This window comes from Eublepharis macularius, chromosome 5, assembly GCF_028583425.1.
Source record: "Eublepharis macularius isolate TG4126 chromosome 5, MPM_Emac_v1.0, whole genome shotgun sequence".
NCBI classification, from domain to species: domain Eukaryota; kingdom Metazoa; phylum Chordata; class Lepidosauria; order Squamata; family Eublepharidae; genus Eublepharis; species Eublepharis macularius.
The window spans coordinates 104223643-104336282 of record NC_072794.1 but is presented as its reverse complement, the minus strand read 5'-3'; the positions used below and the strand labels follow the sequence as shown (position 1 = coordinate 104336282).

The 112640-nt window shown below is 43.6% G+C and overlaps 2 protein-coding genes across 4 annotated transcripts in view; one reads left to right on the top strand and one right to left on the bottom strand.

Moving 5' to 3' along the window:
- The window catches only part of RPL10A (ribosomal protein L10a), a 6799-nt gene extending 3924 nt beyond the window's left edge, over positions 1-2875 (bottom strand). The window contains exon 1 of the mRNA XM_054980712.1: positions 2829-2875. Within this exon, the coding sequence (XP_054836687.1) occupies positions 2829-2833 (5 nt within the window). The 5' untranslated portion in view covers positions 2834-2875. The remainder of the gene's footprint in view (positions 1-2828) is intronic.
- Positions 2876-25234: 22359 nt separating this feature from the next.
- Positions 25235-105226, top strand: CACNA1S (calcium voltage-gated channel subunit alpha1 S). 3 transcript variants are annotated; one of them, XM_054979107.1, is made up of 44 exons: positions 25235-25515; positions 37392-37497; positions 44203-44342; positions 46308-46441; positions 48587-48739; positions 48994-49199; positions 50137-50240; positions 52495-52643; positions 53940-54021; positions 57058-57218; positions 58809-59034; positions 59607-59814; positions 60043-60163; positions 61301-61415; positions 61588-61681; positions 62747-62816; positions 64009-64141; positions 64687-64816; positions 66582-66641; positions 69048-69154; positions 70564-70651; positions 70911-71018; positions 73564-73616; positions 74732-74878; positions 75384-75585; positions 78034-78192; positions 79726-79836; positions 80098-80181; positions 83689-83745; positions 85193-85333; positions 85487-85552; positions 87266-87357; positions 88822-88981; positions 90234-90361; positions 92775-92871; positions 93639-93741; positions 94820-94921; positions 95103-95227; positions 95741-95869; positions 97404-97612; positions 99111-99190; positions 101195-101298; positions 102045-102182; positions 104242-105226. In XM_054979107.1, exons 1-44 carry the CDS (start codon positions 25352-25354, stop codon positions 104455-104457), a joined length of 5562 nt encoding a protein of 1853 aa, XP_054835082.1. In that variant the 5' UTR covers positions 25235-25351; the 3' UTR covers positions 104458-105226. The 3 variants fall into 3 exon arrangements, with proteins under 3 accessions (XP_054835082.1, XP_054835081.1, XP_054835080.1); XM_054979106.1 differs by lacking the exon at positions 83689-83745 and having other exon boundaries at positions 99123-99190; XM_054979105.1 differs by lacking the exon at positions 83689-83745.
- The last annotated feature ends 7414 nt before the right edge of the window (positions 105227-112640 follow it).

The window sequence follows — 112640 nt, the reverse complement described above, 5'->3', positions numbered from 1 at the left end:
ATTTTTGTTCCTTTTACTACAGAGGACAGCCAACACTACTTCTGAAATTACTGGAATACTGAAACAGCAGTATTTTCCCACACACTTTCACCATATTTATGTGAAGTCTGAAGGGCTTCCCCTGGCTGACCATAAGGACTGACCTCAGACGCAAAGTATTATCAAGTATATTTTCACAATCACCATGCCCAGTCTTTGTACCAGTCTTGAGATTGCTTTATACTAGTTCTCAAGGGGAAAGAAATACTTTAAGGAATCTGAACAATGCCAATACGTTTCTAACCTTTTCCTTTGCTGCTGGGCCAATAAATAAGCAAGATAATCCAATATTTAAAAACCTCAATGCTTGTATGGAATTGCATTTATATGAAATGCACTATGAATTTTAACCAATGTTTAGCTGGTTGGAGAAGAAATATAAGCCCACCCGTACTGTTAACAGGAACTTTGTTTCACCCTAGTAGAAGACATTTATCATGGTTTAATAATTCATACTTAAATGTTGTAATACTTGGGTATGTTTCACTCTCCAGACAGGGATGATTTGTTTTTAATGCTAGTATCTGTTCTTGTTTTTATGGTATTTGTTTCCTTATGAGCCCCCTCAAACAGGTCTCTGGAGAGATAGCATATGAACTCTCTAAATAAATAATCCAATATGCATAATGTGGGTCAGAAATGAGAGCACGCACCTCCTACTGCATGTAGAAGGCCTGATTTAAACGACGCTAGCAGGCAAAATTAAAAACATCCCATATCCAATGCTGTACATGGTGGCTTGTTTATTCTGGACCCTCAGCTACTATGCATGCAATATTAGCACACTGGAGAAGTATGGACCACGGATGTGGCATTGTTATGTTAAATGTTGCATGTACAGCAACCCAGGTTAAACAAGATGCTAGGCATGTTTACCTTCACATGGGTAAATACTTCTGCCCACCTACGAGCATCACATTTAAACTGGGCTCGAGGTAAGATGTTACACAAGCAGTATGCATTTGCATCTTAAAATATGGTTTTGATTTACATTATTTTTCTCCTTTCCATTTCTGTGGAGAAAGATGTGCATGTACACATCTACTTATGTCCACACATACCATACATTATCATATATGCATAGTGGGCTATGCACATACACTCCTGCACAGCAGATACAGGCCCCCGCTAGTGAATGTGTCAGCCAGTTCTTATGATTCCAGTGAGTCATTTAGATACAACTATCTAGTTAGAATTCCTCTACATTTTTCTGCAACAACACAATGTCACCATGTTACAGCATACACTGCTTTCAAGTTCCTAATGCTTTTCATTCAAGTGGAATCCAAAATACACAGAAAGACACATTTATTCCGTTCTGGCAAACACATCAACTGGCCAATGGTTGTTGTGGGTTTTCCGGGCTGTATTGCCGTGGTCTTGGCATTGTAGTTCCTGACGTTTCACCAGCAGCTGTGGCTGGCATCTTCAGAAGTGTAGCACCAAAAGACAGAGATCTCTCAGTGTCACAGTCAACTGGCCTTTTGGTAGGGGACCCACAGCAGATCCCAGGAGTATAGCCCACCTAACCCTCATTAATGCATCACCAAGACTTTGTCAGAGAAACAAGCCCAGATGTTTTGGCATGGAGGGCAGTATGAGGTAGCCCCTTCTGTGGGAGAACAGCTACAGAGAATGGTCAGGTTTCAGAGACAAGTCAAACTGCTCCTGCACAGGTCCTCATCTTGAAGACCAAAGACTGTGCCCTCTCTGCCCACCCCCACCTTTTGTTTTCTGATTTAGTCCAAAAATATCCTTATCCATAAACACTCAAGATTCTGAGCATATTTCATCTAGAAGCTAATTCCACTGAATTTAATATGAAACCACCGCATACTGTCAAGATCACTGGTCAATCAAGCCCATATTATCTACTCTCACTGAAAGCAGATCTCCAGAATCTCAGGAAAGGTCTTTTACTACTGATGGTGGAGAGAGCTATCAAATCATAGCTGACTTATAGCGACTCCTGGTGGGGTTCTCAAGGCAAGAGGCTGTCAGAGATGATTTGCCATTGCTTGCCTCTGCTACCCTGGTCTTCCTTGGAGGTCTCCCATCCAATTATAACCAAGGTCGACTCTGCTTAGCTTCTGAAATCCGGCTTACCTGGGCTAACCAGGTCAGGGTATATTACTTATTACCTGATCTTTTTAATTAAAAACGTCAGGGATTGAATTTGGGGCCTTCTTCATGCAAAGCAGATGCTCTTCCACTGAGCCATAGCCCTTCCCCTTAACTTTCTTCTATGTATTTAGGATTGTAGTCCAAGGCCTGATTCAGACATACAAGAGAACAAGATTCAAAAGGTACGGCACCATTTCAATCGTCAGGTTTCCAGATTAAAGTTTTCTTTCAAATTAAGTATCTTATACTGGGGAGAATTCAAATACGTGACCATCCCCTTGGAATCAGAAGCGGTACTATCCATCGTCATGCTCCTGCATGTGCGAACCAGCCTTTAGATCTATGGGTGAATCCTCTGTCTTTGATAGAAGGAATTCATCTTTTAATCTTCTGACAGGACCTCATCAAATAACGTAAACAAACAAAATTCAGCAGTGCGTTAGTTAACCCATATAAAAATATCCGCACAAAGAATTGCACAAAAGGCCTCGTGGACAGGCCAGCGACCCCGGCTGTTCCGACTTGGGCGTCTGCCGCTCCCCCTCCTCTCTTCCCGGGACCCCCCTCCCCGATCTATCCGGCACACTGGGGTACTGTCGCGGCGCAGCGAGGCGCTGATGGCAACGGATTACGATCGAAGGCCCCAAAGCACAACACACACCCACCTCATCTTGGCGTCTCGGTAGCTCGAAAAAGACCCGCCCCTTCCGGATCCTGCGAGACCTAGAAGCGCTAGTCTCGCGAGACGTAAGCATAGCTTCAATGACTAGATGGGCGTGGGTGAGTAGGAGGGAGCTGGCGGCCTGGAAGTTGCTGTTGTGGCTGTATCGTGTCGCGAGCCATTCGGCAAGAGGGGGCTGTACATAGACTGTATTCTACAACTAGTGATAGTAAAGAACGAAGAGGAGTCTAATTCTGGGTCAAAAGGCTGGGAAGTTACGAATTCGGGTTTGCGCTGGAATCCGCCAGTGGGCTCGTGGTTTCAGACTCTGAGATAGAAGAACCTCGATTAGGGATTTCGCGGCTAAGCGCTAGGTAGTTTGCTGCGCCAAGCGCCGTCCGCCTCCACAACACATCATTGATAAAGTGTCAGGTTAGATTCGGGTCCAGTAGCACCTTAGAGGCCAACTAGAGTTCCAGGGTATGAGCTTCGAGAGTCAGCTCCCTTCCGTGCAATTCTAGCCGGGTAGTGCAGGCGGCAGCACCCCTCTTCCTGTCCGCAGTTCTGAAGTCCCCATGCATTAGCTACCTGGGAACCGGTGCCTATAATTACAGCCTGAGAATCCCGTTCAACCGGAAAACCTTTTCTCCCTGGCTTTGACATCTCTTCTGTAGAATTTCTGGATGTCGTTCTGCTGTTAAAGACATGGGCTTTTACCAGATTAACAGCATATTCACGTTTTTACCAGTTGTTTCCAAAGTAGCTGGGGCCAATAGCAGTGTCTAATTAAAATGGTTTGCTGCATTTTTAAAAAATGCAGTTTATATGCCGAGCCTTGTAAAAGATTAGCTCAGTCTCAAAAGAACCAACGTTTTGGCAAAAACAAGTGAGGAGGAACAGCTCTGGGTTTTTTTCTTCTTCAAAGCTAGTACTTTCCACATGTAGTTTATTTGAAGCCTTGATACACAGCAGAGGTTTCTGGGGCATTATAGAGTGCACGCTTAATTCATACATGGCCTCACTGTTGCTGTGTAAAACCAGAGAATGTGGCCTAGTTCACACAAGTAGGAAAGTGAGGTGGCAATAGAAAGGAATTCTACCACTTTAGAAGGCAGATGACTGATTTCAGCTTCTTCCTTGTATTTAAAAAAGTATGCAAGCACAAAATTATCCCAGAAAGGACAAAGATACTAGTCCTTCCCACATTGTTTGGTGTTCTTATGTATTTGCAGGGCATTAACATGAAGAGGCATTCAGCCTCCACTTGTAGTTTGAAATAGTGTAGCCCATTCTGCCACCTCAGATGTTACTTTTAGACATTTTTATTCTGCTTTTCCTCCTAGGAGCATTGGGCTCTTTCCTCCTCCATTTTATCTTCACAACAACCCTGTGAAGTAGAATGACTGGTTGAAAACCATCCAGTAATTTCATGTCCCAAAGGGTTTTGACTCTAGGTCTCCCAGTCCCAGACCTGCTTTTAACTGCTATACCACACTGTCTCTAGTTACAACATTTCCCCCATGTGTGAATCAGGCTTTAGTTGTAGAGAAAAGGACAAGGACCTGCTGTGGTAACAATCCACAGACCTTAAATTCTTAAAAGTGCACCATGCAACAAATTTATAATTTTAGAAAGTTTTATTTCATGTATATAAAGTGCAAGGTGCACTTCCGCTCCAGGCAGGGAAGCTGCCCCTCCTACTCAGCCTGACAGAAAGCTAGCCAATTTTGTTTCGCAGACCTTGCTTTCCCAGGGGCTGTTTCATTATTTCCACTTCAAAACTTATTCATCTGACGCACTTGGAAAGGATGCAACGGAGACAGTGCTTGGAGCGGAAGAGATTTCTACATCTTGGCTATCTTGCTTACTGCACGTCAGGGAAAGAACACCTCCCATGAGAAGATAATCTATATTGTGTTGAAATAGAAACTGGACGCTGTGTTATTGACGGACAGTACTTTGGAGTGACTTGGATGATATGAAATTGTATTGATACAGAAATATTACAATTAGAGTGTGCTGTAAATATGAAATTTGAGTATTGATAACATTGTCATTAATGATATTGATGGTTATATTAATATTTGTATGCTGCACTTTTCATTGAATGAAAGACAATTGATTTTGGTATATAGTGTTTTGTATTCATTGTAGCAATTACCATTCAGGAAGAACCTTTTTTCTGTATACCAATCTAGCATTTAACAGCAGAATTTTATAGCACAGTGTGTTGTTGATATGGTCACCAGCAACATCTGGTTTGAAGAAGGACTGCAAGGGGCAAAAGCCCGTAGATGTCTCATTACGCTGGCATGTTTTCCCATCACCAAATCTTTCCCTGCCCCACAGTCTAGTACAGTTTTGTTAGTCAATAGTTAATTATTGAATGTTTGTATTATAATAGAATGTTTTTATTGCCGCCTTCCTAAATAAATAGGAAATATTCAGAGGCTTATAGAAAGGCTGCCAGAAAGCATGAGATTCCTCTTTGCCACCTCAATCGATTGATTTATGTTTGGCATGTTTCACTGTAAAACGGCCGGATCTAGGGTTGCCGGTGCCCAGGGCGCACGCGCTCCTGGTGCTGCGTGATGATGTCATTTCGGTGACATCACGCAGGGTGGCGCGGCGGAGACAGCATGCGGGGCTGCGAAGCCGCCTGCGCCATTCGCCTGCCCTGCAGGACAGGGGTGCCTGGCCACCGCCTGTCCTGCGGGGCAGGTGAATGGCACGGGCAGCCTTTTGCCTGCCCTGCAGGACGGGGTACGCGGCAAGCCAGCTGCCCCCTGTCCTGTGGGGCAGGTGAAAGGCAGCGCGGGAGGCTACGAGGCTGCCAGCGCTGCTGCCCGCATGCTCCCGGCAGCTGGCAGCTGCTCCCGGTGCCCCCTCCCTGGCGACACCGGGGGCAGACTACCCCCCCTGCCCCCCCTTGATTCGGCCCTGCTGCGAAAGGCATGCCAGCATAGTTTACTGCCAATTTAAAGGCCTCTATGGCAGTTTAATACTGTTTCCTGTGTGAAATTCAAAGTTATGAACACATTGTAAGGAATATAGAATAACAAGTTCATTTAACTGAATAACAAGTGTGTTAATTAATGACGTTTTCAAATTAACATCAGCCTGTTGGACAACACCCTGTTACTCCTGAGTTCCTAGTGCAAATCTTGTTTGCTGATCATCTGTTCCTGAGACTGAGATAATCCAGTTTAGAAAAACACTCTTAAAGAAGAACTTGGAAGTCAGGAGGGAATTTGACATGTGAAAGAGGGAACTACAGAGGAAATGCAAACTCAATCCAAGGTCCTGCTAATTGCTACAACACTAATTATCTGAGAGTAGATTGGAACTTGTACAAGATCTATGATTTACTGTCTTAAAAAGAGAGCCTGATTCCAAGCAAAACGAGAAGATCGCTGTAGTCTAATATCTCTAGAGCTACTTTGCTGCTATTAATTTTACTTTTAGCCTCAAAGAAATAAAAATTGATAACCAGTATAGAACACCATGAACCATGTATTTGTGAGGTTTGTGGATTATTCCATTCTAACTGGAGAAGAGATCCAGAACTCTGCATTTGTTTGTCTGAGGATGACTGTAGTGGATTTAAGGATGCCTGCTAGCCAAATTTCACTTCCTATTTTCAAGTGGTGGTTTTCTTGTAGTTTATGTGATAGGTGTAGTCCAGAGCTATTGGAATGAGCACATGAAATAAGAACTGTTTCAGAGGTCTATGGAGCATCAGCTAGAACACTCATTGCAGCAGTTATAGTGTGTGAATGTTGCCTTGCTATGCAATGTATAGGTTGGATTATTCTAAATGTACTTGTATGTGCCAGCTGTGAAGTAATATACAAAGGTTACATGTAGCCATATTTGGCCACAGAAAAAATTAAAAAGAACTGCAATATTTTCTTATTGGGATCAGCCAAAGTATCACAAAACGGAGCTTTTGATCTCAGAACTCTTCAGAAGGCTGTATAATGTGCCTGCTCCAGCTCCCTCTCTTCTACGGTTGAATCCCAGACCACATTTCCTTTTTGAGATAGATGCCACTGGGTTGCCATAAGAAAAAGAGATGTTTAAAAGGGGAACTATAGCCGGGGTGGCAATTCCTTCTTCATTAGCAATTTAGCTTTTCCTTGACTGTATTCCTAAACATCCTTACTAGGATGAAAGCCCCATTGAAATCATGGCACATAAACCAGCTTGGAATCATGCTCTACATTTCAGTCTGGGTGGATTTATAACTGGAATTAAAATTATCTCACTGCTCTGTTAGGGCAATTCCCAGTCCCCATCCAAGCTTTTCTAGCTTTGATTCAAGACTTCAAGGGCCTTTTGTTAATTTGGATTCTGGCTCAAGAGAATTTCAATGTCTCTGTGCTGTTATAGAAAGCTGGTGTTAATAGCTTTAGAAAATTCTAGATAATGAGCCTGCGCCTTTAAGAATACTCATGGGAATTCAGATGCTCCCTTCCTCCTGGGATATGGGCATATGAGATTTTTATTGCCCCTTTTCCTGTCTTTGTCTCTTTGTATTCATTCACTCTCTGGTAGGGATGGAAGATGCTCATCTTTTTATTGTTAGCTCATTAATCTTATGATTGTAAAGAGCAAGGAACTGGAATTCACATTTTGAGTCATATTTCAATACTTCAGGCTTAGTCAAATTATAACCTTGCTTGAACTTGTGATGTATTAGTGTGATGTACTAAAAGGAATGACAGGATTGCCCATTGAAAATAATGGGAGAGGCTTGAATGCTCATTGGAAATAATGGGAACCAAGAATGCCCATTTACTTGCATGGGCTCCATTGAAACACATTACAGCAAAAAAAAGTTGCAAAGAAAATGTGGAATGGATTTTGAAAAAAGGTCCCTGGGTCCAGATAGACTATTCAGGGACTGGAATGACAGGTCCTTGAGTGGAATGATGGCCCCTAGGTGTGACATAAGGGGTCTGGGACAAGAATGACAGCCCCCTGAGTGAAATGACAGACCCTGGGTGTAGCAGAAATGCTCTGGAATGACAAGCCTCTGAGAGGAATGACGGCCCCTGGGTGTATCAGAAGGGCTCTGGTACTGGAATGACAGGCCCCTGAGTGGAATGAGAGGCCCTGGGTGTGATAGAAGGCCTCTGGGACTGGAATAACAGGCCACTGATTGGAATGATGGCCCCTGGGTGTGACAGAAGGGCTCTGGGACTGGAATGAAAGGATCCTAACAGAAATGATGGCCCCTAGGTGTGACAGAAGGGCACTGGGACTGGAATGACAGGCTGCTAACTGGAATGACAAACCCTGGCTGTATCAGAAGGACTCTGGGACTAGAATGAAAGCCCCCTAACTGGAATGACGGTCCCTGGGTGTGACAGAAGGGGTCTGGGACTGGAATGACAGGCTCCTCAGTAGAATGAAGGCACATTGGTGTGACAGAAGGGCTTTGGGACAGGAATGAAAGGCCCCTGGGTGTGACAGAAGGGCTCTGGGACTGGAATGAAAGGCCCCTGAGTGGAATGACGGCCCCTAGATGTGACAGAAGGGCTCTGGGACTGGAATGACAGGCCCCTTAATAGAATGACAGCCACTGGGTGTATCAGAAGGGTTCTGGGACTGGGATGACAGACCCCTGAGTGGAATGATGTACGCTGGGTGTATCAGACGGGCTCTCGGACGGGAATGACAGGCCTCTAACTGGAATGACAGCTTCTACGTGTATCAGAAGTGCTCTGGGAATGGAATGATAGGCTTCAGAGTGGAATGACACCCCTGGATCTATCAGAAGCATTCTGTGACTGAAATGGCATGCCCCCGAGTGGAATGACAGCCTCTGGGTGTAGCAGAAGCCTTCTGGGATGGGAAGGAAACCCCCTGGGTGTAGAAGAAGGGCTCTGTTACCTGAATGACAGCCCCCTGAGTGGAACAACAACCCCTAGGAGTAGAAATATTCGTTTGCAACAATAAAGAAAAATACATTTTAGTTGATATTTCTGGACGATGTTCCAGTTCCATCTGAGTATTTATCTTTCCTCTCAGCTCCTCAGTTTACTTTTACTTTCATGCAGTTAATATCAGCCATCTCCTCTATTTTCAAGCATAAATCCTCCCTTTGTCCCCTTTCCTGTCTCCTTCTCCCATTCAGCAGCCTTCCAGGCTTCCATGTTCCCATAATGTGTCACACCCTGCCTGAGTTCCTTGCTCACTTTTGTACACTTTGATGACCACTGACCCAAAGCACCCCTCCATAGTCTCTCTTTGAAAAATCCCATCTCATACTCTACTTGACAAACAGTTAACACAGTTTTGAGGGTTTTATCTTGTTTTGCGCTATTACTGTTTTATCCCTTTATGTACTTGGTTTGTTATTACCCGTTCTGAGCTTGCTTGCAGGGAGAGTGGAGTATAAATCCAACAAAATAAACAAATATTGCAGAGGTCCTCAATCTTTTGAGCCTTCAGGTCCCTTTATAATTCTGACACACCATGGTTGGTTCAGACCCCAAATGACTGCTGCAGCAGGTGAGCCACCCAGGAAAGAATGGCCCCAGCGTACCTTCATTTCACACAGTGAAGATTCTTGTAATGTGGTGGCTGGCTGCTTCTGCCAAAGTAATGATTTTAAAAATCTGAACAGCCAATCATATCTCAAATGTAGAATCAGAAGACCTGCTGAAATGCAAAAGCACTAGGCTAAAGTCCATACATTTACTTGGCCCCTTCTGGCCTGAACCAATTAGGGAAAGCAAAACTGAAAGTAAACTGACAGAAGGCTCCCGCTGCAAACCAACGTTTACTTCTATCCAGTTTCTGGCATTCTCACTTTGTAAGGTACCATACTCTTCTCCTGAAATAACTCTATAGGCATTCAATGTTGTGTATACTCCACAGTCATAAGTATTGTTCTGTTGAACTGTGTCTGCACATAATGTTATTTTCCACTCTGCATGCCTAAAAGGAACACCTGCTATTTGATGACATGCTGCAGCAGTTGACAACAAAATGTTTCTGTGTTGCTGTGATCGATCCCAATCTTTTGCTGAATTGACAATGATAATTTCTCTTGTCTTAAAGCACCACTGCTGGCCCGATTGCTGCGGCAGGCAGCCTCCGAGCTCTCCTGCTCGGTTGCCTGCGCCGCCGCAGATGCCTGCCCGTGGCAGCTGTGCCCGGCCAGGGGCTTGTGCTGGCAGCAGCAGCAGTGTGGGGCGGGAGGGATAGGAGGCTGCTGCTTTGTGGTGCATGCTCCCGCCCCCCGCGCCTCCTCTGGTGCTCCCTTCGGCACCCTGCACCTGAGGCCACCACCTACCTGGCCTCAATGGGCACGCTGGCCCTGTGCACAGTAAATGCATTCCCGGCCCACCAGCGCCACCACTGCCCTCATGTTTGCACCACCCTCGGTCACCATACATCCCATGGTAACACCGCTCTGGCCTATCCAGTCCTCAAGGTGGCTGCAATGTTCTCCGCCGTGTGTGCCACATCAAGAACCTCGGCGTGGAGCAGAGCCTTGCAGTAGCTGGCCCGGCGGTCTCCCATCTGTCCCTGCCTAACACTGGACACCCCACCCCCACCCTGAAGGTCCTCAGGTTGCCACCAGTGAGCAGTGAGCAAGAGGTACACATGCTGCATACTAGAGCAGGTCCAGATGTCAGACGTGAAATGCACAGTCCTCCCGGCAGTGCAGGACAACTGTGCCTTCATGTGGTCCCTGGCAGCCCTGTAAAATGAGGGCAACACGGTCCTGCTCAACGTCATGGAAGCAGGGATTGTGTACCAGACAGCAAGATCGTGGAGCAGCTCCTGGAAGCTGAGTTGATTGACTAGGGAGAATGGCTGGCCATCATGGGCAATCATCTTGATGATGAGGTGCGTGATGCGCCTTCTGGATCCCCCCTTTGGGCACACTAGTACCCTGCTCACCAAGCATCTCTGTCAGAGAGGCTTGGCGTCCCTGCCCTACAGGAAAACATGGTGGGGGAGCACCAGAGGAGCCTGCCTCCTTCTGGCTAGCTAGCAACCGTGTGGTGCCACTTGAACTCTCCCCCCGAAGAAGCACTGCCTGGTGTTGCCTCTTCACATGGTTCCTCATGCCAGATGTGGAGAGATTATTCACATCCCTCCCTCGACTGATCTGTGCCCTACAATGCTTGCACTGAGCAAACCTGGAGTCCTCTAACCTCTGGAAATGTTCCCAGATGTTGGAGGAACCAGAGGGCCCATGCTGCACTGGGGCTGCGTGTTTGGGCCCCCCAGGACGCACCTTCTATGAGGTGCTTGGGGAGGACACACTGTTCCCTGGCTTTGCAGACGAAGATGGCTGAGGCTGAAGGGGAAGAGATGTGGCATCCTCTCCTCCTGCATAGCCGTGAGAGGCCTGCTGCTGGCCTCAGAGAACACCGGGGAAGTCTCACCGATGGTGGGCCTCTCCCCCAGGCCCTCCAACATCCTCTGAGTCCCTGAGGTGAACGTGAAGGACGGAAAAGTCATGTTCCCCACCTCCACCTCAAGGGACTCTCCATGCTGCCCCTCCTCCCACTGCTGGGTCTTAGCAGCTGGAGGAGTGGGAGCCTCAGCAGCAGGCCCCTGCCCAGTGCCAGCTTCTGCTGCAAGCACCTGGCTTTGGGGTGGGCCTCCAGCATCCGCCTCAGCAAAGAGAGCCTTCCGAACCCTCTTGCTGTCACCACCAGAAGTCATGCTGGTGAACGGCAGTGTGGAGGTCTTCCTCCTCTGCTCAGGTGGGGAGAGAGCCGCAGCATCTCCCCTCTCCCCCTCCCCTCCACCCATGTTCTCTTCTCCCTCACCTTTCCCCCACGACCCATCTCTGATCTCCTGCCACTCATGTTTCTTCCCACTATCTACCTTATTAAGCCGGCCCACTGACTGAAGCACCTATCAACAAATGGAGTTTAGTCTGAAGAACTAACTGCCTGCCTAGTGCCTACTCTGAAAACTTGCTTTTTTGTGGCTCTGTTCCTCTAGATGGACTCAGAAAATGTCTTTTCAAGGCCCTATTTAGTTTTGTGGGACTACTCTAGCAAACAGCTGAATTCTTTTTCAGGAATCAAGCTGGCCCCTGAACCCCAAATACCTATAGGGAAGCCTATAATGGGAAGCCTTCTTCTAAATGTGCCACCTCTAGTTCCAAGGGAGCCAGAGATGGACAGGAATACCCTAGTTAAATGCACAAACGGATGGCCTATTTAACAACACAACTTGAGAACCTGAACTCTTGCTAATCCCTACACAAGTCTACTAATCAGGAAGAAAAGGCCTTGGTCCCTAACAATTTAATTCAGAGGGCATAAGTATAAAGAGACCTACAACTAAAAAAAAACCCTTTTAAATGCCTCTTTTTTTGAACACTCTAAGAATCTTTCCCAAATATCCAATATCCTACTAGTGCATAGCAGTAGTAAAAGGCACATAAAGGTACATAAAATCTGATAACAGAGGCCTACATACTTTCTAACCTTGACAATCATCCCATTACTTCACCAAACAAATCTTATTCCTAAACATTGCCTTTTTAAAATACAGTTGTTCTTATATACATTTACGTAGATTTAGGAAATTTTACTCAAGATTTTGGCTGTTTCTCCACAACCGAATTCAACATTAAGTCTGAACCAGATGTTACTGGTAATAGAGCAGGAAGAATATCCATTTTAGCAGATATTTATGTTATAATTGCAATACATATAATGCTAATGAGTATGCATATTCAATTAATAGGTACAGAACACAAGACAGATGACCTGTCCTATATAAAAAAAGGCAAATTGCACAGGGTTGTCAACATCCAGGTAGGACTTGGAGGTTCTTGGAATTACAACTGTTCTCCAGATGAGAGAGATCAGTTCCCCAGAAAAAATGGCTGCCTTGGGGGGGTGGATTCTATGGCATTATATCCTGCTGAGCTCCCCCTTTTCCTAATGCCCACCCTTTCCAGGCTCTACCCTCCAAATCTCCAAGAGTTTCCCAACCTGGAGTTGGCAACTCCAAAATGGCCACGGGTATATGTCCAGTTAACACCCAGCCGCAAATGCACTTTGAAATGGCTAATAAAAATCATTAACATATCACTAATGAACATAAGAAGAGCCTTGCTGGATCATAATAGCGGTCCATCTAATCCACATCTTGCTTCTAGCCAGCCAGTTTCCCTAGAGGGCCAAGAAAGGAGACGTAAAAGCCACAGCTTTCCTGTGATGCCGCCTCTTAGTGCTGGTATTCATAGGTTCCCTTGACTCACATGGCTAGTAGCCATTGATGGACCTCTCCTCCATGAATCTGTCCAATCTCTTTTAAAGTAGGGTTGCCAACTAGAGCTTGGGAAGTTCCTGGAAATTTGTGGGTGGTAGCTGGGGAGGACAGAGTTTAGGGAGGGGAGGGAGCTCAGTGCAGATGCAATATCATACAGTCCAGCCTCTGAGGCTGCCATTTCCTTCAGGGCAATGGATATCTGTAGTTTGGAGATAAACTGTAATTCTGGGAGAACTCCAGGCCACCACATGAAGGCTGGTAATTCTATTTAAAGCCATCTGTGTTCATGGCCATCACTACATCTGCTGGCAGTTAATTCTACAATTTACAGCACAATTCTGAGGTCTGTAATGCATAGTGAGCCGAATAATTGCTGCTCCAGCTTATCTCACTACATGAGCATAACTTGGAGTTATGCCAGTGTATCTGGCAGTCTTTGTGTGGGTGGCTTCTGGAGATACACTGTCTTACCTGCCACATAAGCACAGAAAGGAGCATACCCAGGGTTATGACAGAAGTTAGTTAACCCTCTAAGCCAATCTAGTAGCGGATCCTCCCCCAACACTGCTGAAACACTATGCTGTCAACCCCACCCCCACAAAAGATAGATGCCTATCCCAAAAATCCAAGATCAATTATACTCTCTCTGTCTCTCTCCCCAAAGGCTAGCAAGTAGCAAGCAACAGCTCTGTCACACTCCACCTTTCACTGAAAGTGAAACCCAGCCTGGGAGCCCAGTGCTTTTTATAAGCTGAGGTCCCATAGAGCAACACAGGAGGTCTGTGGTTGGCCATAAGAGCTGCCTATCAGGGTTTGCAGGGATGAGATTGGAGTGCCCATGGCTACAGAACACCCCCTCCCCCTCCCTCCCCCGGGCGTCTTCTGCCAAGTTGTAACCACTTTGCAGCTCCATGGTTGGAAAGAAGACCTGCAGATCAAGGTAAGCTCTGCTTCCATTCGGGTTTCCAGGGCGACAGAAGGAGTGCAGACAGAGTTCAGGCATTCCCCCAGCTCTGTTTCCAAGAGAATTGATTGATGGTGCCTGACTGTCTGGCTTCACAAACCACAGACATACGCAACGAACCGGGCTTCTTACGAACGCTGGTTCGTTGGACTTGGATGCTCACGAACTGCTGGATCGCGAACGGATGATCGGGCGGTCCGTGGGTTTTTTGCGTTCGTAATGCGGTTCGTGCCCATGTCTATTTATAATACATATCCTCTCTCTCCTTGTATTAAAGAGCTAGTATCACATTGAAAAGAGAGATGTGCTTAATAAGATTAATATACTATGGAATTTGGTCACTTGGACAAGGTATAGCTTGTAACAATGGGGTGAAAAGTGCACCAGTTGAGTTTTCCTCCTCCTCATGACTACATACCCTAAAGCAGGGTTAATTTCCTTTCCTTTGGTCATTCTCTTTGCCCCCTCTCCCACTTTTGTTTCTTTCTCATACACAATTATTTTTAATAGACTACCATTCTAGTGTTGCCAACGATCTGGAGAGGAAAATAAACAACACCTTTCATAGAGGTTTAATGTGTAGGGATAGCCATCACCTGATAAATAACATCCCATTATGCCTTTATTAATGGAACAGGAAACTTTTTCTCCAGGCAGTTGGCAACTCTACTCACTTGACCTAGATTACATCAGGGTGTGTCCCACTGGTACATCCCAGTCCATCAGCTGGAATCCAGTATGTTACAAAATAAGGTGCTAATAGACAGAGCCAATGTGAACTGAAAAAGCACAGCCGATTGTGATGAAGAAATGACAGCAAAATCCAGGAATCATGATTCAGAATGTTCATAAGCCCATAATTATAATTCATCCTCTTTATCTTAACAGCTACATCGCTGTAATACCCTAACAAGCATTTCTAGAGCAGATTAATGGCTCCTCCCTAGTCATTATTAATTTTTGTTGCCCATTTGACCAATTTAGTAACTAGGGTTGCCAGGTCTCCTGGCAGGAGGAGGGGTTCCGGGCTCACCTGCAGAAGGGGGGGGTGCCTTCACTCCCCTTTTTTTCCTCTCTTGTGTTCATGCAAATCATGTGCAAGCTCCTAGCCTTCATGTGATGATGTCACTTCCAGAAGTGATGTCATCATGCTGGACATGGAAACGCTCCATTTGGAGCCAAAATCATCCCCAAGCAAAGTGCAGGAGCATTCCCATGGCTAATGCAACGATGTCACTTCTGGAAGCGAAGTTATCATCACAGCCACTGGAAGTGCTCACACTGCACTTGTGCCCAGGATGCATGCCACTGACAGGTGATCGTCGGGCAGCTTGTAACCTCCCACTGGTGGGCACCTGGGATCCTTATTAGTAACAAATATGACAAATACACCTTCTGGTCTTCTGTTTTAAAGAAATTTTGAGAAAGACATGGGAGTGTGGATATTACAGTCTTATTCAGGATCTTCCTTTCATTCTTTGCCCACGGGCATCACAGCAAGTTGTTGGAGATATATGGAAATAGCAGATGTGTAGGAAACCCCATGTTCTCCTTGAAGTCTCTAGTTTGGTTCTAAGGTATAAACCAATAAAGTCGAGGCCTTTTTAATTCCAACAAATTATCTCTGTGTCTTTATGTTACCTGTCCTCATTCCCTCACACTTCGACTGACCACCTTAAAGAGCCTGGCTATGTCATTTGATTCCTCCTAAAACTATATCCTGCGGTGACTATTCCACTATCTGCTGCATTAGTGATACAGCCCTACTGCATTGTTTTCTATAGCCCTACTGCCTAATCCATGTCAGCAGAAAAGGCTTTGTCTTTATATTACTAGTGATCACAAAGCCATTTAATTGATTATTTTTAAAAGCTTTTATTTAAAGCAGAGAAAGCAAATGGTGAGTGGGAACTTTTACTAAGATGTTGCTAATAATAAAACAAGAATATTTGGCATCCAAGTTCCACAAGTCAAAATGGACTGAGAAATAGGTTTCTTTAGGCCCTGTGCACAATTTCAGAAAGAATTCATCTGAAGAAGTGACCTGTGGCTCATGAAAGCTTATACCCTACCACAAATTTTGTTAGTCTTATAGGTGCTACTAGACTCTTGCTCTTTTCTACTGTGACAGAAAGAATTCAGACACTCTCTCCTTATAGGGTTAAGTGAAAAATTACCCAGCAGTATGTTAATAGAAGTAAGCAGGTAGGTTTGTCTTCTTTAGGAGTTATGGGTACCATTTCCCCCTCCAAGCCCTGGCAGTGTCGAGTAAGGGGAGGGCGGGATGAGATAGCTTACACCAAAATGCAGTCAATTGGTTTGAATCTCACCTTTTCCAAAAGACAACTTATTTCTGTTCCTATTGTAAAAGACACAGCACTATCTTTCTGTCTGACTGTCTCTCTTTCTCTCTCCAATCCTCACTGCTTCCTTCGAAGTCTTTTTCTCTCCATCTTTTCCAGCCAAATCTCCAGCTTCCCTGTTGCTAGGCTACACCTCAGCAAGGCTGCACAGAAATATCTCTTTCTTTCTTTCCCCCTAGATGGCAGTGTTTCTAAAGGCATAGCTTAGAAATGATATGAGAGGTCTCCTTTGTTAGCCTATCTGGGACCACTTATTACTTAAGTCCCCTCCTCATATCTGTTTCTGTCTGCGGCCATTCCACAAGACTAATTAAAAGGAGAGCTGGGGCAGTGAAGCTCCCTCCATTAGCCCAGTTGAGTCCAACTGCTACTTGTTTCAGTCCCTGCTCAGAAATTCAGACTTCATCAAAATACTGCTTTTATATTAATTTTACATTTTTGTAATTTACAGTGAAATCCTAAGATTTACCCAAGTCTATGTACATTAGGGTTAAAGAACAATCCTAAATAAGTCTCCTTTGATACCTACTCAGGTCTGTTTAATAGGGCTTACTCCCAGGAAGCGTTCTTAGGATTACACTCTTAACAATAGTGTTAACAAGTTAGGAGTGAGAAATAACAATAACACCAACAATAATAACTGTGCTTATATACAGCTCTTCTAGACAGATTAGTGCCCCACCCAGAATAGTGAACAAGTTAGTGTTACTATTATCCCCACAATGCAGCTGGGGAGCTGGGGCTGAGAGGAGTGGCTTAACCAAGGCCACCTACTGAGGTCATGGCAGTAGTGGGATTTGAACCAGTACAGCGCTGATTTGCGGCTGAACCACTTAACATTCAATTTATATACCGCCCTTCAGAACAACTTAAAGTCCACTCAGAGCAATTTACAAAGTGTGTTGTTGTTATCCTCACAACAATAATCCTGTGAGGTGGGTGGGGCTGAGAGAGCTCTGTCTGTCTGTCTACTGCCATTTTTCTGAGAAGCTCAGGGTGTTGGTGTCTCCCATATAATTTTATTCCTGTAGCTGCTGTGTTCCAGTACTCCACTAGATGTTCCCCGAGACCAGGTTTATGATAATCTCTTGCTCCCAGACTAAGCTTGTTGTAGCAATGGTTTGCAGAATCATTAAAATGCTCAGTGAACTGTAAAGCAAAAACAAGCCATAAACCTCACCTTTTGAAGTGGAAAGATATAAGAGATTTCTTTTCTCACATAATTTTGAGTCATCTAGAGGTATTTACTCTGTTGGTATACTTGCTAATAGGGTAGCATAATAGAATAGCCTTACCCTGACCCGGATAGTGCAGGTGAGACTGATCTTGTCAGATCTCAAAAGCTAAACAGGGTTGACCTTGGTTAGTAATTGGATGGGAGGTCTCCAACAAAGACTAGGGTTGCAGAGACAGGCAATGGCAAACCACCTCTGTTATTCTCTTGCCATGAAAACTTCATCAGAGGTTGTCATAAGTCAGCTATGACTTGAGGGCACTCTCCACCAATATTCTGTTGTAGCAAAAACTAAAAGAAGTCTTGTGTGACCTTCAAGATGCACAGATTTATTGAAGCATTAACTTTCATTGGTTAGAATCCACAACAATTATTTGTGCAACACTTTTGGCCTAGATTGGATGATGTGATCTGTTATGATATCATAAACCATGGTATCCTTCTGTAGAGGCTGGCTGGACTGGGAGTGGGAGGCACTGTGCTTTGGTGGTTCTGCTCTTACTTGACTGATTCCAGAAGGTGCTGCTGGAAGGCTGCTGCTCAGCCTCAAGGCATTTGTTATGGGGTGCTGGAGGGTTCCATCTTGTCCCCCATGCTATTTACCATCGACATGAAAGCACTAGGAGAAGTCATCTGTGGAATAGGAATGATCAATCAATATGTGGATGACATTCAGCTCTATTTCTCCTTAACAGCTAAGCCTGGTGGGTCTATGGAAGTTCTGAATAGGTGTCTGGAGAAGGTAATGGAATGTATGAAGCTCAGTACAGACAAGACTGAAGTGCTATTGATCAATTGAGAATCTGTGGGAACTTAGGAGCTAGGCAGTCCTGGAGGGGTGGAAGCATCCTTCTCTTGGCTCAACTGTAAATTGTCTTGGGTCATTTGGAATGGAATCCCTTGAGTCAGCAGGTAGCTAAAGAGGAGTGGTATCCATTCCAAATGACCCAAGACAACTTACAGTTGAGCCAAGAGAAGGATGCTTCCTGTGTATTATTGCAGTAGTTTTATTTAAAGGTGCGGTAAAAGCGGTCATCTTTCCCCTTCCTCATGGGAGATGCTCAGTACAGACAAAGGGAGGAAGACAGGTTGTAAAAATCACACTAAAGCATGAACACACATAAAGGATTCAAATATCCCTCGCCTCATTGGTGGCAGTGTAGACTACAATTCCCATCATTCAAAGCCTTAAAGAGGCAACACACATTTCTGATAGAGCTAGTACAAGCTTCTAAGCTGTAGCTAACAGCACATCCATATTAGATTACTGTAATGCACCCTATATGGGACTGCCTTTGAGAATGGTCTGGAAACTTTGTCCAAATGCTACAGCCAACGTACAAACAGAGGTTGGTTACAGGAATCATATCAGCCCTGTGCTAAAAGATCTGCACTGGCTACCCATCTGTTTCTGGGTACAATTCAAAGTGCTGGTTCTTACCTTTAAGGCCTTGAAGGCCTTGAGTCCAGGGTACTTGCAGGACCGTCTCCTATATTATTCAGCCTACCATTTAAGATCTGCCTCTCAAGCCCTGCTCTCTGTGACCCTGCCTTCAGTGGTGAGGAGGGTGGTGACTAGAGACAGGGCAAGTTCTGTTGTGACGCCTTGCCTTTAGAACACCCTCCCACTTGAAGTTTGCCTGGTACCTACTTTACTTTCTTTCAGATGCCAGGCTTTTTTTAAATCTTATCAGCTTTTAAAACAGCATGCTTCTATTTTATGCATTGTTGTTGTGCTGCTTATGTCTAATGGTTTGTTTTGTTAATGGCTTGCTTTTTATTATACTGTGTTTTTGTAAGCCACCTCAAGCAGGACTCTAAAGAGGTGGCATAGAAATATTCTAATAGGAAGGTAGGAAATCCAGTCTTGCACCATGAGGTTTTAACTGAAGAACCATTTGATCCCATCTGATGCAATCATTCTATGAAGTACAGAAAGTTAAAATAATGAAGATCACTGATTTTATAATGCAGACCATGCAGGTGAGCATAAATTGTGCTTCGAATTGGTACCACCCCGCATTCAAAAATCGAAGTGCACACATTGTTCAAATAAGATCTAAGGGTAACAAAGATGTATGGTCAGGGAGATAGGCATGTCTTAGACACGTCACTATGAATATGATCCACTTTTCCATTTGGCCCAAATATGAACTACAGTAGCCTGTGAATAAGGAAGAAGTCCTTCCTGTTGCTGCCTCTCACTCCTAAGCTAAGAGAGTTGCCGGCTTCAGTTCTACATCAGTTTAAGGGAACACCCCCAGTCTGTGCACTGACACACCAGGGGCATAAATGAATCAGTTGATAAAGAGGTAAAAACTCCTTGCACAAGCTTGGGAAGAATACTGAGAGTCTGAACAGAATGAACAAAATAAAGTTTATCCTGGGAGATAACTACTGGTAAACCCAAGCAGTCACTAATGTCAAGCATAAAGCAATAATAATATCCAATACAAGAATGCCCATGTTAAGTACAAATACTCTAAATGCCCCCACACATTGTGTATGGTGGTCCGCTCAAGAGAGGGAAGCAACAGGCCAAGAGGTAGAGAGTAAGGCGGAGGTTCTATCTATCCATATAAGTCAAACAACTATGTACTAAAATGCCCTCTTTAATTATCAATAGTTCCTATTAATGGTCTGTTAGCCAAGTAAATGAAGAATCTTCATTCTTTTCTGGAGCTGCTGTTGTCCTCCTGAGAGCTTGATAGAGATTGAAATGTTGTTCTAATTCTTCTGAAAACTCTTGGTCTTTGGATATGTTAATGCCCCCTTTTGACTAATATACAGAAGCTGTCCCCTACTTTCAGGATGGAAGGGAAAAGAAAACTATATGGCTACATGGAAGCTTGATAGCAGCAGAGAGTGTTATAAGGATAGTTATGACTTCAGTACTTCTTCAGGACATTCTAGAATTCTGGGGGATTCTAGACTTGCAGTATGAATTCTCTTTGCATACTGTGTAGAAAGATGGAGTTTTACATATTAATGCTATGCCTTTAGAATAGAGCTTTGGCTTCCCATTACATTAAACAGAGACAGACTGGAACAGCTGTGGGGTTTTGCTATCCCATACCTCATGCAGTTGGCTGCTTATCAAAATGCCTGCAGCCCTTCCCTTATTTTTCAGTTCTGTGTTGCAGAGGGCCAATTGCCTTTTCATTGCTAGTCTGACTGCATGCTTGGTTTAGCAATGTTGAAATGATCTCACTGTGGTATGTTCAGTTACACACGTACAAGCATGTTGGTGCAGTGGTTAAGGCACACAGATGGGAGAGAACAGTTCTTGGTTCTCTTCCCAGATCTCCTGCTAGCAGAGGGACCAGGTATGTCACTTCCCTTTACACTTGACAAAAGAGAGGAGGAAGCATAAGTCAAGAAAGGGGGATCTGGAATGGTCAAGGAAGACAGAGAAAAGAACATCAACATACAGGCTGCTGGCAAGAACCAATCCAACCCAACAGCAGAGTAGCCTGCTATAATTCCCTGCTTAAGATAATCATCTAGATCACAGAACAAGTTCATGAGGTCTGGTGCATTGGCTATGAATGTGAGCAGGAATTTCCCTCCAAATCTCAATTCAGTCACAATCACAGACTTGCTAGGGGCTGGTACAGGCAAGCCAATGCTGTTTCTCCCCACCCCTTCAAAGATGGATATAATACTGCTGAATTCCCTTGTAAGATTGTGGTAAAGCTTACTGAGAAGTAGTCTGTTCATTCTGTCATTACAATACTCGCTTCTTGCATTAACTAGAAATAAGTCACCAGTTTATATACCAAATATTAGGTATCACTGTAAAGGATGCAAGAGTGTTAAGGAAGAATGACATGCAGCGTTGTCTGTTTGACCGACTAATGCTGATCTCTCTCTCTCTCTCCCCGCCCCTCCCCATGCTGATTTCTTTTTTATCCTTGCAACAAATTATGGAGAAAGTAGGGTCGAATCCACATTACTCATTCTAAGTCGCATGTTCCCCGCATTCCCCACGCAATCCCGAGTGCCGGTCACATTACCTCATTAAACAGACGCATTTCATTTGCATTTCTCCCGAATACGTGGTCACAGGTTTTCAACGGGAGTTTCACGGTGGCCGTGAACGGGCCAATGCGCAATTTACGCGTTTTTTTTTAAAAACCACCCCCCTTCCTGTCTCTCCGGCCGTTCTGAGAGTTCCTATTGGCTGATTCAACTTGCAAGTGCTCCGTAGTCTGCAAAAGACTGTTTTTGACTTCATAGCATTGGATTTATTGATTATGCTGTTTCTGAATCAAATCTGGTAGTTTGAAAAATCATTTTGGGGTGAATCCATTCTCAGAACGGACTCGCGAAACTTCCTTTTTAACTGTTTTTTATTTTTTTATTTTATATTACTGTAATATCGAAATTATGAAATATCGAAATAATGACACTCCAAGGAAGTGAAACTTCAGTAAAATTCAGGCACTGAACTGTCCTGCATAGGAAATGCCCACGAAAGCTTCCCACATGCTTCCAAATTTCCAAAAAAGAAACGGGAGAGAGCCATCAGTGCTGTCGGTGGGGGAAAGAGAGGCATCATTATCTTCAATGATGTTTCTTTATAAGGCAAGATCGAAATAACGGAAAAGTGCGCTCAAAATTTTTTTAAAAAAATGGGCGGGGAAAAAAAGGTCCCGCCCAAAAAAGCGTTTTTTGAGCGGCCATGTGACTGGAGGGACGCGCAAGAAAGACGGATTGGAAGCAGGGATGTGAACGAAGAGGAAAAAATCACGGATTGGAGGCAAACGGAAGATATCCGATAAACATGCGGGTAATGGGTAAATGTGGATTAGACCTAGGTTAGGCTAAGAGACAGTGATTGCTGCAGGGATGCCAGGCGAGCTCAAGGGCAGAGTGAGATCTCTCAGTATCTCATAGCTTAGGGCCAAATTATAGATAACATTGCAATTTGATCTGTGATCAGATTTCCTACATGTAATTTAGGTTCAAAAAAGTTGTGCAGGCCCCAACCACCGCAAGGGTAAGGAATGTGTGTGTAAATTTTTCTCTGTATCATTTCCCCCAATTTAAACAGTCACCCCAAGTTGTTTGTGGCCCTAGGAGAAAAAAAACCCCAGATATGCATGTTGTGTATGGTTGCCAGCTCTGGGTTGAAAAATTCCTGCATATTGAGGGGCAGACCTGGAGAGGGTAAGGTTTGGGGATGGGGGACCTTAGTGGAGTATAATACCATGCAACCCGACCTCTAAAACATCTTTTTTCCCTCCAGGGTAACTGATCTCTGTAGTCTTGAGATCAAATGTGATTCTGGGGGATCTCCAGCCTGGTAACCTGTGGGCACTTCTGGGCGCATGGGGAGTGACATCAGCATATTGGGGTGCTGCTGACATTGCCCATTTCCCTCCTAGGCCAGCCAGCTGAGTGGCAGCAGGGCATTCCAAGCAGCAGGGCATTCCCAGCTCCAACAGGGGAATGATGAGCTTATCTCCAAGCCCCACCTGGAGGTTGGCAACCCTACAGTTGCATCTATCTTTTTTCCTACTGTGGCTAAAAGCAAGCAAGGAGAATAGTTTCAACTGGGAAAGGAGCAGAAAGTGGTTAAAACCCCTTCCCTAGCATCGTGCCACAATTCATCATATCTCCCCATATCTGCTTTTTGAAGCTAAATGAAATGTGAGTGGAATGGTCCACAAATCCTTCCAATCGAGAGTAATTTTGGCTCTTCAAGTGTTTCAGAAATTCCGAGAGTTTGTAAGCTAGCTGTTGCACCAGTCAAGTGTTGAACATGCATGTGTGGATTTTTATTTATTTATTATATTTATTTTTGTTTATACTCCATTTTTTCTCCCCAGTGGGGACCCCACACCTACAGTGTTGTTCTCCTCTCCATTTTATCCTCACATTTCATCCTGTGAGACGGGTTAGGCTGAGAGAGTGACTAGGCCAAGAGCACCTAGAAAACTTCCATGGTAGAACGGGGATCCAAACCTGGGTTTCTCGGCGCGTAGTCCAGCACTGTAACACTGCGCAGCGTTCATAACTCTTAAGCATGAACACACATCTTGGGGTACCTTCCTTCCTGTCTGCAGTTTGTGCCCAACTGAGGCTGCTGACTGCAGGGTCCAAAGACCCACTGCTCTTACAGTCTCCTTCTCCTGTGATCTGAGAGTGGGACCAGAGTGTAAAAATAAAAGTTCCCTGCCTTTTAAGTCTGCACTCTTGTGATCGTGTCTTTCTTGACGACAAACAGTACACAGGCATGAAATGATCCCATGCACTAGTGTTATTTGTTCCCATATATCACCCCTCAAGGATCTCACCTTATTGGTTCCCAAATAAATATTACTCTGCATCTATTTTTAACTCAACTGTTATTCACAGTCCATTACAAGTATAAGAAGTTTTGCCAAGTACTTTTCAGCTCTTCTTTAAGACTTTAACGAGAACAATACAATTTTTGATGAGAAACCAAAAGGCAGCAGGCTGGAACTCCTTAAAAGCCAAATTGGGGGCTTTATGACTAGTGGCAATTTTTTATTTACTTGTTCATTTGATTATTTATATTGTTCTTACCATGCCTTGCTTCAAAGGACATTTTTAGTCAATAGTCATTGGTCCCATTGCAAAAGAGCCTCAGGTACATCAGAGTTTCGGATCAAATTGAAATTGTCACCTATGTGTTATGTCATTCTGCATTCCAGCTCAAATGACTCACATAACACTTTTCTTGGGTTAGAAAATGGCCACAACTTTATTGATTACAGCTTGCTGGAGCATTGGCCAGGCATCTGGGCTCGGATCCCCGTTGGCATTGGAGGGCCATCCTGCCAACTGATGCATCTTCTGCCAGCCCCGTGCTGGCCCACCGTAGCAAGTGTCATCCACCGCCAGCACATGCCAGGCGGTCTTCTCTTCCCAATCCATTGGGGTGAGCAGACCCGTGGCCCACTCACCCTATTGGGATCCAGCCCAATGCCACAAAACTGCCAAACCCATAAAGTTGTGACCGTCCTCCTTCCAGTCTATGGCAGCGGTGGATGGGAGGGAAACGTGCTGCTCCTGCTGACGCTCTGGGAGGAATGGCATCAACCACGAGGCTGGACTGGAGGTGGGCTGGGTGCAGCATTTTACCACATGGGCTGGCGGCTGACACGTTTGCTCCATATTTTGCAATACAATGGAGAAAACCATGTTGCAATGAAGCTGCCTTAGAATCCACAGCAATATAAAGAGCTTATTGTGAAAAGCAAACAGTACACAGATGCAATTTTTGTGTTCAGTCCAAACATAGTGGTGGAAAGGGAAATGAACTGGAGTGAATTAACATTTTTAAACTCAGTGGCTGGTGTCTGAAGCCCATTATGCCTCCCACACGCACATCCCTTTCTGCGACCCTGTTTGGTAGCTCAAAGTGGCCATGAGTTGAGTATAAAGAAGCAACAGCTGTCAGGGCTCTTTTGCTGTCTCAGGAAATCTGAAAACCCTGGGAGCCAGAACGGTGGCTAATTATAAACCTGTGCCTGGTGTATTTGTGTCTGTGGGAGTGCAATTCCCAGCCCCGCAGCCCCACACTATACTGAGAAGATCTGATCAGCTGAAAGGAGATCCAGAGGGGGCTTCAGCCACCCGAGCGCTGGGGAAGGAGGCACGACAGAAGAAGGAGAAGGAGAGGGGTTAAGGAAAGCCTAGCTGGAGTGGCAATAAGGGGAGGGGGAGCTGTCATGGATCCCACTTCTGTCCAGGATGATATCCAGAAGAAAAAGCAACAGAAAGAAAAAGCAAAGAAAGCAGCACTGGAAGCTCCCCCCAGGCCACTCCGGTCCCTGTTCTGCCTCACACTCCAGAACCCAGTGCGCAAGGCCTGCATCGCTATCGTGGAATGGAAGTATCCTTTTGGGAAACTGTCACATTGTGTTGGGACTGGCTTGTGTGCGCGCTGGAGCCCAACTGCAGCCATCCATAAAGGAAGCAAAGACAAGGAGAAAGGGCTGGGAAATATTTGTTAAGAAACTTTTCTGAACATGTGAATCTTCTGTTCCTCAGAAGTGCTGAAAAATCAAGTGGTCTAGACATTCAACTTTGTCACTGTGTGAGAGAAAGAAGTTTAGGGAGCAGAGAAGATTTCAAAAGAAAATCAATGTATTGACCCTGCTTTGGCTTGGATTTCTGTGAGTGTAAATGAAGAGTTATGCTATGAAGTGTTCATTTGTAGAGTAAGCATGGAGGTTTCTGATTATTAGAAGTATATAATTCCAGAATAGTTTTTCTAGAATAGATCCAGAGGAGTTAGCCGTGTTAGTCTGTAGTAGCAAAATCAAAAAGAGTCCAGTAGCACCTTTAAGACTAACCAACTTTATTTATAACCAACTTATGCTACAATAAAGTTGGTTAGTCTTAAAGGTGCTACTGGACTCTTTTTGATTTTTCTAGAATAGTTATGGATGGAAAAAACTGTATGGATTTCAAACAGAGTGGGGAACACTGATCACAGTTATCTGGTTATATTGTTTTGATGGAAGTATGTTGAGTTCAGGAAAAGTCCCTCCCCCCAAGTCTTGGAATGCAATAACTGGGGTGAAGGACAGTTTAACAAGGTCATCTGATAAACGGTCAAGGAAAATGTCTCTCAGGATCATGAACCACTTAGCTTTGTTTTGTACTCAGGAGGACCCATTCATTTGGTATCATGAAAGGATTTCTCCCAGTAGGTTGGCTGTTAACCTTGTAAGGATTTGTTTTTTAAAAATCTACACAAAAGGTGTGCAAATTGGTTGACTTGTCTGAGCCACCCAGATTGTTCTACCAAGCTGTTTACTGATTGGAGTGAGGTTTCCTGTCCACTCCTGCTATCTGCTTGTGACACACCATAACTTGGGACAATGGGGAACTAAGGGGAGTGATACATGTCTGGGTTGATGCTGGGAGGATATTTCCTCCAGTGCAAAGTTATGGAAAAGATGGTTTAGAAGTCTTTTTGAGACTTGTGGTTTCATGATCAAGACAGGAATGTCAAAATCAGAGAGAAGTAGCACAGTGTTAGGGATTCCAGAAAATGGGGCATATTCAGTATTCCACTTAGATGAAACAAGTGGACAAAAATATTACCTTTGATTAAATAATAATACTGCCTGGCACTGAATCAGACCATTGGTCTACCAAGGTCACTACTTTCTGCTCAGACTGGCATTGGCTCTCCAGGGTCTCGGGTGGAGGTCTTTCGTCTTACCTAATTCCTGTGTCTTTTAACTGGAAATTCTGGGGATTGAACCTGGGACTTTCTGCAGACAAAGCAGAGGCTCTGCCACTAGTGGACAAGGGAAGAGAGAGCAAGGCTTTGTTTGCTGTTGTTGTTCCTTCCTTAACTACTTTTACATTAAAAGGGTAGTGTGGGGTCCCTGGACAGTAATTTAGAGGTTTGTGTATTTAAGCATTCTGGTTATTTAAACACCGCTAAGGAAATGCTAGGTGACTGATTCTTGGGCATGGTGTATAATGGGTAATTGGTGGATTGTTTCAGTTTTCTTCTTTGAAGGAACATGTTGTGGTCACTCTGGCCAGTCAGCAGCATTGTATCTGGCTAGATGGAGAGAACGAGTCTCTCTACACAAGACATCTTACACAGGGACGCTGAAGTGTAGGGAGAGGCAATGTTAGTTGGGAAGTGTAGTTTAAAAAGAAAGAGCCAAAGGCTCTGTCAATTTCACCTCTCTACATGAGGGTAGTTTTAAAAGACAGAGCTGGCAAGATTGCTCCTCAGAGGGTTTGTTAATTTCATTTTCCCCTCCCAGAAGGTGAGGTGAAATTGACAGAGCCTTCTGGGAGGTGAAGATGAAATTAACAAACCCTCTGAGGAGCAAACTTGCCGGCTCTGTCTTTTTAAACTACCCTCATGTAGGGAGGTGAAATTGACAGAGCCTTTCTTTTTAAACTACACTTCCCAACTAAGGTTGCTTCTCCCTACACTTGAGTGTCCCTGTGTAAGATGTCTTGGGTAGAGAGATGTAGATGAGTCCATTTGGTGGCAGGAACCCAGACTGTAGGCCTTTGGGGCACCAGTGGCTATAGTAGTATAATTGAGGTTGAGAAACTGAAATGTGAACTAGAAAGTCTATTGATCAATTCTAAGGCAAGCCACCATCGCTAAGCCTCAGCTACCTGCCATTTATGGATAATAATACACTACACAGGTTTGTTGCAAGGACTATACAGATAATATATGTGATGGTCTTCGAAAACTAAACAGTAATATATAAAGTAGATGTAATACCAAAAGTATGGAAGAACTAGAGGCCCTTATGATAGAGATTTTGGATGGTAGAGTTTTTGGATGTTAAATACAGCAGAAATGCTCATGCCAGAAGATGCTATGAACATCCTGGACTGGCTCAATCTGTCTATCTTCTATGCATGTATGCACATGCACACACACATCCTGATTATTATGCATAAGCATCTCCATCTGCCCCACTTCTACGGCTGCTCTTTGTTTCAGCACTCATTCATAATGGCTGCTTTATCTCTTTCCCCATTTAGTTGTCCTGTATCTTTTAAATGCATGTATCTGAAAGGTACAGTTCCTGTTTTTCATTACAGATGCTGGCTATTGGCGCGTATTGAATTTGATACTTAATATTGGAGCTTGCTTGCCAACTCTTCTCATATTTTGGATTTCTATTTTTATTATTTAGATGCATTACAGATTTGTTTTAAATCTGTTATGAACTGCTTTGGGTCCATTTGGAAGAAAATAAGGCTAGAAATTAAATAAATCATTACCTCTTTGGTTGGTGCAGCTTTGTTTATATTGAACTAAAATTGACTGATTGATTAAAGATATTTATAACTCACCTTGCACAAGAACATAAGAAAAGCCCTGTTGGATCAGACTAGCAGTCCATCTAGTCCAGCATCCTGGCTCACACAGTGGTCACTCAGTTGCAATGGACAGCCAGCAACAGGACATAAAGGCTGAGGCCTTCCCCTGAACTTACCTCGTTCTCTGAATGTGGAGGTTCCTTCCCTTTAGTCTCCATGGCTATTAGCTGCTGATAGACTGATCCTCCATGGCTCTGTCTAATTTTAAAGCAGTCTATGTCTGTGGCCCTCAATACATCCTCTGTCAGTGAATTCCTCATCTCAATAGCTCATTGTATAAAGAAGTATTTCTTTTTGTCTCTCCTGAATCTACTGCCCATCAACTTTTTTTGATGCCCTTGAGTTCTAGTATTTTGGGAGAGTGAGAAAAAGTTCTGTCTACTCTCTCATCTCTGTGCATAATTTTATAAACCTCTATCATGCCCCCCCCCACAAGTCATCTCTTTCTAAACTGAAAAGTCCCAGGCTCTTCATACTTTCCTCATAGGAAGGTGTTCCAACCCCATAAGCATCTTAGTTGCTCTCTTCTGTACTTTTTCTAGCTCTGCAATGTCCTTTTGGAGATACAGTGACCAGAACTGCACTCAGTATGAGGCTTCACCATACACCTGTACAGGGGTATTATTATATTAGCTGTTTTATTTTCAGTTCCTTTCCTAAGAATCCCCAGCATAGAGTTTGCACATTGAGTTGACACTAATATGTGCAAGAATCTCTCAGTTTTATTACATGTTTACTGAAATCCTTAGCATGTTAATGTTTTGGCAATAAGGTGTGTCAAATCAAATATCCAAATTGAGAACCTTTCAGTTGGAAAAGTTCTTTTCTGGGTTGCAAGGACATACCTATTTTGCTGTTAATATTTAATGTTTCAGAACTGCCTGGGATCTTACCAGCTAGCTAGTCCAACCTACTGTTTGGAGCAGTAATGGAATGCTGGAGACCTCTAGTGAGGGGAAGATCACTACTTTCTCAGTAACTGGTTCTTTTGTCACTGTTCTTACTATTAGGACATTAACTAGGCCTGCTGACAGCCCTGACTGCTTGCTATCACCGTTCAGTATTGCAGAGGGGGGAGAATGGGGGAGGAATAGGCTGTGTTCTAACACTGTGACAGCAGTTCCAGCACAATCGTGGAAGCGATATCATTGCATTGGGGCAATGCTGTAGGACTTCCCCATAGAATTTTGGGGAAATCCTAGTGCATCATACTGACGTAATAATGTTAATTCCAGGCTTTCACCAGAAGAGATGTTGCGGTATCAAAACAATGTCCCTGCCTCCCTAAACCTCTTGCTGGTTGCCAATGCTGGAGTGGCAATGCTAACTTTTCTCCTAAGTTTTGATCGAAAGCTATATACTTAAGGAGATTAGATTTAGTTTTGCACTATAGAGACGGGGAGGAAGAGGACAAATCTTTACCCTTTCATGTGTGATGTGACTTCAGGATCTCACAGAAGTAGTACTTGTGAAAAGTAGTACACATGAAGCCATACATGCATCTGTAATGTGATGTGGCTGCAAAAAAGCCTAATGTGAATTTAAGATGGATTAATGGAAGTTCTACTGCAGTCTAGCCAAGTATCTCCCATCTTTTATGTGTGCATTTAATTCTTTTTCTGTAATACAGAACTTCACATTTGCATTTATCTCTGCATTTGTTACCAAGATGGGTAGCCGTGTTAGTCTGTCTGTATCAATAGAAATTTGCAAGAATCCAGTAGCACCTATAAGACAAACAAAATTGTGGTAGGGTATGAGGTTTCATGAGTTACAGCTCACTTCTTTAGATACAGCTAGAGTGTGAGTCTATCTGTCCTTATATCTTGGAGAGTGGAGTGATTCCAGATGCCAAATGACAAAAGCAGGTGAATGACAATAGCAGGCATGATTGAATAGGGTGGGGTATGCAGAGGGATAGTAGGCATGGGAAAATCGGCATTGGTAATGAGACAGGAAGCCTAGGTCTCAATTCGATCTAAGTGGATGCATTGTCCTGAACTTTATTATCACTTGCAATTCAGTAGTCTCCCTAATCTCCCTTTGAAATTCCTCTGCAGGATAACTGCTACTTTTAGTCAGCAACTGAATGTTCTAGAAGTTTAAAATGTTCCCCCACCAATTTTTGAATATTGTGGTTTCTGATATCAGACTTATGTCCATTAATTCTTTGTCAAAGGGACTGGCCAGTTTGTCCAATGTAGGGAGTGGAGGGGCATTGCTGACACATGATGGCATAAATCACATTAGAAGATGAGCAGGATTTTGTCATTCAGCATCTTAAAATCACTCCACTTTCCAAGATATAAGGACAGATGGACTCTCATTCTAGCTGTATCTGAAGAAGTGAACTGTGACTCATGAAAACTCATACCCTACCACAAATGTTAGTCTTATAGGTGCTACTGGACTCTTGCTCTTTGTTACCAAGGCATACATCACAGTGCCAAGATCTTTCCTGCTCAGGAAGGGCTGCAGCTGGCTCACCATCTGAAGCTGGTGAAAGGTGTTCCTGGCCACTACTGACACCTGTTTATTCAATAGGAGGCCAAGGTCCAACAGGACCCCCAAGCTACAAACCTGCTGCTTTGAGGCAAGCACAACCCTATCCAGAACAGGAGATATGCCTGTTCTCTGGTGAGACCTTCCCCCCACCAGTAGCACTTTCACTTTGTTGGAATTAAGTTTAAGTTTGTTAGCCCTCATCTATCACAAAACTCTCTCCAGGCACCTGTACATGTTTTCTGCAGCCTCCCTGAGACCTGCTGGAAACACAAGATAGAGCTGTGAGTCATCTGTATATTGGTGGCAACTGAGCTCTGATCTCCAGATGACCACGCTCAGTGGCTTCATGTAGATGTTAAAAAACATGTGGACAAGATGGAACCTTGTGAACAGTAGATCAGATGCCAAGGGCCAAGTAGCAATCCCCCTGAGCCACACTCTGAAACATAGCCTTGAAGAAGGAACAAAACCTCCACAAAATGGTGTTTCCAGTCTCAACCCTGAAAGGCAGTCCAGAAGGATAACCATGATCAGCCGCCCTGAGCCCATCTGTGGGGAGGGCAGGGTATAAATTGAATAAAATAAATAAATAAATGGTATCAAAACCTGCCAAGGGATCCAGAAGAATTAACGGGATCATACTCCCCCATCTCCTGGCACAGGTCATCCATGAGGATAACCAAAGAAATTTCAGTTCCATAACTAGGCCTGAAATCAGACTGGAATGGATCCAAACAATCTGTTTCATTCAGGAATTCCTGAAGTTAACCAGCAACCAGTGAATGGTACATTTGAGTCTAGATGGTATTTATTCAGTAATAGGTCTCAAACTTCAAAGAATCATGTCCATGTCCTCAGACTGAACAATCTGAAAGGTATCCCACACAAATCAGCACCTTAGAACCATCTAGTAATGTCACTGTTAATGTAGAATCCAAGTTGGAATGGATGCAAGAGATTTTGTCCGCTAAGTGTTTAGCAAAATGATCACAACAGGAGCAGTCCACCTCCTCCTGTAGGCCAGAACTCAATAGGCCCCCGACCTCCTGGAAGAGTTCCGCATCCAGCCCTAAAGACTTGATCTCATTTAATATAGGTATTCCATGACAAACTCCTTTCCAATTTTGAGCTGCCATCTAGTCCACTTGCTATTTACGTGACTTTTGCTAAGTTCCAAGCAGTTCCCCTTTTGGCAGGAAATGCATCTAGATCATAAAGAATTGGCTTTTGGCTCATTTGTTGCTGTGATTCATTTTTTTCATTCATTTCATTTCATTTTTCTTCAAAAGCAGGTGCTTCTTTTCTGTTCCTTTCCTTTTTCTGTTATCTTCTGCAAATCTACTAACCCCAAGGTACTGACCTATAATAAGCCATATTCAATAATTCTAAAAAAGTAATTACCATCCCATCAGTGGCAATGCACATTGATGTCTTCTTTCTGATGCTTGATTCTCTCCACTTCTTTCTTCACCAATAATTTTCTTTCCTTTCCACCATCATATTTTTATCTAATCACTAAATGTTTTCAGGGATCTCTAGAATATCACTCTTTCACTTCTGCTTTACTGGCTTGTTGCCTTTTATGTCCCCTACTGTTTCCCATGCAATATTGTTCCCAGCAGAAGAGCCACTTAAGTTGGAGAAAGGCTGCTTAGGCTAGAGAAAGGCTTCAAATGTTGCCGAATCATCGTTGCTGAGTCATTTTAGACATTTTTTAGTCATCAAACGCATACTGTACTGCTGATGCAGAAAAGGGCAATCAAAATGACCAAGGGACCACAGCACCATTTATACAAGGAAAGGCAACATGGTTTAGGGTTTTTCAGTTCAGAGGACTAAAGGGTAACATGACAAAGGTTTATAAAATTATACATGAGCTATACACAGAGGACTGAGAAAACTTTTTCTCTTCTATGGGGCCACCAACCTTCAGATGGTGCCTGGAGATCTCGTGGTATTAAAACCTATCTCCGGACAGCAGAGATCAGTTCCCCTGGAGGAAATGGCTGCTTCAGAGGGTGGACTGTATTGTACTATACTTTGCAGAGGTCCTTTCATTCCCAAATCCTGCCCTCCCCAGGTTCTACAAATCTCCATGAATTTCCCAACCTGGAGCTGGCAACTGTACTGGGCATCCAATAAGATTAATATGCAGTAGATTCAGGACAGATAATAAAGAGTTATTATCTTATATAATTAATTGCCACAAGACATAGTGATGGCCACTAGTTTAGGTGGCTTTAAAAGGGGATTAGACAAATTTATGGAGGATATATTCCTCAATGGCTGTTAGCCATGGAGCCTAAATGGAGCCCCCAAGTTCAGAGGCAGTAGCCTTCTGAATACCAGGGCTGGGAGGCTAAGACTAAGGGAGGCTTTTTCTGTTATTCTCTGCTTGTAAGTCTTGCAAAGATACTTTGGTTGAAATGTATGAAACAGGATGAGGTACTAGATTGACTATTGTTTTATTTATTTAGGGAATGTTTAGGCTGCCTTTCCTGGGGAACCAGCTCAAGGTGGCTTACAAATAACATAATAAAAAACAAACATTAAAAGTTATAAATTAAACCTAGCCTTATGAAACTCTAGCTGGAGAATAAAAAAAAAATTGAGCAGCTTGAAATGAGTTTAACTATTTCAGACTAAAAGCATGCTATCAAATGATTTTAAAAGATCAGCATCTGAATTAAAAGCCTGGATAAACAAAATGTTTTAGCTTAGTGCCGAAAAGAAAGTAACATGAGCTCCAGGTGAACCTTGGGGAAGAGCATTCCACAGACAAGATGCTGCTACTGAAAAAGCCCTATCTCATGTCGCCATCCTCTTTACCTCTGAGAGCAGGAGCACAGAAAACAGGGCTTGCGAGGCAGGTTTAGTACGGCTGGTTTTGTATTCTTATGACTGCAGGCCATGTTTATATGAAACTCATCGGACCATCTGCCTGAGCATCATGTTATTTATTGGTCTACATGGCTACATCCCATCAGGTTTCTGTATTAATCGCCACTTTAAGAAATAATCATTTTCAGGGCTTTTTTTCTGGGGGAAGAGCTTGGGGAACTCTCACCCATGGCAACTCCCAGCAGAAGGTGGTGCCCCTGTCATTATACGCGCGCACACTCCCAGGACCACGTGATGATGTCACTTCCAGGAAGTGACATCATCATGCACAGTGCAGCTACCCCCTGGGAGCACTCCCAAGGTGCCCAGTCGTGAGGATCATGGAACTGTCGGGCATGGCCCCTGCCATGCCTGGCCAGCTTCCCACACCTCGCTTCCTAAGGAGGCTTCAGGGAGAGCATGCACAGCCCCCAGCCAAGCTGCAGTGCATCCCACGGTGTGCAAGCCGTGGAGAAAGGGGCTCTTTAAATTTTAACTCTTCTGCTTCAGCTGATGGCCAGGCCGGAGCAATCATGTACGCAGGTCCACCAGCCATGTGAGTGCTTTGGAGAGGTGCTGGAATGCCATTCTACCACGTTCCAACTGAAAAAAAAGCCCTGATCATTTTAATCTTTTAACTTTTTTGTATCTTCTTCCTAATGTGATGATAGTGACCATGAATTCAAAACATGAAATACACCTGTTTGGTTGTTTCTGTAATGATTCTGCATGATACATGTATCAGTGAAGAGACACTTTCAGTATAACACAGCTTAGTAGATCTGATAGACCCACAATAGATTAGGTAATAACTTTAATAGGAATTCTTGGTATGGATAAGCAAGCTTGAGATTTTCCAAATTCTTGTTAAGTACATCTTCACCAGGGATTTGGTAGAGTGGTTTTAGGGGGAAATGTGCCTGTGACATTACAAAACTGGAACCAGCTTTGTACTGGTAAATATGCATGAAGTTGCCAACAAATTTTCACCAGAAATGTTATTCTGGGAAAAATCTACTGGTCTTCTAAGATGGAATTTTGTGTTGAATTTGTTTAGGGATGAGCTGGTGGACAGAGACTTTGTTTGTGTTAGTTCCGCAGGTTTTGCTTGCTCTAATTTGTACTTTCATCTTTTCCTATCATAGCATCCTCACACTGTCTCCTGCAGGCATCAGGCATATGGCACTCCCAGAGGCAAACTATACAATACACATGCATGTGTGTAATGAAGACCTGGCTTTTAAAAATATGAAAGGCGGCCTTGCAAGTGTGTGATTTTGAACTAAGGAGTAATGGATCTTCTCTTGGATAAACAATTGATGGGGGGGGAATAATTTAAGTAGAAAAAGGCCTAGCAGGGAAAGGATTAAAAAGCCCCTCCCCGCAACTGATCTTCCACTCAAAATCCCAGCCTCCTATGACTGTTTTAATTTTAAATGAAATGGGAGCTTCACAGATGTAACATGTAGCTTACATGTAATGTAACCTGCCTCAAAGTTCCTCTTTATCATTATGTTTGCTGTTCACCCCAGACTATGGAGTCTATGATGCTCTGTTATTTTGAACCAAGTACAAATGCACAGAAATTTTAGAGCCTGTATAATGTTACACAGAAAGAAATAGCAGCACAAAATGGAACAGAAAGAAATTGATTGACTCAGCAGATTTTCTGTAGAAATCCATGGCCCTAGGAAAAATTAAATTGATCTCCCAGCAGATCCCCTTGGGGTTTTCACAAATCCCTAGTTACTGTATTTGCAAGATAAAACTTCCAAGAGCTCTTGTCATGCCGCATGAACTGCCAACCTTCGCTCTATTCTTATATCGTTAAATCTGTGGGTGGAAATACATGTTACTGAGTATTAGGGATGCTCAAGTGCAGGATTGTATGTGTAGTCCTCAATTCACGCACAGGCTGTTCTTGCTCGGCGCATGTGAATGTCACTTTCATGGGAGCTCCTTTTGTATGACTGCATCTGCAAGTGATTCTGGAGAGCAAAGTGCCAATTCAGCTCTATTTTCACTGCAAGAATAAGTACTGTAGGCTCCTTTGACTTGCCAATTTGCATTCCTTTAAGGTGTAAGAAAGTGTCAAGACCTGCATTTCAATAAATGGATGTGAGGGAAACTGGGATACTTTTAGCAGATGAGGAGGAGCAAATTGAAATGTGACTGTGCAAGTGAGTCCATGGAAAGTTGGAGGAGCGACATGTGAAATGAGGTTCACTTAAGCATCCCTAGATACTTAGTAATGTGTATTTCCACCCTGAGTTTCTTCCATTAGCTGTATTTTGGGTTGCCATTTTGTATCCATCGGATATACTGCTTAGAGGATACATTAAGATGCTTGAGTGCAGGGCTGGATCTTGGGTTACTGGTGCCCAGGACAACACAATTCCGGCCCCCCTTGCACGTGCGCGCAGTGCACGCGTGCTCCCAGCGCTACATGATGCAGGGCATGCAGGGCAGCATGCCACCAGCGGAGTGGTGGCAGCACCGGCAGCTGAGAGGCCGCCTGCGCCACTCGCCTGCCCTGCTGAGGGGGTGGCCAGCTTGCCGCGCGCTCCCTGTCCTGCAGGGCAGGCGAATGACGCGGGCAGCCTCCCAGCCCTCCATGTCCCTTGCTTGCCCAGCAGGACAGGGAGCGTGTGGCAAGCTGGCTGCCCCCTCAGTGGGACAGGCGAGTGGCGTGGGCAGCCTCCCAGCTCTCCGTGCCATTCACTTGCCCAGCTGAGGGGGCGGCCAGCTTGCTGCGTACTCCCTGTCCTCCTGGGCAGGTGAATGGTGCGGGCAGCTGCTCAGCCACCTGCACTGCTGCTGGTGCACTCCCAGCAGCTGGCAGCTGCGCCCGGTACCCCCCTCTTTGGTGGCGCTGGGGGCAGACTACCCCCCTGCTCCCCCCTCGATCCAGCCCTGCTTGAGTGTGAAAGGATTGATTTGTATCTTAGCAATTTGGGGGAGGGATAGAGAAACAAACATTCCATTGTTGGGAAGGTCAAGGGAACTATCTCTGCAAACATGAAGCAGGACTGTGTAGGTGTGTGAAAGTGAATCCTTTGCATCAAGTTACAACAGTACACATCTCAAAGAACCTTACACGCCCCCAAGATCTCTGGGCTCCTTGTAAAACTGTGTGCAGCTAAAAAATAGTCCATCATGGTTCCCTGCTGCTTTGAGCACATCCTACTGTGCAAAGGATAACTGCATACCCAGATTTCTCAGCAGTAGGAAGAATTTAGTGCAATGTAGTGGAGGTAAATGCTGTGTAATTTTAGGATAAGTTTAACTACCAAAGGATGGCACCAGAAGTTTTTAAGCAGATGATTAAATCGGTGTTGTAAATATAGTTTGAAAAAAATCTTTCTCTTTGATACGAGCTAACTTTTGTCAACCCTCTTGAGTAATATATGATATTAACACCAATGTTTTTATATGGTTTTAAGCTATTCCTGTTAATTATACAACATTCTGTAAGCACTGTTCCCTTAACAAGCATCCCAGGCCCTTCGAGACCATCATCCTGCTAACGATCTTTGCCAATTGTGTGGCACTGGCTATCTACCTGCCTATGCCGGAAGATGACTCCAACAAAGTCAACTCCAGACTGGTAAGAAATTGTTCTCTCTCTTCTGTCAGGATGATCCCTAAAGTGACCCATTAAGAGTTTAATTCATTGAGTGATGGTCCAAACTATTTGCTGGAACATTTAAGCCATTATGAATGTTTAAACATGTGAGATCTCAAATCCCACACTACACACAGATTCAGATCAATTGTGCCCTGAATTTTATGTTCTGTATAACAACAACAACATTTGATTTATATACTGCCCTTCAGGATGACTTAACACCCTCAGAGCGGTTTACAAAGTATACTATTATTATCCCCACAACAAAACACCCTGTGAGGTGGGTGGGGCTGAGAGAGCTCCTAGAAGCTGTGACTGACCCAAAGTCACCCAGCTGGCTTCAAGTGGAGGAGTGAAGAATCAAACCCGGTTCTCCAGATTAGAGTCCTGAGCTCTTAACCACTACACCAAATTGGCTCTCTGCATAAATAAATAATTCTTCATTAACACTGCAATCTTATACAGAGTTGTGTGTGTGTGTTATGTGCTGTCAAGTCGCTTCTGACTTATGGTGATCCTATAAATTAATGATCTCCAAAACATCCTATCATTGACAGCCTTGCTCAGGTCTTGCAAACTGAAGGCCATAGCTTCCATTTTTTAGTCAATCCATCTAGTCTTCCTTTTTTCCCTACTGTCTCCACCTTTTCCTAGCATAGTTGTCTTTTCCTTGAGTCTTGTTCTCTCGTGATGTGACCAAAGTACAAAAACCTTAGAGTAATTTTAGCTTCTATGCTTGATTTGATCTAGAATCCACTTGTGTCTTCTTGGCACTCTATGGTATTTGTAAAACTCTCCTCCAACACCACATTTTGAATGAATAATTTTCTTCTGCTTTAACCTTCATCAGTAGTTGTTTCAAGTCTTTACCACTTTCTGCCAGTAATGTGGCATCATCTATATATCTCAAATTATTAATGTTCCTTCCACCTTTTCACTCCACCTTCATTTAAATCTAATCCAGCTTTCCGTATGATATTTTCTGCATATAGACAGAAGATAAGGAGATAAAATACATCCTTGTCTGACATCTTTGCCAGTTGGAAATAGACATGGGCACGAACCACAAAAAAACTGAACCATGCGGTTCATGGTTCGTGGATTTCCACGAACTAGGAACCATGAACTCCCACTAACTGGGGCAAGTTCCTGAACCAGTTTGTGGTTTGTGGGGTTTAAATGCCCCTCTCTGGCTGCTTAGCAGCAGGGAAAGGGGCATTTAATTGTTTAAAGGCCCCTTTCCTGCCGCTTGCAAGTAGCAGGTCCCTTTAAACTATCAGCTGGCAGTTGAGGGGGAGGAGGCCATGGCTATGGAGAAGACAAGGTAACTGTGGGGCTGGGGCTGGGGGCTGGGGGGCTGGACCTTGTGGGATTTGGGTGTTTAAAGGGCCCTGCCACTTGCAAGTGGCAGGTCCCTTTAAACTCTCAGCTGGTAGGCAGCGAGGGGGGGCTCCCCCCTGCCGCTTGCCAGCTGATAGTACAAAGGGACCTGCTGCTTCCGGGGAAATGGCCCTGCAACCCCGGGGAAATGGCCATTTAAACTGCCCTTTAATAGGAACCAAACGAACCAGTAGACCAGTTTATGGAAGTTCGTGGAAATGAGCTTCCATGAACCACTGGTTTTTGGTTCGTATTCAAGTTCGTGCCCATCTCTAGTTGGAAACCATTCTCCTCATGTCTCAAGTTTTTCTACCCTTCCAAAGCATGTCTGCCCCCCTCCTCTCCAAGAAGTGTTTCTTCTTTCCACAAGTCCCCAAAACCACTCCTATTCTAAATTCACCAGGGAGAAAAGGAAAAAAGAGTAGAACCTTATGGTAATTTCTGAGAGTTAGGAGGCCCATTGCTTAAGTGTTCCCAGGCCACACTTGTCCTAGCTCTCCTTTTTCCTCTTGGGCTGTGCTCATTAATATAAAAAATGGTACCTCCCCTTAGGAATTTAGAAGGGATGGAAGAGTTGTGCTGGCTCTTTCTTTTGACTTGACTTCCTGAAAGGGCAGTTTGAGCTTAACTCCTCAGCATTCACAGAGTACAAATTCAACATTCAGAAAGCAAAATGGAATTTTTTTTACACAAATACCTGGTGTGAAATGTCATTTTACCACACACATTCTTTTTTATATTTCATTGCAAAGATTTTAATTTGTTTTCATTCTATTGAAATCAATGGGAACAGGGATTTCCCCATCTCCTCTGCTCCTTTCACTCTCCCAGCAGCACTTACAGAGAGGCTGCAGCTCCTATTGTCACATCAGCAGCTGCAGGCTTGTGGTAGTTGTGGCTGGCCTGGCAGTCAGCTGATAGGTGGCAAGGAGGCTAAAGAACCTCTCTCTTCCCAGCAGCCTGGGTGCTGCTTCTGGTGCATGGTGGGAGTATGGTCCTCAGGGTGTCTAACAAACAAAAACACAAACAAACAAACAAACAAACAACACATTACCAGACTGAACATCCCTGGCAAACAGGTCTTCTTAGAATACTACTCAGATCTAGTTAATAGAGTTTAGTCCTAGGAAAGCGTTCTCAGGATTGCGTCGTAAGCCACTTTTTCCTGATCAGTAAGATATGCAAAACAGGATCATACACTCATGTTGATGCAGTTACATGACCACTGATGGACATGGCAAGTACTGATTAACATATCCTAATGTGGCTGTGCACTTGTACCCTGTCTGTCTGCTGCATTCTGAAATATGCATACCCTGTCAGGGAAGGGGCCCTGGCAGCCCCATGAGGAGCTTAGGGTGATAGACAGTTACAGCTGAGGGTGAGAGGCAGGCAGCAGTCTCTGATGTGAACAGTAGGGGGAAAAAACTCCACAGTAACTATTCTAGGCTGTGACAGCCAAAGGTAGCCATGCTGACCATTGAGTCAGCTGAAGTACTAAGCGGCAAAGAATAGTTAGGACATAAAGTCATTAAATGCTCCCTCTGCCCCAATGGTACTTAAAGAACTTTCTTTGCTTCTCACCCTTGAATACATGAAACTACCTTATACTGAATCAGGCATTGGCCCCTCAAGGACAGTGTTGCCTACTCAGACTGGCAGTGGCTCTTCATAGACTCAGGTGGAGAAAAGTCATTCACATCACCCACTGCCTGATTCTTCCAGCTGGAGATGCCAGGGGCTCCTCCACTGAGCCACAGCCCCTCCCCTAATCCTTGTTAGACAGCTTCTTCCATGGCTCAGTGTACTGGGAGCAATGAATGGGGGTTGGTGCACAGCATCCATAAGGAACTAGAATGCATTTGTTCCCCTACAGTTATGCAAAACCAAATTCATATTGCCTCCTCAAAGTCTATCCACTTAGGAGAAAAAGGTTTTTTTTTTTAAAAAAAGGAGGGGGTGTAATCCTGGCTCCTTCCCCCCTCACTATTTTGGTCACTAGTGAGAAAAGAAAAGGAGGACAGGCTTTTTATTGGTTCTGATTGGCTGGCAGCCCTAAATGGAATGCATCACTGTGAAGTCTGATCACACATGGAACAGCTAGATGAGTCAGATTTATCACTGTGAATTTGTTTCAGAAATAGCAAAGCATCTTATAGTATGGGATATGCACAAAAATGAGTTCATTTTCAGTTCACTATTCATTTTCATTATTTTATTAAAGATGTACTTTTTAGTTATTTATTTATTCCTTCACCTCACCCCTGAACACTGAGCTAGTATCAGGACCAGGCTAGGCAGGGAGCTGACATGAGGCATCGTGGACTGTGAATCCATCCCCCAACCCCAGTGCATACGCGTGCATGCACGCACGCCTGTACACACACACACACACACACACACACACACACACACACACTTTGTGATGCATTTGAAGTGCTGCACCCCTGTACACTTTAGGACTAGAATTGCAAGAAAACACAAATCTGGTATGTGGTGGGGACACCCTGGGAGTAAGAAAGGAAAGGGAGTAGGAAAGGCCAAACAAGCACCAGGAATGAAGACTTTTTGTAAACTCTGTCCTCTGTTGCTACTCATTTCTCTTAAACAAGATTTTCACACGGTGACACTTTCTGGTGGAAGCCACATCGTTACTGCAGCTATCAATGCAGTTCAGCAGCAGAACAGCTTCCAGGTGGAAAGTTTCTCCCCATTTCCCCTGCCCAGTCCTCTTGGTGCCCATTCCCCTCCTGCACACAATTGGAAGCTTCTTCTAGTTTTTTTTTTTAAAAAAAACAGTAATTGATATAGTGGTATACTATTATACCAATTTTTTGCTATGTCAATTACTAATATCAAAAAAACCTCAACCTCTCCCCCTCCAATGGCATAGAGGTGAGAATGGCTGCCATGGGAACTGGGGCAGGGAACATGACTGCTTTTGGTAGAACCAAGGAAACTTGAACTTTCCTACCCATATGGCATCCATCCAGACTTGGCGTTCCAAAAACATCACAGCAAAGCAAGTTTGGGAAATATTGGGGAAAACTGGGGAAAACCCTGGAAGTGCATGAGTGTACTATGATGCTGTGGTAAAGTGGAGGAAAAACCATGCTTTCTAACAGCATAAAACCGAGGACAAATCACCTATGTGGAAAATATCTCAGTAAGACTAATTTGGCTAACTTTGGGTGAGATTGGAGGGGACTCATTGATCACACTTGAAATGATTTCGGTCATTCTCATCATGAAGTGGGGGAGGGAAGTAATAAATAAGTAAGACAAAATTTCTTAGGATCAAATTTCCTAGGGTACATTTCAATGTGGCACCTCACATGCATTAAAAACACTATCTGAGTTTCTAGGTAAAGCTGTCAGGACATAGATGCCCATCCCTTGATGAGCTGTGCACCCTCTTGTCTAGTCTGGCTGGGCCAGTAATGGCACTACAATAAGTGGGGGGAGAAACCTCTAACCTGCACAGTAAGTGGAGGGAGAAAGAGGAATGCCTCCATGTCAGGTACATTATCTCCTTGCCTCTCCCTGCTCACTCTTTTCTCTGTGAACTCTAAACCAGAGTGCAGAGGGATGATGATGATAATAAATAAATTTTTTTACCGCCCTTCAGGACAACTTAACACCCACTCAGAGCAGTTTACAAAGTGTGTTGTTATTATTATCCTCATGACAATCACCCTGTGAGGTGAGTGGGGATGAGAGAGCTCTGGAAGAGCTGTGACTGACCCAAGGTCACCCAGCTGGCTTCAAGCGGAGGAGTGGGGGAATCAAAGCCGGTTCTCCAGATTAGAGTCCTGCGCTCTTAACCACTATAACTGACTCTCAGTTTTAATGGAGATAAAAACATGAATATTAAAGCATGGCATTCATTGTCCAATTCAGTTTAGTTACTTAAAAAAAACCATTGAAACTAGTGTTTTGATCAGTTATTACTCAAAAGAATAACCTTATTTTAAAATGATTGCCTCCTGTCCAGCATGGCATGTGAGGAAAGAGTTCCTCTGGTATTTATAGTTCTTCTCCACCCCACCCCCACCGGCTTCTTCTTCAGCTTTCATGCTCATTCAGAGGTAATCTTGGAAAACCAAAGCTGTATAGTCTAACCCTCACTGACCACATAGTACTATTTCTTTAAGGCTAATTTGCTTGACTACCAACTGCCTGAGGGTAGTGATATTCTTTCTTGTTCCGTCACTAGCCTCTCCTTACTTCTGAGCACAAGTGTGAAATTAGCCAAGAAACACTCCATTTCCCTTGGCTGATATGCATGTCACAATTTTGTTTGCAGTTCTTGTAAGGGTCCTCTATGCTTTATTTTCAGCTGGCAGGCTCACAGACGAGCATGTTGGCTTGGAAGTCGAGGGGAAAACCTCATGGTTCATCACTAGCAGCCTAAAACTCAGTTTCACTTGCAACATCTGGGCATCTTTTGGTCCAGCATCTAGTCTGGACCTTGTCTCCCAGCTGATCTTCAGCCTCAGTAGCTAGCAAGCAATATAGCTGCTTCCTCCAGCAGGAGATAGGAGCTTCTCTTATCAGTGTTATCCTCTGTGTCTCTTGCTTTGGGATGAGAGATGTTATGCAAAATAGGATAGGCTTTGCTTCTTTCTGTTGACAGGAAAAAATTCATAGCTGGGATGACAAGAAGGGTCCAGAGCTAGGCACAGTTCCACTGCATCAGTACCCTATACAGCATCTGGAAAATTACATATTTCAATTGCAGCTGTTTCATGTGTTACAAAATATACCTAGGGGATCACAGGGAGCCAATATTGTGTAGTGGTCTGACTAGGACCTGGAAGACCTGGATCCAAATCCTGATTCAGCCATCAAGCTTACTGGGTAACCTTGTGCCATTTACTCTCTCTCAGTCTGACCTACTAAATAGGGTTTTTATGAGGATAAAATGGGAAAGCAGAGAACACAGATGGAGCCCAGAGTTCCTTGTTAGAGGATGGATGGGAGAAAAATAGAAGTTTCTGTAGCTGACATTTGGGAGCTTCTGGCTCACACTCATAATTACACAGAAAGCAGAGTGGAAAAACAGACACAGTCTGTTTATTCTCATATGACTAAAGAAGAGGGACTTTATAAAATGCCAAGTTGACAAGAATAAGATGATGGCGGTATGTCACTACAGATCCCTTAAGAAACCAGTACTTTGGATTTTTCAGCTAAGTTTCTGTGGAATCAGGGTATGGGACTCACAGAGGGAATTTGATGGAGGCTGTTATCCATGTAACAGACGTTGCACATATTTCCCCCTCTTCCTTCTGTGTCTTGCAGGAGAAGCTAGAATACTTCTTTCTGATTGTGTTTACCATTGAGGCAGCATTAAAGATCATAGCCTATGGATTTCTATTCCACGCAGATGCCTACCTACGAAATGGCTGGAATGTACTGGATTTCACCATCGTCTTTTTAGGGTAAAGAAACTGAGTATCATATATTTCTCTGTGCACTGCAGAGGGCAGGAAATGTTGAAATGTCAATGAGCACAATATTAAATTGATGATACATTTGGTTATATTAACACACTGTTTAAGTCAGATTGCTTTGTCTCCAAATGCTCCCTTTTAAACAGCTTTTCTGCACTCAAATGGAACATAACCATTTTACTTTCCTTGCAATTCAGCTATTATGACGGCCTGTGAAGGTTTTTTCCACACTAATTTTATGTTAACATATACATTAAGCCCAGTGGATACATATATATAGCAACAGCAAACTTCTTTTTAAAATCCCTTCTCCCCTTTAGGAATTATGTCAACCCAAGGCCCTAGAAAGAAGTATTTGGAGCCTCTCTAAAGTTTACTAATACTAGCCCCAGATTAGTAGGGGTGATTATGCAACAATTGCCACATGTTCCCTGTGTAGGCTATAGGGAATACTACAAGTGTCAAGGAGAGAAATGCAAGTTTTGATTCAAGTAGCACCTTCAAGATCAACAATATTTTCTGGGTATAAACTTTTGAGAGTTAAAGCTCCCTTTGTCAGATACTGTATCTGAGGAAGGGAGCTTTGACTCTCAAAAGCTTATACCCCCCAAATCATGTTGGTCTTTAAGGTGCTACTTAACTTGAATCTTGCTGTTTTACTGCAGACCAACAAGGCTACTCACCTGAAACTCAGGAGAGAAATGTGTCTGCAGAGGTGGATGAGCATCAGGGAGCCATGCACCACTGCAATCCTCCAATATGATCCCGCTATCTATTTCCTGAATATTTAGAATCCTGAATATTTACTTCAAACTTTGTGTTCACAGCAAACACCATGGTATAGACACCTGTTGTACAAAATGTGAATCAGTCCTTAAGTGCAAGTATACAGCTGAATGGGAAAATAGTGTGAACCAGATGGTATACAAAGACAGCTGCGTCTGTAGTTGTGGTCATAGTAAACTAGAAAAAGTATGGTTGGATGTCACTGCCAGCTGTTGCTCTTTGCTGCCTGGTTTACATTAGCATTTCTTCATTCTTCATGGTTTGTGCATGTGAATTAGCCCAGATTCCACTTAGGACTGCAAGTGATAGGGTTTACTTTTGATCAGGGAAGAATACATTATTCAGGGCAGGATGGGGACTTGGTCATTCACACACACTGGAATCTCACTGATCTTATGACTCAGCACTTAGGATCTCCAGGAACCCATGGAGACATTCACTCACTCCACCTAAAAGCAGGCCTTTATATTACATTACATTCCCCACTAAATTCCAAATCAAGTACTACAGAGGGAAATTGCTGATGGGTGATAGGAGCTGATTTCCAATTGTCTTGAAGAGGGTAGATTTTGATCACACGTGGCCATTTCCTGTATCTGTTAGTTCATTTTGCAAAGAGCCTTGGTGCCTTCACCCATGATGCACAGATACTTGTGCTCATTGCTCTAATACAATACATGGAAGACTGCAATCCACATTTACTAGGGAACCAAGTCCCAATGAGCAAAATGGGATTTACTTTTGAGAAAACATGGTTAAGATTACACTGAAAATAACTCCACATGAGTACCATTACCATGGACTGAGCCTATGTTGGACAGTCCTACATAATTCAGGCTGATTTTGCCATTCCACTACAAACATTCCTTGTTAACAGTTTATGATGATGGTGGTGAAAATTGCTTATAAATAGTTACTCCAGAGTTATTCCAGTCCAAACCTATTGAAATCAATGGGCTTAGACTGGAGTAACTGTGCACAGTAGCAGCCATGCAACAAGCAGCCAGCAAGATCCATGTCCTCTGAAGACACAATGGGAAGGTTTCTGTGCCATGTGCCTCTGTTTTAATTCCTTATCTGCTTTGTTGCTTCTATTTTGTCTCCATCATCTCCCTATCCTTTTCAGCTCACTTTCCTTCAACACTTTCTGTGCCCTTTCTCTCATAGAGTCTTCACAGTGATCATGGAAAAAATCAGCGTAATGGAGAGTGCTCTTCTCAGTGGGCAGGGCGGTTTTGATGTCAAAGCTCTGAGAGCCTTTCGTGTGCTACGGCCCCTACGCTTGGTGTCGGGAGTGCCAAGTGGGTGACACTTTCTTAGGTTTCTGTGATTGGATGCATGGGGGAGCTGAGACTGTGGGACACAGTTCTCATTCCCTTTTTGATCATAGATGATCAGAGAAATAAGTAAAATAAAAATATGTTGTTCCAAGGAGGGAGAGAGAGAGAAAGAATTAGCCAATTTATTTTATCTTATGTTTCTCCAAGCTCAGAATGGTGTATATGGCTCTCTATTTTACCCTCACACCCCTGTGAGGTAGGTTAGGCTGAGAGAGAGTCTGATTGGCCCAAATTCAGAGTGAGATTCATGACTCTGGGGATTTGAAATCAGATCTCCCTAGCCCAATACCATAAACCATGACACCACAGTGACTCTTGCTATACTGGCTATAGCAGATGATACACAAATGATTATCACTAGAGAAAGTCCAAGTGATTTCTGCATGAAGATCTTCAGAGAGTTTCAGGGGTATTCAGTCATATCCTGCATAATAATTACACATGGAGGGGTTGTTACTATTGTGGTCTCTTGCATGTTTCTGACAGACCTTGCAGTTGACACCTGTCACTGTAATATCACAATGAACTGTGCAGTCTGAACAACCGGCTTTCCTCTATAATAGCTAGGAAACAATACCAGCTTACCATGCTAAACAGTATGTGAAGAAAGCTACATGTCCTAAGAGAAATGAGCATGTGAATGTCACTGATTTCCCTTAAGAACCTGGGGAATGGGGTTTGGTGATGGTGCTGTCTGCTGGGGATTGGAAGCTTCTTGGGGACTACTATTCCCAAGGATTGGGTATTACATGAGTTTAAGGCAGTGACACAAATATATCAACAGTCTTTCCAGGCAGAAAACTGTAAATGAAAAATATTTCAGCAAGTGAAAATATAATATAGAAGATGGCAAAACCCAGAGGCAAAACAGGCTGATTCTTAAAGAACTGGCCCTGCACAAAGCATGGGAGCATTCCCATGGCCAGCATAATAATGTCACTCCTGAAAGTGACATCATTGCGTCGACACTGGGGAAGAGCACGTGAGCAGTTCTTCTGAATGGTGATGACTGGATCCCCCCTCCCTCCGGGAAGGTAAGGAGACCTGGCACTCACAGTGTCACGGCCAGAGAGAAATATAGCCTCCTGAGTTCCAACACCTGCCAGCAAATGCAGCTGACATCAAGAAAACAAAAAAGCTGTGAAAACTAAGCAAAAGTTGATAATAATGTAAAGAATTCAAATCCACCTTAAAACAGCCTAAGTATAGAACAAGACATTCATTTCAAAAATATAAACATTTATTGCTATTAAAAATCAATATTACTGATGTCTCTTATGCATATATCTATATTGTACTAAAGACAGGCTGAAATAACTCCAAACTGAGTCAAAAACCAGCCACTTGTTTACAGTTCTGATGTACAGCCAGAGAATCATCATTCAAAAACTTCTGCACAAAATATACAGACTATAAATAAATCCAGTCTTCCTATGTTTTTTGTAAATACTCAGTAAAGTGCCAGTGCCTATCTACAAGAGTACTAGCATTAGTACTACAAGAAAGTATGCAATAAGTAGTCTTTCTACATGTTATACATAATAAATGTAACAATACAGTACAAAATCAATTTCTGGCATAAATCTCTTATCACCAAGAACAAAATAGTGCTGATAGAAATATACTTCACAAAAGTTCATCAAAGTTCATAAAAACGTAACTTGATCCAGAGGGTCCAAGTTGAGTTATGACTCAAGAGTCTTCCAGTTGTGACCAAACAGGTAAACTGGTGTGTTCTTCCTGTTTCAAATCATTTTCTTCAAGTGGTCACAAATGAATCAGTCTCCCATATGCTTGTAACGAGTATAGCTTCAGCCTCTCATCAGACAGATTCATGACAGGCTGTATCATAGCTCTTGCTGTGACAATTATTAGCTTTCCCCACTGAAATGCACATGGATTCCTGGGAGTCTCAAAGATTCACAATACAGTCCTAAGCAGGGTTACACCCTTCTAAGGCCATTGATTTCAATGAGCTTAGGAGGGTGTGATTTGTTTAGGATTGCACTGTCAGTCATAAATGGAATTGTAGGGCGGTGTATGGTGATGGCTGGAAATGTAGGAGAAAGATAATGGCGGTCTCTTTTCCCTTTCTTCCTGCTGCAGGCCTGCAAGTGGTACTGAACTCTATTATCAAAGCCATGTTGCCACTGCTCCACATTGCTGTGCTTGTTGTCTTCATGCTGATCATCTATGCCATAGTAGGGGAAGAACTCTTCAAGGGCAAAATGCACAAGACTTGTTACTACATTGGGACAGGTAGGCGAAGCTACCGAACCCCTCTTTTAAAAGGGGCAAGAGATGGCTGGGGCATCACAGTGGGGCACGGAGCAAAACATTGGCCTCTAGGGCTCTTACATAATCAGGAGCTGGAAACAGCCATGACACCTGCCATAGCTTCTGAAGCTCTACTGCATTTAGAATGGAAGAGCGGAGCACATGCTTACATAGAAAAAAATGCGTTTACCATATCTTGTAGAGCTTCACATCTGTATCTTTACTTCCTTCCTCAGACATCATTGCCACAGTAGAAAATGAAGTACCATCTCCATGTACAAACTCAGGCCATGGGCGCCATTGCTCCATCAATGGCTCTGAATGCAGAGGCTGGTGGCCAGGACCCAACAATGGCATCACCCACTTTGACAACTTTGGGTTTGCTATGCTGACTGTCTACCAGTGTATCTCCATGGAGGGTTGGACTTCAGTCCTTTACTGGGTATGCTAAGCATGAGAGAGAAGATGATGTATGACTTGCTGGTCAAGTGGCCAGTGCAAGTTTGTGAATTTATGACCATTTGCTCCTGTCACTTCCTAGGCAGTAGATTACTCATGGAGCACAGTGCTCCTCGTTAGAGAGTGAAACTACTGTTCCATAGGAAGAACAGTTCATAGGTCAGGGCGTCAGTCTGCACAGGGTACACATCAAGTTCCAGAGTGAGATTAAGATGTGGGCTCCAATCCCAAAGGTAACCTAAGTTTGACTTTAGGTCAAAAAACAAGAAACTCTAGGAATTCTGTGTTTAGAGCTTTTAAATGTTTTTAATTTATAAAGAACAGCCATCTTTCAACTCAGAACTGTGGCACAAGGGCAAGGGTATTCCCAATGTGAAATTGCCCTGAGGAGTAGCTGTTTGCCCAATGGGGCAAACATGCAGACACTCTTTTGGCTGCCTGTTAGGAAGATGGCACAGAGGAACAGTTTAAACCAGCCCCCCCCCCTGCACTGTCAGGCCCCTGCTCAAATGCTGTTGGGGAGGGGGACGTCTACAGTGCCAGCCTAAGCACCCCTTCTAAACCTATTGACCAACAGACAGACATGTGTGTAACTCTGCTCATAATGGTACTGCCAGTGTCTTATCTAATTTGAGCCTTTTTGCTATGTATGAAATCAGGAGTGACTAAAACTAGAAATAATCTCCCAAAGCAAACATTGCTGGGAATCTAGGAATGAGCCCCTCACCTTTTGCAATGAATTACTATCAAATCTATCAATGTTTTAGGGGGAAGGTCTGATGGATGAGCTAGGACCCTGTTCCCAGCTCTTGCCTTGGTTATCTCCCAATCTCCAGAGTCAGCCCTTTCCCCTGGAATTAGAGGTTTTCCAAAATGCTCGTCTTGGAAATATTTATCATGGCATTTCTGTTCTTTCTCAGGTCAATGATGCAATTGGGAATGAGTGGCCCTGGATCTACTTTGTCAGCCTCATCTTACTTGGGTCATTTTTTATCCTCAACCTGATATTGGGGGTGCTCAGTGGGTAAGAAGGGCTGTGGCCTCTTTTCTCTCAGCTATCACTGACATGGGACTCTGTCTTTAATGTGCCTTAAAATTGCCAAGTCTTTTGCGAGGGGATGATCTTGGAAACTTCTTTATGGGAGTCAGGCAAAATATGGAAGCTTCACTTTCTTCACCCATATCTAAAGCTACTGCTAGCCTCAGGCATAGAGCAGAGCTCCTCAGACACGAGGCAGGGCTTCTTAATGCAGACATGAAACATGTTTTGTGGTACAACACTGCTGCATACACTCACTGCATGAGCTGAAATTAGTGGGAGAGAGATTGCCCTCTGTGTTACTACTATTTGGTGATCTGATCTGCTACCAGAAATATGTCTTTTTTATGGATGGCATCTCCTTACTTACCCCACCTCTTTCATTCTCCCCCCCTTCTCTGTCACTCATCCCTCCATCTTTCTTTCTCCTCTCAACATTTCATTACTGTCTCTCCTCAGGCTTGTAGAAATATTTCCTTTCTCTTTCCATGGCCCCAGTTCATGGATTTAAGACTCCACAGATGGGGACAAGTTGAAAAAGAGACTTATTGGTTGATGAAGATTAGCCATGATAAACAAAAACACTCGAGCCTCTAGACTGCTAGAGCTCCCGCCTGCTGAACCTGAAGTGCAAGAAAACACCCAGAGTTGCAAGAAACAAAATAAATTAAACAAATAAGTAACTAACACCAATACAGTGCCTGAGAGCCAAACTAAATGTGACAGAAATCCATGGTGTCACAGGTTCACCATAGCTATTTGAATGTGTTTTTAAAAAGTCATGAGGGATGTGGTGCAGTGCTCTTTCTATCACCACATGTCTTTTAAAGAGCCCCCCTCCCCCCATGGCTGTTTTGGCACTTTAAAAGGCACTGGGTTCGGGGGGGGGGGAAAGAGCTCCATGTCATGGGCCTGATCTTCATAGCATTTTAAAAAACACTTTAAAATGGTGGTGGTGAACCCGAGGCAGCCACAGTTTGGCTTTGAGTCTAATTGGAGTTAAGAGAGCACTACTGATAGCCCAGCATCTGTAGCAAGACTGGCCTTGGCTGGCTCAGTTGTCTGGGGAAATGTGGGCAAAATCACTATAAGGATGAACATGCAAGAGAGGTAGAGGGGGGTGAGGCAGAGGGTACAGGCCAAATGAGATGAGGCACTGGGGAAACAAATACATCCAGCATTTTTAAAAAGCAAATAGCAGATTCAGGGTGGAAAAAAGTTGGATCAGGGCCACATTGTTGGGGGAAAGGGGTTTAACCCCCCTCCACAGAGGAGTTTCACTAATTGAAACAGATCCCCTACCCCATATATGCAATATTATTTAACCCAGAAGGGGAAAATGACAGGATCGCTTTCTCTTGGCCTGTATTTTTTCCCTTTTAGGGCTCATAATAGACAGCCAGTGTGCTTGCTGAATGTTAATTGCTTTATAGAACTAGGGTGCTTTCTCTTAAATGTGGGGGTAGATTAACCCTTGAGTTATGTTGACTCAACACATAGGGAGGGAGAACAGGTGTGAGCACACTGGCACCACCCTGTACCTCTACACAATTGCCTAATTGGTGGCAAAGTGTGAGTGTGAGGACGAAGTGGTCATGTATTGTCGAAGTGGTCATGAGCACATCCCTCCCTGTGATCAGCAGCGCTGCTTTCAGAATGTTGCTGATCATGGAGAGGGAGTGTGCATGTGGCCACTCTCTCCATGTAGCAGGCAAGTCTGTACCTGTTGTTGTCACTGGCCTGGTCTGAGCCAAGCAGTCCCTGCAGAGGGCCAGTCAATTCGGATCTGCCTGGCAGTTGTGCAGGAGAAGGTGTCAAGGAATCTGCACCAACTGTCACAACTGGCTGGTTATCAGCTGAGCTGTGGGACTTCTCAGCTTGGCATGTTCAAGGGCTGTTTTGCCACCTCATTCCATCCCTTGCTGGAAATTGGGGAGGGATGCTTCCAAATCCTATGCTGACTTTTTTTTTTGCACATTCCTATTACTTTGCTAGATGACATCGATTATGACAATTATACCCTTTTGTCCAAATGCACTTACACTATCTCAGTAACTGTTTCAACTGCCCTGTGTTATGTTCAATGAGAGGGGAAAGTTGATTGGAGGGCTAGTGCCTTGTCTGAGACTACCTAGCAAATTCATAGCTGAGCCAAGCCTGGCTGGGGACCACCTGGCCCATTTCTCACACTGTTAACCACCGTATTGTATGTATTAATTTTTAACTGGGTTTGTTCCAGGGAGTTCACCAAAGAGCGTGAGAAAGCCAAATCACGAGGTACGTTCCAGAAACTGAGGGAGAAGCAGCAATTAGAGGAGGACATGAAGGGCTACATGGATTGGATTACTCATGCAGAAGTCATAGACAGTGACCGGACCCGTGGTGAAGGTACCAGCCTTGTCAACTACCTCACTAATGGGAAACCAGTTAGAAGACACTGGTTTCAAAAATCAAAAAATGTTACGGGATGAAAACTGACCAAACTCCAGGAGAAAATGTCTTCAGGAAAGGGTTATTTTGACTTGCAGATGAGCCCATGGGCTGGTTCCAAATGATATTATCTGTGAGCAGAAAGTGGGGGGATGATTTTCACTGATCTCCCTGGTCCCTCTGCAGACTCCAGATGTCCCCTCATGCTGTTCTTGTGGGTCCCCTGGCAGTCAGAGCAGCACTTAATTGAGTTCTGTGATCTGCAGTGGGAAGGAGGGGGCAGGGATGTCAACACAACAGCAGGTGAACACACGAGGGGGAGCAGAGTGTACTAAATTGCAGCTGTGCATAGGCAACACCAAAAAACAGGGCAGAAAGCACAATAGTGAGTTCAAAGCAGATAGATACACTTGTGGAAAAGAAGGTAGTGCACCCAACTTGGAATGACAAACTTGCCTCCTCCTTTCCCACGTGGCTATATGCTGCTTTCCCCAATGCTCCCGGTCCAATCGCATAAGTCTCCTTCAGATGGAAACCTGAGCACCCAAAGGGCTAGTGTGTACCGTTTAGCTGCTGGGCCAAATTATACCTGGCTGGCTCCCTGTCACTCATTAAGGTTGCCCGTTTCAGGCTGGGAAATTCCTAGAGATTTGGGGAGTGGAGCCTGGAGAGGGTAGCATTTGGCGAGGAGAGGGACCTCAGCTGGTTATAATGCCATAGAGTCCACTCTCCAAAGCAGCCATTTTCTCCAGAGAAGCTGATCTATATGGCCTGGAGATCTGTTGTAATTCCAGGAGCTCTCCAGCCACCACCTGGAAGCTGCCATCCTCTGGTGACTCACCTGATGAGGCCAGTGTGCACCAGCCAGCCCAACAGCTTCACCTAAAGAGGGCAGCGGGCTCGCTGGGCTGCCATTGCTGAGGAGGCCATTTCGAAGGTTGGTGCAGGCTGGGATTGTACTTCATGAGGTTCACTAGTTTTTTATTATTTTATGGTATTTTTAGACACACTACTGCTGGTAATCAACAGGTTTGAGAGTATTGCTTGTTGGGGGCTGTAGTCTGAGAGGAGAGAAAACCAGAACAGGAAAAAGGAAGGAAGGTGAACCGCATGGGCCTAGGCAGAGTTGAGAATTAAGTACCAGTTATTGCTTGTTGTGCACTGCACATATTTAGTTTTATCAATAAGCCTTGTTGGAACTTTCCCTCTGCTTGAGTTGCCTAAGACAATGGTCTCTGTTTCCATCTTCCACAGGGATGATGCCGTTGGATGAAGGTGGCTCAGAGACCGAGAGCCTGTATGAAATCGAGGGCATGAATAAATGGATCCTCTTCTTGTAAGCAGAACACATGCTAATTTAAACACCCACCTGTTCTAATCCACAGCTCAAATCATTCTGAGGGCATTTTAACATTAAAAGCATTTTTCTTCATCCTGTAAAATGTGCAAGTCTCCCATCAAGGGTCAACCCTATGGCCTCCCTCCTGCTGAGGGCTGCAGCCCAGCAAAGGATCGGAGTGGATCAGGCATTACCACTGCCTGGAAATGCTGTGCTAATCTAGTGCCTGGCGGCAAGGGAGGAAGCAGAACACAAGAAAATCACACACACGGCTATCTTCTCCAGGCTTCTCTCCCACCAGGAAATGGAAGTTTGTCTCGGGGGCTATCTTCCATTTCCTGATAGAAGTAGTGCTCAAAAAAGTAAAGCAACAACTCATTCACATCTTCAGCTGCAATTTCAGAGTGGAAGGGAACATCAGTGGAGGCCCTTATGCTGTTTGACCAAAGGCCCATAAAACCTACATCTCTTTCCATCTCTGTAACATACCCTTACCCTATAACATGCTCTCTCTTCTCTTCCTGCACCACCTAAGATTGCCAACCTCCAGATGCAGCCTGGAGTTCTCCCAGAATTACAACTGATTTCTAGACTGCAGAGATCATTCCACTAGAGGAAAAGGCAGCTTTGCAGGGTGGTCTCTATGGCATCAAATCCCCTTTGAGTTCCCACCACTCCCCAAACTCTGCAGTCATCAGGCTTTGACAAGCAACCTCCCAGCAGTTTGCCCTTCCTGCTGGTCACCAGTGACCAGTGAGAGTTTCTAAGCTTCCAGGCAATTGTCCTCCATGAGCAAGCACTCCGGGCACAAGCGCAATGTGCACACTCCCAGCAGACGCAATGATGTCACTTCTAGAAGTGATGTCATCGCCATTGCTGTGGGAGTGTTTCTGCACTTTGCTTGAGGCTGATTTTGGCCCCAAAGGGGCTGATCCTCATCACGGTGAGTACCAGATCCTCCCCTGGGCTTCACTCTCAAATCTTCAGGAATTTCCCAACCTGGAACTGGCAACTCTAGCACCACCAGAAATCACTGTAAACTTGTCTCTATTACCCCTCCCTCCCATTCTCTCTCAGTCCTGTAGCAATGCTCCTTTCTCTCTCCTGGAATCCCTACCACATAGTTACCCCCTTATTTCTGTTTTCCCCACAGCCATCTCTCTATAACTCCCCCTTTTATTTATGAGTTCAGACATTTATATCTGGCACTCTCCAAAATCTTCCCACAGTGGCTAACAACATAAAACAATAATAATACAATGTTAAAACTAAAAATATAGCAAGTAAAATAATTCCCAACTCAGAATTTTAAAACAGCAACCAGTAAAACCAACAATGTAAGTACAAAGACAGGACACAAAATCAAGCAGCATAGCCCATGGTTAGAAAACATCAAGGAAATAAAATGCAATTAAAAGTCTGGCTTGGTGATTCCCAACATGGGGCCTGTGGACACCATGTTACCTAGCAATGTTTGCAGGTGCCCACTTGCTTCTTCCTCAAAGGAAAGAGACAATGCTGGCTTCATCCAATTCATTGGTGTATAACAACAACAACATTTGATTTATATACCGCCCTACAGGACAACTTAATGCCAACTCAGAGCAGTTTTCAAAGTATGCCATTATTATCCTCACAACAAAATACCCTGTGAGGTGGGTGGGGCTGAGAGAGCTCCAGAGAGCCATGACTTGCCCAAGGTCACCCAGCTGGCTTCAAGTGGAGGAGTGGGGAATCAAACCCGGCTCCCCAGATTAGAGTCCTGTGCTCTTAACCACTACACCAAACTGGCTCTCCAGGTTGCCCTCTCTTACCAGGTTGCCCCCTCTGATGGGCAATCTCTCCCCTGCTGCTCTGGCCCCTCTATGGAGCAGTGGGAGCAAAACGTCATAGCATCTCATGACACTGTAGGAATCCCCTCTATGGGTTTTACTGTAGAAATTAGGAGGATTCCTAGAACATAGTGTGATGCCATTTGAACAGTCTCTGCCCCCCAAATGAAATTAAAAGTCTGTCTGTGCTCCAGCTTGCAACCCTACTGGAGTAGGAGGTGATTTAGAAGAGCACAGGAGGTATCTGTGTCTATGGGAAACACCCATTTGGAAACAGGAAAATGATTCACTTGGAACATCATTTCATTTTGTTGTACCTCCCCACATTTTGTGATCAGTCTCCCCTCGCAACACAGCAGCCATTTTGTTGTGATGCTCATTTCCTGCTCTCAGAATTCCAAAGAAGGCTAAGAGCTCAACTGATCTGAGGACTCCTGGCTTAGGTGAGCAAAATGGTTTGGCCTGGCGCCTAAAAGACAGTAAAGTAGGGGCCTCCCTCTACCCCTCTATCCTCTCCTCCTTTCTGAGTTTACTGGCAGCAGCACACAAGGTTTTCATTCTCCTAGTAGGCCATACACTGAACAAGTCTGAGCCATAGGTGGGCCATGTGGCATGGCTGGCTGGCTGGAAAAGCTGACACCAAGTTACTCTACCGCACACCTCTGAATTCACAGAAAAGAGGAGCAATGGTGGACATAGTCAATCAGTTCTCCCATACCACTTCTACTTTTGATGAGCTTTGATAGGTCTAAATATTCACACAAACATGTAAAAGAGCAGCAAACCATGGGCATTTGGACTCTCCTCTGGGGGCAGGTAGCATGGTTCCAGGTTCCTGCCAGGGGTGAGGAATCTCCCACCCCAGCTCTCATTTCCCACTGCTACTGCCACAGTATGATGTCACTTCTGGGAAAAACTAAGAAGTGGTATTAATCTGTTCTAGGAATCACTGGAAATTCTAGATTTTGCCTGACAGCACCCCCATGTCCCTCTCTGGACGCCTAGAAGTCACTAGGCCATGCCTGGCAACTCTAGAAGGGAAACAAACAGAAGGGACTTCAGATGTCCTAAGGGCTTTATGGTCTCTAGGCTTGACTCTGCACCTAAAAGAGCAGTGGTTCCAAAACTTTTGTAAGGCTGGCCTTGGAGGCTGATTTGCTGCTATTCTCATTTTGGCTGTCCTTGACTCTTTCCCCTCTAGCCGGCATTGGCGGCGATGGAACCGTCTTTTACGTCGGAAATGTCGTGAAGTGGTTAAGTCCAAGTTTTTCTACTGGTTTGTGATCCTGATTGTCTCCTTGAACACTCTCTCAATAGCATCTGAGCATCACAATCAGCCTGGCTGGCTGACCCACGTACAAGGTGAGCTGCGCATTTCATTTCTGGGACTTCCCAGTTTCTTTTTAACAAGGGCCATTTCCAAACACCCACTCACTGAACGCTTTTCCCCAGGAATCTAGATGTCCCCATTTGCAAAATGTTTGAGGACCATTTGGCTTCTGGTTTTTTGGCACCTTTTCTGGGAACGCACTTTCCGTGGTCACAAAAAAGGCACCAAAAACAGAAGCCAAATACCCTGCAACCGTTTTGAAAACATAGACGTCTGGAGTGAAGTGGAAAAACCACCAGCATTCTGTGAGTGGGCCATCCCTTTAAGGGCATGTGGAACTGGCCAAGGTGAAGGCCTGTGAGAATGTCAGACTTGAACATCATTGCCCTCCTTCTTTGCTTCTTTTAACTTTTAGCCCCCCCCCCCGCCATCCCAAACTAATTCTGCCTTCCAATACTGATTTACTTTCTCCTCAGTGCTACAGTCTGTATTTTCACATTGATTAATGAATGGGGATCCCCACCTAGGTGGGGTTCTCTATGTCTACGGGGATTATTCCTTAGAGAACTCTCAAATAAATCAGGAAAATGTTCAACCAGAAAGGGTTTTTTTAAATAAAGAAAAAATAAAGGCAAATGTACAGGAAATCATACACAGCACACATACAAGGCTAACTCGAAAAATTAGGGAGGAAAATAGGAGAAAGTGGTTCAAGGAGGGCAGTAATTACCAATTTTGAGGACAGGAGGGGTCTGTGGAGGCAACAGCAAAAATTACCAGTGTTTCATGGTGAGAAGAAGAGTCTCAAGCAAACTTGAGGGTGGGTGTATGGTTCCAGAACACACACACACAGTAAATGGCTATGGAGCCCAATTACAGGGCAAAATGAACCCTGGGGCAAAACAGGCATCTTGCTCCCCTAAACAATAAGTGAATGGTTTGTCCAGAGGTAGAACAATAAGTTGAGAGAGACCAGAAGTGGTTATCTGGGATGGACTATAGGTGAAAATATTGCTTGATGACCTGGTAAGTACTGGATGGGGAAGCTACAATGTTTTCTGAATAGCTTTGGTTAGGATATGTGGATGAGGGGGAAACGTTGATGAGATTAGACAAGGGTTTTCTTAGGAAACCACCTCTGACTCATGTTCTAGTACTTTTCCAAGCTCCTGCCTAGCTGGCATCCGCTCTGCGCCAGGCAGTGCCTCGGACTTATGGGGGGCAGTTATGATATTCTATCCATAAACTGCCCTCTTAGCGTGAGGAAGGGGCCTGACTGCTAATAGCAGGATGGCAGCAAATAAAGCCTGGCACCTGCCCATCCCATTCCCAATGGCAACCTGCAACACTGCTTTTCAAGTTATAAGTGTTAAGGGAAAGAATCACATACCTGCATGTAATGAGTGTGTTGACCTTCACGCACACCCCTAATGACTCCTCTGAGGGCTGCAAGTGGGTGTGTTGTTGTCCCAGCAAAGAGGACTGCTGAGTAGGGTGCAGCAAATAGTCCTAGAGTCCTCCCTTTTCTTCCTCCTTCCTCTGAAGAGGAATCAGGCCCTTGTGTGGCTCCTGATGGCCAGAGAAGATCTCTAATAATCATCAATCATATTTATTGTTTGCAGATATTGCCAACCGGGTGCTGCTGGCTCTCTTTACAGTAGAGATGATTCTGAAGATGTATGCCTTGGGTCTGCGCCAGTACTTCATGTCCATCTTCAACCGTTTTGATTGCCTGGTGGTTTGCACTGGCATTCTGGAGCTCATACTGGTGGAGATTATTTCCATGACTCCTCTGGGCATCTCAGTTTTGAGGTGCATTCGTCTGTTGAGGATTTTCAAGATAACCAAGTGAGTATCCCCTGGGAGGAAAACAGGGTGCTGCCGCCAGTATGGCAGTATATGTAGACACTCTGAAGAACCTTTGTCTTGCTGTTTCCAGCCAATCATTGCTAGGGATATCACATGCCAACTTCAGCACACCTTAAGTATGTAACTTATCTCCCCATGACATCTCAGTCGGTCAATAAGATCAGAATTCTTGCAGAATTTCAGTAGTCTTATAGCCTGATTCTAATTACACTTATTTAGAAGGAATCATGCTTCCTGGTAACTATGGCTAGCATTGCAGCCAATTTTGCCTTCTCTTTTCTACCACAATGAACCTTGCAAAAGTGCTAAATGGCTTTCACAAGCAGATCCTACATATCATATGTGTATAGATGCAGTATAATCGGTGAGACAGGTCACAAACCACTACAGCTTAGTTTGCACCATGCCTTGCAAAAACACAATACAAGGTTTGGAAACAATGGAGATAATTTAGTGCAAGCCCCTTTCAGCAATTTAAATATGTACTTCTGTCTGTGCCACAGCCCTTATGAATATTAAGAATGGAATTACCTCTCCCTCTCTCTCTTTAGATATTGGACCTCTCTGAACAACTTGGTGGCATCTTTGCTGAATTCAGTGCGCTCCATTGCCTCCCTCCTCACCCTCCTCTTCCTGTACATTGTCATCTTCGCACTTTTAGGGATGCAACTTTTTGGAGGCAGGTTTGACTTTGATGATACGGAGATACGCCGTAGCACCTTTGATAACTTTCCTCAGGCTTTCATCAGCGTCTTCCAGGTACTATCCAGTTAACGGCAGGGTTCTGGAGCAAGACATTTGTGTTCTGTTCTGTATATTAAGTGACCAGTAGGAAAACAGGAGTCAAAACTTCTGGGATATTTTCTGATCTTTCAGGCTTTCTTCTTGGTGCTACAAGACAAGGGGAAAGGAGATCTTAGTTCCTCTTAATGTAATGGCTGTACCTACAACGTCCTACTGTTTACAAAATCTCTTTCCTCTTCTAAGGTCCTGACTGGGGAAGACTGGACTTCTATAATGTATAATGGAATTATGGCCTATGGAGGACCATCATACCCCGGTATGCTGGTCTGCATTTATTTCATTGTTCTCTTTGTCTGCGGGAATTGTATCCTTTCTGTAATCAGTCTGAGTATCATTGCTTGGTTATTGACATCATCTGACAATAGGTAAAACTCTGCTACAGTTGTTCACTGGATATAGCATTTTAAGCTTCATTTTTAGCCCAGAATCTTAAGTCTAATAATGGTCAACCAGCAAAGATGGTTGACTTAAAACATGGGACGTTTTCACATGTCGATAAGCCCCCAGAAAATTGCTCAAAACTCATGGCACAACAGTGTCTTCATAGTGCGATTTCCCATCATGATCCTGTCTAATGGTGCAATGACATCAAAAATTGTGCCATTAAACAGGATAATGATGGGAAAGCGCGTTATGAAGATGCTGTTGTGCCATGAGTTTTGTCCGATTTTCCAGGGGCTTACCAGTGTGTGAAAACGGCCATGGACTGGTCATTAATGTGACCAGGAGAACCGTAAGTATTCCTGAAAGGATGTTTTGCCTTCTCTATATGCAAATAAGTTTGTGCATTATATAGGTTAGTAGTCTAGGCTGTCACAGATGGAAAATAGACTGTTCAAGTAGGTGGACAAGATGGATGGTATGTAGATTTCTCATCATTAGACTTAGTTTGTCCATTCATTGTCCATTCATATAGTCTGCTATTCTGTGACTTGGTGCACATATCAGAACTCTGAACCTTCCTTTCCGCTGACACAAAGTTACAAACATGCAGGTAGCTTAATATTCATTGCTGAACAGAATTCCCATTCATATGGCCTAGAGCATGTTTACACATCAGATTTGTGCATCTAAATGTTTTTCTCATCTTCACAATCCACTTGAATAGGTGACTTTATTCTAAGCAAGTCCCTTGCCTTTCTTGAGATGACTATACCACAAGTGTGCAGGGACTTTTTCCAGTTGTACTATCTCCATATCAGGATTCTGATTTTTAGAATTATGAAAAGATAACCTGCCTTTTCCAGCCTCCTGCTACTCTTTTCTGAATTTCAGGTTTCGTTCTAATGTGACAAAATGAATAATGTAGGAAGTTGAAGTTAAGATATCTCTCAGTATCAAGACATAGTCATCATGGAAATCATCACAGACTCTTCTCCATTGTTCTTTGCTTTTTAAACTTATACAGTAAAAATCCTTAGCCTTTCTCCCCTGCTACCAGATATTTTGCTCAATGTCTTCTTGGCCATTGCTGTGGATAACCTTGCTGAAGCTGAAACTTTGACTTCTGCTCAGAAAGCCAAAGCTGAAGAGAAAAAGAGAAAGAAAATGTCCAGGTCAGTTCTTCCATCTGCTGGCCTCAACATTTGTTGCCTTTGGCCTTTCGTCCTTGGAAATCTGTGGGATCCAACATAAAGATGCCTAGCCCAACTGTTAAGTTTTTTCCCCAGCATGCCTTACCCTTGGCTTCACTTCCCTCTCCTCTTGCTTTCTTGTTCTTCTCTCTAGAGGTTACCCTGAGAAATCAGATGAGGAAAAACAGATGCTGGCTAAGAAGCTGGAACAGAAAGCCAAGGGAGAAGGAATCCCTACCACAGCGAAGGTGAGCCAAGGATGCCATCTCCAAGTCTCACATTTGTCTGCTTTCCAGTGCCCTACAGGAGCCTCATAGGGACAAGTATTCAGACTGTTCTGGAGATTTGTGACTTTCCCCCCCCCAAGTTGTTCCAAAATACCACAAGCTCTTTGGTATCTACATTTATGAGTACAAGCATTCTTTTGTCCCAAGAAAGCTGACTCCCCTTACTTTTAAATTATGTAGGACTTTTGGGGAGTATCAGATTTCACTGGAAATGGGGCAAGACAAGCCCCATATTCTAAATGAAAAACAAAGAATTTGGTTAAATAAAGCATAGGTTTTCTTTGATACCTAAAACCAAGTTCCTTACAAAACATAGTTCTCTGTGGGCCACTTCACGTGATGCACGGAAGCACATCTGTTTGGGAATAGGATGTAATGGAATTGTTGTATATACATATACAACCTCTGAATACCAGTGCTAGGAGGTAACATCAGGATAAGGCCTTGGTCACTATGCCCCCTTGGTTGACCCTACGGGCAACTGGCTGGCCATTGTGTGAAGCAGAATTCTGGACTGGATGGACTATTGGTTTTATCCAACAGGGCTCTTCTTATGTTCTAAATATGTTGTTACATATCATCACCTATGTGCCAACCTATACAGAAGTGCTTTTCATGCAAAAAAGGTACAATATGTGAAATGTCCCTAAGTGCCGTTGCCATGGGATGCTTTTTAAAAAATCTTACTCTTCAGTCATCCCATTTTCTTAACAATAACAACTGTGCTTATGTACCGCTCTTCTAGAAAGATGAGTGCCCACTCAGAGCGGTGAGCTAAGTATTATTATTATCCCCACAATACAACTGGAGAGCTGGGGCTGAGAGGAGTGACTTACTCAAGGCCACCTGCACTGCTCATGGCAGTAGTGGGATTCCAACCAGCAGAGTGCTGATTTGCAATTCAACCACTTAACCACTATGCTACAACAACCCTATGACTTCATGTTGCAGCACTGCCCATTTGTAATTTTGGTGTAGAAGGATGGAGCATTAACATTCACGTTTTCCTTATCTTTCTTTCCTCAGTTGAAAGTAGATGAATTTGAGTCCAATGTCAATGAGGTCAAGGACCCTTATCCCTCTGCTGACTTCCCAGGTAAGGAAGGATCAGCTCCTACCACAAGCACTGAAAAGAGAATTAGAAAGAGAAATGACCTACACCGTATTATGATGGTATTGAAATGTATGAAAGTGAGATCATGTCTCATATATCCATGCTGTGCAGAGTTGCACAGCTTGTCTGTGCTAGACTCTCTGTCTCTTTACATGCAGCACCGAGAGGGGTGGAAGCAACAGAAAGAGTACTGAAGGTGAAGGGCTTCTTTAGATTCTAAAAATGGTGGCAGCTCTGTCCCTGTGCTTCAGAGATGCATTCATCTGAAAAATGTGAAGCCTCGGAACCAGCAGGTTGTCATCTGTATCCTACTCTTTTCTGTAGGTTTGCCAAAGACAGGCAGTCGTTGGTGCTGATAACTCACATGTGAAAGAAAAAGACACTGTGGTTAATGTAGGGAGTGAAACTGCCTTCTTCAAAGGCACTTCTCCTTACTAGAAGTATGAGAAGAAGGAAATATCCACCTAAATTTCTTCTGACTCACATGGCCGCATGCAAAACAGTCAGTCTTAGTAGCTATAGTGTATGAATGAAATCACCAACTGTACAAGTTATGCATCTCTCCATGTGGAAGAAAGAACACTGATGAAGCTAAGGATTGTGCTTGCCATTACTAGTATATGGGCAAAGGCCAAATTCCAGTACAAATATTGAGTAAAAGCAGGGCTTTTTTTCAGCAGGAACATGGTGGAACAGAGTTCTGGCACCTCTTGAAAATGGTCACATGGCCGGTGGCCCTGCCCCCTGATCTCCAGACAGAGGGGAGTTTAGATTGCCCTCTGCGCCGCCAAGCTGCGTGGAGGGCAATCTAAACTCCCCTCTGTCTGGAGATCAGGGGGCGGGGCCACTGGCCATGTGACCATTTTCTCCAAGGGCAACCCACTGAGTTCCACCACCTCTTTTCGCAGAAAAAAAGCCCTGAGTAAAAGAAAAGGAAGAGGTTTAAGTCAGTATCTCAGGGTATGTGAGCAAATAGTTTCTGCTAGAACTTAAGATTAACATAACAACACAGAGGAGTTTTTTTAAGTGTTAGGCATAGAAGTATTGATCCATTACTACTGCCTTTCCCTTAAGTTCACCTATTAGGAGTTTTGGGTCTGTAGAGTCTGGGAACCTACTTTTATACAACAACTTGGGCATGAATCCTGACAGTGATTAACTGTGTGCCCTGCAGGTGATGATGAAGAAGATGAACCTGAAATCCCACTGAGTCCTCGGCCACGTCCACTAGCAGAACTGCAGTTGAAGGAGAAGGCAGTGCCCATGCCTGAAGCCAGTGCATTCTTCATATTTAGCCCAACCAACAAGTATGCTCTCTTTCTTTCTCTCTCTTTCTGTGGCCATTAGCCCCTAGAAAAAAGGAGTGCCTGTACAGATCTGACATGGAGTGTTCACCACCACACAAATGTATACCTGCCCAGGCCTCCATTTCAGAGATGAAATCCCAGTAGGCACCTCTAGACCATTCTCTAACTTTAGACTTTTTCTGACAGGGTCCCAGAGCTGCAGGGCATCCATGAGACAAAAAAAATTCACAAAGACAATGAGCTGTAATAGTTACTACATTGTTAAAATGTAATCAGAAATGAAAATAAAATGCATAAAAATAATGACATCTTAATTTGAACATTGCCTTTATAGGATAATTCCTATATATGAATAATGCCTTGAACTGGGCCAACACATGAATGGGAGATCCACTGGGAGACCCATATCCACAACTCCGAATTCTCTGGTGGAGAAGCTAGCTAGAAATGTAAAAACTGATAGCATAAGCAACCCTTCAGATGCTGTTCCGACTATCCTATTCAGTTTGAGCCTGCTGGCCTCTCTTTCTCTCCCTCTGCTTCAGGATTCGTGTACTGTGCCACCGGATTGTCAACGCCACCTGGTTCACCAACTTCATTCTTCTCTTCATCCTGCTCAGCAGCATCTCACTGGCAGCTGAAGACCCCATCAGAGCTGAGTCCTTCAGGAATAAGGTGACTCCAAGTGATTGTGCTTCACTGTGTGACATGGTGATAGGGGATAATCCAGACTGACCCACAGAAATTCTCTATCCATTGTATCTTCCTTTTACTTGGTAAACGCTCTGAGGAATGCATCGGGGCAACACTTTAGGCAATGAGAAAGGGCTGCAGATGGTTATAACCGGGGCTTATTTGGAGGTGGAACGCGCCAGAACAGCGTTCCAGTAGCTCTGAAAATAGGTCATGTGGGTTTTGGCCATGTCCACGTGATTCCTTTCCCTCCTGGCTGTCCTTGTCTTTAGCAGCAGGCTCTGCTGCTTTATTTTCATTTGTGACTCGAGGGAGGGAGAGGGAGAGAGAGAGAGAGAGAAAGAAAATGAGTGAATGAGTGCAAGCCGAGTGGGGCTGGGCTCCAAAGGAATGCTTAGAATTCATTCTGCTCTGCTGCTTGCTTTATTTTCATTTGTGACTTGTGAGAGGGGGAGGGGAGAGAGAGAAAGAAAACGAGTGAATGAGTGCAAGCCGAGTGGGGCTGGGCTCCAAAGGAACATTAGCGGCTTAAAATTCGTTCTGCTGCTTTATTTTCATTTGTGACTTAGGCGGGGGGAGGGGGAGAGAGAAAATGAGTGAATGAGTGCAAGCCAAGTGGGGCTGGGCTCCAAAGGAACATAAGCTGCTTAGAATTCATTCTGCTGCTTTATTTTCATTTGTGACTTGTGAGAGAGAGTGAGTGCGTGTGTGCAAGCAAGCAGGGCTGGCTCTCCAAAGGAGGGTAAGCTGCTTTGAGTTCATTCTGCTCTAAGGAAATACCTGGAGATTTTTGGGGAAGGGGGCCTGAGGGGTGGATGGTGCCTTCTGACACACTTCCAGTGATGTCAGGGTGTGTGTCATATTCTAATGAGATATGCTAATGAGTTCCTGCAGTTCTTTTTCTAGGAAATGACCACTGGTTATAAGTGACTGGTTTGTGAGCTAAACCTAGGAGCTGAACTTTCAAACATGAACAAAAACATAATGCCTCCAGTGAGTTCATTAAAAATTACACGTGGCTCCTAATTATCCTGAATCATGTTCTATTTTAATTATGAAATGATCCAATTGCCTCTATGAAAAGTCACTAAAAACACAACTAACATGCAGTCATAAAACAAACAGAAGGTAGCAGTTAAATATACTTACTGACATGAATAAATTCCACTTTGAAAACTGAGTAAATAAAACTAGTCAGCGAGCATTCCTAAAGCTCAAAAGAAGGTTACCTGGTAGGTGTCCTTAGGGACATCGGTCTGCATCATTGATGACACAATCAAAAGATCCCTGCCTCAAGGGCAGCACTAGATCTTCTCAATGATAAAGACTATGAACTGTAATAATTAATGCATTGTTAAAATGTAATCAGAAATGAAAATAATATGCATAAAAATAATGACTGCTTAATTTGATCATTACCTTTATAGGATACTTCCTTTATCTTAATGTCCTTGAGAAAACCCAAAATTACATAATCATTTCATAGAAATTAAAGTACTATCCATACAGGTTTATAATACCAAAGTGAATGGGGATATGTGGAGATATGAGGAGACTGCACACTGAATGTAAATAACTAGAAGTTTTAGTTAGCTATAAGGAACTATGTATATGCTTTCTTTTCTTGAGTTTCATGTGAGAGTGCATACAAAAGGTAAATGCTGAGTTTGAAAATTAAATGTTTTTGAGAATGAATTGTATTTACAAAACTAATTCCTTCTTTCTCTGGGGTGGGGTTTGTCTCTAGATTCTAGGATATTTTGACATTGGCTTCACTTCTGTATTTACAGTGGAAATAGTTCTAAAGGTAAATTACTTAGGGCTTAAACTCTCACATAAAGATCTTCCTCATGTTCATTTTATATGTTCTTAATGGGACTGAATGCACATCTGCCAAGGTTTGGATTAGGTTAAGGGATTTAGGGTTTCAAGTACCCTCATTCTTTGAGTTTCCACAGCTGAAATTACACTAGTTCCTTCACTTGTCTATTTAGCAGGTGTTGATGAAAGTTGGGCTGATGTAAGCTTCCCTTCCCTTTTCAAACAACAGTCCAATATGTGATGTTAGTGTAGGGCTTTCCTCACCATCCCTTCTCCTTCAGTGAACTCTGATCAAATTTGGGGCTAAAGCTCTGAACCAGAGATGACTAAGGTGCGCAACCCCGAATGGCAGCGAGACGAAGGACTGGGAAAGAGAAGATTTCTGCCCTGCACTCTGCAGGCAGCCAGGCCCAGAGTCCTCTGGAGTAAGGCCCCAGGTTTGGCTGGCTGGGCAGCAGAACGCAGACAGGGGCTTGCAGCTGAAGGCAAACTAGGCAAAGCATTGGAATTCTATGGCCCCTGAGCAAGCCAAGGCTTTTCTCCTTTTATACAAGGGAAAAAAATCTCTCTCCAGCCCGCAATGAAGGGGGAAGGAGGAAGGAGCAGAAAGAGGGGAAGGAGAGTGGCAGCTCTCTGCAGCTTGGATTGGCTGGGAGTGCTCTTTGTTCCTCCCTCGCAACAATTTGATTGGAAGAGAGGAATTGTCCAGAAAATCGATACAGAGTCAAAGTCAAATACAAATTCGATACAGATTCAAAGCTCATGCTGCGTTGTTGGTAAATGCCAGAACTTGGAAAAAACGGATCTTTTCAGGGAGGGGTTTGGTGACTACCAAGCAGCCAGGATTAGCATTTCTCATTCTGGAAAGTCATAAGAAAGACCTGGAAACAGTACTTTTCATGACTTTTACTGCTCAGGATTTTCATTCTGCACTTTTCTACCCTGTTATTTTGTTATTATGCTAGGACTGAGATGGAAGGGCGACTTGTCAGTGGGCCAGTCCAGATGTTTTCAGGAGATGCCTGAGTGGTGGCCGCTAATTACCAGAGTGCTTTTCAGACAAACTTTAGTTTAAGGGAGTTCCCACCTTTTAACAATAACATTCATGTATTCATACAAATGTGTGCTCACATACCACACTCACAAACACAAACACATTTAGCAGAGAAACATAGAAAAATAAGTACCTCTATGTAATCTGATACAGTGTTTCTTATAAACACACTGACAATGAGAGAGACATAAGGACAATTCAGATAACCCTTTTGGAATGACAAAGTAGGCATTACTGTAGTCATAGTTCCAGAGGAGTTAGCCGTGTTAGTCTGTAGTAGCAAAATCAAAAAGAGTCCAGTAGCACCTTTAAGACTAACCAATTTTATTGTAGCATAAGCTTTTGAGAATCAAGTTCTCTTTGTCAGATGCATGGTACAGAAACTGGTCAAATATAGAAGAGGAGGGGGGAAGAGGGGAGGAGAGAGAAGATGCAGTTAGGGGGGGAGAGGGAGGATGAAACCAAAACATTCCTTTGCTAGTAAATGTAAACATCTCCTTCAATCTACCAGGACATTCCATCAAAGACTTAAAGGTCGCTGTAGTTCAACAGAAACCTTTCAAAAACAAAATCTATGGGACTATGAATGGTTATCACATTATCACAGGTAACATATTTCCTTTACAGAGGCGGGGTCTGGGGGAGCCCAGTGGCGCCTGGCATGGGCTTTCGGGGACCACAGTTCTCTTTGTCAGATGCATCTGATGGGGAGAGCTGTGGTTATTGAAGGCTTATACTACATAGGAATTGGATGGTCTAGCTGTTTTACAGCTGCAAACTAACAGGGCAAACTCCTTTGAAGCCTCACCCAAGCCAACTGTCCCCCACACCAAAAGGAGATGTTTACATTTACTAGCAAAGGATTGTTTTGGTTTCATCCTCCCTCTCCCCCCCTAATTGCCTCTTCTCTCTCCTCCCCTTCCCTCCCTCCTCTTCTATATTTGACCAGTTTCTGTACCATGCATCTGACGAAGAGAACTTGATTCTCGAAAGCTTATGCTACAATAAAATTGGTTAGTCTTAAAGGTGCTACAGGACTCTTTTTGATTTTGTATTCATAGCGTGCCTTTTGTTTGTGGTGAATCATTTCTCGGAGTAGCTGGCTACAAACACAGAGAACAAACCATCTCAAATTCATACTTGCTTGTTGTCCAGTACTTATGGTGAACAGATCTTTCTTAGACAACCACCACCTTCTTCGCACACCAACAAATTTTCTAATGTGTCCAAATGATCTTGTGAATTTGGCCACTGAAAGAAGCATCCTCATGTACAGGCAACACAGAAACACAGAACTGGATCTACTGCAAGTTAACCAGCAGTTCTTGCTCCCCACAGATGACCGCTTATGGTGCCTTCCTTCATAAAGGCTCCTTTTGCCGCAACTACTTCAACATCCTGGACTTGCTTGTGGTAGCTGTTTCTCTCATCTCCATGGGACTTGAGTAAGCAAATAACAGAAGGACTGTTTTTTTAGAGGGCCATTCTAGTATTTCTTGTGGACTTTGAGTCATCTTTATTAATGCTTTGGAAAGGGGGAGTAGAAATGAGATGAACACTATTACTTTGACAGAAACTATGGGTCTGTGGCATATGAAGAATGGTTGTGTGTTACTACAGAGTAGGAAATACTATGAAATACAAGAAAGATATATGTATTTCTGAAGATGTCTACACCTTGGACCCTGCTGATTAGGGGCTGCTGGGAGGGAATAAGGGGGCAGGTTAAACTGAACCTCCAAAAGCAGTAGACAGTATTAATCACTAGAGTTATCAACAATTTAGAAATTAAGAGTAATAGAAACTCCTTCCTCATCTCCACATCAAGATGGAAATTAGAAGTTCAATCAGCGTCTACAATTTAATGTTGCTAGTTGATTATGCATAATTATCCCTGAGCCTCCCTCCTCCTTCCTCTCCTCCTTTCTTCAACTATAAAGGCTCCTTCATAGGGTCCTTAGTTTTTATTAGAGGTGGGCACAAACCAAAATACAACCCAAAATTTGTCACAAACCGGGCTGGTTGGTGGTTTGCGAACCGGCGGTTTGTCAGAGCCGATTTCTGACGAACTGCCACGAACTCTAGCCCGGTTTGTTTGGTTCATTTTTTGGTTTGTCACTTCAGACAGCCTGGTGCCGATCAATCAGTTTCCTAGGCAATGAGGGAATGGGCTTTCTGCAGCCCCGGAAGTGACCTCCTGCTGCCCCGGAAGTGACGTTTTCATTAACCAAACGAACCCATTTTCAAACCAGGGCAAGTTTGTGAAAGTTCGTGGTTCATGAAACATGACGAACCACGAACCGCACAGTTCGGTATTTTCCTGGTTCGTGCCCACCTCTAGTTTTTATTGCTTACTAATGGTGAATTAAAGGACTGGAGTTGGTTGCCTGATATCAAGCCTCATGCTCCTGGAGTATGTTCAGATTGACAGCAATGCAGGTAGCCATACTCCCTCTCTGACTGTCTCCCAGCATACACACTGGCAGTTTTCAAGAAGAGGCTGGATGAATATTCGTCAGGGATGCTTTAGGCTCCTCCTGCATTGGGCAGGAGGTTGGACTAGAAAGTCTGTATGGCCCCTTCCAACTCTGTGACTCCGTGATTCTGTGAAAATTCTGTGTGATAATTCAATATCTGTTGAACCTGCCATAATAGTGATTATGTCCTTCTGAAGAGTTTTGTCAAGCCATCTGGTGGCAAAGTAGCATCCTCAGACCTGCATTCCCATCCACAAAGTGCCTCACACTACTGCTAGAAACATTCTAAGGCTGTGTTTATGGGAAGGACTGAGACCGTGCATCATCAACCTAAGCACCTGTATTTATTGAAATGTCTTTCTCATTTCCCACCACAGATCCAGTGCCATCTCAGTGGTGAAAATCCTAAGGGTTCTCAGAGTACTGCGACCGCTGAGAGCCATTAACAGAGCAAAGGGCCTAAAGGTGAGCAGGGTAATGGGGATATCGCTGTCTGCTCATAAGCCCAGTAGTAGGGAATGTCAGGAGGAACATGGGATGATTTTCCACCTGTAAATGAATAACATGTCTTCAAGTTTATCTGTGAACTAGGCAAAGCTGTTTCCCTTTATAATTTGCTGGATTGTGGTTATCAATGCCTAATTATCCAGAAAACTGCACCACACAGTGACTAGATCAAATCCAGCCAATCTCTCTCTCTCCCTCCCTCCCTCTCTCTCTCTAGCATGTAGTCCAGTGCGTTTTTGTGGCCATCAAGACCATCGGCAACATTGTACTTGTCTCCGCCTTATTGCAGTTCATGTTTGCCTGCATTGGGGTGCAGCTTTTCAAGGTAAAACTTTCTAGATAGATTGCAGACCCTTTCCTATTCTTCAAGCCTGTTAATTCAGGATTTGTTTATTTACAGTGAAATCCTAAGCAAAGTTACTCCAGTCTAAGCCTATTGAAATTAATGAGCTTAGACTGGAGTAACTCTGCTTAGGATTTCACAGTTAGGGATAGGTGAGGTTGCTTCAGAGAGTTCAGGATTCCTATCCGGAATTAATAATCCTTGGATTTGGAATCCAAAAGCATGTTAGCCTTTGATCTGGTCACTGCTCAGGTCATTGTGGCATTCATAAAACTCTGCATATTCAAGGTAATGGCCATGCTATTATGCATGAAATTCTTTATTTATTTAACAAAATTTATATCCCACCTTTCTGCCCTCTTAAGAGCTATCAAGGCAGCTAACAAACAAAAACATACATAATACAAATCACATTTTAAAATCATTAAAAACAACCAAAATAAAAACAACAACACATTATTAAAACAAAACCAGAGCTTAAAATGTACAAAGACATAAAAACAACAATAAAAACATTCTGAGATGAAACAAACATCTCAAGAGTACCTAATTACAATCAGGTTCTTCTATTAGTTGTCCTTCTTTACTAACAGGATTGACATTTGATCATGTAAAGAATACATAGAGCAGAATATGTTAAGGAGGGCATAGGAGAACATCAGAACCCCTCAGGAGAACCCCTTCACTCAAGGAGATGGCTACACTTTGGACAGAAGCCTTCCCAACTATCGTATCTATCAATGGATCACCATGTCTAGACATTCACAAATTATCTAATGTTACTCAGGTTTTGGTCTAAAACAGTGCTTCCAGTCATTCTCATCCAGATTTGAGATTGAAAAATGCATTGGGAAATTTTCTCTCTGTTGAAATATATATCAGTATCAGGCATCTGACGAAGAGAACTTGATTCTCGAAAGCTTATGCTAAAATAAAATTGGTTAGTCTTAAAGGTGCTACTGGACTCTTTTTGATTTTGCTACCACAGACTAACACGGCTAACTTCTCTGCAAACATTAGTACTTGGAGCTTTGATTGCTGTTGTTTCACCAGAATCTTGAACAAGGTGGAAAGAAGCCCCTTCCTATCTCCAGCTGTATCAAATGCAACACCTTCCCATTTCTCCATCTTTCCTGTCTCTATATAGATCAACATTCTCCAGATGCTGTGAATCCTATGGACAGAAAATAAGATGCTCTTATTTTCTGGCACAGCTTTGTAGATATTTCTGCTGTTGCTGGTGGTTAAGAAAGTTCCTACCCACTAATTTATACAGTTAGAACTTAGCTGTGAAAAATAGCTTAGGTAACTAATCAGGATTCCTTGATTTATGCAGGAAACTTGCAAGCTCAGTGCATAAGTCAAAGCCACTCTGAGGCAGCTGATGATATACATATTTCTGTGGAGTGAACACAATATTTCATTGTAGTGGGTTACTTATTTCCAGGGAGCTATTTTACAACCAATGATGGTGTAAATCAAACAGGTAGGATCTTCGCCCCTCCCAAAACTACTCCTAAATGGCTTTCTTAGGAAGGGGCTGTGGCTCAGTGGTAGAGGATTTGCTTTGCATACAGAAGGTCCCACGTTCAGTCCCCAGCATCTCTAGTGAAAAGGTCAGGTTGGTATCCAGTTGTTAGGCATCTGACAAGGGAGCTCTGACTCCTGAAGCTCATACCTTCGAAATCTAGTTGGTCTTTGAGGTGCTACTGAACCTGAATCTTGCTCTTCTAGTACCAACCAATATGGCTACCCACCTGAAAGGATCAAGTAGTTGGTGATGTAAAAGTTTGTTAAGAGAAGACCCTGGAAATCCACTGTCAGTCAGAGGAGACAGATCAATGATCTGACTTGGTATAAGTAGCTTTGTGTATTCCTGGGCATACATCAGCAGCAAAGGTGGAGATAATCTCTCTGTCAGGCATTGCTTTCCTCCTCTCCTTCAACAGTAGTAACTTAAAGCAGTTTCTCTACACATTACGAAGTACCAAGGGACACTCAAGTGAACCTCTTTTCATGTGTCTCCCCTCCAACTTCCCATGCACTCACTTGTTCAGTCCCACTTCAATTTGCTCCCTGTGAGTACATTCACACATTTGATACCAGCTCCTCCTCAACTGCTAAATGTATCCCAGTTTCCTCCACTTTCCACATCCATTCATTGAAATGCAGATCTTGACAGTTTCTTACACCTTAAAGAAAAGCAAATTGGCAAGTCAAAGGAGCCTACAGCAAATTGGCAAGTCAAAGGAACCTCACAAGGAGGACAGAGCTGGACTCACTTAAAGATATGATCACACAAAAGGAGCTCCTGTGAAAGCGGCATGCACGTGCACTGAGCAAGAACAGCCCTCACGTGAGTTGAGGACCACACATAAAATCCTGCACTTGAGCAACCCCAGGTAATTTGCAACGTGTAGAGAGACTGTGTGTCTAGCCACTGATTAGCTGGGAACTTGCATTTTTCTGGACGGTCATCAAGCAAATGAGACTGTAATAACATTGGTCTTCTTTTGGATCTCTGTAGGGCAAGTTCTACAGCTGCACAGATCCACTCAAGATGACTGAAAAGGAGTGCTGGTAAGCTGCCCTGCTGTGACCCAGCATGTCCTTCTGCAGTTCAGGACTATGCGATGGTGGTATGATAATAGACAGAGTAAACATAGACATACTTTGTAAACTGCTCTGTGACAAAGAAAATGAGAGAACAAGAATCTGAAGAATTCTTTACTAACTGGGGGAAACTTAAATTGTATTTGGAAAAGAAGTGGGACGTTAAAGGGAAATTGTGTATATTGGATAATTTTTAAGGGGGGGGTAAAGTGATCTTTACGAAGGCTAAATAGATATTTGTGAAGTTAAGATAAGGGAATGTTTTTAAGAAATGATATTTTACTTAAGTAATATATAAAGTATATAGTAGATATAATTGGATAATGGGTTGGAAAACTGTTGGAAGTCTAGTAAAAAAGGGGGGAGGAGTGGGTGGGGGAAATTAGGATATGGGGAATAATAGATTATGTATGAAATGATTTATGTACTAACTCACCCAATAAAAAATGTTTAAAAAAATACTTTGTAAACTGCTCTGAGTGGGTGTTAAGTTGTCCTGAAGGGCAGTATATAAAATGGAATGTTGCTGCTGCTGCTGTTGTTAGAGAGAGCCAAACAAGACATTATATTAAGTCTGTGGCTGCTGTAAATTGCAACCATAAACGGAAAATGAAGCACTGAGCATGCCAATAACATCTAGCAGAAATTTCCTTCTGTTATGTGATGTCAGGCTGTTATATTTTTCTCGGCCAGACAACATCACTGGCTGCCACCAGTGGTGGCAACAGCATCATAATTTCATAAAACATATCAACATGTTAGAAAGTTCTCATGGCAGACTCTTGGTCACCATGAAGACTTTGTCTCAGACATGTGCTTGGAGGTTTGTGCTGGGAACTCAATTCCCAGCACAAAAGTTTCCCCAGTATGGCAAATGCTGTCTCCTGGGGTGGGTTCAGGTCAGAAGAACAGTGCAGTGGAGAGATTTATGCCCATTTTCCACACCACAGTCAGGCTACCACATGCCTGGGAAGGGCACTCTTGCCTGCATAGAGAGTCATGACCACATCTGTTGAAACTGTCTTAGTATGAGTGACATCAATCCAGTATCAATTCAAAAAACTTTGTTTCTCTTCTCCTAGGGGGCAGTTCATCACATATGTTGATGCTGATCCAACGCAGGTTGTTCTTCATGAGCGAGTATGGTTTCATAATGAATTCCACTTCGACAATGTGTTGTCAGCCATGATGTCTCTCTTCACCGTATCCACCTTTGAGGGATGGCCCCAGTGAGTGCAGAATCCAATGGCGGGGGTGAGGTGCAAAGAAGGTTGCTAGGATTATTTTGAGGGATGAGTTAGTTTGCCGCATGTATTACTGTTTGACTTAGCTATGCTGTGCAACCAAATTTGCTGAGGGGACATCACCAATGATGACATTGCTGCTGTGCAACACTAAGTGCACAAGGCATTTGGACAACCATTGCAACGTGTACTGCAGATGATGTGAGTAAGGGTTACATTATTCTCAGTTACCACAACAATATATTATGGTGTGAATATTGGAAAATGTGATATATCCCCACCGTATTATTTTGAGGGAAGTTGTCTGGATCCCATACAACAAAGTTGTATTTACTTAGCTATAAAATGCTGATTTGGAAAAAAAACCTTTGAGAATGGGCTTCAGTCAACCCATTCATGGCATTATAGGATGTGTTGGACTTCCACCATCACTTTTTCAATTTTTTTTATCTATTCCCATTAACCTGGGCTCCTATGCTATCCCCTACAGGCTGCTATACAAAGCCATTGACACCCACAGTGAGGACATGGGCCCCATATACAACTATCGCATGGGCATTGCCACCTACTTCATCATCTATCTCATCCTCATAGCCTTTTTCATGATGAACATCTTCGTAGGCTTTATCATTGTAACCTTCCAGGAGCAAGGGGAAACAGAGTACAAAAACTGTGAACTGGACAAGAATCAGGTATGGTACATATAGATCCTGAGCAGAGGTGGTATGAGTTGAACTAGATACTGGGTTGGATCTAGACTAACATTTCCACAGGTGCAAGGATTTCCACTCATTGGGCACAATTTTCCTGCCTCCCTCACTACCATCCGCAGCAGCCTGAAATGACTCCTGAAATCTTGTTCCTTGGGGTCCCCTCTCCTCCAATAACAAGATTTTGGGGGTAATTTTGGATTGCTGAAGTTGGGGAAACAGAAAAATCATGCTCCAGGACCAGAAATCCTTAAACACATGTAAAAGCATAGTCTGGATCTAACCCATTACAAGTGAACACTCTGGGCAAGAGGAGAATAAAGCATACCAGAGCAAGAGATCAGTAAGTAATTCTCAGCCAGGAAGCCGTGAACTGAACAACAATCAGGCCCTGAAGTCTGTTGTGATTATGGTGAAGTTGGACCATTCACCCAGGAGCAATAATAACTCTGCAACGAGCTGTCTTTTAAACTATATAATGGATCTTCTGCATGAGAGATGGCTCATGATACAATCTGAGTGTAGCAGTAGCAGATTTGCCCACTAGGAGTGTGCATAAAAAAGAAATTGGCTCAATTCAGATCCACATATCAAGGATACTGTAAAAATTTGGTACCCTTAAAATCCAAGTCAGATTCTCTAATCTGGTTCAGTAAAGATGAGAGAAGCCCATCTGTATCTGGCCATTATATCCTATGGGGGAAACTATCCAGGGGGCTGGGGGTGGTGGCATTTTTTCAATGCCACCAAATTTGCAGGCAACCTACTCCTTGTCCACAAGTTTCAGGAAGATTGGACCCCCGGGTTCAATTCCATGGGCCCCTGAACAAGATGCCCCCAGGACTCTCCATGGTTTTCTATGGTGGTGAGTCTATACCAACTCTAAAACCAGGTAGAATTCCTCCGGGCAGGAAGTGCATATCCCCAGGTCTTCCTCCAGGCACACAGTAGCAGCACAGCAGTAATGAGAGCAGGCAGCTAAATCCAGTGGTGGGCTGGTTAATCCCAAAGGCAAATAGAGCAAGCCGGAGAGCAAGCAACAGCAGAACTCAGCACAGTCTCCAGAAGACCAGATCCACACAAAATGGAGTCTGCTGTGAGCCAAGTCTGCTTTTTCACTCCTTGCAGGCAGTTTGAAAAATGTTCTCTCCTATCCAAGAATCCCCATTGGCTAGACAAGGAGAGCTCATGCACCAATTGGCCACTCATTCCCACTTCTGACCTCACTCTGCTCCCCCTCCTTTCCGGGGAAAGCCTGGGGAGACTCAGAAATCAGCCAGCCAACAGGCTGAAGCTGCATTTTCTGGATTAAACCAAATTAACCCCGTTTAATCTGGCCATCTCAATCTGGTTTTGGATCTGATCTGGGATTCTCTGATGTATTATGCTGAATCAGCATAAATAGGGCTATATGGCTGGATAAGGACAGTTGGATTGCACACCCCTATTGCCTATCATTCCTTGGATTGGATTCAAAAGGCTGACTGCTCTTGTATCTTTTTCTGTTATCTGGCTATGATCAAAAAAGCTATCACATAACCTCAAAACCAGTTGCTCATTCTTTGAGCTCAGTGTCACTGTACTTCAATTGTTTCCATAAGTTAGAGTTGCAGATAGAGGTGTGCACTCAAAATTTTTCATTTTGTTTTGGGAAGGGCATGATTTTTGTTATCCTGGAAGTTTGGGGACATTTTTCAGGTTCAGGAATAGCAAAATATGCCTTTTTAAAAGAACAAAATTAAAACATAATATTTAGTGCACACATTGTCCTACCCCCCCCCCCAGAGACAACAGGAGCAGTGAGGGAGGGAGGAGAAAGATGAGAGAGAGAGAGAGTGCATCTCAGCTGAGCGGTGGCGCTAATGCTACTGTAGCCCTTTAAACACTCTTTAAACATTAAAGATCCGCTGTGGGAGACATGGGCTCTTTCTCTCTCCCTCCTCCTGCTGCTGCCTCTTCCAAACTCAAACCACTGCCAAAAGTTCAGGAGAGTTTGGGGTCATTTGGGATATCATGGAGCCAAAATTCAACTGGAATTATTGAAGACATATCAGTTTGGGGATGCTGGAATGCACACTCCCGGTTGCAGGAAGCCTCTGGATTGAAGGTGCAGAGCGGTAACAGTTCAGTGTGCGATACTCTGGTGTTTTTTGCAGCTGAGGCCCCCCAAACTGCTGCTTCAGGAAGAGCATGGACAATTCTGATCACTAGTGACGCCTAACAAACCGTTTGTCCTTGAGAGAAAATCCGTTTAAGCAGATTGCTTTAGAAGGGAACCGGCCATATAAATTATTCGGCATTGCTTGTAAACTTCAGGGCCTCAAGGAAATAAGACTTCTTTGAGGAGAGATACTAAGAATTAATTCTGTATGACATATTCTTGAATGATAATGCTTGTCCATTCACATTTTGCCTTTCCTCTCTTTGCAGCGTCAGTGTGTTCAGTATGCACTGAAAGCACGGCCTTTGAAATGCTACATTCCTAAGAACCCCTACCAGTACCAGATATGGTACGTGGTGACCTCCTCCTATTTTGAGTATCTCATGTTCTTCCTGATCACATTGAACACCATCTGCTTAGGCATGCAGGTATGAAGGAACAGAACTCCCACCCACTGAGGGGGGTTACAGGGTGAAATGGCAGTAGTGAGATCCCAGGGAAAGTCAACCTGTCAAAGAAGGGTAACAAAGCTGTGCCTCTTTAATGAGCAGTTGCTAATCTTGTGTTTGAAAATGTGGATTAGTCTTTCAATTCCTCAGCTGTGCATTTTGCACAACTTCATGTAATTGAACTCTCCTGGTAGACATTGTTCAGAGTTCCCAGCCATTGAACTGCTAGTTGCAAAATATTTATTTATTTATTTATTTATTTATTTATTTATTTATTTATTTATTTATTTATTTATTTATTTAATGTCATTTATATTCCGCCTTTCTCACTGAGACTCAAGACGGATTACAAAGTATGAGATTAGTACAATCAGTATCAAGTATGATGGTTGTTGTGGATTTTCCGGGCTGTATAGCCGCGGTCTTGGCATTGTAGTTCCTGACGTTTTGCCAGCAGCTGTGACTGGCATCTTCAGAGGTGTAGCACCAAAAGATAGAGATCTCTCAGTGTCAAACAGAGATCTTTCAGTTTGACACTGAGAGATCTCTGTCTTTCGGTGCTACACCTCTGAAGATGCCAGTCACAGCTGCTGGCAAAACGTCAGGAACTACAATGCCAAGACCACGGCTATACAGCCCGGAAAATCCACAACAACCATCGTTCTCCGGCCGTGAAAGCCTTCAACAATACATAGTATCAAGTACATTTCCATACAGTATCAAGGCATTTCCATAAACAATGCCATAGGGTAAATAGATACAAGTTTTAAAAGACATAACATTAGCAAGAATCCAATACTGAGTAGAAGAAATACTGAAACAGATCATAATCAATTCTAGGACTGACATTAGACAACATGAAGCACAGGTAGTAGTACATAGGAGTATATATTTAAAGCAACAGATAATATGTAAGGCAACATAGTGGTGAGGTCTACAGTGCCTAACTCATTAGCAAAGCATCTGAGACCCCATCCCTACAATACAGCCCTCCCATTTGAGTAAAAAGCCTTTTTGAATAATTTGGTTTTCCATCGTTTGGGGAAAGCCAGGACAGTGGGGCTCTCCTGACCTCCACAGGGTAGAGGCCACCACAGAGAAAGCCCATGTACGGGTGCTGTTGATTTTGCCTGTGTGCAGCCTGGGCTGAGCTGCAGCATTTTGCACTAATTGGAGCCTCCTAGATGGGAGACCTATATATAGTGTGTTACAATAGTCAAGGCTTGATGTTACCTTAGCATGCATCCAGGTGGCCAGGTTGGCCATGTCAAGATAAGAAGCCATCTTCCAGGCTAGACTGAGGTTGTAGAAAGCATTTTTTTGCCACTGCAAATAACATTTTCACAATAATACTGTTAAAATATTATTGATAAAGCAATCTTTGAATCAGCTCAGCTATCTCACTGCCATGATTCTTTGTTCTGAAGGCAACCCTCTGTTGCCTATAATTGCAAAGATTCCTAACCCAAATCCAGTGTTGTATACAAACCAATTTTTCAATTATCTCTACAGCATTACAATCAATCGGAAACAATGAACCAGGTCTCCGATGTCCTCAATGTGGTCTTTACTATCCTCTTTACTGTGGAGATGATTCTTAAACTTATAGCCTTCAAGGCTAAGGTGAGTGGGGAGCAGATGCACAAGACTCCCAGAGCAACACATTCAGCTCTTCACTGGGGACACACTGCTTGGGATGTAAGGGGAAGGCATGTTAGTTTCCAATCCTAACACAATCATGCCAGCCAGAAATTTCAGATCAGTTCCTGTGTATGACAAGTACTAGAAAGACATGTTCAATATTCCCATTTGTGTCTTCCTTCTTCTGGTGCACTCCTGCTTATCATCTATTCTTTGTAGCTCATTTTCTCCTTTCTTTTTCAGGGCTACTTTGGGGACCCCTGGAATGTCTTTGATTTCCTCATTGTTATTGGCAGCATCATTGATGTCATCCTTAGTCAGATTGATGTAAGTGCAATTGGAGCAACTGCAGGATTGCATTTGGAGCAACCAGCACTATAGGGCGGTAGAGACTGGAAAACTGAGAAAGGGAGACAATCAAACATCAGCTCTTAGGATGCAGCAGCATTCAGTCTCTCAAATTCCTGTAGAAAAACAATACATGTCTGAGCAAAGCTTCGGACTCACCACAAACAGCAGCTCTGTCTCAACTTCAGCAGCCTTCAGAATGGATTAGGATGGTGGTGATTGTTGAGTGGAAGAAATGACAGGCATCCCTCACACATAAGGGGGGCTGGCTTGTGCTTTGACTCTTAGACATCTCTACCAAAAAGCAGCATAAAGTAATTTTTCCTTGATCATAGCTAGGAGACTGATGTGCCACCATGCCCAGTAGACTTCTCCTGTCCTGTAATCTTGTGTGCTTGCTCAATGTGTGCCCTTGGCAAGTAATATACAGCTGGCAAATTTAGTCTAAAGCTTGAGATGGTTTGCCTCATGGTACCTGCAAAGAATTGCTGCCTTGCTGAACACCATGGCAACCATGTTTAAAGAAGCTGCTTACTATGTGTGCTTATAGTGTGAATGTCTTTATGGCAACACTTGCATATATGAATTTTGCCTTCTGTATATGTATGCATGGATGCTATGTTATATACCAGAGCAGGAGTCCCCCGTATGGTGCCTATGGGTGCCATGGCACCTGCCTACATCTTCTTGGTGGCCACCAAATGTTTTTAGAAAGTTGGCAGGGTCAAGTGGGGCTTTTTGAGTTTTTGATGTTTATGGTATAATGTCAACAGTGTCTTTATGTAAAGTACTTCACCTGTGCAAACAGCTCGGTGATACTCTAAAAAACACAGTGGAATGCTTAATGCACCTGACTGGAACTTCTACTGAAGTCATCATATCTTTCCAATTGGAATATATTTTTATAATTCAGGTGGAAGTTGATAATAACATCACTACATCACATTTTGGTAATTTTTCAAAAATCATTTATGTTCCTATCAATCTGGTCAGAATCTCTCTCTTACTATACATATCACATGTGCAATGAGCTCTCGCCAGCCCTTCAGCCCCAGATGTTATTATTACAAGAAAATGTCTGGGCTGATGAGAGAAGGGCTCATCTAAAGTGGAGAAGAAGCCAGGAGAAGCATTTCCCCCCCTTTTGCATAAGTGTTAGATGCCTGCAAATTAAGACAATATACTGCAAGCTGATGGTTTCTTAGCTAGCCCAGTATGTATACTTATTTTGTGTGTATGCAAGAAAATATTTTTTAAAATATGTTAATTTTAAAGGGAAATGCTGAAGACCTACTATCACTCTGTGATATTTCATGGATGGCTTCACCTCCTGTGGCAACCATTTTGTGGTTGGCTCCACTTCCCATGCCAGCCATTTGTGGTTGTGCCCACCACCTTCTTTGGAATTCCAAATGTGCTCACAGGCTCAAGAAGTTTGGGGACCCCTGTGCTAGAGTATATTAAAAATATTCTATAGGTGGAATAGCACATGCATACTCTACATTATGTGTTGCGTATAAAGAGGGAGTGCACCAGCACCCACAGCTGTTGTTGGGTTAAAAATGCCTCCATATGCATTCATGTACCCAGTGCTGATGCATGCATTTACAGTTAGCTGTAGCTTTTGGAACTGCTGTAGAAGTAGATCCGTTTAGACTATAGCACTCATCAGTTACATCTATGCCTAATACCATACATCTAAAAAGCCTTGCCAAGACCATCACCTTCTTACATTTTTGAACACTGTCTTCATTTATGTATCCAGTCTTTGGAGAAACTTGATGTGTCTCTTTGTAAAATCAACGTATGGTTTTAGACATCAGCAGCAGAAAGATCAACACATTTTGTGATGTCATTTACAACCCTAAAGCTAGTAGACTAGCTTTACAGTGACCCTACCATCCTACTTAATGTTTCAACTGAACATGGCTTGGCACATTAGATGGCTAAAAGACTCAAAGGGTGCTAAGCAATTAAGATGAAAGGGGATAAGAATTTGGAGTCTGGTAAGTAAGCCTGACATCTGTTATTTTGTTTCACTGTCAGAGACAGGGTAGTTCTTGCCCTAATTTCATTTTTTCCTTGGGCAGTTTTTCTGCCACACTAAAATGCTGCTTCATATTGAACAACTGAGAGCTGGCAACTGCAAAAACATAATAGGGGTAATATATGGACCATGATTCTCATCAAATACCCTCTACTTCATCCTCTAGCTTTGACAAAATCACAGCCCTATGTTGAAATAGCCACAAATTCCATCCTAAGCAAACCCTTCATTACGGTTTCTGTTTTTCCACCCAGGGATATTTGCAAACCTGTCCACTCTGTCCCTTTCTGTATTTCCTCTTTTGTCTTCCTCTTTCCTTCCTCCTTCTCCATTTGTCCCATTTGTCTCTATATTGATGTTCAATAAACTTCCTGTTAGGCAAGTTATTTAGATGAACAAGAACAACATGTCCTTGTTGATGGCCCCAGTAGTGTTAAGATACAACTGGCATTATTTACAGGTCTTCAATAGGGTTTATATGTCGCTTTGTGTAAGGGAAACATATTGTCCAAATAGAATGTTAGTCAAGAAAAGGGAGAGAACAGAGAAGAACACTGACCTAGCAAACCACCACTTTCATTTTTGAGTTACTGGATTCAGTGGCACCACTTCAAGAAAGTATGAAATGAAATACACAAACATCAGTGTAGCAGCAGGATTTTTAAAATGTGTACATTTAGATATTGTAACACTCTTTCATAGGTAGCAGTTTTTTTCTTAAACCCAGCCATCTTGTTAAATCCTGTAGAAGGCTGCTGTTCCTTCATCCCCAGGTCATTTGGTCCAATCTTTGGATTACCTTCATGTACAGAAGAAAGAGCTAACATTTGCAGAAGAACTCAACAAGGTGGGAGGAATGCTGAAAGTGTGAAGATGTGACCATGAACTATTCCAGTAAGAGCTCCTGATGGGGAAAGGTCATGTCGAGAATAATCATCTCCTGTGTAGGAGCCTAATACCTGGCCCCCATTTGGAGTCTGGTTCACGAGTGGTCTTTTGTCCATACAGCTACAGCTGTCATATGTGTCATAGGCACATGTAAGTTCCTAATTTTAGAAGCCTGTTGGTCTTAAAAAGTTGCAAATGAGGCATATGTGCCCGAGTCTTTTTTGCAAAGCTCAAACGTTGACTTCTCTAAAAGTTCCAAACTTTGTTGAAGACAGAACATAAGAATTCTCAACTCAGTGCTCTTTTCCTCAAGCTTGGGCAGTAGGTACTGATCAATTTTGTCCATTACTCCATGCATTATTCCCCCAAGCCCTTTGTCCTTTCCTCCTTTTTGCCTGTCTTCCTCATAGTGGTTATCATTAGCATCTTCCATGATCTCCCTCTGTGAAACACAATCCCTCCTATTCATCCAATCTATCCCTCTGTCTCTCTCACTTCTCAACCTTTGAAAGTGTGGGATTCTTTGGGTGACTCTTTTGTTCTCTTGACAGACTGTTCTTGCTTCCAGAGGTGGATTGTACTGCCTAAGCGGTGGCTGTAATGGCATTGTAAATATCAGCTGCATGAGCTTGCTGTGGACAACTTTTTCTTTTATAGTGCCATCCTTCCCCCTCCCTTTGTATACCATTCCATGTTGCTGTGTCCTGCTGTGAGTATGGGTTGCATGAGACTGATGCCAAAAGGGAGTCTTCAGGGAGAGATGAGGAGCAAATCTAAATGGATGTCCATATAACAAAGTCCTGAAGTTCATCATTAATGCAAAACAAAGGACTTAAATGGAGTACTTTTTCATACCTTGAACTTGGAAAGCCAAGGCATAGCTACACTACAAACATATATTGATTTTATACCAGTGAAACTGTTGTTGTGTCCCTAAAAGAATTTTAGGGATTTTAGTTTGGTGCAGTTACTGAGATCCTACACAGAGAATATCAGCTCTCTCTAGAGAGAATAACTATTAAATAAGAGTAAATCTGTAGGGTAGATCTCTTCCTGGGATGTACAGACTGCACTGGTGCTGATGCCTCACTGTTCCCCTTCCATCATGTGGAGTGCCAGGACCAAAATGGGAGCTAGTACAACATGAGAACCCTTTGTGTGTTTAGATTACCAGCTTTGGAAATGCATCAAATGTGCCCTGGCCCTGACCTTTTTCAAGACCTCTACATAGATGCAGTCCACTTCTATGCCCATATTTAAATCTTGGGCTGCACTACTGGTAAACTTGCCAATGGACAGCAAGTAACAGCAAATATGTCACTAGTCTGGGGGGGGGGGCATGTATCTAACTTCCATAACTGGTCCAACCTGCAGGTCCATTCTGTGTAGTTTCACTGTACAAGAAACAGAAAAAACTGAAGATCCTGTGGTATGCAGATATAATAATGAACTCTGAATTGCAGGAGCCACTTTCAGAATTAAAAAGTTTTCCTCCTGTGTCTGCACAAATATAAATCTGTAGATGAGCTTTGCATTGGATTAACTCCATATTGAATATATGCCAGTGTATTTGCTCCTGTGGTCATTTAACACTTCTCATGCTGGACCAGTGGACCTCTTGAGGATGCAAAATTATCCTTAGTTTCAGTAAAACAGCAGACAGCAGTTTTAGAATCAACATGGTTCTGTAGCTTCAGAAGAAATACCAAAGCCAAAAGACTGGTCATCCTGTTGGGAAGCTGAGTATGACAGGGTGATATTAATCTCTGTCCCAAACGTTTTGCGTTAGCATGCCATTAGTGAAGTAGTACTATCCTTCCTTCCTGTTACTTTAGCATGCTGTTGGCCCTCAGGCCATACTTCTATCTATATTGCAACCATTGCTGTGTTTGTTGCTATGGGCTATATCCATAGACCAAGCAGCAGGTGAATTGAAGAGCAACACTGCTGGTAAATGTGACAAACCTGCCAAACAGTTCAGATTGAGTCTTGAAGTTGTCTCCTTCTTCTGCTTCCATTTGTACTTACTGCCTAAGAAATGTGCTCCTCCCACAGCCTCCTTCCACAGGTAATGAGGAGAATGGGCGAGTGTCAATCACCTTTTTTCGGCTTTTCCGTGTACTAAGGCTGGTAAAATTGCTGAGCCGAGGAGAAGGCATCAGAAACTTACTCTGGACCTTCATCAAGTCCTTCCAGGTCTGTGTCACACTAGCTTAGAGGGCATGAACCTAATTCCAGATGCAAGAAAGAACTTAAAAGTGGGGTGGTGGGAGTTAAAGACAAGAACTTCCCATATCTTTGCAGTTCTGGATATATGATTCTTGCATTCTTCTGTGCTTTGTCCCACAGGCCCTGCCTCATGTTGCCCTGTTGATTGTGATGCTGTTCTTTGTCTATGCTGTGATTGGGATGCAAGTAAGGATTCAAGGAAAAGTTTGTATTTCAGCAGAGGTGCAGCCAAGATTCCTAATCTTTCATCAGGATTGTACACTTATTCCCTTCCCTTGGATGTTGCACTCATTATCAGTTCCCTGAAATCTTCTCTTCTGAAGGACCACTGTGCATTCTATGAAATGAGCACATTATTCTCCTGTAATGTAGATGGGAAACGTAGAGCCACACAGTGGCTCCAGTGAGTCATTTGTAGTCTTGGTCAGAAATCAAATAAGATCTGCATTTCCATATATTGAGTCTGTAGCTGACCCATGAGATCATTACACCTTGAAAGCCCCATGCTTCGAACCTCCATAGACTTTATTCCAAAGGAGTCAATGCTTAGTAATCATAGACTTTCAGCTTTAAGATCTGCAGATCAACCCATGCATGTTATTCAACAATAAATCACACAATTTCTATTGGGCTGATATGGCTTTTAAAGGGCTAATTAACCAAGATTAAGTCTATCAATAGCTATAAGCAATGATAGATAGCTGAGTGGAACCTCCACATTCAGGGGCAGTATGTCTCTGAATACTATTTGCTGAGATGCAAAGGTGGGGACATCTGTTGCCTTCATACCCTCTGTTTGTGGTCTTCTTAGAAGTTGGCCATCATTAGAAACTGGATGCTGGAATAAATGGACCCTGAGCCTGATCTAGGGGGGTTCATCTAGTCTTATCAGTTCTATTCTTTATGTCTATTTACATATTTAGAAATGCAAGTCCAGTAGCACTTTAAAGACTAACAAGATTTCCAGGACTTAAGCACCCTGTCCCCCGAGCTACCTGGAGCATTGGTGACCTATGTAGGCTGGGGTAGAGGGCAATTCTCCATCTTTTATGCCCCCCAGAAATCACACCAACCTCCTCACACAGTTGACAACAGTCCTTTATTTGGACGCCAATATAAAAAGTTTGCAAGAAGCGGTTAGCGTCACCCTTCCTGCAGCATGACCTAAGAACCAAGCTCTGTGTTTGACCACCCCAAAGAGCTTTTGGCTGCTGCTTTTAAAGCCTGCTTCAACAAGCAGCCTAACCTAGCTGCCTCACAGCCCTACCCTCTCCCAGCTGCAGCTGTGGCTGTCAGCCCTGCTCAGACCCTGAGTCATCTGCCAAAAACTGCCCCACCTGAGGCCTGCTCTGCCCTCCTAGAGCTGGCCTCTCAGTACTGGATGGACACCCTTTCCACCAGCATCTCTCAGCTCCTTGCAGGCTGCAGTCCTCCTGGCCCCAGGTGGGTTGGTTCACCAGCTGCCTGACCCTCTCACACCTGGAAATCTTGTTGGTCTTTGCTACTGGATTTGAATCTTGCTCTTTTACTGCAGGCCAACATGGCTACCCACCTGAAACTGTATTTAGAAACTGTATATTCTGCATTTTTCATAACAATACAGGCTCTTAAAATGGCTTACAAATGAACCAATAGCAACACTAAAGCCTTATAAAATATTTAAAGCTAAAAAACTAATTATGATAGCCATAAAAGTGAGTATGATTAGGACTGTCTGTAACCTTAATCATTTAATTTTCTTAGAGGGGGGCGGATCTAAAAATCAGAGCAAAGCTAAACAATGGAGAGTAGCAACAGACATAAGGGAAATGGTGCAAAAAAGAATGAGTTGATCAGGGAAACACAGGATAGCAATTGATACCTGCACAAGGGAGTTGAACCAGACCTTCTGCTTTACAGATGTTTGGGAAAGTTGCTCTAGTGGATGGAACCCAAATCAATCGGAATAACAATTTTCAGACCTTCCCGCAAGCGGTGCTGCTGCTGTTCAGGTCTGTATCATATAAGCCCTTCCACATGTTAAGCTTTCGCAGTACTATTTCCACAGTACTCAGGGTAGTACAGAATTGCCTTTTCTCCCTCCCTATGTAGTTGGTCTCTTTTTCTTGTTTGCACCACCCTCGAGCGAAGAGCTTTTAAAATAAAAAGGCATTGTTTCAAAGATTTGGTAGAGCATTATGCATTGTATGCAGAAGTCCCCAAACTCGGTCCCTGCCATCTCTAGCTCAAAGAATCCTAATAGATGGGGTAACACATCTCTGCCTGAGACTTGGCACTTTCATGTGAACATAGGCTTCATTCAAACATTAGTGCAACCATGTGGTTGCCACTAAAAATACTTTTGCCATTCCAGAACATCAAAAACCACTGCAAGAATATTTGAGTCACACAGGATTGCATGGGAAGTATTCAGACTGGAGGTGCTGGCACAGGCATTTGTCTGTAGTCTAGGGGACAGGCACATGGAATCTCAAACATACAACCTTCAGCAATGTTTGAACTGGGGCTAACTTACGGTAAGATGAGGTCAAAGTCCTCTTCTTACAGTCAAGCCATATAAGAATTCTGCATTACTCTGTCTGATCAACCAGGTGAGGTAGGGTCCCCAAAATTCTCAAGATGCAGGCAAAGATGTTGACAAAGGGTTGTTCTCCTGCCTTGTAGGAGAATTGCAACCAGGAAAAATAGTGATTATCTGAGAACTGATTAACTATGGACAACAAGTGAAGAAATAAATATAAAATGTGGGATTTTCAGAAAAGGAAAGGAAAACACATTTTAGATACCCATTATCAGATGACACATGAATCTTTGTCTCCTAGAAGTATCTGAGATATAGAAAGCAACGTATTTAGCATCAAAAACCTGAATTCCAGAGTAGAAGCTCAAGAAACATTTTCAAATATAGTCAGCACATAGATTTTTTTGACACTAGGTACCACTTCGGTTGCTCCTGCTGTGTATCTGCTTGTCCTAAAAATTAGCTTCTTTGAGTTTCCTGGCATAGTTAAGAGGTGGTTCAAAGGGATGCATTTGTGGATGACTCCAACTTTAACAGCCATTTAATTGCCTGGCTGTGAGTACCTAACCAAATCATATAAGCTAGGAATTTAATATATTGGGACTCCAGAGTTGGATGCCAAACTCCACATCACACCTGAATATAATGACAATGGCAAAGGGAATGCTTCAGCTTCTGAGCAGGCACCTGCATTTTGACCCTGCAGTGTACCAAAATAGACCATCGCTCCTGGTTTTGGATATTTTAATTCTGACAACTCCAAGAAATTCCAAAAACAAGGACAGATCACTGCTTCTGATTTCACATGATATAGAATTAGATTCCAAAGATGCTGGCCCCTGTTCCCTTTCCAAAATATGGTATGTCCTCTTCTACTAATCCAGTTAATGTATTCTGAAAAGGAGGACTGACCTTACCTTATTCCTTTCTCTAGGTGTGCAACAGGTGAGGCTTGGCAAGAGATTATGCTGGCTGCCAGCTATGGGAAGCCGTGTGACCCTGAGTCTGACTATGCCCCCGGGGAAGAATACACTTGTGGCACAAACTTCGCTTATTTCTACTTCATCAGTTTCTACATGCTGTGTGCATTCCTGGTATGTTCTTTGTGCTCTCCTGGACAGTTCCTGGACAATCATTTGCTGTGGAATGACGTCTGTCTGTAATATTAATATTTCACACTTCCTCCAAGGAGCTTACAGCAGCACACATGGCTCTTCCAGTGTCTGAGAATGAGGGGAATCCTTGGACTTACTGGGGACTTCCTATGGGGAGGGGGAGAGTCTCTAGGCAACTGCCATGGAACTATACCTCTTTAAAAGAATATTGATTGGTGACATGTCTGGACAGCTCCAGGAGGGTGGAAAACTGGATGAGAACAACCAGAGTAGCTTCTGGCCACTCACTAGGCCTTCCTCTCCCTCAAGTGGCTGGAAGTAGCCAAAAATGGTGCTGCTCCCATAAATGAGTGACCCGGACGAATGGGAATTCAAACCCAGGTTTCCCATAGCTCATTCAACATTCTAATCAGTACACCACAGTGGCTTGTGATATGGCAGTAACAATAACAAAAACAATAACACAAAGCATTAAAGTCCAAAATAAATATAACAGGCCCCTGCCTTCACATCTAAAATGACGGGCATGTCTTCCTTGAACAGTAAAAGGGGGGTTATGTTTACAGGGTGCTGAACCCTCTCCTATCTTGTGCATTATTTCCCTGTAGTTAGTTTAATTTTTTTTTTAAAATATCCCACCATTTCTTTTTTAAAAACCCTCATAGGTGCTGGTCATGCCAATGTGCCTCCAGTTATTGGAAGCAAGTACTGAGGATCATATCGGCCGAGTTGAAAGCTTCCCTTCTTTGTCATGCTAGTCTGCTAGCACTTGTGAAATTGGCTGGCTGCCTGGACATATATGGCTATATGAGTCGGTATGGCTGTATGAGTTGGTGGCTGTATGAGAATTTGTCTGTGGTGTTTTGTCTTTCTGCTTGGGATGCTGCTTGTGAACTTTAAAAAAAAGTTGAGTGGCCCATAGTGGACTGAATATTTTGCCCTGCTGCCAAAGACTAGTCAACTGTTTCAGAGTACTCATACAAGAGGTGGGTTTACTGTAGCTAGAGTGAAACTTTCACGCCAAATCCACTGATTCCCATGCTTCCTACAGCTGCATATGTGCAGTAGTACAAACCTTTAGCTGACATTCAGTGCTGTCCGACTCCTACTCAGGTCTATTCAACGGGGTTGACTCTCAGGAAAGTATTGCGCCTTTTGTCCTGGTAAAGCAATCAGCATCATTATCTCCCATTGACTTTCACTTAAATTGTGTCAACGCATCTATCCTTAGATTATCAACCTCTTTGTTGCTGTCATCATGGACAACTTTGATTACCTCACACGGGACTGGTCCATACTGGGTCCACATCATCTGGATGAATTCAAAAGAATCTGGGCAGAATATGACCCTGAAGCCAAGTGAGAATTTCTTATTAAGCTTGTAATTATATGACCAGAGTCTCCATTGACTGAAAAGAAAGCCCTAGAAAAATTAGTGATGTTAGTCCCGATGGAAGTGATTTGAGAATGAAGTGACAGTTACATGTATCTATGGAATGGGAAGCATCAGTACAAGCATTTATACATTCCACCAGATGCTGCAGTCTTAATCTTCTCTCCTGATACCAGACCACTTACCTGGAATTTCCATGTATGTATTTGAGCTCTAATTAAGGAGCCATTCCTTCTGTAAATTAAAAGGGGACTGAGATCCACAAGCTAGTGCACTACACATAACGGCGCACATCATTATGAAAGCACCGAATAGGGTGCATATTACACCAATATTGCGCGAGCTGCATTGGTTGCCAGTGGAGTATCGGATCAGGTTTAAGGTTTTGGTATTGACCTATCAGGCCCTGTGCGGACTGGGGCCAGCGTATCTGAGGGACCGTCTCTCCCCGTATATTCCCCAGAGGACCCTCTGATCAGGAGAAAAGAAATTACTATCAGTCCCTGGCTCCAAGGAGGCCTGCCTGGCCTCGACTAGAGCAAGAGCTTTCTCAGTCTTGTCTCCCACCTGGTGGAACACTCTGTTTACCGAGACCAGGGCCCGGCAGGATTTACTATCTTCCTGCTGGGCCTGTAAGGCAGAGTTGTTCCGCTAGGCTTATGGCTGAGGCTGGGCCTCCACTGGCTGGAGGATATAACATCTACTCCCCTCCCTATGAGAGCTGTCCACCACTGTTCTGAAGCTGCTGCCATGTTTCAATTACACTGCTGCACTTTCTGTAATCGCCACTAAAAAAAAAAAGTGCTGCTATTTTTAATATCTTTATACAATGCTTTTAATGTTTTATGATAATGTTTAATGAAATGTTTTAAATGTTTTTAATGCTGTTATCCGCCCTGAGCCTGCTTGCGGGGAGGGCAGAATATAAATATGATGATGATGATGATAGTATGATTCCAAGCTGTGCCAGGTTAGATTTAGAATGACAACCACTTCATTCATAGAGCAATATAGATAAATACCAGTGCTATTTTTCATAATATATGTCAATGGCAAGGGGTAGAGGATCCTAAAGGCTCAGGATGATCAGTCTGTTTGCACACATGGCTAATATCCATTGATTGAATGGGTGTTTGAGCTCCTGTTTTTAAACATGCAGGTCTCTCTTGCAAGTAAAGGCAGGACTCATCTTTTACATACAAGAAACTGAGGGTCACTTCATATAATGTGATCAAAATGTTAAGCAGCATGTGTATTTTTGCATGTGTGTGTATCAAAATGTTAAGCAGCATGTGTATTTTTGCACGTGTGTCAAATATATATCAAATGTGATACACAAGTATCCTGCATAGACACAAGCAAAGAAGCTGGGATTGGCTGTGGCTCCCCATTGCATCAACATGTGCAGGAAAACACACGTTCTGCAAAGTGTATGAAGCAGATAGATGAACTCACCAAGTTCTGAGGGCACCTCTGCTTACATTCTTGTTGGAAATCAGATGCATCCATAAAGAACATATTCAGCACACCTGCATATCAAAGCCAGATACATATATGCTCATCTGCTCCTATCCACAAAGGCAGAATCTAAAACCATCATGATCATATGGCAGAGAAAAGCAGGATAGAAATATTTTAAATAAATAAATTATTGGTTTCCAGTTGTCACCTGGGAATATCTCTGAAGAAGGTCTCTCTCCCTCTTTCTGCAACCTTTCCTCTACTTCAGGTTTCAGAAGCAGCTGTTGTAAATAGCCAACAGACTACTGAACTGTTTTGTTTGCTTCCAGGCCTAATTCAAGGTGCTGGTTTTAATTTTTAAAGCCCTATATAACATGGGGGCAGCATACCTTAAGGACCACCTTCTCCCATAGGAAGCTAACCACTCACTCCACTCACCTTCCGAGATCCTGCTTTGGGTACCCCCACCATCTGAGGCTAGGCAGGTGGCAATCCAAGGAAGGGCCTTCTCAGTCATGGCACACAAACTTTGGAACTCCCCAGGGAAATTTGTTTGCCCTCCTCTATTGCCGTGTTCCAACAACAGATGAAGACTTTTTTGTTTTGTCAAGTATAACCTCAATAAGTGTTACTGGCCCTCCTCCCTGTTTTTTTGGTGTTTTTTGTATTGTGTATTTGCATTTATTGAATTGTTTTACACTATTTCAAACATTGGTTTAAATTTAAACTGTTTTAAATTGTTTTTAGTATTTTAATGCTCACTGCCTTGGAGCACCTATTTTGGGTAGAAAGGCAGCATACAAATGTTTTTAAAATTAATAAGAATAAATAAATATCTTCCTAAAGTAGTTATTTCCACTAGGGGCTGAAGATCCATTTCTGCAATAGACAAAAAAAAGGCTCTACTTTTTTTTCCAGGGGGCGCATCAAACATCTAGATGTGGTGACTTTGTTGAGACGAATCCAGCCTCCTCTGGGCTTTGGGAAGTTTTGTCCACATCGTGTGGCTTGCAAGGTAACTTTGTGGATACATTTCCTTAAGTACCCTTAAGTACCCTTCCTTAAGTACCCTACGCGGATTGGGACCGACGTATCTGAGGGACCGTCTCTCACCTTATGAGCCCCAGAGGACTCTCCGCTCTGGTGGAAAACATCTTTTAAGTGTCCCTGGCCCTAGGGAGGCCCGCCTGGTGTCGACCAGGGCCAGGGCCTTTTCAGTCCTGGCCCCGGCCTGGTGGAATGCTCTGTCTTGCAAGACAAGGGCCCGGCAAGATTTGCTTGCATTTCGCCAGGCCTGTAAGACAGAGCTATTCCGCCAGGCATATGGTTGACGCCGGGCGGTGCCCCCCCATGGAGGGGGGGTTAAACCATCGCCCCTATGCAAACACAGAGGCATGTATGAACTACTATGCAGTATGAACTGTAATATTTAATGCTTTTAAATGTTTTAATGTATTATTTAATGCTTTTAAATGTTTTTAATGTTGGTTGATGTTTGTATTTGTTATCCGCCCTGAGCCTGCGAAAGCGGGGAAGGCGGAATATAAATATAATAAATTAAATTAAATTAAATTCTTGTCCACCTCTGCCCCAACTCTGCCCTTTCACAAAACGGCAGACCCAATGTCCATTGCAAGGACTCTTGTTGTGTATAAGATATAAGAATACTGCAGGTTTTTTTATGGAGCAAAGGAAACAGTAATAGTTATTAAAAGCTGGGTGCCGAAAAGTGCTCTTTGCATGAGTGTGTCTTTTTGTAACATGGAACTGTTTGTTATGCAGCGCCTGGTGGGCATGAATATGCCCCTGAATAGTGATGGTACCGTCACTTTCAATGCCACGCTCTTTGCTCTGGTGAGAACAGCTCTCAAGATCAAGACAGAAGGTGAGAGATGGAACCTGCCCATGGCTATGTTCAGGAGAACTCCACAGTGGTGATAGTTTTTTTTATTCATCTCATGAATTTTAAAGAGCATTAGTCACCTTACATGCTGGCAGAGGCACTGCTGACCTTAAAATCCATTACTATATGATTACACAGGCCCCACAGAAGATGCTATAAATCAATACCAACTAATGCTTTTCTACTGCATTTAATCACAAGACCTCAAGGAATCAGGTCCTCATCTGTAGTAAATTAGCATAATTTGCTTCAGTAAGCCTTGCCAATATGTTGTATCTGGAGTTCTTCTGCTTTAAAACACCTACGCTTTACAAAAAGCACATGTTAAGGATGTCTTCCACCTGAGAGCTGATAGTGGCAGCAATAGTTTTACGAAGATCATCACATTCCACAAAGCCAACAAGTATGTTTAAAAGGTTCTTTCCCCACTACTGGCTCATATACATGCAGTGATTGGGCACCAGCAATCTGTAAACACATAAGCTGCCTTATACTGAGTCAGATGCCCTATCACCAAGCCACACCCCCTACCTAGGTAAATGCTGCATACATATGGCCAGTGGATTCAAGAGTCCTTTAAACAGGACACTAGATGCCTGGAGCACCTATGCAGATAAGTGTTTTTCAGTTGCCTCCATGTAGCTTTTGCCCCATTTAAATCAGCCCTCAGATACATCCACCACTGATGTCCAGTATGGCACTTAGTAATAACTGGTTGTCTGCAATATTATGCCATGGATAAGACAGGAAATGAAAAACATGGTGAATCATTTAGAAGACTACTTGCTCATAGGGGATAATAGCTGAAGACGACAGACAAGAAGCAGGATAATGTGCAAACCATTGCAGCTAACTTTTCATAGCAGAGGCAATAAGGGAGACAGGCCACGTATATGGTTCAACCCCCTTCAGTTTTTTGCTGGGCAGGGAAAGGAATTTGCTCAAAACTTTCAAGGGCTACTGACAGTTAAAGCAGATGATCCTGGATAATATGGTCCAATGATCTGTCTCAGTATAAGACAGCTTGATGTGTTCATATGCCTTACTGTTACTATTGCAGGTAACTTTGAACAAGCTAATGAAGAACTAAGGATGATTATCAAAAAAATCTGGAAGAGAACAAGCATGAAGCTCCTGGATCAAGTCATTCCACCAATTGGTGGTGAGTCCTCAATTTAGCAATCAAGAGAGATTTTCTGATAGCTGATTCTCCATTCTTCAGTGGGGGATTTGTGTATTCACAGTTCTCCTTCACAGTGTTTCTAGGCAATCTGGTGTGTTCTTCCTGGCATTATACTGTTACTGAGTAATCCTAATGCATTCATTTGTGTGCATCTCTCTAGATGATGAGGTGACTGTGGGCAAGTTCTATGCTACCTTCCTCATACAGGAACACTTCAGGAAATTCATGAAACGGCAGGAAGAGTATTATGGATACCGGCCCAAGAAGAACGCTGTTGAGATCCAGGTAAGTGGGAAATGAGACTGAGGATGCTATAAGATTTCTTCTGATCTTAGGAAACAAAGCTTTTGGTCAACTTGTAACAAGGCTAAATAAGATGAAAACTTTGATTCTAAATAATTGCCATGGCACAGCAAACCCAAAATTTTGTACTGTGGTGTCTGCATAAGGGGTATTTGCAGAGAGCTGGTTGTTTGTCATACAATAATCTCTTTAATAACATTCTCACAAAGCTTTTCCTCCCTTCAAACCACTTATGGTTGTTGCTTCTCCTTGTCTCTACTGGTCATATCAACATATGCCCAGATTTATCTCTTATGGGATTATGCCTATGTAGGATTTTAGTGTGTATTGTATGCACCTAATCCCCAGGGTTATTTCATGGGAAGGGAATGAGATCTCCTTGGGACAAATGATTAGATCACACCCTGCTGCTTCTCTGACTACTTTCTTCTCTGATGTGAATGATTCCTAGTAGTGATGATGATGATAACTTCTCATCTGTACTGTTCTAATGAGGCTGGTCTGAGAACCATTGAAGAAGAAGCTGCTCCTGAGATCCGTAGAGCAATCTCTGGGGATCTGACTGCAGAGGAAGAGCTTGAGAGAGCCATAGTGGAGGCAGCAATAGAGGAAGGCATCTATAGGGTGAGTGTGAACACAGAGGTAATGTTCAATTGAAGGGCCTTTCACATACCCCACCCTTACTGCAACTTTCAGCAGTGGGTATCATTACTAGTAATGGTATGCATGGCAGGAAAGTGCTCCTTGGTAGGTCAAGACCATTTTGTCCCTGAGATGGCTCCCCCACAGGAAAGTACCATTGCTCCTTATCAACAACATAGTTGCTGTTCTAATGGGCAGAGCATTAAGGAAGAGGAGAACCTGAGCTGATCTGTATTTCTAAATTAATGTTAGCAGTCTTTCTATTCTATCCTACTAAAAGCCACTGTAATGATGGGCACCCTGAATACTGTATCACTTGCAGGGCAAAATGCATCTATTTATGCTTTCTGTGCACATCATTCAAACGCATATCTTGCAGTGGAGGCGCCTCTGCCATGGAGCAAAAGTATGATTACATTTCCATCCCCTGTACGATAAACACACCTGTGACCCTGAATGGAGCCAAGGAAACCTCCTGCCTGCAAACTGCAGCACAAGTTCCATCTTTTGGTCCCACTAAAATAGACTAAATCCAGGAACTGGCTTAATAGGATGATTAAGCTGATGTTCTGAAGAGCTCTGAGAGAAACTGTTTTGTTGTCCAGAAGGAAATTCAGAGAGTTGTAGATTTTAAATAGGCACCAGTTCTTGCCCTCAGGGCAACATAACCACCCTCAACATAGATACAACTCTAAAATATAAGTAGCCTGACCTTAAATCTTGTAATGATCCAAAACAGCCCTGCTCTACTGCATGGCAGGAGGCGTGTCAGTCTCCCAGGGAGGCAAGGCTGTTGCCCATGCTTTGTCTCTCACGGCTAGGTTACGGGCACTTCTCCACTCAGGGACAGCAGCATGAAATTAGACATTGATATTAACCACTATGCCTGTGCTATTTTTTTTATGTTTAATCACACACACACTTTTATCCTTACAAAACCCTGAGAAACAGGCCCATCTGAGACAGAGAGACTGGATGAAGGGGGCCGTCATGGATTTGCAATGATTTGGCCCTGGCTGTCCACTTCAGCCACACTGGCTCTCGAAAAGACCGATACAATATGAAATGGTTCTAAAACTGCCTTTTATTAATACATCTATTCTTATGAAATGTACTTGGGAGTTATGCATAATTAAAAGTCAGAAATCCTGTGGAAGTGGAAAGCTAGCTCATCAGACTTAGTTGATCATTTTGGTCACCTATCTTTGTTTGGGCAGGGGGAGAGGAAAATATATATATATTCCTCCCCCCCCATATATATATATAAAAATTCCTATAGGATAAAATTCCTAGTCAGCTATGATAGTCAGTGTGTGAAGATGGGCCAGTCATTCTCCCTCCCTCATGGACTAACCTCCCTCATGGACTTGTTGTGTGGATAAAATAAAGGAAGGGATAACCAAGTATGTCACCCTGTGCTCCTTGGAGGAAAAGTGAGATGAAAAAATACACTAAATAGATTTAGAACAAAAAGAACTTAAGGACCTTGTCTCCCCTCTCTCTCCCATGACCTCAGAGGACAGGAGGTTTGTTTGGCCACGTGGACACCTTCATAGAACCCAGCAGTCCCCTGCCGCCTCATGTGGCTAGCCAGAGACCCCTACAGTTCACAGAAGTGGGGAGTGAAGATTTAGATTCTCCCGTCTTCCTTGATGACTTCCCACCAGACGGGCATGCCAATGTGAACAACAGCAACAGCAATGCCAACAACAACACGACAGCATGGTAAAACACAGTATGGGAGCTGACAGTGGGAAAGCATCAGTCTTGTCAACAAGTTGGAAGGTCATATTCATTTTAAAGGACTGATTCCGGCATGAGGTGACTAAATGGGATCTAGAGTAGGAATGTTGCCAGTTTTGCGACAAACACGTGAACTTACCATGTTTGAAGTTGGTGATCAAATGTGAGCCAATCCCTCAGTCTGTGTACAGTTCATACTGAGTAACTGTTAATGCCTGCCAAACTGGTTTGCATTAGTTTTTCCCAAAATTGTTCACATGCGAAGATGTTGACCATTCAAACTGATTGATGGCCATTAACGTCACTAAGGACCACTTAGACAAATGCTGAAGGGTACGATTTTATTGAAACACAGCATTTATTGATGACCGATGTATATGATTTGAGGGTGATCTAATTGTCTATTTAAATAATTACCTGCTAAGCAGAGCAGTTATGCAACAAGGGCCCTAAAGAGCAGGGACTATATATATTATATATGAAGGGCTCTCCCATTTAAACATGACCATGCATGGATCCTCATTGGAGGCCTGTCTCTTGGTCCCTTCCCAATAGAGGTAGGCAGGGACCAGACAGGAGGCCTTGTCAGTTGTGAAATATCCTGGCCAGAGAGATCTTCCTGATACTTTCACTATTAAATAAAATGGAGCTTACAGTGTGTCAGATACGTGTGGAAAACAGATACGTAGTAGCTGACTTCCCCCCTTGCAGCAAGAAATCCAAGCTCTCTTGAGTCAAGGTTGTTTATTGGAAAAATCAAAACTAAAGCGTATATATATGTCCATAGATTCTACAGAAGCAATATAAGCGACTGGCTGTACATAGATCACTTGCTGAGAATGACGTAGGGGAGGCTTGCTACAAAGTTCCAGTCCTTCCCTGGGAGCCCCCCACCCGCAGGACCCAGCTGGGCATAGTCAGTCAGTGGGAGAATAGGAGAGAACCGTCCCAAGGCCACTGTGGTGAGCCATTCGAGATAAGCACGCTGTCTTCCCAGGAGCGAACTTGCCTGCGTGGAAAACTACACAGACACATAACAAGAAAGATGGAAAGACTGTGGATGACAGACCTGACACAGCGAGTTCCATTTTCCAAAGTGCTCCCAGTGCTCTCAATGGAAATGGATAAGCTCCTGTAAGGAGGCAATTTTCTGCACCAGCTGAAACTTCTGAACCAGCACAAATAGATACTTCATGTGTATCAAATTACACTATTTTGCTTTGCTGGTACAAGGGTGTAAGTGGTGGTTGCTGGATCTCTGGATCTGAAAGAACAGGCACTGCTTTGTTTCCAGATAAAGCTGGGAGAAAGCACACCCCACCACTTTTTGCAATCTGAGCATTTAAGTGTAGAGAAGGATCCAGTAACAACTGCCCAAGTCTTCTGTCCTGTATGAGAAAGGAGAGAACTGAACCTCATTGATGGTGGGAGTTTCTCCCTATTCTCAAATCTCAGGCCTTGCTAGTGTTATTTTTTTCAGTTTTCTCCCTAGGATGACATATGAAAACGAGCTGAGGGGAGAGAAGTTGCTACCACCATTTCATCAGCCACTTGTCCTGGGTGAGTTGCTGCCTCTTGCTCCCACCTTTGAGAAGCATTTTATTCCTTGACCAAGAGAAGTGATGCTGTCTGTGACCAAAGGATTCCCAGAGCAGGTGTAACCTCTCAATCCCCATCCATTATAGTGGTGGATGAACAGGGACACATCACACACTCACACTCACACTCTCTCACACATGCACACAAACATATAGGAGGTAGGGAGTTCACTACTGCTAGTGAAGCAGTCTGTCTGTGTAACTCAAATGTCTGCATATTCATATGGCAACAGAAATTGGCCAAGCCAAAATATCATCATCTCTGTTTTGTAGTTCAGCCAGAGCTCTAGCAGCAAGGCCTTTTTTTTTTTTATATATAATTTTTTATTTTCAATATCTAACATACAACTACTACATACATACATACCCTACAAAACAGTAACTACAAAAGACTACAATAGCACAAGGGATAGGAAAGAGGAGAGAAAAAAGAGAGAGGGAGGGAGGGGTGGAAAAAAGGGGAAGGTACCCTACAAACACTAAACACTACATTTCTGTTTTCCCTTCATACTGCCATTATTCAAAAGTTAAAGCTTTATATTATATTGATGGAGTGGTTGACCTTACTAAATGCAAATTACAATTTAATTTCAAGTTAAATTTTTCTTCCCCTCCTGGGTCCCGGACGGAGTTCTCTCTGCGCAACTGCAGCCGCAGTGCTCGTTTCCTCCCCCTCCCCCTCAGACTTCTCCTTTTCGTCTTGCTTGGTGCACTGGAATTCTGGGTTCCTGTCCTCAAAATCCCTTAGTTGATCTTCTGATAATATCTTAAAGGCTTGATCTTTATGGGTGAACCAGATTCCTTCCGGAAATAACCATTTGTACTTTATTCCACGTTCTCTCAGAAGAGCTGCGAACTTTTTATACTTAAAACGTCTTTTCCGGACTAGAAATGGGACGTCTTTCAATATCTTAATTTTGTTGCCCAAGAAGTTCAAATCTGCATTGTATGAATTGTATAGGATAGTGTCCCGGATCCTCTTAGATGAAAAATCGATGATGATCTCGCGCGGCAACTGACGCTTCATTGCATACTTTGAAGTAGCCCGACGGGCTTCCAAAATGGCGCTTTTAACTTCTTCTTTAGTTGCCCTCGCGGGTGTCGCCAATAGTTCCGAGACAAGACCCCGTAAGTCCTCGTTTTCCTCCTCTTTCACATTCTGGAGGCGCAAAATTGTCTGTGTTCGTTCCACTTGTAGCCCGATCAACTGATTCTCCACCAGTTTAAGCTCTTTATTCGTAGCCTTCACGAGTGACGCACTTTCCCGAGCAGACTTCTCTGCCCCCCCCGCTGCTTCCTTGATGGTTTTCACTTCGCTCTCAATTAAGCCCACCCTTTGATCTGTTTCATTCAGCTTGTCAACAAAGGGTTTTATAGCTTCACCAACCGCCCTCCGTACAATTTCCTCCAGCGATTCTCCCTTTAAGGCAGCCGAAACTGACTTGCCAAGGGCGGGACTTTGTTTTTTTGTTGCCATTTTAGGGGGGGGGGAACCGCCAACCAGATTCTGAAACTCAGAGAAGGGGAAGAACGAGCCTTCTTAGCTTCAGATCCCACCACTCCTTCGCGTGCGCTTGTAGTAACAGAAGGGATTCGCTTACTTGTAGGCTCTCGCCTAGTTCTGCTCTTTGCCGTTTCTCATGGCCCGGCAGCACTCGAGGCGCCGCGCACGTCCGCCGGCCTCCGTAGGGACAAACGGGCAATTAACCCCCCGCATTGATTCCGGGGGGCTCTTCCCGCAGCGTCCCGGACCCAGCCTCCCTCACTGGGAGTTTTGGGGGCTAATCTTCGCAGATCAGCCGCCCGGACAGGGTGCTCGGCCGCTTCCTCTCGAGCCAGCGAAGAGGAGCGTCCGACATGGCGGAGAAAACGAAACCGAATCCCAGCAGCAAGGCCTTTTTAAAGGTTGCCGTGTTTAATCTCTATGAGTTTCATGATTCCTCATCTCTCTTTGCCTCTCCTCCAGCCAACAAAGGCTCCCTTCAGCCTGAAAAGCTACCAAGGAAAATGAGCCAGATGCCAAAACATGGTGGCACAAGCTGTTCAGAACTACAGCTTGCCATGCACCAGGTAAGTGTGTGAACTCAGCTCTGTTGCTTTCTTCTCTCCATACTAGTTTGGAAAGGCCTCAGCCCACATTGTGCTTTCAGTGTTCCCTTTGGAGCACATGGCCATAATGTTGGTGGACAGTCAGCAAAGGCATCCAGTCTGGTGGGTGAGTGGGGGAGAGGAGAAGAGTGACCGTGCAGAACCAGGTCTACTCAACCTACACAGCCGCCTGGTTAAAATGAGAGGCCAGCATCCCATTAGGACGCATGATCTTCTAGTATCTAGAGGCCCATATCAATGATACAGTCCACTGGGTCTCACTTCCCATTCTCTCCCATCCCCACAGATGGACAGAGACTGGCTTATGCATTCCCTCACAGCAGGCATACTTCATTTGATGCTGCAGCTGCACCATACCAGCTCCATTAAAAGAGGAATGCTAGGCTATCCATGTACAAAACATAAAATGCAAATAGTGAAAGAATATTATGGCATAATTGCTGAATTGGTTTGTGCAAGCTTATATGAACCCTATATTAATTCTTAAACTCAAGGCAAGGTTCAGTTTGCGTATCTTTTCCTCCTTGAAGTTAATGCCATCACAATATTGTGCCAGAAGCTCAATGGAAATAGCAGTCTTCCTCTAAGGGAGGTCACAGGACAGCGGGGGAAATACATGAGAGATGCAATTGGCAGGGCAACAAAGAGGTTGGCAGCTGACGCCGAGCAGTTCCTACTCCAATATAACTCTTCTTGTTTCTACACAGTCGCCCAAACAGAAGCCGACTAAGTCTGAGCAAGAGGCAGAGGAAGAGGAAGTGCTACAATCTAGCCATACCAGTGAAAGAAACGCATCAGGGGACATGGAAGCCAATACCCCAGCTAATCTCCAGCTTATTCAAAAGGTACAGCTGTGGCACAATAGAGGCAGAATCGAGGACAGGGACATTCAGTAGGGATGGACTGGTAACATTTCCAGCCTGGAATGAAAGGACAGAGTGCAGGAGCCATGGCTAGCTATGAATCCTAAATAGAAAGTAGAATTATGTTGTAGTGAGGGGAGTACAGTAGACGAACTGAGAAAGGGACCACGTGCAAGGGAAGCCTCCCTGGAGAGGTGCAGGCAGTTACCAAGGCAACCATGAGCTCCTTTCTATTCCTTCCCAGAACATATCTTAGGGCCAATTTACACTAACAGCGGTATCCAGCAATATGTCTCTTTTGGGCCTTTACTTAAGGTGAGGTCATGTACTGTATTTTAAATGCTCTGTTTAAAAAACTAAACATATTCCCTGTATATAGAAAATTAGTATGGAGAAGATCATATTCTAGCCTTTTTCTGGATGCAATTCTTCTATGTGCAAGAGGTTTTTCATGGGGAGGGAGGAAATTCCAATATGCATCCTCCCACTTACATCCTAAAGGGATATTTATCTGTTTGTTTATTTATAGTCTGCCTTTCTCACTGGGACTTGAGATAGATTACATAGTGTCAGGGCTGGCGCACCCACGGAGGCCAGGTAGGCGGTGGCCTTGGGCGCGCGGGCACTGGAGGGGCGCTGGAGGGGGTGTTGGGGGCAGAGGTGCGCGCAGCGATGCTGGCATGACTGGGCTGCAGCTACTGCTGCAGCCAGCCAGCCAGCCCCTTGCCGCCGCCGCCACCGCCACACACCCCAGCCAGGCGCAGCCTCTGTGCGCCGCTCGAGCAGCGGCTCGCGGCTTCTGCACAGGGCCGGCACGCTGCCTCCGCCACACGCCCCAGCTGGGCGCAGCCTCCACACACCACCCCAGCAGCGGCTCGCAGCTTCTGCGCCCGGCTGGGGCGCGTGGCGGCGGAAGCACGGGGCTGGCTGGCTGGCTGGCTGCAGCAGCTGCAGCCAGCCACGCCAGCTCCGCTGCGCGCTTCACCGCCCCAGCCGAGTGCAGAAGCCATGAGCTGCTGCTGGGGTGGTGCATGGAGCAGCCTCCGCGCGCCGCTCCAGCAGCAGCTCGCAGCTTCTGCGCTCAGCGGTCCTCCGCACACCGCCCAGCCCCGCTGCGGCGCATGATGACATCTGCGATGATGTCATCACGCAGTCCGTGGCGCGTGCGCAGGGTGTGTGCAAGCTGCCGCAGGCGCCAAAACCTCTGGCGCCGGCCCTGCATAGTGTAATTCCATATGATCAACGGCTGGGACTTTCAATAAATAATACAATAGGGTATAGAGTGCAGAAATTTGAAAAAAAGCTGAAATCTGATACAGAGCTGAAACAACGTTGAAACAAAACATAAGCAATGTGACATGACATAATAAACAACAGTAACAGACAGTGCACAATAGTATAGTCTATAGTCCCAATCCCTTTAGCGAATCATCTCTTTGAACCATTTCCTTACAGCACAACCCTATTACCTGTAAGAAAGCCCTTCTGAATAATTTTGTTTTGCACAGTTTTTAGAAAGCCAGGAGAGTGGAAGCTTTTCTGACCTCTTCAGGAGTATAGTTCAGGAACTGCTTCACCACTTTATTCTGCTGATTGTATAAAACGGTTGTTTATTGGACCAACTGCCAATTTTTTGTGGGGATTCAGTGATGAGACTGGGGGTTTTGGTCTCAATTCATGACATCCCACAGTGCATTCTGAGACCTTGTAAGTTTCTTGATATCTGCTTAGCGTTGTTTCCTTGAGAAAGGGCTAATGAAGGACCCCTATTTTAGAGACCTCATTTTGCTACCAATCATTGCTCCCGTTTCTTTGGCAAGTTTGACTTTCTCTATAAACTGACCCGAGGAAGACATCACACAGCATCTGAGCAAATGACAATCAACTGCTAAAAATCTAGCTCTGTGCAATTTTTCCTCAAGTTAAAGTGTCAATGTAATGTGAAGCAGAGCCAATGAGCATTTGAGTGCACTGGAAAGGGCTGAGAAGAGTCGTTTCTAAAGTTTGTCATGCAACTAAACTTCCATTTCCTTTGCTACAGGCTCTGATCTCTGGGGGACTCAGCTTCCTTGTCAAAGACTATTCATTTTTGAAACTGGTACAAGATGAGATGGCTGCTGCCATCCAGATGGAGGTGACAGAAATGGAGGAGGCTGCTGCAATTTTGTTGAATAGCAAGAAACACTTGGCTACGTCTCTGTGCAGGTCCCGTAGCTTGGCCAGCTCCTCAGAGGCCATTCCAGATACCCGAATGTGAGATGTTGTCTTGTCCCCAGCCTTTCCCCCCTCAGCAGACCTACTATACAGGGCCAATTGTTTGCCTGTTTTCAGGCAGTTACCTGGAAAACATAGCAGTGCCTGCACAGACTTGTCTCTGATTGGTTACTCTCTGCAACATGACAGGCACATGGAAGAGATTGCAGAGGGAAAAATAATTTTCCTTGGTTCCAAAGAAGAGAGATTAGAAATGGGTCATTGTTTCACACAGGTGGAGATGGTACCATTCAGCATGCCTCTCTACTTTCATAAGCTAAATAGGATAAATATTCCTGAAGAGAAAGATCCAGGTTTCCTCCTAGCTCATTTCTTCCCTCTTGCACATTGGCAAATATCTCAAAAAGTGTCTTGTGATGAAATTATTTTTAAGTTTTAATAAACTGGAAGAACCAAGAAAGATGATCAGCTTTGATTTACACACCTTTACACGTACAGTGGGCATGAAGGGCTTCTGGGGCTGAATTTTACAAAGACCCTGTAAAATACATCTGTTTAAATTATTATGGAAGGATTTTGTTTCGTACAAGGTGTTCAGTTTAGTAGCACCAAAGTAATTATTTTTATTTATCTTGTATATATTTTACAATATATATTCATCGGAATTCTAACCCACCCTACTCCTAGAGTTCAGAATGTTTATGATTTAATAATACCATATAAGCAATTATTTGTGCTAAAGTATCTCATGTGTGAAAAGCTTAAGTATGCTTTCCCAAAGCAAGCCCAATAAATATTTTGGAAATATCTTAGGGCTTTGGTGAGTTGGAGATATTCTCAAAGTTAGGTGTACATCATGGACTCTCAGACTTGTCAGTTGTCCTCGTCTCCACACTGCAATCATATAACTGAATTCAAAAGAAATTATATGGCCATGAGCAGCCACACCCAATATCCCTCTAAGTGTGCCTGGATTTCGTGCATGGATGAAGAAGAAATTCTTGTTTGCTCTAGGCAACAGTGGAAAAGGCAAGTATGTATGGCCTTTGTCTGAAAACAATGTTGACTAGTCAAGCTTCTGATGTTGTGGGACTGGATTTCCTATGCACAAGAAAGCCAACGCTGCAATCTGACGACCTGAGAAACTTCCATGGGAGGCTGTTACAGCTGTGCATTGTGTAGGTAATCAGGGCTGCTTCCTTCCGTGCAGCTCTTGTTGCTGCTGTGAATGCAGAAGCATTTGCATTGGCAACAGTACATCTACATAAAACTTCTCTTTGCACATCTACATAAAACTTCTCTTTGCACTTTCCTTCTCAGCTCTTCCTGGGTGTCATACCCCATCACCCGCAGCCATCAGAGGGTTATTTCAGATTTTTAAAAATCAGTAATAACTGATCATTAACAAGTCTGAACATATGCGGGTGATGGGGTATGACACCCAGGAAGAGCTGAGAAGGAAAGTGCAAAGAGAAGTTTTATGTAGATGTGCAAAGAGAACATATGATGCCAACTAGTTTTCAGAGTAACACTGACTTGTTTTTATAATGCTCCTTTGAAACATAGTATGAATCAACACTACAGCTATCGTAAAAGTTAGATGATATTAGTACTGAATTTTATATATACGTATATTTTATATATTTTACCAGGGCTTTTTTTCTGGGAAAAGAGATGGTGGAACTCAGTGGGTTGCCCTCAGAAAATGGTCACATGGCTGGTGGCCCCACCCCCTGATCTCCAGACAGAGGGGAGTTGAGATTGCCCTCCGCGCCGCTCAACTCCCCTCTGTCTGGAGATCAGGGGGTGGGGCCACCAGCCTTGTGACCATTTTCAAGAGGTACCGGAATGCCGTTCCACCGCTTTCCAGCTGAAAAAAGCCCTGTATTTTACACATACTTTGTATTCACTTTGTATATAATTTACTTTATATGGTGACCCATCCACAGCTGGCCCAAGGAACGGAGGAGATGGGGAGAGGTGCCTGGTTGAGGAGATGCAGGAAGATGGCAGATGTTGGCAAAGAGAAGGATGGCAAGAAGTTCCTCAGTGCAGCACATCGGCCACATCAGGTAGAGAGCAGTGAAGCACTGCAGGGGGCTAGGCAAGAGGTTGGGGCCTAAAGGAGCAGCACCAAGACAGAGCCTACACTCGCACCTACCTCTTTCTCTCCTCCTCTCACTTCTCCAAGAGCTGAACAGCTCCCACCAATTCTCCAACTCCCCCCCACCTTTCCTCCAGCTACAGCTACTATTATAAAGTTATTCGTTGCCAGCCAACTCCCCTCCCCATTACTGTTCCAAAGGGGGAGGGGGAGGCAAGAATGGAAGAAGCTGACAGGGAAGAAGAGAGAAGGAGAAGAGTGATGGCTGGCCTGCAGCCTACCTTTAAAGGCTTCGTGATCCACTTTTTGTTCCCAACCCACAGTCTGGAAAACACGGTTCTAGAGCATCATTACACTATAGTGATATAGCAGCAGGTGGTCTTTTTTAATTCCACCCAAAAAACCCACCCCTTTTGGCAGTATGGATATAGGTGAAATGGTGGGTGCAAGGGGAAATAATGGGAAAACGCAAATGATGTCCCTGTATGCATGCTTTTTTGCCACCACAAAATCTGAATTTGCAGCAGTAAAAAGTGTACAATGGGGAATCATGGCCAGCAGGAAATGGTCTGTATAGCCTTCATGCAGGGCTTTCAAATATGGTTGCCAACTTTTCTACCAGCTTTTGCTTCTGTGCCTTTAGTAGCAGCTTGATCTAGAGACGTATCATGAGAGCTTCTTTTGGTTGTTGCTGCAGATCAATCTATTATTCAATGTACAGGTGTAGGCCATGATGTTTTCCTAGACAGCTCCTATAAAAGCAGCTGAAGGGATGTAGTTCCATAGTGTTTCTCTTCATCTCTCATGGCTCTAGTTTTCTTACCTATTACATATTCTGTGTGTGTGTGTGTGTGTGTGTGTGTGTGTGTGTATCTGTGAGGGAGGGGCTGAGATAATCTCCATAGCCAGCTTCTTACAGAACTGGTTCCATAACAAGTGCTAATAGATATTAAAGTACTGAGGAATTATGCATCTCCAGGGAGAAGCTGAATCAATAAAGCCTGGCTCCTCTTAGACAGGGCTTTTTTAAAACTCAGAAAGGGGGAAAGGATAAGGGGGGGGGGGTCTCTTGAGAAACTGCACACAGAGCCAAGGCCCATGAAAAGGGAACTGGAGAAGGTTTCCTCTAGAATGGCTAAAGGAAATCCTCTTCTCTCTGGGGGCCAAAATCTATTGTAGGCAGCCCAGGCAACTGAAGACCCAGGAGCCATGAGTATGTACCCACCCAGCTGTCAAAGGACTTGTTTCCATTTCTAAGCATTTAATTACAAATTAGTGTTGGGAAGAATACGACATGGCTTCGGGAGGCTAGCAAGAAAGAACGGTATCTTCACTGCCAAGCTCTAAATTGCCCTGTCCTCTCCGGAAGGAAAATTAGGGCTGTGCTTGCATCACTGCACTTTATCACATTTCTTTTCATTTCACTTTCTCCCCTGAAAATACACCGGTTTGATTTTTCAAGCTTAATACCTACAAGGAAAATTTTATTAAATCCTCATTCTAGTCAAGGTGCACATAGATAAAAACAAAGCTGGAGGCCACAGAATGCCTGCCTCTGCTCTGTCCTAAACTACTGTTGCCATTTACTCATACTAGCCCTGTTCACACATTACAGTGGATGTGTGTACAGTGTACACTTGATTTTTCTTGATACATGCACTGAATAATTCTCACAATACATTCAACGCATGTACAGCTGAATGTGTAATTAAATCTGCACATTTATCCAGGTACTTGTTTCGTTTCATTTATAAAGTGAATGTGTTGGCTCCTTACAAACAGATGTATATACGTACGAGCATTCACTGTAACATGTGAATGAGGCTACTGTCTTTATCAAATAGGAAAAAGCTGTTTTCATGACAACACTTGATAAGGCAAGCTATTTTAACATGTTAGAAAAAGCATAGGAGTGAGAAACTGAAGAACTATACAGAAGAGATGACATGATGCCAGATTCCTGAATCTTTTGATGAAGAACCTGAAATTTTGGGAAGTGAAGTGAATGATGCATTCAAAGCAAGTGGCAGAAACAAATTACCTCTAGTAGATGCGATACAGCTATTTCAAGCTACAGAAATTGAGTCAGTTAAAATCTTAACAATAATATATTAACAAACATGAAACACAAAGCAATGGCTCGCAGACTGGAAACGTTAAACTTTCTGAAAGAAAGAGCAACTATCAGACCACTGTATTATTTTCCCATACAAGCAAAGTGAGCTCAAGATTCTACAACAAAGCCTCTCATCATATATGAAACAAGAAATGCCAGATTTTCATGACAGACGGAGAGTCTCTCTACACAAGACATCTTACACGGGGATGCTCAAGTGTAGGGAGATGCAATGTTAGCTGGGAAATGTGGTTTTAAAAGAGAGAGATCTTTAAAAGATCAGTCCTCAAAGCAATTTCATCGCTGCCTCCCCAAGGCTCTGTCAATTTCATCTCTCTACAGGAGGACAGTTTAAAAAGATAGAGCTGGCAGAAAGCGCTCCTCAGAAGGTTTGTTAATTTCATCTTCGCCTCTGGAAGGGGAGATGAAATTGACAGAGGTTTGCACAGGGACTAGCACAAGCACACACACTTGGAATGCAACTCTGGCTCAGGATAGAATGCTAGTTGAGCACTTCTGTGAAATGAGGCCACCCATGTAGATATTAACAAGTTACTAGTTGGGGGCTATGAATGTCTCATATTTAAACTAGGGCTGGATCGAGGGGGGCAGGGGGTAGCCTGCCCTCGGCGCCACCAAAGAGGGGGTGCTGGGCGTGGCTGCCAGCTGCCGGGAGAGCACCGCGGCTTGCCGTGTGGGAGGCTGAGCACAGGGTTGGGAGGCCCTCGCCTGTCCCATCGATGGGGCGGCGGGCTTGCCATGTGTGCAGGACCTTCCAGCCCTGTGCTCAGCCACTTGTGCAGCAACCCAGCCTCCTCAGCGCATGCACACGCCTCTGCGGCGCATGGGTGGCACAGGGCAGTGGGGCAGGAAAACCGCGTGGAGGGCCTCATAGCATCCCATTGATTTGAGGAATTCCTTGTCTAGTTTAGTCTAATTTATGTTTGCATGTTGTGAAGTCATAAGGGTACTCACAGCTGTGCCATTAATCTGAAAGTATAAACTGTTGACAAATTTGAAATAATTAAGGATGTGGATGAAGAAAACCAATCCCCCCCAACTCAAAATCTAGACAGAAAAGCATTCCTGCTGCCTAATGACAAAGCAGCACAAGAAACCAGATAGTCCTGCTAATATATGGGTCACAGGTCATGATTCCTGTAGAGAGATTTACTAAAACCCATTCTCAGAAGTTACCCGTCCTAAGGAATGGTCTTCCTAAGTATGCAGGAAGATACTCTCCCCCCCCATCCCCAATTATGATTTCAAATGCTTGGCACTGCTGAGGTAAGAGAGGTTTTGCCTCCTGAAGAAACAGATAGTACCTGTATGTTGATTTTTGAACTGAATTGTTAATTCTGAGTTAGTCTGTTGATTGCAGGTAGGTTTGTTTATGGCAGTAGTTTTAAATATTTAAAATCTTTTGATATTGTAAACTACTTTTAGTCCACAATGAGTATAGAAAAGCCTTTCAGAAGTGCCTAAAATAAACAGTCATATATTACTATCACATTTGTATCCTACTTTTCCTTCAAGGAATTCAAGATCAGAAGATAAATAGTGGCTGAGACAGGTTCAAGGTATTTTGCAAGCAAGGCACACCCATTTTCTCTTCTTAAGTCATCTCTGGCCAAGTCTTCTTGAAATAAAACATTCGGCTAAGAAGAATCCCAACATATTTGTACAGAACCAACATTGTGATGGGAACTGGAAAGAAAGCCAAAGCATAATCAATTCAGGGTTTCTTTTGAGAAGATATATGTTGACAATGACCTACTGCTCAGAGAACTTGTCTACTGTGCCATCACTTAAGGTCAGCATTTCATTTTGGCCAACCAGCATTAGGCAATCAAAATTAAGCATCACATAAAAAGCATTCTCAAGCAAGTAGAGAGGGGTTGGTGTCTTCCAGTGTACTGAATATGATGTATCTATCCACCCATCATACAGTTAGTGCTTATGAAACACTAATTCATCACATACATATAGTGCCATAATAATGAAATGCTTCTGTCAGATGTTGAGAAATGATAATAGCATAAGTATTGAATTTGTAGATGGGAGCTACAAAAGCATAAATACTCGGAGAATTATTTTGCTAATTTTTTAACATTTCCATAAACTGAATGATATGAAAGTTGATACCAGTGAACCTGACATTTATGTAAATTTTCTTTCCCCTTAATCTTTATATTTTACCTCTGTCAGACTAATATCACCCTAAAATACTTCCTGTTAATAAGAATTTTTATTAATAAGAATTATTAGAATAACAATAATTGCCCAGTTGTATCAGACCTGTGGTCCATCTACTGTAGCATCCTGTTTCACAAATTTGTCCTTAAGGGCAAATACGCGGGACCTCGATGCCAAGGCCTCCCCCTGCTGTTGCCTCCTAGCACCGGTATCCAGGGGTTTGCTGCCTCTGTATGTGGAAATTCTCTTTAGCTGGCATCTATATTAGCCCTTAATGGACCAATCTCTATGAATCTCCTTCAATGTCATAGAGAGAATTTGAAGGACTTGACTCACAAGCCCTCATTTTTCCTTGAGGTTGGTCTCCCATAGGTTGAAAAGCATAGCAGCTGTTCCAAATCTCTTCTCAGTGATGCAGCCCCTTTCCTTCAATCCATAGAGATGCCCAAAACAAACTAGGCTACTACTACTGCTGCACCAGCAACCTTGGGAGTATCTCTTGCCACATCTATCACTCTGTACTTGCATTGCCATTTAGAGGCTCTTTCTAGTTGCTATGCCTACCCTACACTCCTACAAGCTAACATGGGGGTGATCTATTGCAACTTCATAATTTTGAGTTATTGCACTCCATTTAAAATATAAGAAAATGTAAAAATAAACAAAAATACACACGGTCTGTTCAAGCATTCAGGCTAAGCAATGGTAAAAAGTAAAGGTGAAAATATATAGTCCCCTTTCCCTCTCTGTGTGTGTGTGTGTGTGTGTGTGTTATGTGCTGTCAAGTTGCTTCTAACTTACGGTGTCCCTATGAATGAAAGACCTCTGAAACATTCTTTCATTAACAAACTTGCTCAGATCTTGCAAACTGGAGGATGTGGCTTCCTTTACTTAGCCCAGTCATCATATTTTGTGTGTTCTTCTTTTCCTACTGCCTTCAACCCACTTATTTGTCTTTTGGGCTTTCCATGATATCCATCTTTATTTTAAAAAGATCTATTCTAGATACCTCACAGCTGCTCTTCCAAGTATCAGTTTTCTTCTGATTTCTTCATTGCAGACTCCTTTTTGGTTGATGATTGAGCCAAGGAATAGAAAATCTTGAAAATTTTCAATTTCTTCATTGTCAAATTTAAAATTGTGTAATTCCTCAGTAGCCACTGCAGCACACTGGCTCTTCATGCCATGATAAGCTTCTGCTGTCCATTTCCACACATTTTAAAGAATAGGTCTGGACTGGACCATCTATAAGCAGTTCATTATATCTCTTTTGGATTTGTCAGTGCCTCACTGCAAATAAAGAGAACAGCTGGAAAATGAACACAGTTGATCCAGAAAATTTCCCTTGTTACTGTAGTCTAGAAGGAGAAAGAATTATATAATTTCACTCTCTCTGCGGGGAAAGAGCAAGCTGAGGGAGATGAGGACGGCAGGAGACAGAATAATTAAGAACCGTCACTTGTGCAATATACGATATTTGCAATTCTGCCATGCTGCTTATTTGGATAAGAAAAATTGTTTTTGTGTAATCCTTAGTAGGTGTGTTTAAGATTGCAGTCTTTTATGCCAGTCTTACATGGAGCTAGGACTAGTACTTCATCAGTGCCACACCACCTGCTTTCAGTTAGCCCTTGTCACTTTGCCTCCTCCATTATCGAAACCTGATCATGCTTGAGAAACCCTCTGAAAAGAAATCTGGTCACTTCTGTGTTTGTATAATACCAACTGACTGTAAATAAAAATAAGTGCTCACAACCAGCAGAGGCTGAAGGGTGAGTAGCAGGCAATATCCCAGTTCCCTTCACTGAGC

What these genes read in the sequence shown, in the direction of transcription:
- CACNA1S (XM_054979107.1), top strand. Translation starts at nt 25,352, where the DNA reads ATGGATCCCACTTCTGTCCAGGATGATATCCAGAAGAAAAAGCAACAG. An exon ending in ATGACTGAAAAGGAGTGCTG is followed by an intron (nt 73,617 to 74,731) that starts GTAAGCTGCCCT and finishes CTCTTCTCCTAG; the next exon opens with GGGGCAGTTCATCACATATG. An exon ending in CCATCTGCTTAGGCATGCAG is followed by an intron (nt 78,193 to 79,725) that starts GTATGAAGGAAC and finishes TTATCTCTACAG; the next exon opens with CATTACAATCAATCGGAAAC.